The following is a 113,420-nucleotide window of genomic DNA, read 5'->3' on the forward strand; positions in this document are numbered from 1 at the left end:
GATGCTTTTGTCATAACCATGATCTCAGGATGTTTCAAGGAAATCTCCGAGATTTCTTTTGGTCCAAATACCGAAATACACGTGCTAAAATTTAAGGATGTGATACCCTCGAAGTTTTAACTGCAAGTAAGGAGCGACATTAAAACTTAAAACAAATAGAAATTATTCCGTAAGTGATAGGGGTTGTTCCCTCCTCAACACCTCGCTCTTTACGCAAAATTTTTATTTTGAAAAGTAGAGTTGTGAGAAAAAGACAAACTTTTATGTAAAAATTGAGGCGTTGAGGAAAGGACAACCCCTTTCATATACAGAATAATTTTTGGTTTCTTACGTTTTAATGCTGCTCCTTACTTGCTGTTAAAAAACGTGTCTGTTTAAAGTGGGTGAATCAGATACAAAAAAACAACATACAAACATAAATTTGGCTATAAATAGAGACAGGGGAGATATATCCTTAAGCCCAATTTATAACAACTTAATATTAAAAGACTTAAATCAATATTTTCGCGCAGTCTAATTTAAGAAAACCTTTCCGCGCATTTAGTGAAAATTGAAGTTACAGACTGGCAAAATGTGTTGCTAGGCAAAAAATATTTTTGAAATGCAATAATTCTCTTTCATTTATTTTAGGCTGTTCTTAAATTCATTTATTTTAGGCTGGTATCTTTTCTACTCTTGTCATCGCTGCCAATTTTTTTTATTTTTTTTTTATTTTTTTTTTTTAGTTAGCATTGAGGACAGCTTAGCTTAGGTCATGATTGAAATATCGTCTTCATATTTTGCTTCTGGCTGACAAAATTTTCGTTTTCCCAACTTTTTTTATTCTATGTTTTCTCGCACAGGATAGGTGTGGTCTAAGCTTTTATTGAACATCCTGGCTGAATGACCGTGAGATAGATATATAGATGGATAGGTGTATTTCAAAAACTCATGGGCCATATAGGCCTACACACAAAAATATAAATAAATAACAAACAAGCAAGGAAATTAACAACAGTACGAACAAGCACAAAAAACAGAATTCAACGCAAAAAGTGCCTAATCCAACTACAAAAGAAATTAATCATATAAAACTTTTTCTTCTTATTAAGGATTTATTTATATATCTAGATCTATCTATAATATATATAGATTTTGATTTATTTATTGATAAGTGGTGTAAGAAAGAGAATAAAAATAAAGAGAGTTTTCAAAGTTGGAAGAATTTAATTATTAGTAGAGTAAGAAATAAAATATATTCTAACTTAAAAAATAGTAACACTAAATCATTATTTTATAATGCGAAGATTAAACAAGCAATTGCTAATCTAAAGAATGAATTTGTAATTGTGCCAGTGGATAAAGCTAATAATAATTTTGCCATAATTTGTCAGAAACTGTATTGTGATATCTTAAAAAGGGAGTTATGCACAACTAATGTTTATGAAAAGGTAAATATAGAGGATGAGAATTTAATTGAAAAGACTGAAGAAATACTTTTTAAAAATTTTAATATTAAAATAAATGACAATGATAAAAAGTTCCCTTTCCTATATTGGACTGTAAAATTTCATAAGAATCCCCCTAAACCACGGTTTATTGCAGGAGCAGCTAAATGTCCAACCCGCATTGCTGCTACTGACCTCTCTTTAATTTTAAAGGAAATTGTAAATAAACTTAAAACCTATTGTTCTGGTATTAAAAAATTTTCGAATTTTAATCCATATTGGAGTGTTAATAATTCACTGCAGGTGATAGATTCTTTAACAATGGTTTCAGCTAAAAGAATTGAGTCTTTCGATTTTGCGACAATGTATACTAATTTATCACTTAATTTAGTGTTTGATAATTTAAAAACTGTTATAAAGAAATCTTTCCTCTTATCTAGTAAAAGGTTCTTAAAAATAGACAGTTATAATAAAAAAGCCATATGGACAAACTGCTTCAATACTACAGTTAACTTGAGATGTTACAGCTTGGATATGATTTTTGAGTTATTGGAATTTGTTTTATACAATACTTATATAAGATTTGGGGGTGATTTGTACAAGCAAATTATGGGAATTCCCATGGGGGGGAATGCCAGCCCATTTATAGCTGACTTGTTTTTAAGTCAACTAGAATATAAATATATGATGGATAAGAATAATCCAATTAATTTAAAACATGCTTTGTCAAATAATAAAAGATATTTAGATGATATTTTGGTCTTAAATTGTAAGGATTTCATTGATATTTCTAAAAATATATATCCATCAGAGCTTATTCTTGAGCCTAGTCATAGCGCTGGTCATGAAGATCATTTCTTAGATTTAAATATTAATATTTGTGATAATAATAAATTAAGTTTTAAAATGTATAATAAAACGGATGATTTTGATTTTGAAGTGATTAGTTTCCCATTCGCTGAAAGTAATATGCACTCAAATATCACATATTCAGCGTTTTTCTCACAGTTACTTCGTTATGCAAGGATTTGTAGTAATTATATTGATTTTAAAAATAGATGTAAAATCTTAAGCCAAAAATTGATATCAAGAGGTTTTTCTGCAAATAAATTAACTTGGCAATTTAAAAAATTTAGTTTTCATTATAACGAACTTTTAAATAAATATCAAAAGAATTATCTAGAAATACTTAAAGAAATTTTTAACTAATTTGGGAGGTTCGAGAAATGTTGTCACAGCGCCATTTATTTTGAATTGCGTTTCTAATTGAGCGTAATTTTTTGAAAAATTAGCCACATGGTAAAGATGAATTCTATAATTGTTTAGTTCATTCAGGTTTTTTTGCAATGTGTTAATATTTGTGATTTGGTAAAATTTATAATATTTAGTTTACCTATTGTTGCTAAAGGGAGGGATATATTAACAGGATAAGCTTGTTTTGGTTTTGGTTTTACTTGGTTGTTTTACATTTGCTGTTTTTTTTTTCATAGGCATGTAATTTGGGGGTGATACCTGACGCGGGGATGCCATGGATATTCTGTGGTAGCCACAACACTGTGCTGGGTAGAGAATTTAGAGTGGCGAAACCCAATATAGGCCAGTGTATTCTCCTGATGAGCCCTTATGTTGGGTGTTGCCTCTGAATTATTTGTCTATATTATTTTTTCTATTGTTCGGTAAATGACGACTTATACTTATTGACGACATGACTGCCTGTCCATGAATTATTCTTTATGGTTGATTGTGTGTGGCTATGCTGTTTGACCTATGTGATTGTATGGATGAGTAGGGTTGAGGCCTCATTCAAGTGCTGGTCTATATTAATCACTAATTTAGGAAAACAGTCTTCCTTTTCTCTTTCTGTCTCTTTATTTTATTTTATTTTATTTTTTTATTTTTTTTTTTTATTTTTTTTTTTATTTTTTTTTTTTTGTGTGTGTTTGTGCTGTAGCATTGGTGATTTCTCTTTTCATGATATATATATATATATATATATATATATATATATATATATATATATATATATATATATATATATATATATATATATATATATATATATATATATTTAAAAAAGTTGTCTGTCTGTCTGTGGAAGGATCAGGTGACGTCACCTGAAAAAACTGGATCAGGTGACGTCAAAACTGAAAAAACTAAAAAAAAGGCAAAAACTACAAAAAAAACTAAAAACTAATAAAAAAATAAAAAAGCTATAAAACTAAAAAAACTAAAAAAAGGCAAAAACTACAAAAAAACTAATAAAAAAGCTAAAAAACTAAAAAACTAAAAAAAGGCAAAAACTACAAAAAAACTAAAAACTAATAAAAAAAAATAAAAAGCTAAAAAACTAAAAAAACTAAAAAAACTAAAAAAAGGTAAAAAACTAAAAAAACTAAAAACTAAAAAAAAACTAAAAAAAAGGAAAAAACTGAAAAACAAGCTAAAATAAAGGTAAAAACCAATAAAAAACTAATAAAAAAACTGAAAAACTAAAAAAAGGCAAAAACTACAAAAAAAAACTAAAAACTAATAAAAAAAAGTAAAAAAGCTAAAAAACTAAAAAAACTAAAAAAAGGTAAAAAACTAAAAAAAAAAAAATAAAAAAAACTAAAAAAAAGGAAAAAACTGAAAAATAAGCTAAAATAAAGGTAAAAACCAATAAAAAACTAAAAAGAAAAAAAGGAAAAAACTAAAAAAAATTTTCATCTAAAAAACTAAAAAAAACTAAAAAAGGTAAAAACTAAAAGAACTAAAAAAGAAAAAAATAAATGACGAAACTCAAAGAGAAAGCGACCAGGACAAAAGGAATGTTCGATTAGCAATCAACAAAGCACCGGGACACAGGGAGTATAAATGACGACCAGGACATAAGTAAAAAAAAAACTATCTATATATATAAAAATAAGTTGTCTGTGGATCTGTGGATCGTGGATCAGGTGACGTCACCTGAAAAAACTGGATCAGGCGACGTCAAAACTGAAAAAACTAAAAAAAGGCAAAAACTACAAAAAAAAACAAAAACTAATAAAAAAAATAAAAAAGCTAAAAAACTAAAAAAACTAAAAAAAGGAAAAAACTACAAAAAAACTAAAAACTAATAAAAAAGCTAAAAAACTAAAAAAACTAAAAAAAGGCAAAAACTACAAAAAAAAAACTAAAAACTAATAAAAAAAATAAAAAAGCTAAAAAACTAAAAAAACTAAAAAAACTAAAAAAAGGTAAAAAACTAAAAAAACTAAAAACTAAAAAAAAACTAAAAAAAAGGAAAAAACTGAAAAATAAGCTAAAATAAAGGTAAAAACCAATAAAAAACTAAAAAAAAAACTGAAAAAACTAAAAAAAGGCAAAAACTACAAAAAAACTAAAAACTAATAAAAAACGTAAAAAAGCTAAAAAACTAAAAAAACTAAAAAAACTAAAAAAAGGTAAAAAACTAAAAAAAAATAAAAAATAAAAAAAACTAAAAAAAAGGAAAAAACTGAAAAATAAGCTAACATAAAGGTAAAAACCAATAAAAAACTAAAAAGAAAAAAAGGAAAAAACTAAAAAAAATTTTCATCTAAAAAACTAAAAAAAACTAAAAAAGGTAAAAACTAAAAGAACTAAAAAAGAAAAAATAAATGACGACACTCAAAGAGAAAGTGACCAGGACAAAAGGAATGTTCGATTAGCAATCAACAAAGCACCGGGACACAGAGAGTATAAATGACGACCAGGACATAAGTAAAAAAAAACTAACAAAACTAAAAAGAAGGTAAAAACTATAAAAAAAAATTAAAAGAAAAAAAAATAAAAACTAATAAAAAAACTGAAAAATCTAAAAATCTAAATAAACTAAAAAAGAAAAAAAGGAAAAAAATAAAGGAGAAAAACAAAACTAAAAAACGAATGTATATACAGACCGGGACACCGGGATACAAATGACGACCGGGACACAGGGAATATAAATGACGACCGGGATACAGGGACACAACTACAACGGGGACACCGGGGGAAACAGGGGGATATAAATGACGACCGGGACACCGGGACAGGGAATGGTCGATTAGCAATCACCATCAACAAAGCTCAAGGGCAATCATTAGAATCATGAGGTATAGATCTGAATACAGATTGTTTTCCCAAGGACCATTATATGTTGCATGTTCAAGAGTCGGTAAACCTGACAATCTATTTATATGCAAAGACAATGGGACAGCAAATAATGTTGTATATTCGCAAGTTTTACGTAGTTAAAACCATATATATATATATATATATATATATATATATATATATATATATATATATATATATATATATATATATATATATATATATATATATATATATATATATATATATATATATATATATATATATATATATATATATATATATATATATATATATATATATATATATATATATATATATATATATATATATATATATTCACAGGTGGGACATAGGTACACAACTACAATGGCACGTAACTATTATGGCGCGTAACGACTTACGCGCGCGGGGGGGCTTGGGGGGGGGGCGCGAAGCGCCCCCACCAACTAAGTGTTGGGGTGGCGCGAAGCGCCACCCCAACAGCTAGTATATATATATATATATATATATATATATATATATATATATATATATATATATATATATATATATATATATATATATATATATATATATAGGATTTATCTATATATATAATATCTATATATCTCCAACTCGAAATATTGTGGTTGGATTACTATTTTGTAGAATACCCAGAAGCATCAAATTAACCCCATGCAAATAAATCTCCCGTAAATCCAAGAGCAACGGCTATTTCCGGAGAAAATGATCCAAGTCTTCATCATCATCTTTACAAAGGGGACAAATATACCGCCTATCAGGACCAACTATCATTTTATTTTTGTCGAACGTTTTTTTTCCTGTTCTGGATTGGAAGACAATTTGCCCTAAGCTGAATCCCACGACGTAGAATCATAGCCGGTAAATTAAATTTAGATTAAACTTCCTCCCCAACACTAGGTTTTGCCTGATCATAATGTTGTAGGGTTGTAGAATTAAAAACAAGCCCTTGCCAATGCTGAATTTCCTGACTCTCTAATATAAATCGTACCTGGCTTTCTAAATTTGTTGGCACATCACTAGAGCAAAGACTATCATTCCATAAATAAGGCACTCCTACTTTTTCTAGTAATGATTTAATTTGGGATGACCACGAGGTTCTTAAACCCCATTTCAACATCTCTTCATATGCCACTCTTACCTTGTTTCACTTAAAAACCATGAAAAAGGTCAACAAGATCAGTTGCTTGAGTTTGAAGTTCCAAAGAAGTGACACTCGCATTCACAAACTCCTTTCCAGCTCAAGGGCAACCATGAAGTCTATCATGAAGTATTTTGTCAAAACTGACATCTTAGAGAATGATGATGCTTTTGTCATAACCATGATCTCAGGATGTTTCAAGGAAATCTCCGAGATTTCTTTTGGTCCAAATACCGAAATACACGTGCTAAAATATAAGGATGTGATACCCTCGAATGATCTCAAACAGTTTAGGTTGAACTGCCCGAGCTTCCTTGTAAAAGCTTTCAAACAAATGAGGAAATGAACTGATTATTCTGATCCCACTTTAAAAGCTCTGGCTTGTTTAGACCCAGTGACTGTTTTGAGTGGAAAAGTTGGCACTCTAGTGGGACTGACTGGTCGTTCATCAGCTTACTTGGGACACATGAAGGTGAAGTGGAAATGTCAAGGAATGTAATAGAGACTCAATGGATCTTGATGAGTGAGCACAGGGATGAGATTATCAGAACTATGGGAACTATAATGTCTCCTTCGATCTTTTGGAAGACGTTATTGAATGCAAAAGATGTTTAAGGCAAGCCACAGTTCGAAGAGCTGTCCCTTTTCATGCTAAATCCGTGTACTCTTCCGCATTCCAGTGCAGCTGCAGAACGTCAATTTTCAGTTCTATCAAATATTAAAACAAAACTCAGGAACAGTCTACTTCTCGACACGAAAGACTCACTGATGTATGCAAAGCAGCTGGTCTCTCGTGCCTCAGGAACGGTGCGCGACTGGGACATTCCTTCCGATATGCGGAATAATTTTATGGTCTGGTACAGGAAGAAAGAAGAAAAGACCGATGATCCCTAGATATAGCCAAGGTCAATTATATTTGAAGTTCCGGGGAGGGGGGTCTGTGTGTGAAAGGTTACCAAGTTGTCCGGTGCTTATATATCTGATATTCATCTTTAATTTTTAGTACAAATATACGATTAATTTTGGCTTACATTTTTCCTCGGCCGCTAGGTCCATTCAAAGTACGATTTTAACCATTAAGATAGAAAGACGGCTTAGTAGTATTGTTGGTTCAAGCTAAGCTTCAATGAGGGCACAATGAACCACAAACAAGTTGATAGACAGACAGTTGGAGCTGTTTTTTCTGGGAACTAAGTTTCGATGGCCGAGTCAAAGTGACACACTGTACAAAAGAAAAATAATAGGCATACAAGCATGTTAAAACAAAATAAATTGTGTTCATGCGTTATACTTAATTTTTACGAATTTCTTCTCGATTGAATCCAGGTCTCGGACAAGTTTTATGCTCGCAAACTAAAAACTCAAACGCCCCTACTGTAGTCTTATATTTTTCCCCTTTCGAAGGTGTCAACTAAAGCTTAGCCGATTACGATTACGACGTCATGCGAAAAGTCTTCAATTTACTGTCGGATTTGATTGTCTCGAAAACTTTTACAAATGTAAGCTTGCCGCGTTAGCCACCGTGACACTAATTCACAATGTGTAGCATTAATTTAATCGAAGGTTCCTATTACTTTCATAACGTCATAAAAACGTCTCGAACGCCGCGATTAAGATAATAGTTAAAGGTTAAGTTTACTCCTTTTTGAACTGATTTGGAAATGATTATATATTCAAAATTCTAAGCAAAGATTTGGTAGTTAAATTTGATACCACCTGCAGCAAAAAATGACACATTTTGTGACACATTATGGAATCTGAGATGACACAAAAAGCACATTTTCGGAAAAAATATGACACACTCCTTAAAGAAAAATTTGGCAGCCCTGAAAAGAACACAGAGGAAATCTTATGGGATTGGAATAAATGTCCAAAGTGAGATTATTGTTCTCAGTAGCAAAGATTAGAATTAGTCAGAAAGAGAACATAAATAGATTAAAATTCTAGTTTAGGAACTTCTTGTCATCCTAGCTAGAGAGTGGCTGAGTTAGGGGAATGAAACATCCTAGGCCTAAAACAAGGCTACCCTGGGAGTGTTGTCAAGCTACCATGTCTAGCCTACTGTTCTTATTTCCATGGCTTAGAAGATTGCACACATAAGTCCGGGTAAATATCTAGAGAAGTAGCTCTCCAGAAAGGAGACATAGCCTACTAGAAAAAAGAGAAAACCTTGTAGATCAAAAGAGTAATTTTCTGTTTGGTAAAATTCTAGTTAATCGACTTCTTGCTATCTCAGAAATGGTTTAGGTTAGGAAAATGAAACTTTCAGCGATGAATCTACAGACTAAAGTATTTCCCAGGAAGGTATTTTGAAGCAACTCCCTCGACTTCTTCTCCCTTTAGAGGGCCCTGACCTTTGATGACCTTTAAGAATGTGTGTGTTATAAAAGTGAAACCTTGAAAAATAGATCTTCTGCTTGAATGAAGTACAACAAAATTGTTTTCAGCTTCATGACTTTGCTCATTCTCAATTTATAAGGTTTTAAAGATATACAAACACATTTCACAAATTCAAAAAAAAAACAAAAAAACAATGACATGGCTCAGAATTCTACTCAAGTAGCAGGAATTGCATTTTTCAATTAAAGGCAGAGAAAAGGCAACTGGTAACCAAAAATTAAGTTAAAACTGTAGTTTTGTCAAAATTTCAATAGGTATAGATGTGTCATGTAGACAAATTTCAGGGCTCTCTAGAAGGAGAAGGAGTGGAGGTGGGTACTTTAAAATAAATTCCAGGGACATACTTTAGCCTGTAGACCTATCCTTGAAAGTTTCATTTTTGGAACCTAAACCCTTTCCAAGATAGCAAGAAGTCAATTAACTAGAATTTTACCCTAGGCTGTACAAGAAACTAACACCTAAAATGAAAGAATTCTTACTTTATAATTTACAGCAAGTATCCTATTGATTAATCAGGTAAAATTCTATTTTAGTGACTTCTTGCTATCTTGGAAAGGGGTTAGGTTAGGAAAATGAAACTGTTGGGGATGTGTCTACAGGCTAAAGTAGGCCTATATCCTGGGAAGGTATTTTAAAGTAGCCATCTCCACTCTTTCTCCTTCTAGAGGGCCTGAAGTTTGCCTACATGACAGGTTTATTACCTATTGAAACTTTGAAAAAACAACATTTTACCTTAATTTTTAGTTACCAGTTGCTTTTTTTCTGCCTTTAGCTCTGAAATGCCATTCCTATTATTTGAGTTGAATTCTGAGCCATATCAATGTTTTTTTTTCAAAATTTAGGCAATGTATTTGCATATCTTTAAAACCTTATAAATTAGGATTGAGCAAAGCTGTAAAGCTGAAAACAATTTTATTGTAATTCATTCAAGCAAAAGATCTATTTTGCAAGGTTTCACTTTTATAACACACTTATTTTTAAAGATCATCAAAGGCCAGGGCCCTCTAGAGGGAGAGGGAGTGGATGTATGTACTTCAAAATACCTTCCTGGGACATACTTTAGCCTGTAGACCTATCCCTGAAAGTTTCATTTTCCTAACCTAACCCCTTTCCATGATAGCAAGAAGTCATTTTAAACTAGAATTTTACCTAAGATTTATAGTCTAAATATATTTAAACGACTCAAATTGCTTTATGTTAATAAATCAGTTAGACTAGATAAGTTACATCTTGTGAAAGAGGTTGCTGAGACCATTGGCATTCCACTTTACAGAGAAAGTGCCAACTGTATTTGTCACCTATTTGTTCAAAAAAGGAAATGAAGCCAAATCAGAAAATTACCATCCCAATTATTACTTCTATTGCAGCTAAAATACTTGTAAATGGCTGTTCTGAAGCATTTCAAATATGATGGAATAATATTGCCAAGTCAACATGAACTCTGGTGTTCATATATATTGTAATGTTTAGCCCTTCACAGACCTCAAAAGATGATACCGTTTTCTCTTAATTTAGATATGTCATATAACCATGCTAAACAACCTCTTTACTTACCTCTTACTTACAACCTATTACTAACCTCTACATCAAAATTTTATCTTGAATCCAAATATGACATTTGTTTTTGTCATAAATTCAATTTGACTAGTTTCAACATTGACAAATACATTTCCAGTAAGATCTTTTGGAATATTGGAATATTATTCCAGTAATATCTTTAGCCATATTAAGTTCTTTCTCCTGAATTTAAGATGAAAATTTATGAATTTTTAAAACCTTTAAAAATGGGATTCAGCAAAGGTATGAGCCTCAAAGTATTATTATTCTGCCTTCTTTGAACGAAAGATCTGGCAAGGTCTCACTTTTATAGCACAAAAATTATAAGCGGTCATAGAGGTAATCACCCTTTTGAGGGGGAAGAAGTGGAGGTAGAAGGGGAAAGAAGTAGTGGAAGTGAAGATAGGGCCTTCCCAGGAGATTTTTAATGTTTTGAATGCACTCCTTAAAGCTTAACTTGCCTAGCTCAGCAACTTTCCAAGATAACAAAAAGCCCCCTAAACTAGAATTTTATCAAGCCTTTAACAAAGACACAAGATTGTGTCTAGGTTGATTTATGTGGATGGAACTCTGAGGAGTGAATCCAGGACCTAAGAGCCTTTATCCTGAAAAGGTGTTGTCAAGCTGCTATTGTTACTCTCTCTTTTTCTTAGGATTTACTATATTACATAGATCTAAATCACATGTTTATGCAACCCTTCAAAATTTGACAAAAATTATTTAACCTTAATTTTGGTTATTTATCTCTTTTCAATTAGCTTTTTATTAATTTTGAAAATGTAATTCCTATTGTACCAATTTCAGCTGGATATTAAGCCATGTCAAGACATTTGTCTCCAAATTTAAGGAATTAATATACAAGTCTTTCTAGCATTGTAAATAAGGATTAAGCAAAGGTTTTGGGCTTAGAATGCTTTCCTTGTGCCTCATTTGAGCAGAAGGTCCATTTCTCAAAGTTTTGTTTTTATAATCAATATTATATGCAGATGGGATGTATATTTGTCCATCTTGGGAAAGGAGGAGTAAGTGAAGCTATGCACTTTTAGGAATGAGGCAAATAAATATTTCAGATTGTTTTAAATGTGTTTCAGAATTTTGAAGGGCTTCCTTCAAAGGGTCTTTGGGTCCCAATAATTACCAAATATACTGTCAGATTTGCCATTAAATATTATTCACTGGTACAATGATCATTACTGTTGATATCACATCCAAGCCCCTCCCCCCTCAATAGGGTCAGATAAAGCTTTAGTCTATATAAAATTTTTTACCAGTTTCTTGGGTTTGCTATTATGTTTATTGTATATTTCTCATCAAAAATTTGTTCATAATACCAAATAAGTCTAAAGCTAGTGTGTATGGACCCTTCCCTCCCGCAGCCTACTTAGGGTTTTAGCCTAGTCGGATAGCTCCCTTTCTTCCTATGAAATTAGTTGAATTGTATTAATATCTGAAATTTCCCATGGATATTGTCAGGTATGTCTTCAGGATTATATTGTGAAGTGGTTTATATCTAGGAGTAGAGCAGGAATTCATGGAACACAGGCAGACCCTACAGAAAAAATACTATGCTGAAATAAACTTAAAGAAGCAAGAAAAACTGACATATTAGATAATAGTGACCTTTTTTGTGTGTAATTATTTGTGATTAAAAAAGTAGGATATTTCAACATTCATTTTTGGGCATTATGGTAGCTCTTGTATAAAAGAAAAGTACAAATTTCAAAATCCAGTGAGCTGCTTTCTTGAAGGTCCCCATCATATGGTGCTGATCCAGTATTAGCAATCTAGGTGCAAATAACGATATTGGTAAATTAGTTATGTAAGAAAGTGATTATTATGGAAGTTAAGCTTGTTGTATAAAAAAGCTGCAATGTGATTGAGCTTGAGAATATTCTGTTTTCTATTTTTTTTGTTTATGTCATTATACCAGCATGGAAATGATTTTTCGAATTAATCTATCAAACATATTTGCAGAAGCACTTCAAAGTCTTAAAAGCCCTGTCTTTTAACCTCTGTGCAATTTTTGCAGCAACCATGCTATGACCAGGATATGCCCTGCAAAGCAACTTTTGAGATATCTTGCAAGTTTTTTTTATCATGGCTGATTGAATTTCTTCTATAGACTCCATTCAAGAGGTTCTTTTCAGGGCTGTGTTATTTCAAGGGAACAGAAGTTTACTGGAACAACATCAAGACTATTGGAGAGATGGGAGTTTAGCATTAGCACCTGGCATTTTGCCAGGAACTTGTGGACTTGTAGTGCACTATGGCAAGACATGTTGTTGTGGTGGATTTGCCAGGTATTGGAGATGTATTTTCTCGTCCTGATAATCCTTTTTTGGAATCTTTCCAGCACATCCACATTGTTTGCTGCATTAACTATCTGCCATTCTGGAATGAACTTCTAATGAGCCACCCACTTGGCACTGAAAATCGAAATTAGTATTATTTTCTATTTTTGTTTGCTCATTTTTGCCTTTTTGGGTTTGAGAGACTAGTTATTGTGCAACTCAGAGCTTTGGTATTTTTCAGGAGTTGCATTCAAAAACTAAGCTTCCATCATCAGCATTGATATAGTAAAAAAATGTGTTTAAGTTTCTGCATATTGGAAAAGCTCAGTTTGTTATATGGTTGTCTGACAACCAAGTGGGAACAAGCTTGGCACACACTTTGTTCATCACAATTTCTTCAGTAGGAATTCAGAACACAGCAATAGATAACAATGTCAGATCATTGGTAACCATATGGATACTCAATTGATAGTCAAAGTCCAACTGTCAAACACAAATCCTGTTATTATTGGTTTTGCAAGTTGATGGCTGTTCAGAGTGTTGTTTCTTTTAAACTTCTTCCCGGCCTTCCTTTGAGGCCTTAGACCACTGAAAAACTTGTGAGTAGGGAAGAATAGAGTCCCAGTAAGCCTTACAAGCCATTTTGTGTGTCTCCTCTAGACACTTTCCAATTTAGCATAAAATTTAATTTCATGATGTTGCTTGATTGTCAACTCCATTTTTTCTGTGGCATGGTTGGCATTCTGAGGTTCACAATAACTGACCTTCTTCATCTTAAACACACGAAGACCACTTTCATGGCAAAGCTTGGCATCTAATGCACCATTTTAAAGTAGTGTAATCCCACTCCTACCAATAGGGATAGTGCAGAAAATCAGTCAAATCACTTTTGGAATGAACTCTGTACACTTCAGAACCAGGTTTTCAAGAATTTCAGTATGATAGCAACCTTTAATATGTGAAAAAGTAATACATGTTTCTATAATATCCATTCCATTATTCCTTAGAATTACGCTACAGATAGATACTTGAAATCTTTCTAATGGTATAATTATGATGAACATTCATTGTGATGCAGAAATCAGATTGAAAAAATATATGCATTTGATCCATTATTTGGTTATTTTTCAAGATATAATTATAACAGTTTATAAAGGAAAACATACTAAGTCAGCTGGAATGCAATTGAAAAAGTGATGGTTATGTTTAGAAATTGAATATGCCTATTCAATTCGGGGAATAAAAAGATGTATATCTTTGTTTTCTATTCAGTTTTGCCTAACAGTGTTATTTTAGCTAATGTACTCTGATTTCATTCAAAAAATTTCTTTCTTTTAACTCTACTAATTTCTAATACTGTCTAACCCCCATTGTCTCCAATCTTTCCATTGTTCCTTAATACCACTCCCTCTTCCCTCTTCAGGGTAGTGTTTTCTTTAGCTGACTGAAAGATGGTAACTGAGATTGTTTATCACTTCTAGTGGATTTGTTCTGTCTTTCCTACAATGACCTAGCAAGGTTGTAAATCTGATTCATTATCAACTATGTGTGTGGCAGTGCTTAAGGGAGATTTCAACTTAAACTTGATTGACGGTTCTTCCTCTTCACTGGATATTTTTTTTTGTGCTTTCAGGTGGAATGCTTCCTATGGCATCTTTACCTCCAAGAGTCACCAAATCGACTGCAACTGTTTTCAATTGACAACAATTTTCTTCCATTTCTCTTCATCAGAATTTAGTGATATTTAGCTATATTTTGGACAACTTTCCTGTCTTATCGATTCTTGTTCAGTTTAAATTTTCTTGTTTGCTGAGTAAAGTCTAATTATTATTTTTCAAGTTTTCAGGCTGTGAAAAAGATGTTACAAAGATATGGATAATTATTATTTCAGTACTTTAGCTAGGCTCATGTTCTGATCCTCTTCCTTCTGGTCACTGATGGTGAAATTGTGGCAGGAACAGAGGATGTTCAGAAAAATTTGGTATCTTATTTCGGAAATATTGGAAAATACAGTTGTTTCTGCGAATGCTGGTGTCTGAGTCTGATAACATAGGTCCTACTTGCTTGAAATCCTTGGTGCTACAGCCTGTTATTGTTTCCGAAGTAGCTAAAAGTAGTGCATTGCTGAAATGTACGTCTTCATCAGGTCCAGATAAGACGCCAACATAGGTCCTCAAACTTATTTTACTATCTATTTGATTCCAGTTAACAAAGTTGATAAGTTTATCTTTTGAACCTGAGGTGTTCTCAGATTGTCTTAAATGGGCTATAGTCATAGTTATTTACAAAGGAGAACATTAAAATATCCCACCTAACTATGACCTCTCTCACTCTTGTTGGTTTTAAGCAAAACAATTGAAATTGCCATGTTATCACGTCTCCTTAATCTTTCTTCAGGCTAAAGTTTCTTCCATGATTTACAGTTTGGAATTCAGGCTAACCATTCTACTGAACATGTATGTGTTTCTTTGCTTGATTTTATCCATTGTGCTTTTGAGTCGGGTCTACCTCTGGCGGCTTTGTTTTTAGATCTTTGAAAGGGTTATGATTGTCAGACCCATCATGTTCTTCTTGGAAACTTCTTGGTTACTCTGGTTTACAGTCAAATGCTCATTCTTGGTTCGCCTCATTTCTGTTGGGACGTGTTGTCGTAATTGATGAATATTTTCATGATACTAACCAGCTCTATCTCTCCCCTCTTCCCTTTTTCTGTATTGATCTCAGTGCTTACTGAAAGCCATAAAATTTTGATATAAAAATAAGTTTTTTCAGTGTTTGGTCACTCTTCCTCCACCCACAGAAACATCCACTGATCCTCCTTCGTAATAGCTGATACATAATTACACATCATTGTACATAACTTTATGAAGCCAGAAATGAATTAACCCTGTTAAATGAAGAGTCGGAACAGTTTTCTTTTATTGCCATTTTTTGTCTTGTTTGTATGTTGGACCAGTTGTCTTTTTATTTTTTCTCTTTTTTTTTTGACTTGGGTTCCCAGGGATTTCCTAGTTTGTGCACCATTTTTTTTTTTTTTTTTTTTTTTTTTTTTTTTTTTTTTTTTTTTAGTTAAAATGGAGCCCAGCTGGCCCAAGTACATAAGAACATAAGTTCAAGCCAATCAGAAAAATATATTTTCTGGTCGTTTTGTTTTTTTCTTGCGCCCCAAAACTTTTTTTTTTGGTGTAATAATGTCTCTTTGCTTCAAGAACGTACAAATTAAAGCCATAATCCATTTGTAAAAACAAGGCTGTATTTTGGGCTCTAGGCTAGTTTTAGACAGCTGGTAGGCTATTTCTTTTTTTTTTTTTTTTTGGTTCTTGGAACATCCTTGGCCTAAAGACTTGCAGATAAACATATAAATCTGACCCAAAAAAGTTTTGGCCCATTCCCCAAACAGGTTTTGGAGCCTTTTGGTAAGATGTGTAACACAAGATTTAGATCACCCGAGACTGGGGTCTGAAAAGGGCAAAACAATTTGTTCAAACAGTTCGTGGTATCAATAGCTACATCAAAAGAATCGCATTTTAATGCTGATTTTAAATATATAAGTTTCATCAAGTTTAGTCTTACCCATCAAAAGTTACGAGCCTGAGAAAATTTGCCTTATTTAAGAAAACAGGAGGAAACACTCCCTAAAAGTCACAGAATCTTAACGAAAATGACACCATCAGATTCCGCGTATCAGAGAACCCTGCTGTAGAAGTTTCAAGCTCCTATCCACAAAAATGTGGAATTTTGTATTTTTTGCCAGAAGACAAATCACGGGTGCGTGTTTATTTGTTTTATTTTTTTTTTGTTTTTCCCAGGGGTCATCGTATCGACCAAGTGGTCCTAGAATGTCGCAAGAAGGCTCATTCTAACGGAAATGAAAAGTTCTAGTGCCCTTTTTAAGTGACCAAAAAAAATTGAAGGGCATCTAGACCCCCTCCCACGCTCTTTTTTTCCCAAAGTCAACGAATCAAAATTTTGAGATATCCATTTTGTTCAGCATAGTCGAAAATCAGAAGAACTATGTCTTTGGGGATGACTTACTCCCCCACAATCCCTGGGGAAGGAGCTGCAAGTTACAAACTTTGGCCAGTGTTTACATATAGTAATGGTTATTGGGAAGTGTACAGACGTTTTCAGGGGGATTTTATTTTGTTTGGGGGTGGGGGTGAGGGGTGGGGGCTATGTTGGAGGATCTTTCATTGGAGGAATCTGTCATGGGGGAAGAAAAATTCAATGAAAAGGGTGCATGATTTTCTAGCATTACTATAAGAAAACAATGAAAAATAAACATGAAAGCGTTTTTTTTCAAATGAAAGGAAGGAGTAGCATTGAAACTTAAAACGAACAGAGATTATTACGCATATGAGGGGTTCTAAAAATACTTTAGCATATAGAGTGAGGCATTTAGGAGGAGATAAATACCTCGCTCTTTATGCTAAAGTATTTTAAGTAATTTCAACTATTTATTCTACGGACTTTCTGATTCAGGGGTTATTCTTAAAGAATTGGGACAAAACTTACGAGATGTGTAAAGAGCGAGGTATTAACGAGGGTACAAACCCCCGTATACATAATAAAAATATAAGATTATGAAAGTTTGTTACGTAAGTTAATTCTTAAGTGACGTACATTTTTTACTAATAAAACATTCGTTAAAAATTAGAAGCTCTAGTTGCATTTTTATGTAACCGAAAAATTGTAGGGCAACTAGACCTCCTTCTCCACCCCTTATTTCTCAAAATCGTCTGATCGAAACTAAGAGAAAGCCATTTAGCCAAAAAATAAATTAATATACAAATTTCATTTTAATTATGTATGTGCGGAGAGCCAAAACCAAACATGCATTAATTCAAAAACGTTCAGAAATTAAATAAAAAAAACTAATTTGTTTTAGCTGAAAGTAAGGAGCGACATTAAAACTTAAAACGAAGAGAAATCACTACGTATATGAAATGGGTTGTCCCCTCCGCTCTTTACGTTGTCAATCCCTCGCTCTTTACGCTAAAGTTTGACTCTTTGCCACAATTCTATTTCTTAAAATAATTAAAAGCTTTAGCGTAAAGAGCGAGGGATTGCGGAGGGGACAACCCATTTCATATACGGAGTAATTTCTGTTCGTTTTAAGTTTTAATGTCGCTCCTTACTTTCAGCTAAAAAAATAGTTTTTTTTTTTGAATTTCTAAATGGCTTGAAACTTACATCCATAAGTTATAGGGCCTGGGAATTTCAGTGTATAAGAAAGTTTGGATGGGGACATGGACACCCCTAAATTAGTTTTATAAAATCCACCCATTTTTTAAACATCGGCATTAAACTTATATCCCCAAGTTGCTAAGCCAATGGAACCTTTGTGAATCAAGGGGGGGGGGTCTCATTGCAGAAGAATTTTTTTCAAAATGTTTGCTCCCCCCACAATGAGGCTAGGAAAAAGTTAAAATGTGTTTTTTTTTTCAAATGGCTAGAAACATCAATTCATAAGCTACTGGGCGAAGGAAACCCTAATAAATAAATATTTATGGCTAAGAAACCAGGCCCGAAAATTAGGTCAAAACACTTTTTTTGGTTTGCTTGAAACTTGTATCTGAAAATCCTTGGGCCAAGGAGAATCCAATGCACAAAAACAATTGTTATGATATGAAAAGGCCAAGATACCTTGATACCTGGGCCAAGGGGACACCCCTAATCAAAAGAATAAAAAAACGAAAATAATGTTTGGCATGCCTGGAAACAAAGCCCCAAAAAGAGACTAAAATTTTTTTTAATCAATGATGTAAAACCGAACTGATAAATTTCAGGGTCAAGGAGACCCTATTGGATAACGAAAAACAAAAACTAGTTTTAGTATGTTGGGTTCTAAAATGGGTCGAAATAGATTTTTAATGGCTTGAAATATATCTTTTAGTCCTTGGAACCCTGACAATGAAAATGAACAGAATATTAGTTTGCCTGATAAAAGGCCAAAATTTCGATTGTAATTTGTTCCAGGTTCTCTTTGGATGGCTTTGGCTTTCTTTGTACTCAACTTGCTCAAGAAGATTTTTTATTAATATATTATAAATCTTCTTTTATCAATATATTACTTGTTAACACTAAACGCCACATTTTTGGGCACTTACCTGAAGAGTTCTGTAAATATGCTCTATTATTATTGTGTCACATAAGATATGGCGTACTTGCACACATTTACAGAGATGGTCTTCAGTGATTAGCTTGAACCTCCCCCCCACCTTCCACCCTTAAAAATAGTTGCCTAAATTGAAATCAATATTTTCTCTAAATCAGTGACAAAATTGTTTTCTACTTTCCTGATGGAACTAATATCTGTTTTAATCTATAACTCTACTAAAAGTAGCCAATCTGCTCGGATTGCACTTTAGGCTTTTAGTATCTTGCTGGTGTTCAATTAACTCGGAATAGGGTTGCCTGCCATTTCAATTCAGAAATTTCTGTTCTGGGAGCGCATAAGTCTTCTGAATTATTTTTGAATTACCTCCTTACAAATCAGATGTTCACAAGTATAACAAGTCCTATTTCAGCCTATACACACTTCGCTTATGTATTTAAATAAAAAATTCTATTTCAGTCTGTTTATACTGTGCTTATAACCAAGTATTACAAAAACAAGAATATATAAGTTATATGCATTGTCTTATCATTATTTTCCAAGCCAAAAAAGAACAGACATTACTGCATTATCTTTTTGATGATTTGTTCTGCATTGGCAAATTGAAATTATGCTTGTATGCTAAATAATTTTTTTTGTAGGTAACGTTAAGTATGGGGGTCGAAAATGGGACTTTTGAGGAAGAAATGAGTATTTTGTCGGGTAATGAAGAAGAACCTCCTTCATTGCCAATTCAGAATGGTTCAACCGCAAGAAGAAGAAATAATCTTCGTTTTCAAGGAGAAACAGCCTCGTCAGATGCCCCATCGTATGTACTTAAAGGAAGAATGAAGGACCTCTATGAAAATGTCAGTAGTTTTTTTTGTTCTTGAAGAGAAAGGGGTTGGCTCATTATAATGCCATTTTGAATATCACTCTCTCTTAAAATAAATTCTGTTTGGGGCAAAACCAATTAGCTCATAAAGGGTGATGGAATTCTATGCTGGGGTAGGCAAGCTTAAATTATATGATTTATCGCCTGACAAAAGTACGATAACCGAGCTTTTTAATCTCATTTTCTAATGAAAAAAATCTAAAAAAAATCTGTAAAGAAATAAAATCTAGGGTTAAAAATGATGAAAATAAAGCAAAGAGCAAATGATTCAAGCCGGGTTTATTTTTTTGTCAGTTATTTTTTATTTTATTTTTGTTTTAGTTTGACATATAATTGTAAATTTGGCCCATTGAGGCTTTTGAAAATCACATTAAAATTAAATCTTATCTTGAATGCTGTCTTTTGGGATTTTCTGTAATTTCGTTGCTTTCTAAAAACTTCCTGACTAACCTTCGCCTTTATAGGTTGAGGTAAATAATTATTTTTTAATTATAAATATTAAATTAATTATTATTTAATTATAAATAAATATTTGTTTCGTTTATGGGTTGAGTGTTCTCAACTGTCCAAAATCATGATTTACCCTATAAGAAAAGCAATTTTTATAAATTATGGCTCGAAGTTGTAGACTTGTTTTGTAAAAACGGTGCAACGTAAGATTGACCGTCAACATTGGTAACAAATTCTGTATTTGGAAAATGATAAGTCTAAAGTAGAGGTATTTTCTCTTTACAAATTTTATGAATTTACACAGTAGCCAGAGGTGTGAGGAGGGGGGGGGGGGGTTACTGACTGTAGAAAATAAATTTCTACATAGGTTTTAAAAATCACTAAACAAGAAGGGAGAATCCCTTGAAACCAAAACCTGCTTATTTTACCTTTTATTACCTGCTGTTATTTTAGTTGATGTTATTTTGGAAAAATCAGCAAGCTGCCTGAAAAACCATCGCTAGAAAATTTTTATTTATTTTGTAAAGCTGTCAAGTTCAACTTCTATTGTTTTTAACTTAAAAAGCAGAAATAACTACTAAACACTAAAAAAGTTCAACTCAGACAGCAATGAAATATGCATAAATGATCAATGCTTGCACTTAGTCTTTAAAAGATATTGGAGCTAAATTCATCTTTTGTGACAAAATACTTTTGGTGGTTGATAAAGCAAGCAATTCTAAAAATAGATCCAATAGGTTGCAAGACCACACTGGCTATACGTGACATATGAAAAAGCAGAATAATAAAAAAAAAATAATAAATAAAAGGATAATACAACAAATACGGTAATTTTCACTCTGTGAATGACGAAAGAAAAACAAAAATTTCGGCAAAGACCTCCACTAAGCCGTCTTCAGTTCTAAAAAAAATACATACATATAATAAGGACAAAAAAGTTATCATTTGGAGTTAATCATTAGTTAGAAAAAAATATGAACAGAACGAAGAATAGAAAAATTGCTAGAAAGTTTTTCGCTCAAGCTTGGTTATGTTTTTGAATGTATCCAAAGGTTATTTTTTCTTATTGTTTTTAACAATAAGAATAAATATATCGAAGAATTATAGATATAAAAGAAATTTATTAGACATATTTTTGCTATTTTAATTCTTGACCGTATTTTCTAATCAGCTTTTTCATTTGTAGAACCCCAATTTATTCTTTGACGACGGGCTCAGGAAAATTGATTTTGTCTTGGTTTGGGAGCAAAATTTAAAAGTAGAGGGAGCTGAAGAAAGGCGTCGGATTTTCGAGGAAGAACTTGAATTGGAAGGCCTTGAACTTGAGCGAAAATTTTCCTCATCTTCCCATCAGCTCGTAAAGATACACGCCCCAATTGTCATTATTGAAAGATATGCAGAGCTATTGAAAATGCGATTGCCCATGAAACCGGTAGGCTAAATAGTTGTTTGCCAATGTTGGATTAATGTTTATAGAAAGAGAAAAGGAAAGAAAGAAAGAGATGAGATTTATTTCATGTACCAGAAAAATAACAGCACTGGTTTAATATGCTTTCCAATAAACAAGCAAATTCAGACTGTTAAGAGTAGACAAATATGAAAATTAGATGATTTTTATTGAAGGAAGACTAATACCATAGGGAAAAGGTTTTGAGACAATATTTATTATTATTATTATTATTTTTTTAATTTGATAACAATGCTGTTCGCACACTAAAAGTCCCCTGTCTGAATTTTGGGGGATATCGCCAGTTTAGATTCTCATTACACCTCGGCCTTGTCTGTTTTTGTTTCCCAACATTTTGAGTCATGTACTTAAAAAAATGATATCTTTCTGACTTTTAGTTACTAACAAAGTTCGTCAACTGAGCGAAATAACAAACCGAAACGAACCAAGAGTCAATAATTGAAGCCCCAATTCAACGAGTGATAAATTTTTAGATCAAACAAATAAGAATACAGAAAAACTTTTTTAGCATTTCAAATTAGTCAGTGTAAAAAAAAAGAAACACACTTTTAATAACAAAGAAGGGGTGGATATTTCGGTTTACGCTTGAAAGCCTTTATCAACGAAAAAAAAAATTAAGTAGAACATATAAGGCAAATGAAAAAAACACACACGAAAAACCATAGATCGTGTGATAAAATAAATGTGACAAATGTTCACCAGATCAAATAGCCAAAAATCAGGAAAACTATGTTTTGTCTCCTGTATGAAATGATTCGTGGTAACAAAGCATAAATAATTAGTGGCTCGACCTAATAGTGACCAAAACTCTAATAAAACAGATTATCGATAATAGTAGATACATCTAAAGAATTGAATATCTGTGTGCTGCTTTCAAATCCAAAGAATTTGATTTTTTTTTTATCAGGAGGCTGCCCCCTCTGAAATACCCTGCTCTTTTTCTCTTGAGCTCAACCTTTTGTCTCAATTGTTTAAGAATGATCCCTGAAACACAAGGGCCGTTTGATTAGAATCAGAATCTTTTTATTCAAATTTCTAAAAAACTTTAGTGTAAAAAGAGAAGTATTGAGGAGGGGACGCCCCCCTAAAATGTGTAATACTTTCTGTTTGTTTTAAGTTTTAATGTTGCTATTTACTTTACGTTGAGATAAATCCTGTTTTTTTATGTTTAATATCACAATAAAGCGACAGTAGGGACACAGGTCGTTGTTTGTTAATGGAATATTGAAATATGAAATAGTCTATTTATTTTGAAAATATTATATATGCCCTAGGTTAAAACAAATACAATTAAAAACAGGTAAAAAAATCTCTTAAAAGCCTTTCCAAAGTTTATCTCGTTTTAACCTTTATTTATAAAGTTCAAACTTGTTTGGGGCTGATAATGTGGAATGTCGTTATTTAAGGTTCTTAGGGTTTTGACCTGTATTTTAATTAAATTGTTATAAATAGGATTCAGTCTTTGTTCGCCGCCATCTCTTCTTATATGAAAAATGGTCAGAATAGTTCTATTAGTGGAATGTGAATAGTAGATAAAGAGCGCAAAATAACAAAAAGTACTCCCTTTTATAATATTGCAACGAAGATGTACATGATGAAGATGTATTCCATACGAGTTCCCAAATTACAGGAAAAACTAGAGGGTAGTGGGAGGGGAGAACATCCCATATTTCGATTTCACTGATTATTGCCAGAAGTTTTAAGTTGGGACAGAATTTTTGGAAGTTATTTTTTAGGTTAGAAACACAGGTACATGGTGAATGTGGTCTGCAAGTTGCATAACTGCCAAGTATTACTATTTTTTTACAAACGGGCTTAAACGCTGTCAATGTCTATGCGCATGTATGGCGGCCCATTATAAGCTGTACTAGAAGTCCAAATTCGATTCGAAGGGATTACGAATTCTGGATTTTACACGACAAAGAGCGGTTTTCATTGGCTGTTAATGACGTTTTGACTAAACGCATAAAATACAACTTTCAATTTAATAAATTTTTGTCATGGCTAAATACTACATTTGGGACAGATGAATTTTTGATATATCTAATAAGAAATAAAACATGTGCTAGCTGTGAGTATTTTGCTTGCACGTCCTTATTGCTCTTGTATCTTAATTTAAGTAAATGAGCACCATTAATTAGGAACTCCCAAATAATATTTGGGAACCCACTCGTTCCTTATTGCTGGCAGATGATGGCAGTCTCAGAATTAAATAATTTCCACATAAAACACACAGAAACACAGATATATATATATATATACATATATATATATATATATATATATATATATATATATATATATATATATATATATATATATATATATATATATATATATATAGATAACAACGTCAAACCTTTGTATATTGGTCAACGTAACTCCCTCCCTCCCATGAATTCGATACAAATTTTCCTTTAAAGGCCGAACCTTTTTATATTGGTCAACGTAACTCCCTACCATGAATTCGACCTAAGTTTTCCTTTTAAGTTTGAATTCTAAGATTCTCTAGCTCATTATTTGCCTTGAAAACGTGCTAATAATAGTAACCCTGATGAAGTAAACTGCAAAATGAAGTAAACTTTTCATTCAGAAGAAGTGAAAATAAACTATTGATTAGTTTATTGTTCCATTGTGCTTTTTGTTTCGTTTTTAACCGTGAGAAATCTGCCTAATGGGATTTCATTTCAAAGAAGGGAGATAAAGATTGTGGAATCCAGTCACTTTTTATTCTAGAAAAATTGATTTGTTTTCTGGTATATACTAAGTTGCAATTATTCCTTATTTTACTCTCACTATCTGCTTAAGCATTTATGAGTGTTTAAAATGATTGGTAAGAGGGATAAATTTGTTTCTTTCAGATTTTGCTGGAAAGAAAGGAAACAAAATAAAAAACAAAAAGAACAAAAAGGAACTTAAAAGAAAAAATAAATAAGAGAAACAAAAATTAGAAATAAAAATGATCGGTAAGAAGGATAAATTTGCTTTTTTTTGTTGGAAAGAAATGAAACTAATCGAAAAATAAAAATAGAAAGAATAAAAAGAAACTAAGAAGAAAAAAAATAAACAAGGGAAACAAAATTAGAAATAGAAATGATCGGTAAGAAGGATAATTTTTGGGGGGATTTTGTAGGAAAGAGAGGAAACAAATTTAAAAATAAAGAACAGAAAGGAACTTAGAAGAAAAAATAAATAAGAGAAACAAGAATTAGAAATAAAAATGATCGGTAAGAAGGATAAATTTGTCTCTTCGAGATTTTTTTTGGAAAGAAAGGAAACAAATTAAAAAAAAGAAGAACAAATAGGAACTTAAAGGGAAAAAATCAATAAGAGAAACAAAATATAGAAATAAAATTAGAAATAAAAATGATCAATAAGAAGGATAAATTTATTTCTTTGAAATTTGTTGGAAATAAAGGAAACAAATAAAAAAAAAAAAAAATAGGAAGAACACAAAGGAACTAAAAGAAAAAAAAACAACAAAAATTAGAAATAGAAATGACCGGTAAAAATGATAATTTTTTTTCTTTTAGATTTTGTTGGAAAGAAAGGAAACAAATTAAAAGATAAAAAGAACAAAAAGGAACTTAGAAGAAAAAATAAATAAGATCAACAAAAATTAGAAACAATCATTAGGAATAAAACTGATCAATAAGAAGGATAAATTTGTTTCTTTGAGATTTTGTTGGAAAGAAAGGCAGCAAATAAAAAAAGATAAAAATTGGGAGAGCAAAAACGAACTTAAAAGAAAAAATAAATAAGAGAAACAAAATTAGAAATAAAAGTGATCGGTAAAAAGGATAAATTTGTTTCTTTAAGATTATATTGGAAAGAAAGGAAACAAATTAAAGAATAAAAAAAGAACAAAAAGAACTTGAAAGAAAAAAATGAATAAGAAAAACCAAATTAGAAATAAAAATAATCGGTAAGAAGGATAAATTTGTTTCTTTAAGATTTTGTTTGAAAAAAAGGAAACAAATCAAAAAATAAAAATTAGAAAAAAAAGAAGAAACTTTAAAGAAAAATGAATAAATAAATATGAAAAACAAGAATTTCTAGCCAGTTCTTTTGAAATAAAATTAGCAGCATTGCCTGATTAAAACATTTTTAGCAGGAGGTTTTTTTTTCTGTCTATCTGCCAAAGTAGTCAAATTTGTTTCAGACAGCCGAGGTTTCTAATAGAGGTTTGACTCATTTTTCCTCTCGAAAATCTTAAGCATTGCTTGAAAAATAAATTGAAAAGTATGGCTTTATAATATCATTTATTCTTTAGTTTTATGTTTTAACTCTACTAAAGATCGATAGTATTTCTTTGCTTTTTTTTTGCTTTCTGGGAAAACAGGACAAAAAGCGTCTTTTTGTTGCGGTTTGCTTTGCTTTTGTTTTCATATTTTTATAAAGGAAAGGTATTTCGATGCTAAATTATCTTGTAAGTATCTCGTTTCAAAAGTTTTTTGAAAAGCTAGAACTGTAAATTGAATAAGAATTCAATTTGACGGTTATCCAAAATTTAGTGTGTTTTTTAGTCTTCTATTAGAAGTTAGTTTTTGGTGTGGATAGTAAGATCGTTTTAATCGTTCAAATTAAAAGTTGGAAAGTTTTCCCAATTTAATGATCAAATACAATAGATCTTGATTGAAAATTTGTATCTTATTAAGTATGTTTTGTAAGATCTTCTTTTATTTCACTTTAATACTCGTTAAAATAATGATTTGAAAAGCTGTGATTTTATTTGTATTTCAAATGATGTTCCCCTGATTAATTTCCAATTTATTTTGTTCTAAAGTAAGACTTCGAGTTTTCAAAATATATTCACCTTGAAGTATATTTTTTTTTAGTTTTTCTTTTCCTTCTTATAGAAAACCATCATCCCATATAATTACCGGTGTTGGGGAGGAGCTATTAAAAAATCTCAAACAGGCGAATTATTCAAGCTATTAGGATATTCAATTGAATTTGGGGGATTGGGTCGGATATTGTCTCTTATAGTCTTGAACTTTTATCAATTAGGAATATGATTTGACAATTAGTAACTGGACGCTTAGTTCAAATGAAGAACTTGACTTAAATTTGCAATGAACATAATATCAATTAATGTATCAGTGTTAATTTTAGTTTCTGACTTACATAGGATTGGAGAAGATCCACAATGATGCAAGACAATGGATTCCATAGATATCTTAAAAAGGTAGCTTGACCCTACCCTCATTTTGCTGAGTAGGAAAGCAACGACCATAAGATTTGCTTAAAAAAGCAAAATATGAGCTGAATATAACCGAACACAGGTTTTCAAGAATTGATCTCTATCAAAACTTGAAAATTTATTAGTAAGAAAATAACTTTTTTGTAGAAAATAACTTTTTGGTCCTATACATTATCTTTATAAAGTCATATTTTTTTTAGGTAAAAATTGATAAAAAATTCTATAGATAAAGTTGCTCTTTCTTGTATTCAAGCACCTTACAGTTTTCCTTCTTCCTTTCAATTTATTTTTGCGTCTATTTTAAGTAAGTATAAAGCTCTAATTATTGCTTAAGCTTTTTGTTGGCATAACGATAATTTGTACTTTAACCTACATCAGAATAATTTTAATTTTTCTAAAAAAGGGTATTTTAAGCTTTTCAGAAAGCCATCTCTGTCACCAGAGGAGAAAGTGTATTTCCTTTGTCTATTGAATAAAAGCAAAAAGCTATCGAATGGTTGTTGTTATCCTATTTGTAACAAATGGGTCTCCTTGCATGTTAGTATAATCGTTCGTGTTTTATTAGTGGATTGCTTATGTGAATGGTGTTATTACAGCCAGCCCCTGCGGAAGCAAGTACTGATCAACGACGGGGAAGCTTGGAAATACTTTATAAGGTTGGTTAATTTTGGATAATATTAATTACTCAGGGTTGAAGCTCTGGTATTTTTTTGGTGACAATACTAAATTATATGTTTCAAATCTAAGGTGGGGGGGGGGGGGGAGAGATGCTGACGAAATTACACTGGGTAAAGATGCCATAAGATGAAATGTTCAAAATAGTAAACAGTCAAAATAAAAAAGTGTACTAACTGTGTCGTTTGTAATATTGGAACTTAATGCCTGGAAACTTTGCATCCTACTTGTTCACTTGAACCTTAAGTAAGCCTTTTCTCTCAACCAAAATTCTTTCTAACAGTAATAATAGAGAAAATAATCAATTTCTAATCGGCAAAATAAATTATCTTTAATATATTCAAACCACACTCGCTGAACATGATTCGCTAAACATGATGAAATTCCAGCCAGTTAAAAGCAAAAAACTACCACTACTAACACCTCACCACAGCACCAAGCCGCCTGAGGCCAACACAGCAACACAAACCCCTCTTCCATCCTAATCTATTCAAGGTCTCCGGCTTTATACCCTCCTGAGAAGTTCCCATTCCCCCTAGATCCTTCTTTACGACATCCTCCCACCCCAACCGGAGGCGATAAGCTTTCTGTTTATCCCTGGATTGTTGGCCGAAAAGGACAATCTTTGGCAATGTGGTATCCATTGTCCACAAAACGTGCCCTATCTATCTCAACCTCTCTCTCATTATAGCCTTAGAAAGTGGGATTGAACCACACGTTTTGTATAGCCTACTGTTTGATACACGGTCAGTCAGCCGGGTACCCAAAGTAATCCGTAGGCAATTTCTGTGGAAAAATTTTTGCAAGTCTTCTTCCGTTTTAAAGTAAAGCATAATAAAGTACAAATAAATTGGCTAAGACCCCTATTCAGCCCTCCACATTGTATAGAGATGAAAGTATAGAGAATAAAAACGTGAAACGGAATAAATTGACTAACCTTAAAAAATTACTTAACTAAAAGAGCTCCTTAAACTATTTTGAGTTTCTAAGCTTCGTTTCAGTTTTATCTTTACTGTTGCCAATGTTTTTGGGTAGCCATGCGTCTAAGCCGTTGCTCAAATGCCCTTTAACACCTTCTCCGGACGTTTGCTAAAAAAAAGAAGCAGAAACTTATTTGTACAAGTTGGTCGGCAGTATATTCTACAAGCAAATAGTCTTCTTTCTTACTTGCTTAAAAAGATTGCCTTAAGGTTAAATTTGATCATGCATGGTTTTCAGTATGGATATTTTTGTTCAAAATTCAAAAGATTTCGTTCATTCTAAAATTCCCTTAAAAATAAAATGACTCTTTATTTTAGATAAATAAACGATTCTTCTCAAAATAAACGATTAAATTTGGATTGTAAATGATTATCCAGAATAAACTATTTTCAAAATCGACATTTTTTGTTTCATTGTTTATTTTCTTGATAAAAGATCAAATTTAAATAAAAAACGATTCCTCTCAAAACAAACGATTTTTAATTTTGGATAGTATTGAATACTTTGTCCGGAAGCTTCTATATTATATGAATTTTCTAATTTGATTTATCGTCATTAGCAACAAATGTGATTATTATTTTGGATTCAAAAAAAGGAAGCCCAAAACTTGAAGTTTCGATATAACGCTTTGATATAGCTTAATCACTTTAAAATTTTTTGAATTGCTTATATACAAAGTAATCGCTAGTGCATGGTTTTGCCTATGGTCAAATTTTGAGTTCTAGAAGTATAGAGAGTATACTCCTTGTTGCCTTCCTTAGAGAGTATAGCTGTAGTGAACCAAAGAGGAAATTATAATAGAGGGGACTTTAGTGTACCAAAAACATTAAAACTGCATCTGATTCTTTAAATTGGTTAAGTGAAAACTTGTGCAGCTGTATACATCTTGAAAAATTAGGAAGATTTTGGAATTAAATTTGTAATGCAAAAGATGCTTAGTGCAGGTATGCAATATTAACACTTAGCAGGCGCCTAGTTTAAAAATAAAGAACGTGTATAAAAAATAAGCAGAAAATCAGCGAAAATAATGTATCGTCATGGATATCCAGAAAGTGAACTTTCACCAATTACTGTAGCAATAGACAAACGCTGCCATTAAGAGTTGTTAAAATGGGAAAAAAAAAAAAACTTTGACCGAATGATTAAAAGTGTGTAATAATATAACCTAAACATCTTGTTTCCAAACTGAAATTGAAAAGAAATGCATATATCATTAAAGAGCTCAGAATCTAAGCTATATATCAATATATTTATTAATAAAGTTCTACGGGGTTAAACAATTTGAATTATTAGTTAGTTGATCTACCATTATTTTTCGAGAAGGACCAATTAGGCCATCCAATTTTGTTGGATTTATCCCTTTATTTGACTATTGGTGCATCTATATAACCCTATTTTTTTGATTTGAGAAACATTCCTTTCCGTATTTAATTTTGACATTTCCTACTTGCCTATAATTGCTCAATAGCAAACGGTTGTACCACCCATTGATTTTTGAAATACTTGATTATATGATGTCCATAAATTGTGTGGTACAATCTTCCAGTTCGGCTTATCATATAAACAGGAGAAATTCCCGCTTGTTTTCTTCATGATTCAATTTTTAAACGGGGAGAAACTTTGCGCAATTAAACGGATTTTAATGGTTGTATAATGACCAAAATAAAAATCTTAGAAAATTCCCGTTTCCAGGTGTGAATAGACCTAAAATGGAGCCAGGGGGAAAAATTGTTTTCATTTCTATGTCCTTGGTGCGTTGAGGAGGTTTTAGACACTTAAGAAATGGAAAAAAGAAAGCATGGGTCTAGTAGGAAACAAAACCAGGAATTAAAGATGAAAAAGCTCGTAAGTAAATTAAAATGGCTTTTTAAAAAAACCTTTGAATTTTTTTCTAGGTTTAGCTTTTTTTGTTTTGCTTATTTATTTATTATTATTATTATTATTTTTTTTCGAACTGAGGATAATATTTCATATTTCACTGGCTGAAATTTGTCTTGTCTATTTATCTAAGGATAATTTTTCATAATTAATTTTGTCTTGAGCGAATCTGATTATCTTTTAAGAAGAAAAACAACCTAAAAGAGATTTAAAAGGGCAAGCTAATAGCTAATCTTAAATAGTAAAAATAATACATTTAAATAGCTTAACCAGTTGTTGCTGCAAATAGCCAATAAGTCAATAATGTATTTATTTTTGTTAAATTCGAGCCCTGTTGGGTTTTTAACCAGCTATAACGGACATCTAATTTTGAAAAGATTCTGCCTCTCAGAACTCTTAAGTAAATATGTCGAAACTTTATCCGATAATTTTTTTTGCGAGATTTTAATTATTTATTGGTAAAATTGTTTTATTAACTTAATCTGCCTCTTCCCTCCGAATAAAATCTGATATGGACAAACTATAAATGCAGGAAACTCTTTCTGTTCTGTTCTCTAATACCTTTATTCTAAGAAGGAAAATAGCAGAAAATTCCCTTTGGGGTAAGTGAAACTCATTTACTGGTTCTATGTATGCAGACAAACTTTTTCAAACACTAAGATATGTATAGTGAAAGTGCGCTCTGAATGTTTCCAAACAATAATTAGAATTCAGGAAATGGAACTAGAATTAGCACCCCTTCTTCTTAGCTATACGCTAATCAGGCCATATAATTATTCGAAAGTTTCTTTAGACTCAAGATAAGAGGGTTTAAATAATTTTAAATGATTCGCATAGTTTCAGCCTTGGTGTTTACCTATTATTTCATTCTAAAATCCACTTTCTTTACCTTTTAGTTCTAATCTCTATAAATTTTGTTTTCCTAAAGGATTCTATGCCTCAAATGCTAAGGCTTTCTCCATCTGTTTGAATTTTATTTTTTGGTGTCAGACTTGTTACTGGGGTTTGCAAAGCAAATCTATACCTTTGAAAAAAAGGCATTGAAAATTTTAATGATTTTTGTCAAAACATTTGAATCAATATTCAGAATAAAAAAATAATTATTAGTAATGAGAAGGCATTCTAATTTTCCTCCTTTTCTTACGGCTCGTTGCGCAATTTAATCGCTTTTTTATTTGCACAGACTTTGAAATCGTATGGAAAATAATTCGTCTTGTCTCTATCTTTTCCCTAGCTTTCTTTATCTTTTTCTTTATCTTCATCTTTTTTTATCTTTCTATATCTATATTTCTTTATCTTTTCTAACCTCAATGCATTTGCTTTTTGTTTCTCGTTGCCGCTTTTACTGTTCGTTCTTATTGCGCTTTCTCCTTGTAATTAAGTTTTTCCTGAAGAAAAACTGTTGCTAAGTGTATTTTTCTATATTATTTGGTGTGCAAGGTCAAAGTTAAAGAAACTTCGTTGAAGTGAAATTATCAGGATTTTTATCAGGAAAAGCTAAAGTTTGATTCTTTCTCCCAGCTCTACTTTTTAAAACAATAAAAACTTTAGCGTAAAGAGCGAGGCGTTGTGGAGGGGACAACCCCTTTCATATAGGAAGTAATTTCCGTTCGTTTTAAGTTTTAAGTTAAAAAAAACTTGTTTTTTTGTTGTTTAATCATTACAAAGAGAGAAATCTAACGATGAATAAAAAACGGGACTATGGCCAGTAGAAAAAAACTAAAACGACGCGAATATTTCGCCTGTATGAAACGCTTATAAACAAAAATGTGTTGATTTCTGAGTGGGTATGAGGCTGCGGAGTAATCAGTTGATTTCCGACCCAAGAACCAGGGCAAAAATTTTTTTTGTACATCCATAGAGCAATTTTTAAAGAAAAGTGCCTAATTTTTAACAGTGAGTGACGAATATCAAAATCTAGCTTGAAAGGAATATTGCCTATATAAAAACTTCTATGCTTATCGTTAGTGGTCTTACCTGTGTTCCTTTCTTTAGCTTCTGCTTTTCATTCATTTTAAATTGTTGTTTTTACTGCTTGTCCCATTGGAACATTTTTATTCTTGAAATTAAAAAGGAAAACTAAGTTTGTCTGCTTTACTATCTTTCTATCTTTATCTATGTACTCAGTTAAAGTTTAGTGGAGCTATTGATTTTGAGTGGAGGTTAAAATTAAACAGTTATTGGATGTGTCTTGACCCGAAATAGTTACATCAATAGCTACATCAAAAGAATTGCATTTTAATGCTGATTTTAAATATATAAGTTTCATCAAGTTTAGTCTTACCCATCAAAAGTTACGAGCCTGAGAAAATTTGCCTTATTTAGGAAAATAGGAGGAAACACCCCCTAAAAGTCATGGAATCTGAACGAAAATCACACCATCAGATTCAGCGTATCAGAGAACCCTACTGTAGAAGTTTCAAGCTCCTATCTACAAAAATGTGGAATTTTGCATTTTTTGCCAGAAGACAAATCACGCGTGCGTGTTTATTTGTTTATTTTTTTTCCAGAGGTCATCGCATCGACCAAGTGGTCCTAGAATGTCGCAAGAGGGCTCATTCGAACGGAAATGAAAAGTTCTAGTGCCCTTTTTAAGTGACCAAAAAAATTGGAGGGCATCTAGGCCCCCTCACACGCTCATTTTTTCCCAAAGTCAACGGATCAAAATTTTGAGATAGCCATTTTTGTTCAGCGTAGTCGAAAATCATAATAACTATGTATTTGGGGATGACTTACTCCCCCACAGTCCCTGGGGGAGGGGCTGCAAGTTACAAACTTCAACCAGTGTTTACATATAATAATGGTTATTGGGAAGTGTACAGACGTTTTCAAGGGGATTTTGTGGTTTTGGGGGTAGGTTTGAGGGAGGGGGCTATGTGGGAGGATCTTTCCTTGGAGAAATATGTCATGGGGGAAAAAATCAATGAAAGGGCGCAGAACGAATCTGGTCACTTTAGAAAAAACCGTCAAATTCAGAGCTTGATATACAATGCTGGGTGTTCGGAGCCTCTCTATTATGGAGTATAATTTGAAAATAACACAACTATACGAGCGGTAAAACATATATACCACAACCATAACTCAACTAACGAAAGAACTGCTAAGAGATAACACAACTATAAAGCGAAAACAGGTGAAAACTAACGGAAAAATAAACGAACTAAGTCCTAAAAAAAAAAAAAAATCAAAAATTCTTTTCCAATTTTGAGCCTAACTTCTGCAAAGGAGTAATAATGACAGAAGCCCCGAAATACCGAATTATTTTCTTTTCAAATAGTTCGTGGTAAAGAACTGTAGTAAGGAGTGACCCGGCTCAATAGTAAACGGAACTCTAAAAAACGGAATTTTGATGCTAAAAGATACATCAAAAGAATCGAATTTTTACGCTGATTCTAAATATATAAGTTTCAATTAATTTAGTCTTTGTCATCAAAAGTTACGAGCCTGAGGAAATTTGCCCTATTTTGGAAAAAAGGGGGAAACATCCCCTAAAAGTCATAGAATCTTAACGAAAATCACATTATCGCATTAGGCATATCAGAGAACTCTATAGCAAAAATTTCAAGCTTGTTTTTTTTCTTTTCCCCAGGGTTCATCGTATCGACCAAGTGCTCTTAGAGTGTCGCAAGAGGGCTCAATCTTACGGAAATGAAAAGTTCTAGTGCCCTTTTTATGTGATAAAAATTTTGGAGTGCAAATAGGCCCCCTCCCACGCTAATTTTTTTCTAAAAATCAACAGATTAAAATTTTGAGATAACCATTTTGTTCCGCATAGTCGAAAACCATAATAACTATGTCTTTAGGAATGACTTACTCCCCCACAATCCCTGGGGGAGGGGCTGCAAGTTACAAACTTTGACCAGTGTTTACATATAGTAATGGTTATTGGGAAGTGTACAGACGTTTTCAGGGGGATTTTTTGGGTTTGGAAGGGGGGTTGATGGGAGAGGGCCTTGTGGGAGGATCTTTCCTTTGAGGAATATGTCATGGGGGAAGAAAAATTCAATGTAAAGGGCGCAGGATTTTCTAGCATTACTATAAAAAAACAATGAAAAAATAAACATGAAAACGTTTTTTCAAATGAAAGTAAGGAATAGCATTGAAATTTAAAACGAACAGAGATTATAACGCATATGAGGGGTTCTAAAAATACTTTAGCATAAATAGCGAGGTATTTAGGAGGAGATAAATACCTCGCTCTTTATGCTAAAATATTTTTAGTAATTTCAGCTATTTATTCTACGGCCTTTTTGATTAAGGGGTCATTCTTAAAGAATTGGGACAAAACTTACGATTTAGTGTAAAGAGCGAGGTATTAACGAGGGTACAAACCCCCTCGTACACATAATAAAAATATAAGAATATAAAAGTTTGTTACGTAAGTTAATTTTTAACTTACGTATTTTTTTTACTAATAAAAACGTTCGTTGAAAATTAAAAGTTCTGGTAGCCTTTTTAAGTAACCGAAAAATTGGAGGGCAGCTAGGCCTCCTTCCCCACCCCTTTTTCTCAAAATCGTCTGATCAAAACTAAGAGAAAGCCATTTATCCAAAAAAAAAATTAATATACTAATTTCATTTCAATAATTTATGTGCGGAGAGCCAAAATCAAACATGCATTAATTCAAAAACGTTCCGAAATTAAAAAAAAAACTATTTTTTTTTAACTGAAAGTAAGGAGCGACATTAAAACTTAAAACGAACAGAAATTACTCCGTATATGAAATGGGTTTTCCCTCCGCAGTCCCTCGCCCTTTTACGCTAAAGTTTGACTCTTTGCCACAATTTTACTTTTTAAAACAATTAAAAACTTTAGCGTAAAGAGCGAGGGACTGCGGAGGGGACAACCCCTTTCATATACGGAGTAATTTCTGTTCGTTTTAAGTTTTAATGTCGTTCCTTACTTTCCGTTAAAAAAACTAGTTTTTTTTTATTTAATACCATCATAAAATCATCATTCTACGGATGAAGGATGACAGATTACCGAAGATTGTCCTTCTTGGCCAACCGTCTGGGGCTACACGGAAAGCAGGTCGTCCTTGTCTGGGTTTGGAGGATGTCATAAATAAGGATTTAAAGGAAATGGGAACTTCCTGGGAGGGTGTAAAGAGGGAGGCTTTAAATAGATTAGGTTGGAGGAGAAGCGTGCGTAGCTGTGTTGGCCTCAGGCGGCTTGGTGCTGCAGTGAGTTATTAGTAGTAGTTGTAGTAGTAGTATAAAACAAGTCTCGACGAAATGCGCTAAAATTTTTACTGGAGCTGCGGATTTCAGGATCTTACTTGAAAGAAACCTGCCTTTCCTTATATACTTATCCTATATACGCCAATGGCGTAATTTCGTCAAAATCCTGGGTGGAGGCAATGTTTCTAAATCAAGTGAAACTGAAAGTGAAAACTAAAAAACGAGCCATATAGTAACAAAAACGGCAAAGCTATACTAAAGAAAAATGACCTGTTTCTGTGGATGCTTGAATTATTTAGGCTTATTTTAGTTTTGTCAAGATTTTTGGAGAAATTAAATTTCAGCCGGGGGGACTGAGGTCTGGGAGGGACAGGTCCCCCTGCCCCATGGTAAATTACGTCCTGACATACATCCTCTTTTCTTCTGTTTTTCATACCTTTTTGATATTTGATCAACTTCGTCAGATCATTCGATGGTGTTAATTATTAAGTTTAACATTTAATTTTATATTGCCTTTGTGCATTAATTTGAATAATCTCCTGGTATCTTTCTTCTTGAGGGTCGACGCGAATGTTCTCTCTGCTGTACTCCTTGAATGGAAAAACTCTTGAATTATTTGTTTGCTTCAAAGAATCCAAAAATTTGACTATGTTATAGTTTTTCTCACAATGTTTTTTTCGGGGGGTGGGGTGGGTTTTTACATGAAACTGGATAAATAATTTTGGGGTGGGGATTCTGTGTGCCGTGGCAACAATAGCGGTTTAATAGGATTGACGTAGTAGTGTTTTTTTCTTTTTTTTTGTATTTTACGCTATCATGCAGTTTTTCTGTATGTTCTGACTATCCATTTGAGCATAGTCCTCTTCGTAAGTTCGATATTGTGATTTTAAGAAATCAGTCATGGCCTAGAAGAGCAAAATGTTGCAATTAAATTACTTGCTCAAGTCCCCCCAAAAAATCAAGAAATTGTCAAGATAACGACAGCTGTGTAGGGGGGGGACTTTCTGGCAAAATTAGTTTCTTCTTTCAAATGGGTTGCTAGGTTTCGAAAGGGAAGGATCTCAAAAATAGGTGGTAATGCCCTAGCCAAGTCGGCAATATATCTTTTGGTTGAATTATTGCTCAATTTTCCTTTATTATGTATTAAATAAAAAAAAAAATAAACAAACAGTATGTATAAATAAAAAAACAGCTTTTTTTAGCTGAAAGTAAGGAGTGACATTAAAACTTAAAACGAACAGAAATTACTCTGTATATGAAAAGGGCTGTTCCCTCCTCAATGCCCTGCTCTTTACGATAAAGTTTTTTACTATTTTAAAAAGTAGAGTTGTGAGGAAGTGGCAAACTTTAGCGTAAAGAGCTAGGCGTTGAGGAGGGAGAAGTCCCTTTCATATGCAGAGTAATTTCTGTTCGATTTAAGTTTTAAAGTCACTCCTTGCTTTCAGTTGAAAATACTTGCTTTTTATTTAATATCTAAACGTTTTTAAGTTAATAAATGTTTTTATTTTGGCTGACCGCACAGGAAGAAATATTACAAAATTTGCATATTATTTTTTTTCTCTCAGCTCTACTTTTTAAAACAGTAAGAAACTTTAGCGTAAAAGTTTTAATGTCGCTCCTTACTTGCAGTTAAAAACCCATTTTTTTATTTTATTTCTGAAAAGATCCTGCTGTGATCTGAAATAACTACCGCAATCAAGTCGTTCCCAAAGACATAGTTGTTAGGTTTTTCAAATGTGCTGAACATAATGGCTGTCTCAAATTTTGATAAAGTGACTTTGGCAAAAATGAACGCAGGAGGGAGCCTAGGTGCCCTCCGATTTTTTGGTCACTTAAAAGGGCACTAGGATTTTTACTTCCGTTAGAATGATCCCTCTCGCGACATTCTAGGACCGCTGGATCGATACGATCACCCCTGGGGAAAGAAACAAAAACAAATAAACATGCATCCGTGTTCTGTTTTGTGGGCAAAAAATTCAAAGTTACACATTTATGTAGATAGGAGCTTAAAACTTCTACAGTAATGGTCTCTGATGTGCTGAATCTGATGGTGTGATTTTCGTTAAGATTTTATGACTTTTAGGGGGTGTTTCTCACTATTTTTTTTTTAAATAAGGCAAATTTTCTCAGGTTCGTAACTCTTGATGGATAAAACTAAACTTTGTGGAACTTATACATTTAAAATCAGCAAACAAATGCGATTCTTTTGATGTATCTCTTGTTATCAAAATTCCATTTTTAGGGCTTCGGTTACTATTGAGCCGGGTCGCTCCTTGCTGCAATTCGTTACCACGAACTGTTTGGTTACAGTGTTAAACTTAAGTTTTCTCAAATAATTATGGGGGAGGGATTTCAAGTAAACTGAAGTTATTTTTTTAAAGGCTTCTAAGTTTCAAAGAAGGAAGAATCTCGTGAAAGACAATAGAGGCCAAGGGGCAATATCCTAACCACGTTCATCATGTATATGCTCAAAATGTGGATTTTTTCTCAAGTTTCAGCCATCATGTTTTCACTAATAAATTTTCGTATTCTGTAATGATTGTAAGGAGTTTCTCATGTACACTGAAGTTCTTTCTTCAAATGACTTGTAAGTTTCAAAGCGAGAATCGTAATATCAAACAGTTCGTGGTAACGAACTGTAGTAAGGAGCGACCCGGCTCAATAGTAACCAAAAGTCTAAAAGATGGAATTTTGGTACCAATAGCTGCATCAAAAGAATGGCATTTTAATGCTGATTTTAAATATATAAGTTTCATTAAGTTTAGTTTTACCCATCAAAAGTAATGAGCCTAAGAAAATTTGCGTTATTTTAGAAAATAGGGGGAAACACCCCTTAAAAGTCATAGAATCTTAACGAAAATCACACCATCAGAATCAGCGTATCAGAGAACCCTACTTTAAAAGTTTCAAGCTCCCAAATATGTTGACAATGAGGTACAAAAACTCTTTCGTTCCCTATTTTGTTTCGCATTTTGAAAATTGATTTAACTTTGTAACTATGTTTATCCCTTAACATTTATTTTATCATTGTAATTATAATTGTTCTGACGTGCTTATGCTAGCTTGTGTGCTATTTTAACCAATAAATCATATTCTATTCTATTCTATCTACAAAAATGTTATTTTTTTTGTTTGTTCTTTTCCCCCAGGGGTGATCATATCGACCCAGTTGTCCTAGAATGTTGTGAGAGGGCTCATTCTAACGGAAATGAAAAGTTCTAGTGCCCTTTTTAAGTGACCAGGCCCCCTAGGCACCTAGAGGGCACCTAGGCCCCCTCCCACGCTAATTATTTTCCCAAAGTCAACGGATCAAAATTCTGAGATTGCCATTTTATTCAGCGTAATCGAAAAACCTTATAACTATGTCTTTGGGGACGACTTACTCCCCCACAGTCCCCGTGGGAGGGGTTACAAGTTCAAAACTTTGACCAGTGCTTACATATAGTAATGGTTTTTGGGAAGTGTACAGGCGTTTTCAGGAGGATATTTTGGTTGGAGGCAGGGGTTGAGAAGAGGGGGACATGCTAGGGGAACTTTCCATCGAGGAATTTGTCATGGGGGAAGAAAATTTCCATGAAGGGAGCGCAGGATTTACTAGCATTACTTAAAAAAAACAATGAAAAAGTTTTTTTTTTCAGCTGGAAGTAAGTAGCAGCGTTAAAACTTAAAACGAACAGAAATTATTACCCATATGAGGGGTTCACCTCCTCCTAATACCTCGCTGTTTACGCTGAAGTATTTTTAGTATATTCAACTATTTGTTTTGCGGCTTTTGTGATTCAGGGGACATTCTTAATGAATTGGGACAAAATTTAAGCTTTAGTGTAAAGAGCAAGGTACTGACGAGGGGGCTAATCCCCTCATATGTAATAAAAACATAAGAACACAAAAGTTCTTTACGTAAGCTAATTTATAAGTTACGTATATCTTTTACTTATAAAAAGATTCGTAAAAAATTAAAAGTTCTAGTTGCCTTTTTAACTAACCGAAAATCAGAGGGCAACTAGGCTTCCTCCCCCGCTCTGTTTTTCTTAAAATCATTCAGTTATGAGAAAGCCATTTAGCCAACAAAAATTATTTTACAAATTTCGTTTTAATTATTCCTCTGCGGAGAGCCAAAATCAAAACATGCATTGATTCAAAAACGTTCAGAAATTAAATAAAAAAAAGAAGTTTTTTAAATAAAAGTAAGGAGCGATATTAAAACAAACGAACAGAAATTACTCCGTATATGAAAGGGGCTTTTCCTTCCTAACGCCCCACTCTTTACGCTAAAGTTTTTTTTACTGTTTTAAAATGTAGAGTTAAGAGAAAGAGTCAAACTTTAGCGTAAAGAGCAGGGCGTTGAGAAGGAAAAGCCCCTTTCATATACGGAGTAATTTCTGTTCGTTTTAAGTTTTAATGTCCCTCCTTACTTTCATTTAAAAAAACTTGTTTTTTCTATTTAATCACGATCAGAGATAATTGTCTAACTGACTGATTGTTGTTAAAACCCGGTAAATTGTGTATATCATTCTCTGGCCTGTTAAATCAATAGACTCGTTGCCTAAATAGATGTCAGATAGCATATAAAGTTCAGATAAACAACCGCCACACAGCTAACAAGAACGAAGGAATCAATCAGTTTACACAAATTGACCTAAACGACCGGATTTATTCATATGTCATAAATGTTATGTGTCATAAAACGAATCAACTAAAAACCAATTTTTGAAGCGGTGTTTTGTTCTCTTTTCTGCTCATTTTTCATTCTTTTTCACTAAATATGTGCTCAAGAACTAGTTTTTAATATATTTTATTTAGTTTTGTTCTGGCCTTAAATCTGTCATAAAGGACTTTTCTCTTCAACTAGTAACGAAGACCAAACTGCCTTTCCATCACAAACATCAAAAACAAGAACAAAAATAAGGAATTTTTTTCGTAAGACAGTAAAATCTAATTTGAATGAATATTTAATCTTACAAAATGTTTCAAAAAACCAGTCGATATTAACATAGAACCAGTCTGAAATAGACCTTATGAGGGTAGCTGCCAAAAAAGCAATATTATCCCTAAAAATGTGTTTTTAATTATTCTTTTTTAATTTCAATGAATTACCTTGCTTGACACCTGACAGATGTTTTAAAAGAAATCTTGGAAATACTTGCTGTTCCAATAGAAAAAAGGCGCAAGGAGCTCATGAAAACACTCGGTCTGCAGTTTATTATAATTTAGTGCTTCCAACTAAGTCCACTAGAATATAGGAATTCACTAAATATGTGAGGAAATAAGTGATATCCACTATCTATAATAGAAGTCCACTAAATATGTGCTCAAGAACTAGTTTTTAATATATTTTGTTTAGTTTTGTTCTGGCCTTAAATCAGTCATTAAGGACTTTTCTCTTCAACTAGTAACGAAGACCACACTGCCTTCCTTCACAAACATCAAAAGCAAGAACAAAAATAGGGAATTTTTTTCGTAAGACAGTAAAATCTAATTTGAATGAATATTTAATCTTACAAAACTTTTTTAAAAACCAGTCGATATTAACATAGAACCAGTCTGAAATAGACTTTATGAGGCTAGCTGCCAAAAAAGCAATATTATCCCTAAAATTTAATTATTTTAAATTTTAAATTATTCTTCTTATAGTATTTTTAATTATTCTTCTTTAATTTCAATGAATTGCCTTGCTTGACACCTGATAGATGCTTTAAAAGAAATCTTGGAAACACTTGCTGGTCCAATAGAAAAAAGGCGAAAGGAGCTCATGAAAACACTCGGTCTGCAGTTTATTATAATTTAGTGCTTCCATGGTAAAAGTGGGAGTGAACATTGTTTCAACAATCTTCTCAGTTGAGCAAAAGAGAAACCGTTGTATGTTTGTCGTTATTATAAAATGTAACTTGGTCGCAATGTAATTGCGGAATTTGAAAGTTGAATTTATAAGTGCGATCCTGACATAAAGAAATAGAGTGTATGATGGAACAAGAAACACCATTACAACCCGCTTTTCGAAATCGATTTATTTCTATCGTCACAATATAAAATGTCGAAGCTAATACATACAGAAGTAGACTCACACCTAACCTTACGCTGTCATGAGTTTAAAAAAAATGTAGACTGGAAAAAACCTGCCTCTTTGCTACCAACAACGCAGTATTGCTTTGACACTCAGAACTAAACGAGCCCATAAACTTTATCGTTAGAGCTTGGTATCTTTTAAGCTTTGCGAGAAAAAAGAGATGCATGAAGATAAAGAAAGGGAGATGCAAAGAAATACAATTTGCTTTAAGATATTTGTTGTGGCAACACTTTTGAATGTTTAATTTTTTGAAATTCTGTTTTCTTTAGATCCCGGGTTTTTCTCAATTGCATACTGCTACCACAGAAGTCGTTCACCAAGTGAAAAGCCGTTGGGAATGGATACTCGACAAATTTAAGATGGATCCAGATACTTTCAAACCTGAAAAAAAGTTTCGGCTTCATTCCACTTACACAAGAGAAAAGAAGGAGCTGTAAGTAAAGAAAGACAAATTATTAACAAGCTATACAAGAATATATTGTTTCATAACCCTTACAAAAAGAAAGGTTAAAATTTCATCTTGGATCTTTTCTTGCACTAATTCTGCTCTTCATGGTGGTCAGCAGTTGATTGTTAATTCCTTGCAAATGGTGCTGAAGAAAAGAACTGTTAACCATTTTTCTTTAAGAGGTGGTATATGCTGGGTCTTTTGTGTTCTTGTTTGTTGTTGGAATCTAGTTATTAGTATCTCTATTTTGTTTCTAATGTCTAAATTTCGTGTTTGTAAATTAGTTCTGTGTATTTAATTTGGTTTTAATTATTTCACTGCTTCTAAGTTTTAATCCTCACTACAAGGCAGATAGTTCTAAGTTATTAATTCTATCTCTGTTGACTAAATCTTTTTGAATTTTTTATCTTCTTTTCTTAATTATTTTTGGGCTATTTGGTTTTTACTTAATTTGTTTTGACTAAATCTTTCTTATACCATTAACAAAATCTTACTGGATTTGTTTTTCTTAATTATTACTAAACTTTATGGTTTTTATCTGCTTAATCTACCAAATACTAAACTCATGATCTATTTTTTTAAAAGGTTCTTAAATTGCTGGAACATTGCACTTTGTACTACTGAAGTCCTTGTTTATCTATTTAGTTTTATTTTTTAACTAATTTTTGGCTAATCCTATTTTTAACTAATTCTTTTTTTTAAACCAAGGTTTGACGTTAGTGACCAGTTTATGCTGCCTAGTCTAAGGTCAAGAGTTGTCGATTTTATTTTGAACAGGAAGAAGTTTAGTAACGACCCTAATGACCACTTTGCCTTCGGCATAGAGCGACTTATAGAAGAAAAAGCTTATTCTGCAGCATATCCGCTTCATGATGTAAGTTGATTTGACTGTTTTAAGTTTCAAACTACGAAGGACAATATTTTTTATCATCATGATAATATGTAGCTGTCTTACCTAACTTTGGACGATTGTATACCTTAAACTGTATCTGATATATGTTTATGTAATGCAAATCGATAAACCTTTCATACTATTTTGTGGTGTACGACTTTCGGTCCGTGTGCCCTTGTGCCATACAAATATTATGAATTAACATCAGGAAACGAAATTGAATTGAGAAATGAATTTTATGCCTGTGTTTTGAATTATTTAGGATAGCAGGTACATTTATTCACAAGCTACTGTCGTGTTGTGGAAAAACTGAAGTTTTGATTTATTTTTTCCCTGACCAGTGGGTTATAGCTTGGAAATTGGAAGAAATAAAAATTTGGAACTTTTGTTCTATGTGAGAATTTTGGAATGTAGAAGAAAGGTTTGTTTGAATTACAGACTGCTTGTGATCATGAAAAAATTGGCTTTTCCCCCTGCCCTTTAAATAATAAAAAATAATTAGTAAAAAAAAAATAATAGTGAAAAAAGAAAATAATAAAAACTAAACAAAAAAGTATGAAAACTAATAGAATGTAAATGAAATATTAGTAATGGTAAAAAAAAAATAATGAAAAAGAAATTGTTAGCTCTGATCTTACTGAGTAAAATTACAAGGTTAAGATCATTAATATGCTTTAACAACAGCATTCTTTAATATCTTGAGTATTGGAATATTAACAAGTTAAATGCTCGCACCATGCACATACGCAAGAATTTTCTCGGGAAAGGTCAGGTACTATTAGAAATATTTGATAATTCGGATAAAAAGTACCCAGAATTTTTTTCTCGGAAATTTTGCAACAGGGAATTTCTTGTTCGGAAATAATTGTTTCAAATCTTAGTCATGATCCAAACGGTTATAAAATTTGTACTCATTTCCTTGGTTTGCTACTGATTTCGAAGATTTATTAGGAAAATCGTTAGTTTCAAACAACGAAAAACTCACATTTCTATCATCTAGAACCCGGCATTGGAATCCTACAGTTCCGGAAATTGTTTGATAAAACCGATATTCAGATTTTTTGTCATTTTATAAATTTTAAGGTTTAATTGATTTTATGAAATTTCCCACATTTCTATCATCTAGAACTTGATATCGGAATCCTACAGTTGTGGGAAGTGGTTTGGTAAATTCGAAAGTCAGATTTTTGTCGTTTTATAAATTTCAAGTTTTAATTAATTTTTATGAAATTTTCTACAGCATGGGGTCAGAAAAATACTGTCACTAGTCCTGGCATTATCTAACCAAAAGTAAGGGGCGAGGATTTTCTGGATTCTTTTCATTAGCACACCCAACACGAGTTATTAGATCTGAACCAAATGTGGGAAGTAAAAAAAAAATGTGGGAAGTGTAAAGTGTCTTAGTTGTGTATCTTCCGACCATCATGATATCTACTAGAATTTTTCATCTACTTTATTCATTTTTTTTTATCAAAGGTTTTTTTTTCAAACTTTGAAATATATCATAAAAAATGTCTCCGTTTCGGTGAGAAGTAAGAGACAATGTCTTACAATGTCATTTATACTGTCCAGACCAGATCCTGCTTCCTTACCTTACCTTAGTTCCTCCGGAGCCATTAGTGGCGCATAAGGTGTCGACAAAGTCTCCCGTCGTTCGGAAGCGATGCTACAGTGGTGACGACATCTTCCCATTCAAGTAATAACGAGGTCTCAGTCGTCATCAGATCTTGGTCAAAAGTTCGCCGCAAAATGTCCTTTGAACGACCTTGTCTCCTACTGTCACCTGGTTTCCAGTCGTGGACTATCCGAGGAAGGTGGCGTGACGGTCCTCTTTCTGAGTGAATTAATGAAATTTTTCACAAAATGAAGTTTTCCGAAAAAAAAACAACTAGCTAAATTGAACTGAAGACTGGAAAAACAAGTCTATAGAACAGCTCGAATTAAAAAAACAACAGATATCACTATCAAGGCATAAATGAGATTAAAAACGAAAAGAAATTACAATGAATAATGAATTCATTAAAACGAACGAAAACTACCAGAAACAGTAATAACGTTAAAATCTCCGAAGTCTTCTAAAGGCCAGGGCGTCATTTGTGATTTACCGAAAACTGAATATATTTTAAGCATATCCTCTATCATACCGTTAACAAATTCAATTATGCTCAGATTCCCATGATTGAATATCGTTATTTTAATATGAACAACAATCTAAATTCGTTAGTTCTTTTCAGTACTCTTGGTTTTTATGGTGATTTTCTTTCTTTTTTGTTGTTCATGTTTTGAAGAATAAAAACCACAGGGTTCGAAATAAACTTCTTATTTCATAAAATGTAAGTGACATTAAAACGCCTAGAGTTTTGAGATGGAGCGAAGGAATCACTCCTGTCTATATATCGGATTAGTGTGAGAATAATATTTTTGTTGCAGTTTTTGTTGTTGTCATGACAACGAAAATTGGAACACTCAAGATAAAAATTGTGTTTGTAAGTGCGCAATTGACGCCTTGACCTTTAGAAGGCTTAGATTCCGTTACCCCTGTTCTTGGTAATTTCTGTTCATTTTAAGTTTGACTTTGCTATTAGTTGTAATTTATTTTTGCTTAAGGTCTCATTTGATCATTGATATTAATTTTTGTTCGTTTTAAGTTTGAATTGGTAAATGACTTTTTATTTCTGCTCCTCTTTAGTTATGTGTAGCTCTTTATTTTTCTTTGTAAAATTTTCTTTTTTGAATTTTTTTAAGTAATTTTGTTTGTTTTTTATTGACATTGTTTTTTTCATAGGTTTGTAAAAGCAATATCAAAAGCAATATAGATGTTTTTTTAAGTTGGCTTTGATTAAGAATTAAAAATTTGCTTGCTATTTCTGTTTTGGCCAATGATTTACAACAATACTAACAAATTGGGGAGGGGAATATTCTTCGAATAGTTTACAAATCTGCAGAATTTTAGGCCTTATACAGGGCTAAAGCCATCCTGACCCTCATCCTGGTGTAACCTTGAATATAGACGAACGTTGATCAACCCTTTTATTATAAGAATCTTAAAATTTCTATTTTGTTGTTTACACTAAAAACAATGAAAAATTTGTGCTAAAAATAAAAAATAAATAAAAATCAGTCATTGGAACCAAGTTTGTTTCTTGGTTGAATTTCCCATTTCTTATTTCAGGCATCTCCAGCCCAGGAATTAAAGAAAAAAAGTTAGCATATGAAAAACTAGAATAATTCGCAATAAAAATCTATAAAACTGTAATCTTTTTCAAAAATTTATTATCCATCATAAGCTCCCTGTGGTGGCGCAGTGGATTTGACCTTAGCTTGGTAATACAGGACCCAGAGATCGAATCACGCTGCAGGAATGCACTGCAGGGCCGACGCAGGGACCTTAGTAGTCAAGAAGCGTCGTTAATTTTTAAATAATAATAATGCTCCCTGTGGTCCATCATGGTCAAAATTTAAAATCTACTAGACCACCCCCAGTCTAATATCCCTTACAGTTTTAACTGTGTCTTTTAAGCCATCAGTTTCCGTTTCCAAAATATTAAATATAAGTATTTTTATAACGTAGATTTATAGTGTCTTTCGATTTAGCACTACTCTTTCCCCAAGTCATATTTCAGCATTAACCCCCCTCCCCCCTAAACATTCTCTAAAAGTTTCAATTTAATACCTTAAGCTGTTCCTGAAACATTGTTTATGCACCACGACTGCAAACGGGCATTATATAATGTCTTTTGATATATCTAGCTGCTCAACTGTACATCAGTCATAAGTCTTATTGGAACTTATTGCAAAAAAAATGCTGTTTATGCATACACAGGATAAAAAAATTGGTTATCTTTTTCCCCTTTCCCTCAAAATTAGATTTGAATATGCCCAATCTTTTCCATTTCTTTTCTCTAACAGTGCCTGGAAGTTTCAACTTTATCTCCCAAGCCCTTTCCAAAGTGTTGTAGCCCTGTTATTTCGAATGCCTGAACACGCTTGCTGTCTTTCGATTTGTCTCTTCCCTCCTATTTCCCCGCTTCAAAATTATACATCCATTTGACTTTCGCATGCACCTTAATTTCACCCTCAAAACACATCTTAAGTAATCCTCAATTTCAAATCGATTCCTCAAGTCATTTCCAAGGTTTTGCAAATATTCAAAAACTCAGGTAAACGTATAAAGATTTTCAAACGTATAGAACTCAAACTCAAAAAAACGTATGGTCTTTTGATTAACTCAGGTACACGTGTTCAAAGTATATTTTTTGGGAACTTTGGCAATCGTGATCTAGTGAATGATCCGTAAGAACTAACTCGAAACACAACTAATTAAGAACCAAGTTTTTTGGCAAATTGTAAGGTCCCCTGTCAACAAATTCCGCGTCTTGTCCCAAAAGATGATCTCCGAAAGTTTTTAGCTAATCGGTCACCTATGATCGAACATAACTCCCTTTATTAATTCTAGAGTATATGTGCAAACAAATAGCAACTTGCATTGTTTACGATCCTCGTCCGGGGGGGTTATGGTGATCCAACAGTTCATGAGAAATACTGTAGAAAATGTCCACTATTTGAACGAAACGGCTATTATACAATTTTTACTGTGGGTCTTTGGTGGTGTGGAAAGCGTGATGGGAAAATGACCCAAAAGGGGGACTGGCTGCCTTCCGGTCTTCGTCGACTGTTAAAACTGTTAAAAACTAGAACCTCTAAATTCCAATTTTAGTGACCAATTTTGTTCTAGAGATATTGCAGAGATCCTCAAGTATCGTCTTTGACATAGACACTAAAGTTTAAGCTTAATACCAAAGACTCAATTCACTGCTTGGCTTGGTAACGCTTTAAAGACCATGCAACTTGAAAAACAAGAGATAGATTTATTTAACAGAAGAACCAGCAATGTTAGTTTAAGAGTCGTTTGGCTGTGACAGTGGGAAAATTAGTGGTTTTTCTTATTTTTATCCTAGTGTGAAAACTGGATGAATCCTTTTAGGGGAAGGTGGAATGGATTTCCTGGAAAGGCCTTGTCTCTCTACTCTGTCTATGACTAAGCCAATTATTGTTTAGGCCATACATAAATTAAAAGATCAAAGTTAAGTTTTTCTATATTTTTGGAAGGGGGGCTTCTTTATTCAATGCAAATTTGTCAAGCAAAAATGACTTTAAAGTTGCAATAGTTACTCAGATCTGCATTTTAAATCAGCAAATCAGTGATTTTTGATTGCATTTGTCATGCTAGAAAAAACTATTTGCGGTTTTGAGTGGGGGTGTTTTAGGAAATTTTGTAGTTCAATTTAAGCCTTTGGATTTGGTCGGGGGTGGTGGTGGTACCGCCATTGATGAAATTAGTGTGTGGACCAGGACTGGTTTCAAAAACCCGCTTCCAAGAAAAAGTAAGGCCTAAAATTGCTTTCTTTAGACCTTAGATCCGCCTGTGCCTCCAGAGACACCCAGAGCATCAAGAAGGAGACACCAATCTTCTCACAAGTTTGCTGCTGCTATTATGTCCTCCCACTGAGGCTTGATTGAGGTGTCTATATTTCGCAGATCTGACTGGAACATTCTTTACATGGTGTTTCTGAGCCTGCCTCTTCGGCTTGTACCAGATGGTAGCCAGTGGAGGGCTGCATTCGGTATTCGGGAATTTTCCATACGTGGCCAAGTACGTGGTTAAGTACGCATTACGTGGTCAAGGTATCTTCATCGACAAACTGTCATTACATCTGCCACAAGAACATTTTCGATTATCGTCAAATATTGTGATTCACTAACTTCAGGTATATTTAATAAAAGTTCTTTTTTAAAGGGTGACTCGCGCACTCCCGGAAACATTAGGTACAAATTGGCTAGGCATTGGGCATCCCTGTGGAAAGCCGTCAAGTATCAGCCCCTTGATCATATCAAAGAGTATTTTGGCGTGAAAATCGGACTTTACTTCGCTTGGCTGGGGTTCTATACTCATACGTTGATTTTTGCGTCTGTTGTCGGCTTATTTTGCTTCTTTTATGGTTTGGCAACTCTGGACAACAATATACCAAGGTAAATATCTTAGTTTTTAGATATAGTGTGCCCAACACTTCTTTCTATGACAACTGCCTTAATTTGTTTTTATTATCTCACTATGGCTCTTTCGTATTTCCTGTTTTGTCATGTTATGTTTCCTGTTATTTTATGTCATTAAGGTTGCCAGGGCAAAAAGAGCATTTAAGTCGTATGGCACACGACCTGAGAACAAAATTATTTTATTCTGAAATTTAGTTTTACTGACCGCTCCGAAATTCAAAAATTCGGTTTTATCCTATTCGAAGCGTCAATACCTTTCTCGAGAGTGACATTACCATATCCCCCTTCTTTATCCCTCTATTTGAATCAAAGTCAATCATGATTGTTGAATTAAAATCAAGTTGCCGTCAAGCAATGTCTAATTGGAGAAAAATCCAAACAGATAGTTTTACTGAGACGCAAAGCTGGAATAGCCTTTTTTAGAATTGTATTAAAATGATGTCGTTTTCATTTCTTAATAGATAGTCTGTCATCTATCTGTCCATCCTAGGGCAGAACTAAGGTAGCTAACCATAGAACTAAGGAATGATTGAGATTTTTGGGTTGACTCATGACATGTAATGTCCACTGGACTTATATGTCCCACTAGTCACGTATCTAACTATAATAACGCTTATTACAAAAGAATATGTGTCCATCATTTTTAAGATGCGATAATACTCGTGGCTTCAAGAAGGACACACACACATATATATATATATATATATATATATATATATATATATATATATATATATATATATATATATATATATATATATATATATATATATATATATATATATATATATATATATATATATATGATCATACTGTTGATCAAAGTTTGATCAAAACTTTCCCTGAATGGAATTATATTAATTTTTTTTTTTACCATTAAAACAAATATTTCAGTCAATGGTTTCGTAATACGAAATTGTTCTTTACCTGACAACACTTTAATGGTCACTATTCAATTTACTCCCTCCTGTTCTAAATAAAACCCGAATGAATTCTTACTACCTTAAGAAAGATAGCCTTGAAAAATGAGCTATATTAACTATGTTAGAACCTCAAGTCAAAAGGCAATATTAAGCCTTTCGAAACCTACACGAGATTATAAAACAGTTTGATGGGATTTGCGTAGTATTGTTGTCCCCGTATTGGATTTGTCTTTTGAATATTTGCTTAATAATATATATTGTTTTTCGGGTCGAGTTTCTTTTTTTTCTTTTCTTCTTATTTTAGAGTGTTTATTCATCCAGATAGATTGATGGGTAGATGGACAGATCTATTGAACCACCCAACAATAAATTTGAACAATAAAAGCCCATTCAATATCATATACCTCCCGCAAGACTCTACGGCTAGGAATGCAGGGAGAAAAAAAAGTAAAAAAAAAAGAAAAAAAAGAATGACCATTATCAGCCAACTCTGATTCTGTTATTTTCTTCTGTGTTTCTCTAATTTGTTTAATTTAATTGGTTTAATATAATATGTTTAATTTGATTTAACTGGTGTTTAATCTAATTTGTCTTACTTTTTTCTTTTTTATCTGGGACAGCTGTTTAATCAAATTTTCTCCCATTAAAGTAAACATTAGTTCCGACGGATACTCAAATACGAAGAGCATCATTCTTTATTTTGGGACTGTGGAATAGGTTCTCCTCATATTGAGTTGAAGGTTGTAGTTTCAAGGCTCAATCAAGGTCGTGGAATGGTCTTTAAATATTTTCAGCCTGCTGGCATGTCTTTGCTGTGAGTGATTTAGGTTATTTTCTTTTCAGTCAAGAAATATGTGATCTGTCGAAGAGCGTTACAATGTGTCCTGTTTGTGACAAATTTTGTGACTATTGGGATCTATCTGAAACATGTCTACATTCGAAAGTCACTTACCTTTTTGACAACTCTAGTACAGTCTTCTTCGCGATTTTTATGTCTTTTTGGGGTAAGTCTATTTTCTCCATTTTTAAACAAACGAATTCGTTTTCAGATACAGTTTGAGGTTATTAACTAATCATTGAACTTTTAAGAGGATTATATTCCATAATGAAACAGCCTATCTCGTCCATTATAAAGTTTTTTAGTTTGTGTGGTCAAACTATTTACAATAAATTTGGCTGTTTTGGCGTAACTTGTAGAACTTGCATAAGCAATCCGAATAAACGACAGAAAACTAATAGCTGACTTCTAATTTCCCCAAAATCTTAGAAAAATCTTGTAACTCCTCTTGTTTTGTGCCAGAGACAGATATGTTTAGTTTTAGAAAAACATACCATTAGGAAGTGTAATTTTTTTTTTCAATGCAGAATTTTCTTTTTAAGATTCAAGAAAAGTTTGTCCCTAAAAACGTTCTTGTACACCTGCTAGGAAAATGTCAAAAATCATCCCAAAGGAAATATCATTTGATCAATTTGACAGCTCTGAATTTTCTGTCGTGCAACCTGCTTTGATTGGAAATTTTGCCGACGCAATTGCATTGTCTTTTTTTAATAAATTTGTAAATTCTCAATAGGTGTCAATTATATATAGTCCCCTGGGAGACGTCGCTAATACGCCCTTTGCCTTTGAGATAGTCAGCTGAATTTGAAGCTCACAAAATGATGTTTAAGGTACCAAATCCTCTTCAGTATCGAATGCATTTGGCTATTGACGGGCATATCCGTGGCTACACAAAATATGGAAAATATATACCCAACTAAGATTGTCTTATTCTACTTACTGAGTTTAGGTAATGGGCCTTTGCATTAATACATCATGTTCGGTATTTAAATAGTGATTACAAGGTATCCTGCTTGTAATAAATTTTGTAATTATTGAATACTTTCGTAAAGATGTCTATATTTTGAAGTTGCTAACCTTTCTGATATGGTTAATGAAAAGAAAATATTAAAAATGGGAGAAACCTTCTCATAGATAATGAATTTCCCAAATGCAAAAGATAGTAGTAAGGGAAGTATAAATAATACAAATGCAGCAGAACGAATAATGAGTACTGCTTTTCCCAAGACAGTGAATGAACAAAACCTACTGAGTATTTCGGCCCTATATGTAAGGGTCATCTTCAGCAAAGAAAATAATAAAAAATATAATACAAAAAACACTTACAATAAGATTTTAGGAATAATTTTATTCCCTCTGCATCATTCCAGAAACGTTTGTTGATTAATAATGTTCGTGTGTTTTTCCCTAAACTATTAAAATGAAAAATATCTTTGGTCAAATGCTCCCTATAATTGTTCTTGCTCCCCATATTCATTATCTTGGGAAAAAAAGTCCACATTGTTCTCACTTCCGTATTTGTATTATGAAAAGGTAGTGTGGTCTTCGTCATTATCCGGCATCTAGGACTCCATGCATGGAATTGTTTACCTACGACTTTGAGAAACATGGATAATTTTCTTGAATTTCGGCAGGAATTAAAGCTATTTTGCCTTAATATATATGGTTTTGATAGTTGAGTGGACCTCAAGTGGAGCCAAGATGTTGGTTTTGTTCTTGGCGATACTGGTCAAGTGGTTTTAGTTTCTTTTTGTTTTGTCTTTTTTGAAGTGTCATTCTTTGTCGATTGAATTGCAGGGTAATTGAATTTTTTTCTTCTTCTTTTCTTTTCTTTTTCTTTTCCTTTTCTTTTCTTTTTTCTTTTCTTCTTCTTTTCGTATTGTTTTTATTTGTATGTGTATTGGGGTTGTAAGCCCAAACAAGCTTTGCTTCGGACCATTTGCTTGTTTTGTTTTGCTATTTATATTAATAAACCCGTCTTTCTCTCTCTCTATTGAAGTATAAATAATGAAAGAAGTCCGAATATTTCGGCCTCGCATCCGAAAGCTCTTATCAAAAAGAAAAAAAGACCTAGCTTTATGACATTAACGCAAAAACGACGAGAAAAAGCAAACGCTATACAAAAAAAAAGAAAATGAAAGAAACATGTATTACATAAACTATAGCTGTTGCTTTTAAGCAAGTCTTATTGGATAACTAAAGGCTGAATATACAAAGTAGGGTGAGCATTCACAATTTTGTAAGCATGAATTATTCTCTGATATGAGATTATCTCATAAACTATAGTTGCTGAAACTCTAGCTATCGGTCTTGGAAATTATGCACCTTTTTGACAAGTCCAGTACCGTCTTCTTATTTCGATTTTTTGTCTTCTCGGGGTAAGTACATTTTTTTTGGGTTCAGATCGACTTTGTTTGCTGCTAGAATTTTAAACCCTATTTTATGAAGAATGTTCCATTTTGATCTATTCATATTACTCCTTACTTTTAACGCTTTTTTAAGGAATGGTGTCAACTTCAGTTAGGCAGATGCAAGTGGAAAGGTCAGTTTTTTATTTTATTTAGAAATGACAAGGAATAAAGTAGCCAGAAACGGTAACAATTTTTTATCATTCCTGAACTTAACTTGAAAGAGAAGACATCATTCTTTCATAAAAAAAAAGAAATTTTCTTCTATTCGTTTTAGTTAATTAAATTTATATTTTCTTAACAAAATGTAGAAACTGAGGAATGAATTGGAATGGCGCATTCTTAATAATACAGGCGTTTTGGTTATTGCTTTGTAATATAATTCTTGGTTATAGGGAACTTTTGATTGTTGACTGTAATCTCTTGCTATGCAGAACATGGAAGTTCGTACCCGACTAAGAATAAAAAGGTTTCACATGGTTTTTTAAAGGGTAAACGTCAGTGGTTGGATTATAGTAACGAATGTCTGCAGTGGATATTAATGAGCACAACTACTATATATGCAGAAGACTAATCCTTTAGGGGGTCTAGAAATAAGCTTTCGTGTTTATGCTAGGAATGTATCCTGAATAAGACCCCGTGAAGCCTGCTCTTGGAGTGAAATATATTCCAAATTTACACACATTTTCAGCTGGTCGGATGAAGGTTAAAATTATAGTATGGAAAACGCTTATTTTTAAACCTATTTTATTTATTTTATTTATAGTTATATAAATATTTTATTTTTTATATAGTTATTTTATTTTATTTATAGTTATTTTATTTATAGTATGGAAGACTCTTATTTTTTCGGTCGAAAATCTTGCAGGATGCAATTAAATTCTGATTGTCAATTTTACAATCAGATTGTCAAGTAAAGAGACCTTTTGGTTTTGTTTGGCTCCTTGCTTCTTTCTGCACTTCCTCAATATTAGAAAGCATAAAACAAATCAGATTTTGTATTTAGGCTGCTAAGTTCATAGTCAGCTGCTATGGCCTTAGTCAAAACCAATTGGTGTATCTTGGATTATCGCAAAAGGTGAGATACGGAGAACAGTTTTGCATGAACTCTGTACAACATCATTTGAGTTAACACTCAGAAATCTCATTTCTGAAGCTTCTAACGAGTCAAAAAACAATCACTCCAGAATTATTTGCTTTTCTTCACAGATATCTGGCTTCAAAATGAGATTAATCTTAATGTATTCATTTCTAGACTTCTTTGTGTCGTAAAAAATCAATGTATTTTGAGCTATCTTCATTTTGACGCATAAACTTGTTACGGAGGCCCCTGCTTGATTCATCTTTATGAAACAAGTCTGAAACAGTTGCGAACAAAATATTCAAGATTTATTACTTAGCAGTCCCTGGTAAAATTATTTAATAGCTTGTTTACCCTTTCATTGCAAACCATAAATAAATATGGTTGTATGAAAACAGATGACACAGAATTCTATTCACAATAGTGCCATGCACCCTTGACATGGTACTGCACTACTCATATTTAGCCTATTACACGTTTATTGACAAATAATTATTAATTCCTAAATTATCATGATTTTTATAAACTAGTTCTGATTTGCATAAACTAGTTCTTTCTGTAATTGGCTTCGTTTTGGCCTGTACAGCCGCATACTTAATGCCTGGATGGTCACCCTTGGCCTCTCAAGAATGGTAAATTCTCTCAGGAAATTGGAAAAAATAGATTTAAGCTCGGAAACAAATTTTTGGAAGTCTTCGCTGGTAGCATAGAAAAAAAAGTATGGTGCTCGTAATAGCAAATGATTTGTGTCGTTTCTTCTAAATTTATACGTCTCTGAGTACAACCCTTGACATTTTTTCGATATTTTTTTTCTTCAGAGTGAGCCGTTTAAAAAAAAAGCCTTCTTGTATTCGTGTATGGCTGTGAACAGAATCTTGATGGCCTTTAGAAACATCTTCTAGTCGTAACTGTAATTTTAGATGGTTTAGAAAATCTCTTAACCTGTTTGGGTCTTATCTAAGTAAATATATATTTGAATGGTGGAATCCAAACAACATGTGAATATGATGTCGAATCCGAAGTCTTACAGGAATCCCCCTTGGTCCGCAAATATTTGCTATCAAACATTTCTTGGTAACAAGCTGTAAGTAAGGAGCAACTCAGCCCAATAGTAGTGGAAACTCTAAAAGACAGAATTTGATAATAATAGTCCGAGAAATAGCTTTTTTTGCTTATTCCAAATATGTAAAATAAGTTTAATGTTATCCATCAAAGTCTATGAGCCTGACAAAATTTGCTTGATTTTTGAAAAAAGGAGGAAACACCCCAAGGAAAAATCAAGCAATATTAATGACAATCACACCATCAGATTCAGCATATCAGAAAACTGTGCTTAGGGGTTTCAAGCTCTTATCTACGAGAATGTGGAATTTTGTATTTTTGTTTTCCCAGAAGAAAGGTCACGGATGCGTGTCTATTTGTTCGTTTGTTTGTTTTCCTTTTTTCTTCCAGGGGTGATCAAATCGAATCAATGTTCCTAGAAAAACCCAAGAGTGCTATTTCGAACGGAAGTCAAAAGTCGTAGTGTCCTTTTTAATTGACCAAAAAGATTGAAGAGCAACTAGCCCCTCAACTGTGCCCCCTTTTTTCCCAATAACACCTAATAAAAATCTTGAGATGATCATTTGATTTAGTACAGTTGAAAAGTCCAGTTACTCTGCCCTTGGGGAGACTTGTCCCCCCATAGTCCCCAGGAAAAGTGCCGTAAGTTACGCCATTCACCCATTCTTCACATATACTATTGACATTAGGAAACATACGGAAATTTTGGGAACGAGACATTTTCTGCAGTGAGGGATTATTTTCCACGGACAGAATTTTCTATGGGAAGGAAAGTTTCCGGAGGCAATTTTCCAGGGGAAATTTACAAAGGAGGGGAGGGATTTCTCGGTAAGATCTGAAATAAATGGTTAGAAATTAAATAAAAACCGAGCAATGTTTTTCAACTGAAAGTGATGAGCAACGTCAAAACTAAGAACGAGAAGAAATTAATTAGGGAGGGCTGCGGAAGGGCTGCCCCTTCCGCAACCCTTGCTTTTTACACTGAAGATTGATTTCTCGTCACATTTTTGAAGAAAGATTGTTTAAACACTAAGACTAAAGAGTGAGGGATTGAGCAGGGGGTCGCCCCACGTCATATACGAAATAATTTCTCTTTGTCTTGTGTTTTAATGCTGCTCCTTACTTTCAGTTATTTTTTGTTGTTGTTTAATATGTACTAATGATATATGTGGACGTTTGTCTAATGTTTCTCATTCGGTAAGTGGCAGAGACCTAAATGTAATCTCTGTAAAATCAGCATTTTTATTTGGAGATGATTTTAATCTGACGGTATTTGTGAAAACATAAGAAGAATTTGTCAATACGGTTGAGCATGACATATGTTTATTTCAGATATAGACTGGGTTGAATAGGGTTCAAACAAAACTTTAAGAAGTCTAATGTTGTGTTATTTGATCGTTCTAAAATGTATTTCCGCTGGATAGAACATATGACTAGGTAATTAGGTATATAAAGCTTTAAGAGAAGAACAGCGTAGTTTTAGGAAGTGAAGAGGATGCTTTGACCGAATTTTCGTGGTTGAATTTATGACCGAGAAGCTTCTGAACTATCCGACCTCTTTAGTCTTCTGTTTTCTAGATGAACAGGTATTTGTTTCAGCTGATAATAAATTCGTAGTGAAGATCCCATCCTATCCTGCCATCGTTTGTAAGTTAAGAACAACGCATATTCCTTAGCTCTGAAAATAAAACCTTCAAAAACGGTGGAGCTTTCTTTCCTTTCACTTATGGTTTCTTGATTTGAATTATTTTCGTCTACTTTTATTTTATTCCTGTATTTTCGATGTAATTCCTTAAATTAAGTATTTTTTTTTTCCAAAAAAAAAAAAAAAAAAAAAAATACTGCTTTTCTATGACGAACAAATAGAAGTCCAAAATGGGAATAAGTTCTTTTATTAGAGAGTGAAAACTGATGCAGAAAATCCGGACATTTCGACCACATACTTTAGTGGTCATTATCAGCAGAAAAACTAAAGCATTGCGATTAAAACAAATGTATTTATACAGAATTAAGCAGTTAATTTTGGACCAGTGAATCTAGTGAATGAATCGATAACTATTTGTGACCCGAAAGTAATTATTATGTTCTGTATAAATACGTTTAGAAAAAAGAGAAAGTTTTATTTTAAAAGCGACTTTCACATCGCATGGCGCCGTATCAGCGCTTTACGTCAGGTATTACAGTGAGATAAAACTTGTCAAATAAAAAAAAAGGGGAAAACACCGACACAGACACGCAGTGTCAGACACTTGTCAGATTGAAAAAACTGATCATCAACTAAAAAACCGAGTCAATACAACAAATCCACTGATTAATAATGTTTACAAATGCGGGAATGAAACTCTTCCTGTATCTCTCGTGTATTGGTGGGAGAGGTTGAAGAATGGGGATTTTCTGGGAGTTGGGTCTTTGAGGTCGGGATCTTGATGGTTGAAATGGCGGGGGAATAAATCTTGGAAACGGGGGTTTTTCATGACTTAATTGATAAGCCAGGTACACAGGAGGGTTCTTCTCTCTGATAGGGTAGTGAGCTGGTAATGCTTAAAAAGAAAGTGATATGGGACTTTACCTTGACCATAGATATTTCTTAATTCTCGCTTCTGGACTGAATCTATTGAATAAAATTGGGAAGTAGTTAAGCCAAAATGCCAAACCAGACAAGAATATTCAAGAACAGGGCTAATGAAACTTGTATAAATTCTTAAAAGGTGGAATACAGGGCCAGAAACCTTGAAGAAAAATTTAAGCGTAGAAAGTACCAAATTAGCTTGCTTTGTGATGGTAGTAACGTGGACCTCCCACTTCAGATCCCTCGAGATAGCGATACCGAGGAGTTTGCACTGTTGGACAGAAATATCCGGAGGGATTGGGTGCTTGAATGAAGGTGTACTCTTCAAGAAACTGATAGTCATGGTATTTGATTTTTTGGCATTCACAGTCATGTCGGCCTGTGCAGCGTCACTGGGAATAATTTCCATGATTTCAAGGATATATTAGCCACGAATTAAATTAATATTGGCCATAATTTAGTTTCGTGCTGATGACTACCACTGTTATATTTGGCCGAAATATCCAGATTTTTTGTATCTCTTTTCACTGTCTAATAAAAGGACCTGTCCCCGTTTGAACTAATATTTGTTTGTCATTCTTTTATTGGTATTAGATAGGGGTATTAATTTGTACCTGTATTTTCTTTCAGCCGCACTATTTTTGGAGTTATGGAAACGGTACTCTGCAAAAATTACGCATCGCTGGGATTTGACAGGCTTTGACGCACGAGAAGAACATCCACGCCCTCAGTATCTAGCAAAACTCAAAGATGTGCAGGAGAAAAAGGCAAATTGTTTCTTTATAATACAGGGTGACTGAAAAAAAACTTTTTTTTACAAGGTGGAAAGGTACTACTGACGTGGATGTAACACTAATAAAAACTGGCCGGTAGATAGTACCGCCCACTTTTGTAACCAAGGGATTATAAATACCTTAAGTAAATGTAGCTTGTACATTTTTCATCAACATATGAAATTGTTCATATTCTAAAATTCAAAATATCTGTTTTAAATTGAAGTAGCTGTTGAACAATACCGACCGGTTTGACGGACAAGGAGCAAAAAATACCTTAAATACTTATAAACCGTTCTTTTTTTTTATCAAGAAAATAAGAACCCTAGACTTTTAATTTTCTCCTGAAAGTTGTGTTTTTAGTTGATAAGGGGGGGGGGGGGGCATAACGAAAATTTAAAGCTGGATAGGTTAAGTCGCTTCTGTAAAAGAAGGACTGAAAATTGTTTTTTTTTTATATTATTAGTCAGCAGTTTTCTATACAAAGAAAGTTTATCTAAGGTCATTAGGCTTATAAATTGTTTCATCTTTTTTACCATTATTAACTTCTTGTTTTGATTTGGAAAAAGAAAGAAAAATTTAAATCTCCATGATGGGGCAAAAATGATTTTTGTGTAAAAATTTGAAACCGATGAACTATTGAAAAAAAAACATAAACCTCTTCTCTTATATTAGCCTATTAAAAATAGAATCCTACTATTTCAAAAAAAATAATTCCAGGAAAAAAGAATGGTTTTAAAAAACCGCCAGAAATTAAATGAACAAAAACAAGTTCTTCAACCGAAAGTAAGGAGCATCATTGAAACTTAACGAATAGTAATTGTTTATGAGAAGGGTTTCCTCTTTCTCAACCTTGCTCAACTAACTTCCTCAATTGTCAATTTTTTGCTTGAAGTTTGAACAATACCTGTTCCTCTGTTAGAATCACTATTGGTTTGAAATGAAAGTGTGTTTTGGACTCTTCGTATGAATACTAATAAGTAGGTTAACAAAGGACAAGAAGGCGTAGTTTTTTGATCCTGCTTATGCACAAATTAAGACAAGACAAAATCTACTCTCCATAATTGGTATAGAAGCTTTCGAACGTATTGAATCCTCGTGACTAATTTCACCAGTTAATATGGTAATTAATAATACAGCAATTAATATGGCGCTTAAGATACTCTTGTGAGTTTTGATTCTCTTGAAAGTTGCATTTACAAAGTAGATTTATTCCGTAGAATATAATTCCTTAACAAAAACTCAAGCATTTTGATGTTGCTTCTTTTCAAAATTATGAGAGTATAAAATGAACCCTTTGGTAAGCAGCTTGATTATGTGTTCTTAAGGTGTTGAACACAAACGAGCCAAAAAAAAAAAAAAAGGTTATTGCAACTTAGATGTAGAAAAATTTTATTAGTTTTTGTCCGGTATCTTTTGGTAGGAGATTTTTAAATTTTTTGATCTTAAATTGTGCATGCTACAATGGCATTTTTCAAAATAGTTTTAGACGCTTCAGTTTGTGTGCATGATAATTTTGAAGTTTGTGCTATGCCTTCACAGTTGCTTCTCCTCATAGCACATAATCAAATCCAAGCATATAAAATCTTGAACCTAGCAGGTATTAAAAAGAAGAAATTTTCAAAATGCACTTTATACTGATAAATGCAGTTCAATTTGTTTCTAGATGTAGACAGTTGACCGAGGATCTTCTTGAGGAACTAAGCACCCTCTTGAGCACAGTCTTTCATAAGAGTTAACAATAGAATCGTCAATATATTAATTAAAAATTGTTACTAACTATCGGTATTTTATTTTATCGGTATCAAATTTTCTAAAAAAAAAAAAAAAAATTCGTTAGTTATTTGATAATATAACAATGCTGACATAAATTTTGGTCTTTTCATAGAATTTCAATGACGAAATTAAACATTAGTGCAGTTACGTCACAGTATTAGCAATATTTTCAGTTTTCAGGGAACTAGTACTGAAGCAAGGCGTCCTTGGTGTTGAAAAATGGAGAGAATTTAAACCACAACTATCGAAAAAAAAAGGAAGAATCTAAAATGAAAAAGACACTAAAAGAAAAAATCAAATCAATATATATATCAAAATTGCTTCATGTAACCATGGAGACATACCATAGTTTATTACAAATATATCCAGATTCATTCCCGTCTTCAAAATGAGCTAAGCGTTCAGTTTCAGCGTTTATTTTGGATTTGAAAGAGTTTAAGATCTAAAAGAAATATCTATATTTCCCTAATATATTGAAATATTTTGCCTCCTTGCAATAGCCGGGATGATCATAAAGTTAGACACCCCCCTTTCCCGTCCTCGTTTCTGTGACTTATAATATTTTCTTATCTTCTGACTTTTTTCATAAAATTCTCTCCTTTTTTCTTTCTTTGGATGTTGGGATAAATTTGGCTTTTTATCGAAATGTACATATCTTTACCAAAAACTCCTTTATGAAATGTTTCAATGTGACACCAACAGTAGTTTCATCACAGGTCACTAGTAGGTTGGCTGCATATTGAGTATGTTTATTCCACAGCTACCCAAAAAAGTAAAGCGAAAAAATAAATAAATTCCCGCTACATAGTGAAATTCGAGCGGACGTTCATTTTGAAACCATATATGAATGAGCAAATAAATAAATATTATTGACATCTATTATACTCCTAAAAAAGTACCCTACTAAATTAAATAGTGAAATGTACATAGTGAAATACGGGCGGATGTTATTTTAGAATCATACATGAGTGTGTAAATAAATAAATATTATTGACATCTCGTCCCCTGAGAGCGGTTTTGTCGTATCTGCAACTTTTTCGGGAAGTGGAGCCAGGATTGCCATCTAATGCGCAATTTTTTGCTCTACCCGATTCCGTCGACCATTTTATTGTATCAAACAGTTCGTGATAACGAACTGTAGTAAGGAGCGACCCGGCTCAATAGTAACCAAAACTCTAAAAAAATGGAATTTTGGTACCAATAGCTACATCAAAAGAATCGAATTTTAATGCTGATTTTAAATATATAAGTTTCATCAAGTTTAGTCTTACCCATCAAAAGTTACCAGCCTGAAAAAATTTGCGTTATTTTAGAAAATAGGGGGAAACACCCACTAAAAGTCATAGAATCTTAACGATTCAGCGTATCAGAGAACCCTATTGTAGAAGTTTCAAGCTCCTATCTACAAAAATGTCGAATTTTATATTTTTTGCCAGAAGGCAGATCACGGGTGCGTTTTTATTTGTTGGTTTTTTTGTTGTTTTTTTGTTGTTTTTTCCCAGGGGTGATCATATCGACCCAGTTGTCCTAGAATGTTGCGAGAGGGCTCATTCTAACGGAAATGAAAAGTTCTAGTGTCCTTTTTAAGTGACCAAAAAAATTTGAGGGCACCTAGGCCCCCTCCCACGCTAATTATTTTCCCAAAGTCAACGGATCAAGATTCTGAGATAGCCATTTTATTCAGCGTAATCGAAAAACCTTATAACTATGTCTTAGGGGACGACTTACTCCCCCACAGTCCCCGTGTGGGGGAAGGTTACAAGTTCAAAACTTTGACCAGTGCTTACATATAGTAATGGTTATTGGGAAGTGTACAGGCGTTTTCAGGAGGATTTTTTGGTTAGAGGCAGGGGTTGAGAAGAGGGGGATATGCTGGGGGGACTTTCCATCGGGGAATTTGTCATGAGGGAAGAAAATTTCCATGAAGGGAGCGCAGGATTTACTAGCATTACTTAAAAAAAAACAATGAAAAAATAAATATGAAAAAGTTTTTTTTTCAGCTGGAAGTAAGTAGCAGCATTAAAACTTAAAATGAACAGAAATTATTACCCATATGAGGGGCTCACCTCCTCCTAATACTTCGCTCTTTACGCTAAAGTATTTTTAGTAATTTCAACTATTTATTCTGCGGCTTTTGTGATTCAGGGGTCATTCTTAATGAATTGGGACAAAATTTAAGCTTTAGTGTAAAGAGCGAGGTACTGACGAGGGGGCAAACCCCCTCATATATTTAATAAAAACACGAGAATACAAAAGTTCTTTACGTAAGCTAATTTATAAGTTATGTATATCTTTTACTTATAAAAAGATTCGTAAAAAATTAAAAGTTCTAGTTGCCTTTTTAATTAACCAAAAATCGGAGGGCAATTAGGCTTCTTCCCCCGCTCTTTTTCTCAAAATCATTCGATCAAAATAATGATCAAGCCATTTAGCCAAAAAAAAAAAAAAAATATACAAATTTCGTTTTAATTATTCCTGTGCGGAGAGCCAAAATCAAAACATACATTGATTCAAAAACGTTCAGAAATTAAATAAAAACACAAGTTTTTTAAATGAAAGTAAGGAGCGACATTAAAACTTAAAACGAACAGAAATTACTCCGTATATGAGAGGGGCTTCTCCTTCTCAACGCGACGCTCTTTACGCTAAAGTTTTTTACTGTTTTAAAGTGTAGAGTTAAGAGAAATAGTCAAACTTTAGCGTAAAGAGCGGGGCGTTGAGAAGGAAAAGCCCCTTTCATACACGGAGTAATTTCTTTTCATTTTAAGTTTTAATGTCGCTCCTTACTTTCATTTAAAAAACCTTTTTTTTTATTTAATCTCAACTAGAAGTGCCTCAGTTTTAGTTTTTCGTTTATCGTATCTCACATGTTGCCGTTTTGTTAAGAGCGGTTTTGTCGTATCTCATATGGGAAAATTGCATAGGCATTTTGTCGTAACTCCGTCGACGTACACTTTTGAAGAAGAAAAGATTTGGTAAAAGTTTCAAAATGAGATCCAAACGGACATTATTTACATCTGCACAAGCCTGGCATACACAAAATTTACAGGAATCCAGTTACCCTATTTTTGTGGAATTGACTAATATTTTGTTCCAAGAGTATAATATATATTATATTATATATATAAATATATACATATATATATATATATATATATATATATATATATATATATATATATATATATATATATATATATATATATATATATATATATATATATATGTATATATATATATGTATATTGTATATATATATATATATATATATGTATATATATATATATATATATACATATACATATATATATATATATATATATATATATATATATATATATATATATATATATATATATATATATATATATATATATATATATATATATATATATATATATATATATATATATATATATATATAGTATAATTTAACATTATCAACTACCTGATTTGTTATGATTTTTGGTGCGTATCAGTGGTGAGAATAAATCTTGGCTATGATCGTATTTTGGTAGTGCTTCCTTGTAATGGAGCAGCCTGTCGGTAAATCTTTCGCAGTTGATATTATATATTATTGACTTACAAATAAAGTGAATGTACCACTTGATGCCTTTTTTTGTGTCCTTTAAGAATATAATAATTGCTTCTATTGCACATTCAGGTCATTCGACTACCAGGTCATTTGGGTCATTCGACTATACAGGAGGTTGATGCTGTACATAGCACTATTGAGCGGGGGCTAAAGCACCTTGATTTGTTTTCTCCACTAGATCTGGTGTGGAAGTTATTGAAAGTTAGAAAGATACGTCCTTTTAATGTCCTGCAAATGACCCAGTCAAAGTTCTTTGACCTTCAAAAGACAGCAAAGCTGTACAAGTACTCGTTGGCACCGTATTCAAAGGTAAAACAACTTGAGTTCCGTCAGGATAACGCTAAGAGAGTTTGGTTCAAAGTTTTGCCCAAACTTTGTGGCAAAAATATTTATCTATCTGATGTGAAAATCAAAGATGTCAAGTATCTCCCGAAGTTCATCCCCAATGAAGATCAGAAGTATTTTGAATCCAAGATTGAACAGTACTACTAGGCCAAGAGGGATACTGAACGTTTGGAAGCCTCTCCGTCTGCGCGAGATTCCTGTCCAGAGGAGGATTCCATTGGAGCAAAATGGCGGCCAGCGAAGAAACTCAACTAAAAATCAACGTTTCTGACGTTTTTCGTAACTTTTATACGTTTTCAAACAGTATTGCTGTATCAGAACTCGTTTGTCGTATTTTAATGGTGAAAAGAATAGGCAGCCCACACCATTTTGTCGTATCTAACTTTACTAAAATTTCGGCAAGGTCGGATTGTCGTATCTGCATTTCAGTCCTAGTTTTGTTAATGAAAACTTCACCTTTTCCATCTCATATTTGTGAGATCCTCCTAATTATTTTTCCCCTTTTTTATGTATTTGCGAAGAAAATCGGTTGTACCGTGTAAGTTCAAGCAAAGGTGAAATTTTCAAAGTCGTTTTTCTCCGAATTTTGAAAACCTTAGTTACGACAAAACCGCTCTCAGGGGACGATCTATTATACTCCTAAAAATGTACCCAACTAAATTGATGTAAATAGTGAAGTGTACATAGTGAAATACGGGCGGACGTTATTTTAAAATCATACATGAATGAGTAAATAAATAGATATTATTGACGTGTATTATGCTCCTAAAAATGTTCCCTACTAAATTAATTTACATGACGAAATACGAGCGGACGTTATTTTAAAATCATGCATGAATGAGTAAATAAATATATATTATTGACGTGTATTATGCTCCTAAAAATGTTCCCTACTAAATTAATGTACATAGTGAAATACGATCGTACGTTATTACAAAATGATGCATAAATGAGTATATAAATATATATTATTGACGTCTGTTATGCTCCTAAAAATGTTCCTCACCAAATGAATGTACATAGTGAAATACGAGTGGACGTTATTATAAAATTATATATGGATGAGTAAATATATATATCTATATATATAAAAATAAGTTGTCTGTGTGTGGATCTGTGGATCTGTGGATCAGGTGACGTCACCTGAAAAAACTGGATCAGGTGACAAAACTGAAAACTGAAAAAACTAAAAAAAGGCAAAAACTACAAAAAAAACTAAAAACTAATAAAAACAATAAAAAAGCTAAAAAACTAAAAAAACTAAAAAAAAGGCAAAAACTACAAAAAAACTAAAAACTAATAAAAAAGCTAAAAAACTAAAAAAACTAAAAAAAGGCAAAAACTACAAAAAAAACTAAAAACTAATAAAAAAAATAAAAAAGCTAAAAAACTAAAAAAACTAAAAAACTAAAAAAAGGTAAAAAACTAAAAAAACTAAAAACTAAAAAAAACTAAAAAAAAGGAAAAAACTGAAAAATAAGCTAAAATAAAGGTAAAAACCAATAAAAAACTAAAAAAAAACTGAAAAAACTAAAAAAAGGCAAAAACTACAAAAAAAACTAAAAACTAATAAAAAAAGTAAAAAAGCTAAAAAACTAAAAAAACTAAAAAAACTAAAAAAAGGTAAAAAACTAAAAAAAATAAAAAATAAAAAAAAACTAAAAAAAAGGAAAAAACTGAAAAATAAGCTAAAATAAAGGTAAAAACCAATAAAAAACTAAAAAGAAAAAAAGGAAAAAACTAAAAAAAATTTTCATCTAAAAAACTAAAAAAAACTAAAAAAGGTAAAAACTAAAAGAACTAAAAAAGAAAAAAATAAATGACGACACTCAAAGAGAAAGCGACCAGGACAAAAGGAATGTTCGATTAGCAATCAACAAAGCACCGGGACACAGGGAGTATAAATGACGACCAGGACATAAGTAAAAAAAAAAACTAACAAAACTAAAAAGAAGGTAAAAACAAAAAAAAAACAAAAAAAAAAAACTAAAAAAAGGCAAAAACTACAAAAAAAAACTAAAAACTAATAAAAAAGCTAAAAAACTAAAAAAACTAAAAAAAGGCAAAAACTACAAAAAAAACTAAAAACTAATAAAAAAAATAAAAAAGCTAAAAAACTAAAAAAACTAAAAAAAACTAAAAAAAGGTAAAAAACTAAAAAAACTAAAAACTAAAAAAAACTAAAAAATAGGAAAAAACTGAAAAATAAGCTAAAATAAAGGTAAAAACCAATAAAAAACTAAAAAAAAAACTAAAAAAACTAAAAAAAAGGCAAAAACTACAAAAAAAACTAAAAACTAATAAAAAAAGTAAAAAAGCTAAAAAACTAAAAAAACTAAAAAAAGGTAAAAAACAAAAAAATAAAAAATAAAAAAAAACTAAAAAAAAGGAAAAAACTGAAAAATAAGCTAAAATAAAGGTAAAAACCAATAAAAAACTAAAAAGAAAAAAAGGAAAAAACTAAAAAAAATTTTCATCTAAAAAACTAAAAAAAACTAAAAAAGGTAAAAACTAAAAGAACTAAAAAAGAAAAAAATAAATGACGACACTCAAAGAGAAAGCGACCAGGACAAAAGGAATGTTCGATTAGCAATCAACAAAGCACCGGGACACAGGGAGTATACCGGGACACAGGGACACAACTACAACGGGGACACCGGGGGAAACAGGGGGATATAAATGACGACCGGGACACCGGGACAGGGAATGGTCGATTAGCAATCACCATCAACAAAGCTCAAGGGCAATCATTAGAATCATGAGGTATAGATCTGAATACAGATTGTTTTCCCATGGACCATTATATGTTGCATGTTCAAGAGTCGGTAAACCTGACAATCTATTTATATGCAAAGACAATGGGACAGCAAAGAATGTTGTATATTCGCAAGTTTTACGTAGTTAAAACCATATATATATATTTATATATATATATATATATATATATATATATATATATATATATATATATATATATATATATATATATATATATCTATATTCACAGGTGGGACATAGGGACACAACTACAATGGCGCGTAACTATTATGGCGCGTAACGACTTACGCGCGCGGGGGGGCTTGGGGGGGGGCGCGAAGCGCCCCCACCAACTAGGTGTTGGGGTGGCGCGAAGCGCCACCCCAACAGCTAGTATATATATAAAATTAAGTTGTCTGTCTGTGTGTCTGTCTGTGGATCAGGTGACGTCATGTTTCTGTGTCGGCTGACGTCATGAAGTTAGTTGTCGTCATTTTTGCTATGACGGTGACGTCATTAAAGATATTTAAGACATATATGTTCACGTAGAAATCTATTAATGTTTAAGTTTAAAATGACTGATGAACTTACAATGGCAAAAGCCGATGAAGATGCTCAAAGAGTCTATGCCAAAAAACTTGCTGCTGATAGAGAAAGTCAGAAAAGAAAGCGTGCCGAGGAATCAAAAGAACAGCAAGGAAACAGGCTTGAGGCTAAAGAACGCAAAACCGCGCAGTTAGATGAAGATCCACCTGGACAGCGAGAGTCAAAACATATCAAAACTGAAAATGATAGCGATGATGATTGGGTTTGGGATTTTGACTCGGATAAGGTCATCAATGCCTACCAGATTTTAGTTAAAAAAACAAAGGTTCGGCGATATGTATTTCATAGTGAAGCTGAAAAATAAAGAAGAAAAAGAAAACTGAAAAAAGAAAAAATGTAAAAAACTAAAAAAAACTAAAAAGAAAAAACACTCAAAGAGAAATTACAGACCGGGACACAAATGACGACCGGGACAGAGGGAATATAAATAACAACCGGGACACTCAAAGAAAAATTACAGACTGGGATACCGGGACACAAATGACGACCGGGACACAGGGAATATAAATGACGACCAGGACACAGGTATTTAAGAATATCGTTCAAAGACAAATTTTTAATTGTAAGAAGATCGTTGAAAGAGAAATTTCTAATTGTAAAATGACTGAAGAACCTACAATGGCAACGGTACCACCATCGAAGTAGATAACCAGTGGGTTGTTCCATATTCCCCATTAGTGCGAAACGTCAACCCCAAGTCAAATTCGTGCATTGTTTGGCATCATTTTAACAACTTGCTCTCCATCAGCTCCTACAGAGTTATGGGAAAAATATAAGTCAAAAATGTCTGAAGATATACTCCATCGAAAACAGTTAGAGACGTCAGATATGACTTTAAATTTTACATCAGAAATTTATAACTACACTTTAGTTATTATAGAAGATTTGTGCGTACGTATGGCAAACAAACCTCTTCAGGATTTGGGAATGCCTTCACCTAACCGTATCGCTGCTGTTTCGACATGTGTAGAATTGGATCGTGAAAAAAGTTACAGTACGAATGATCTATTGTCGTATGTACAAAATAACATTTCCAAGTTAACATCGGAACAAAAAGACATTTATGATACGATAGACTAAATTTCAGGACGTATACAACTACCTGCTGATTTCTGTAATTTAGTGAAGTCCAAAAATGAATTGATCGAAAAAGTATTTCCGAATATTCTAAAAAATTATAAAAATAATAAATGGCTAAGTGAAAGAGCGATTCTCGCACCCAAAAATACAGACGTCCACGAAATCAACAATATTGTTTTGACCAAGATTCGAGACCAGGCAGTCCTTTACAAGTCAGTCGACACAGTTTTGGAACCAAATGAAGCGGTTAATTATCCATCTGAATTTTTAAATTCCATAGATCTTTCAGGGTTTCCACCACACGTGCTACAACTAAAAATAGGCGTACCAATAATACTTTTAAGAAATATCAACCCACCAAAGCTTTGCAATGGCACGCGACTTGCCGTAAAAAAAAACAATGGAAAACTTAATAGAGGCCACAATCTTGACAGGGCCTTTTGAGAGTGAGGCTGTTCTTATTCCTCGCATTCCCATGATTCCAACGGATCTGCCTTTTCAATTTAAAAGATTGCAATTCCCAATTCGATTAGCATTTGCAATCACCATTAACAAAGCTCAAGGTCAATCATTAGAAAAATGTGGTATAGATCTTAATACTGATTGTTTTTCCCATGGACAATTGTGCGTTGCATGTTCGAGGGTCGGTAAACCTGACAATCTATTTATATGCAGCGACAATTGGACAGCGAAAAATGTTGTATATTCGCAAGTTTTACGCAGTTAATTTGTATTGTATCTACCTATCTATCTATCTATATAAAAACGAGTTGTGTGTATGCATGTTTGTTTGTTTGTAAAAAGAGCGTTTGCATATGACGTCATTATTAGTACATACGGCTTTGTATATGCACAGACAATGGGAAAGCCAAGAATGTTGTATATTCGCAATTTTTACGTAGTTTAACTCCTGCAGACGAAATGAATGCTTGCCTGAAAAATTCTAATTTATGGGCACACGTAAAAATATTAAAATTAACTACAAATATGCGTGTCCGATTGCAAAACGATGACTCTGGTCAAACATTTTCAGATCAATTGCTGGCGATTGGAAACGGAAAGCTCCCAGTAGTGGGAAAGCCAAAAATGTTGTATATTCGTAATTTTTACGTAGTTTGAAACACATATATAAATCTATCTATATTCACAGGTGGGACACAGGGACACAACTACAATGGCGCGTAACTAATATGGCGCGTAACGACTTACGCGCGCGGGGGGGCTTGGGGGGGCGCAAAGCGCCCCACCAACTAGGTGTTGGGGTGGCGCGAAGCGCCACCCCAACAGCTAGCATATATATATATATATATTACTGATGTCTATTATGCTCCTAAAAATGTTTCCTACTATATATATATGAATGAAAATTATATATGAATGAGTAAATATATATATATATATATATATATATATATATATATATATATATATATATATATATATATATATACTGATGTCTATTATGCTCCTAAAAATGTTTCCTACTAAATTCAATGCTAAAGTATTGACGTTTCTATTTTATTTTGTGCATTTGCTTAAAATAGAAGCGCAAAATCTGAAATGATTTGATGTTCAGACATCTAACATGATTAATAAACAGAAGAATAGAAGTTTGTAAACTTCTGTAAAGTTTTAAACATCTAACAATTTTCCCTCACTTGTTTCTGGTTTTTTAAGAAACATGATATTGTCAAATAAATTTTTATAAGCATTTTGTATTTTATTGTGATCTATATTAAAGTAAGCTTGTGTACTTATAGTCTCCGTTCATAAAACATTAAAAGGGTTTGAAAAACAACTTTTACAATATTTGTGTGTTTCTGTTGCTTACTTTGTCTTCAATGTTGGAATGAAACCAAGGGCACATAAGAAAAAAAAAATGTGTTAGGAGTGTTCTTGGCTCCACTATTTTTGTTTTGCCAATATAAACTTAGAACGTATTTGTTTTTTTTTTTCAATGTAATATCATTTAATAAAATAATCGAAAAGAACTTTTGTCAAATGAAAGTAGAGAGCAAAGAGGTTTAAATAATTTATTTATAGAATTATACCATAGGGACACATAGTTCTTCCTATTTAAAGTCTCATGTCTTACTATCCTTAAAGACATTGAGGACATTTGCTTACGCTTTGCCGAATCTGCCATTTCTACAACCAGCACTGATGAAGTTTTCCCAAAATTTCTCCCTTTAATAATAAAACATCCTAGCAAACAATAATAATAAAACTAAGATCTTTACTTAAGTAAATATGGTTTTTCTGTGTCTTTTATGTATTTATTTTTTTGCTCCCTTTTGCTGTCTCTTTCTTTTGTTGTCGCTTGTTTTAACTTACCTCTTTTTATTTTTAATCCCTTTCAACTTACTATAAGCTATAGTTTTGTGTTTCGTGTTTTATACTTTTGCTTAATATTTTTCGCTTTTTGTCACCTGTTTTTGACTTGTTTCCTTTATTGTTACTCCTGTTTGACTAACTTTATATTTCACTTTATGCTTTACATTTTTTTTTGCTTCTTATTATTTTTTTATGTTCGTTTGTACAGCTAGCTTTATAAACTGATTTGTATATTATTTGACACTTGAGTTTGGCTCTTAGCTTCAGATAGTTTGTAGTCAAAAGTGTTTATTCACCGACTGCCTTTTGCAATCCCAAATCTTAAAATCTTATTTTAAAAGATTAATACAACTAAAGAAGTCCTTTCGTTCTCGAAGCCTTGTCATAAAAAATCTAAACGGTTTATTCTTCTTTTTTTTCATCACCTTGCTTTTTAGCTTATATCGTGTCAAAAATTAATGTAAGGTGTTTTGGGTTGATAGTGTTGTTCTTAACTATTCACTGGAGAAACTTATTTTTTGTTTTTGTTTTTTAATAACCATATTCAGGATGATCTCATATAAAAAGGGGGGATGTTCCCCTCAACTCTTTAATTAACTGTTTACTCCTTTTCTTCAAAAACATTGGATTTCACTGTTTTCGTAAAGATCATTCCTTTTTGGGACATTATCAATAAAAATTATTTTCTTCGGCATTTTCATTATTCACGTCAGCTTTTTGAGTTTCAGCTTATATTCACACGTATCACACTTTAGTAACCGTCCATGGCCATAAAGAGTTTGATTTGTTAGCGTATAATCTCTAAATGTATTGCGCATGCAACTCGCATATTGTGTTTAAATGATTTCATTTTGTCTCGCTGCTTTGCTAGAGTCCGGTAAGTCTGTTTATTTGCTTTATTAATTGTTTGAATGTGTGTCGACTACCAACGTGAATTAAAATTGAGAGAAAACCAATAGACAGTTTATCTGTACTACTTCCAATAAAGACGATAAAGTGTATTCATCATTTTAAAGGTTCTCTTAAATTTTATAGTAACTCCATTGTAGTACAGTGAATTGAGGCTCTATGTGGTAATATAAGGCATGGGATCATGTAATCATATTCCAGCTGCGGCTAGACTGGGTAACAGGGCGGCTACCTTTCACTGTAAAAAAAAAAAAAAAGAAAAAAAAGACGGCAACTGAAACATCTATTCGATGCTCTTCGCGCCTTCTACGATCGGAGTATCTTTAATCTTTCTTTATCTTTAAATTTTATAGAATTGATGATTTGTTTCTATGATTTGCTTGTACATGGGTTTGGGGTCATTTCCTCTGTTTTTAAAAAGTTTAAGAGTCTTACATTGGTAAAATGTAAAATAACTGATCCTGCTCAACGTCTTAATTTCCTTTTTTGAAGTCATTTTCAACATGATCTCTCGGGGGTCAATTAAGGCTCAGAAGTAATTACAAGAGATGTGGCTGAGACAGTTGCCGGCTACTTCACCTAGGCGTAAGATATTAAGTGAAAGACTGGATGGTGTCCAGTAATTCTTACTTTAAATACCCGCCAGACTATAGATCCCATCGTGGACTTAAAATTCTCATGAATATCATTAGCAGATCATTAATTAATTTCAGAGGGCTGCAGAGTTTATTTTTGCCACTTCCCTTGGATCTTCTCGAGTAGTATTTATATTACCTTAAATATCCACAGATTTTTTCCTGACAAGAACTTGTTTGATAGCAGTATATGGAGAGATGGGAGGGGCTAAAGTCTAATTTTCTTTCTAATTATGAGACATATAAACTTATTAAATCTAGGTTTTAGTTTTGTTCCCTGAATCTCCTGAATTGATGCTGGGAGCAGTAGTTTTCAAGAGAGGAGTCTGGTGAGACTAGCCACAACAATCATTTGGGTTTCCTCTGTGGTGAAATTTTGGGAACATACCTGACTCAGAGAGAAGTTCTAGTTAGCCTGATCTAAAAAACAAAAAACAAATGCTTGTTTCGCAGGAGATACTGCAGGGGCGGACGTAGGGAGGGGGGCTCCATTTTTCTGAATTCCCGTGGAGTTTTTATTCAGATTATCAAATAGAAATTGATTTTTTCATAATTACGCCCACTCCGCAAAAAAAATCATGCGCACATGCGTGGGTTAGTAAATTAGTTAGAAGTCCCCAGACTAGAAAAAGGGCATGTGGAGAAGTTTTCAGCTCTTTAACATTTTCAGTTTGCAAACTTTACTTTCTTCGAATTATACCTGAAGTGCATTTCGAACGTTTTAAATACCAACTACTACTAAACTTGTAACTTGAGCGCTTTGATGGTTCTCTGAGGGACCGAATATTAGCGATGTAGACACTTGGCTTTTATAATTTAAGTATTTACTTTGTTTTTAGTATTACATGTCTAGCGTCACTGTTAATTGCGCTAAGTTTGCGGTTGAATTAATTCCACTCTCAACTGTAGAAAGTATTAAAAAACCATTGATTTAAAACAAAATGTTTTATTAATAAATCTATTTTAATTCTAGTACAATCCGCTTACGCACAAAGAAGAGCCCCGTGTTCCGTTCTGGAGGATGAAGTTTCCAAACCAGATGATCAGTTATACCACGATTCTGCTTCTGGTAAGCTGCTCGTTTGTAGGATTCGGCACATTATATTCAAACTAAATTATTTTTATTATTAAAGCTTAAAGCTTGTATATCCCTTTTGGACGTAAATTACAGCTCTTTTATCTAACGCAATATACCTAAAAGAAAAGGCGCATGCTAAAAATGTTTTTAATTGTGCAGTGAAACAAATTGTATCTCATTTTTTTCTTTTAAATTGACCAGCCAAAAATAAGTTTTCGGTTCTTCACTTTATGTCCGTTTAGATAGCAATATATATATATATATATATATATATATATATATATATATATATATATATATATATATATATATATATATATATATATATATATATATATATATATATATATATATATATATATATATATATATATATATATATATATATATATATATATATATACATTACGGGTTAATATGGCTTTATATGTGTGGGTTGAACTTTACATAACATTGATATAAAATTGTTGATGAGTTGATGAGTAAAAAGTTGATGAGTTGAATAAAACGAGTTAATAAGATCAGGTTATAGGAAACCCAGTCCGTTTTGTGCCCCTCATTTGCAGTTATAGTCATAGACTCGAGAAAAAGAAACTTCTACTTTTTAGTCCATTTTGAGAACAAGATTTTTTTTTTCAAAGAACTTTTTTTTTATTTATGTCTTTTGACTTGTTAGTCTTTTCTTAGACTGAAATTTGTCCTATCTATGGTTCGAATCTAAGTTTTGATGGCTACAGGCAGGGCCGTATCCACGATTTTTTTTTTCGGGGAAGGGGGGGCCTACACAAGGTTTTTGGAGGGTAGGGTGTACACACAAAAAATTAAAAAATGCATAAAGTATTCGTTTATATTTATTTTTAGTCGGACAAATATCTCGGGGGAGGGGGGGGGGTTCAAATCCATTCACCCCCCTCCTCCACCTCCCGGCTACGGTCTTGGTCGCCGGCAACTGTTCTAACCCCTGTCCTATCAAGTCTTGTGTAATAATGTTATTTTATACTCTTCGTTGTGTCTGATTTATGGTTTATTGCCAGTATGATACTCCTTCTTAATCAAAGAAGCAAAACACGTCAGATGTTTTAAAAGCCCTACTACCCATGGTGAAGGTTTTCAACCTTCCTGGGTCTCTAATTCAAGTCACTATGATTTATGGAAAATATTTAAGGAAAGGGGAGGGGAGTATGTAAGAGGAGAGAATTTTGATGTTGTATTGTTGCACTGTCATTGGAAGTGCAAATACTGGTAAATTATGGAGAAATCGGACACTCGTAAACAAGGTTTTCCTGAGAAACAAGTATTTTAATCAGAAGAAAGTTGTATTTAAAACATGTATAGCGTCTAGAATACATAAAGTATTTATATTATTCAGCCAATTATTTTTAGTTTCATAGCAATGAAGTCAGTTTGACTAAGAGCGATTTAAAGTTAATAGTTTGTCTGCCAAAAGAAAAGCGGGTCATCCTCGAAGAGGTTGGGAGGATGCCGTAAGGGAAGAGTTGAGGGAAACGGGAACTTCTTGGGAAAGTGTAAAGAAGGAAGCTTTTCATAGAATGGGATAGGTGAGGAGCGTGGGTAGCTGTGATGGCCTCGAGCGGCTTGGTGCTGCAGTGACTCATTAGTAGTAGTAGTAGTAGTAATAAAAGCAGTCTATGTTTCAAAAACCTTGCAGTTTTTATATCCTGTTGATTTATAGTCCATTGGGATTAGTCAATTTCTATTTTTTTTTATGGATTATACGCTTTGTTATTGTTAACGATTTGGATTTTTTTTTTTTTTGAACTTTTTAGCCTTATCCAAAGAATATGGTTGACTTACAAGAGCAAAAATTGGTGCTAGTGACGGAAAAAAGTCACTAGAATGTCTCGTGTTTTGTGTTTCTTGGCAATTTTCTTCTAGCTTTGTCATTGTTTTTTTTCCAGTGACTAAGCTGAGACACTTGTTCGTACACTAATTCTACCAATTGCTTTAATCGTGCCAATTTTGCTTTATTATTACGCTGACAAAGGCCAAGAAGTCTGAAACGCTAGATGGTAGTGGTGACTTTTTTTCAACACTTGTGCCAGTTTCCACCTTTGTAAATTTCCTCTACTCTTTAGTGCCATCCGTCATCTATGATGCTAAAATTGATGGCTTCTAGGTTCGGATCAACATTGACCATCTGTGTTCAGACCCATTTACAATGATATCCTCTAAAATCGAGTTTCATCCCAGCCGACATTGACTGACGCAGGTGTTGGTCTCAGATTGGTCACAGCTTTGAAGATATTAGCTATTGGATTTCACTGAGAAATTTTTCTATACGCGTTCCTGTTAGGGTCAATCTGTTAGCAGTAGTATAATACTGTTTTTTTTTTCTATAGGCTGTATGCGTGTTATTATGACACGTATTATGAACGTATACATGTGTTTTATAAATACACGTCTGTATCTGTTTAAAGGCCTATTTGCAATCAGAGTTCTTAAAAGCAACTTTCAACCCTATCAAAATCCTGATATAACCTGACACTAATTATATGGCTAGAGTGTCGGTTGTAAATGGAAATTTGCCTTTTATTTCTGTTTTTTTTTTTTTCGAAGATGTAAGTGTAGAAAATACTTACAGAGTAACACATAAAACATTATAAAAAAGAAATAAGAATGGGGAAGGAAGAAAAAAAATAAAAGGAGGGAGAAAGAGAAAAAAAAACAGCTCATCAGTGCGTTGTAACGAACTGTAGTAAGGAGCGACCCGGCTCAATAGTAAACGAAACTCTAAAAAACGGAATTTTGATGCTAAAAGATATATCAAAAGAATCGGATTTTTATGCTGATTTCAAATATATAAGTTTTATCAAATTTAATCTTTGTCATCAAAAGTTACGAGCCTAAGAAAATTTGCCTTATTTTGGAAAATAGGGGAAACACCCTCTAAAAGTCATAGGATCGTAACGATCGTAACCATCGCATTCAGCGCATCAGAGAACCCTATAGAAATAATTTCAAGGTCCAATCTACAAAAATGTGGGATTTCGTATTTTTGCCAGAAGACTAATCACGGGTGCGTGTTTATTTGTTTGTTTTTTGTTGTTTTTTTTTCTTTCTTTTTCCCAGGGGTCATCGTATCGACCAATTGGCCTAGAGTGTTGCAAGAGGGCTCATTCTAACGGAAATGAATAGTTCTAGTGCCCTTTTTAAGTGACCGAAAAAATTGGAGGGCACCTAGGCCCCCTCCCACGCTCATTTTTTTCCCAAAGTCAACGGATCAAAATTTTGAGATGGCCATTTTGTTCCGCATAGTCGAAAACCATAATAACTATGTCTTTGGGGATGACTTACCCCACACAGTCCCTGGGGGAGGGGCTGCAAGTTACTAACTTTGACCAATGTTTACATACAGTAATGGTTATTGGGAAGTGTACCGACGTTTTCAGGGGGATTTTTTTGTTTGGGTGTGGGGCTCAGGGGAGGGGGCTATATGGGAGGATCTTTCCTTGGAGGAATATTTCATGGGGGAAGAGAAATTCAATGAAAAGGGTGCAGGATTTTCTAGCATTACTATTAAAAAAAAACAACGAAAATATAAACATGAAAAAGTTCTTTCAATTGAGCGGCGGTCTACACTGTGTTGTAAATATTTCTAGTTATCAATGCAGCTTTACTTCGTCTGTTCTACTGATCTGTTAGTCTATTTTATTGTTCTGTTTTTCTTTGTTATATTAGATTAATTGTGCTTATTATTAATATATATGCATATATTATCTTTGTTTCAGATTCTTCTAGTTATTGCCCTGGTGGTAGGAGTTATTATATATAGAATATGTGTCTTATCCGTCTTGGCAATCAAAGCTTCAGAAGAAGATTCGTTGATTACTAGGAACGCCCAGATTTTTACTACAGCCACTGCTGCTAGTCTCAATCTTGTCTGTATTATGCTTTTCAACCGGGTAAGAGCTAGTATCTTCCCTGTTTTTTCTCTGATTTACGTTTTTCTTTTATTACCTCTTTCTTGCGACTCTTAAGCATCAATTATCCTGATTGTGTCTATTTTTTCAGTGTCTCTCTTTCGTTAATAAGTATAACATCAGTAACTTATATTATCTACCTGCCTACCAGCTAAACCAAGCAGAATTTCGGTTCAATTACCAGCACATTTAATTAATTATATAACTAATTTTTAGATGTATTATAAGTTATTAATCAAGATGTACTAGTGTAATTGTTTACAATTAAGCGTAAATAGTCTTATACGGCTTAAGTACTACGAAATAATTTTCTAGTATTAAGCTCATTTTAAATCTACTTCTATTTTGCAATAGTTCTGCCTAATTAACTCGTCATTCTTGTCATTATTTTCAATAAAATAGATTAAGTAGAACATAAAAAAAAATAATTCAGAAGGAAAAAGAAGAAAGCAAGCTATCTAAAGGAAGCCAATAAGGAGCCACAAAACTGGCACAGGGTTCATTTCTGGCTGCTACAATGCTGGGTGATAGGCTTACGTTCTGTCCCTGTAAAAAGACCCAGCAGCTGAAACATGGATCCGACGCCCCAGGCGCCACCAACGGCTCTGGAGAATCTCTGTCGTTTTGACGGATACTAACGAACAACTGAGAAATAAAAGAAAAAATCATTCTCTCAAACTAACAAAGCAGCAATTGAATAAACTGGAGAACTAGGTCACTTGATTTCTGATTTTAACCATTGTGTTTCTTGCAGATACCTTTTGATACCTAAGGGGTTGATGATGTATTTGATTATGTGATTGGGGAAGTGGTTCAACGTTTATTTCAGGAATTACCAAAGTATTGGATTCTCTTTTGAGAAAACCGAAATACGACTCATTTATTCTTAAATCACCTGAATCTGTTCAAAACTAGACCTAAATGTTGGTATTTATAAATTTCAACAGCTTCTCTGTAGTGCTGGACAATACCTTTGTCATGCGAAATTAGGTTATCTTGGTTAATCCGTCGTTGGCAGTTCAATTATTTTTGGATTTTGTGCAAATCGCGTATATTGGTGAATAGCTCACTTTATTGTTTGTTAGGTATTTGATTTTAATTCTTTTAATTTTTAGTCTTTTATTGAATTTTATACATTATTTTGGCGTTCTTTCTTTTCATTGGTTTTGTTGTACTTTCCGGGCTTGTTTTTTGGTTTTTATTTTTTTCCTTGATCATATTAATTTGTTCGCGTTCAAGAAGAGAGGCGGTTGATCTCTCGAAATATTCGTGTTCTGTGTTTTCTTCAGTATTTTCATTTGGCCTTTAAAACACCCATTTTTGATCGTTGTCTTTCTTTATGTTATATATATATATATATATATATATATATATATATATATATATATATATATATATATATATATATATATATATATATATATATATACATGATATAATCATAATTTTATCAATAATTATAGGATAAACTTGTATGATACAGCAATGCTATCTTTTAGTTATATGAAAGAGCTGCCTATAAGTTGACTGAAATGGAATTGCCCCGAACTCAGACTGACTTTGAAGATAGTTATACAGTCAAAATCTATTTGTTGCAGTTTGTCAACTTGTATGCTTCAATTTTTTATATTGGTTTTATCAAAGGGAAAATGATTGGAAGGCCGGGAAAATACAACAAGATTTTTGGATTTCGCCAAGAAGAGGTTAGTACCTGGATCCTGATAGATCTTGACTTTATTTTGTATTCCCATTTAATAAAAATTTTATTTTATTTTATTTGACTTATTAATTATCTGACAAATTATTTATTTGACAATTAAGTAAATTGATGTCTATATTTAATCCTAGAGCATTAATTTCCTCAATATTTTTGTAGAAAATGGAAAAAGGAAGAGAGATAAGAGCCATAGTTTAATTAACATTCCTGTCCACAGGAATGGATAGGGGAATTGTAGGAACAAGGAATTATATAGCGTTTTATTTGAGTCTTCGTTGGCACGCATGGCATCTGATTGTAATATGTGGGTATCATGTTGACATTTTGTCGTCTTTGGACAAAGGACAAGAAAAGATATGTTGTTTTCCTTATTGACATAGAAGCCATAAATTCAAGCGACTAATTAAAAATGAAAGGTGAGTTGATGATATCCGTTTTTAAAAGAAATTATGTTTTGTTTACTTTCAAGAATTTTTGGAATTATTAGAATCTTTTAATTGACTGAATAAAAGCAACAATTAGTTAATCTATTATTAAAATATTATATTTGAAACTACTGTAAAAAAAAATGTTTTACATGACGTTCCAAGTTGACTTAAAAGGTACAAATCAAATTCTAACAAGCAAAATACCGCTTTTGTATCGTTAGCTCAAATGCTGCTTACGTTGAATGTTTTTTAATTACCATCTACTCTAAGAATTACAGTAATGTAGATGGCAGTTGGTCCTTGGCCCATGTTTTAGTCAAATAATCCCCTCGTTCAATAAGCTTTTGCGATTAATTTGTATAATTTTTGACAGTCAATAGCCCATTGCAATTACTTAGATGCATTCAATAGCACTTATTAAACATTTTATAATAATTATTTGCTTATTGTGCTTCAGAGCTCAATAAGCCATATTTCGTCCTTTCATAGATGAAAGATTCTTGGAGGATTTTACAGTATGTCTAACCTTTGAAGGGTGGTCAGGTTTAAATAGTTATATCTATTATTATTTTTTTTTGTAAACGTAAAATCAAGCTCATTAGCAATAAAAAATCAAGCAATAGTCGACGCGTTTCGGATTATACTCTACCTTCTTTTTTTGTGTCTGAAAATATTGCTAGTGTAGGAAAAGCTCATAGTCACCAAAACTGCAAACTGATATAGCACCAACCATGAAATGTCCCCGAAACTTGATTTAGAAAATACGAATTGAATGCCCGATTCTTAAGATGTTGAAAGTAAACATTTAGAATTAAACCTGATACAAATGCATCTATTGGGTGAACCTTCATTTGTTGACCAAAAGAGTCTCGAAACTCAAGTACTTGGAATAGTTAGTACATAACCTGACCAAACTCGATAGATAATGAATTTTGAGCCTTATTGCTGATTATTTGACTAGATGACAATCGTTTTCCAGTTAGTTCCGTAATATGTGGTGATAATTTTAAACATCGATGTTTCTTTACATGAAAGTGATGCCAAAACTGCTTAATATTGTGTTTTGAGGAATTTTGATGTTTCCAAGTTGTTCTGCCACATCTGGTGATTTTTCACACAATTTTTTTGGGAGTGAGGCAGTGGTAGTACATAACCATTGTCCAATATTTTAGATAAATGCTCTTGTCCAGGTGACAATAGGTCTTAAAAGGATGCGTTCTTTATCCAATTTTGGTATACCCTTAGGATTTTCTTAAGGGGGAAATGACCTGGAGATTAGGCTAAAGCTTTTTATTGTTCAGAATATAATAAATTTACTCATAGCGAGAGTCTCACTCACTTTACAGGAACGTAAGTGGGAAAATTCGGGATGTAAGGGGCTGGAAATATAGTATTTCGATTTATTTTGAAGAAGAGGGCGAATTTTTTAAATACAGTTGAAACTGGTGAGTTATGTTATACATGTAGAGTATCTTGGGGACATCATAAAGGTCTTGAGACTTTCGGGCAGGGAATTAGGGTCTTTGAGGTCGATATTCGCTGCCCAACCTCGGTATATTTTGTTTTGGTTGTATCCAATGTAAACTTTAGATCCGTAAATTGCATCAACGTTGTTGCTAATTTTCAAGATGTTCTTAGTTGTTATTATTTGAGTTCTACTGTAAAGCAATACTGGTCTTTTTCGTGGTTTATCTTTGGACATATCCTTTGGTTCAAGTTCATCCGACGCTAGTGTTGCTGTGATTTACCTATTTTCTTCGAAGGTCAGTGCTTACAGAATTTGAAACAATTACCACCGACCTTATAAGGACCAGTGAAAAACTAGCGGAAGGCTTGGGGGGTGAATGGGAAAAAAAGTACCTCTACTATAACATTTCTATTGATTTCCCCATAATTTAACTTAGTTGAACGTTGATCTAATGTAACATTAAATCTTCATACAAATCCCATGTTCTTCTCATTGTCTAATTTCCACTCCCCCGGACAATTTAAAGAGACATATGTCTTTTTAATGCAAGATATTTTATCGTCCTCTTCCCCCCCATGCCCCATACATACACAAACCCTCAAAGAGCATCTGAATGTGCTGAAGTCTTAGCAATAATATAGGACCCCATCTTATTCTTTACCTAATCATATTTATTTACTTTTTCCACTGCAAGTGCTGAAATGGTATTTAAAAAAAAAGAAATTAAGATTTGTTGCTATTTTTCTCAGTAGGTAGAACAATCAACAAAGAGAGATAAAACTCAACAAAAAAAAAAAAAACTCAAACGAGACTGCGGCCAGTAGAGAGAAAAGGCTAAAATAACGCGGATATTTTGCGGTACCTAAACTAGGCTTCTTCAGCACAAGAAAAAAAAAACAACACTAAACTAAAAACAAATAAAACCACCACCAGTAATAATAAATACAATTGTCACTACTGATCCACGTAGGGAAAAGAAGCTATTAGAGTTACTTCAATGAGAACATCAAAGCAACTGAGGAAAAATTATGAAAATTGAAACTAAGTTAACTATTCTTTTGCGAAATAATCCTCTTGTTAGCTAATGTTGAAGCAACTCTTTTTGGTCCAGTAGTTAATCTTGTCCCCTGGTGATTATGTAAAATTTTAATTCCCTTATTGACTATTGGTTCCTTTTTCAATTAAATATAAAAAAAAGTTTTTTAACGGATAGTAAGGAGCGACATTAAAACGAACAGAAATTACTTTGCATATGAAAGGGGCTGCTTCCTCATCAAAGCCCCGCTCTTTACGCCAAAGTTTGATCCTTTCTCTTAATTCTATTTTTAAAACAGTAAAAAACTTTAGTGTAAAGAGCGGGGCGTTGATGAGGAAGCAGCCCCTTTCGATCACCCCTGGAAAAAAAAGCAAAAACAAACAAATAAACACGCATCCGTGATCTGACTTCTGGCAAAAAATACAAAATTCCACATTTTTGTAAATAGGAGCTTGAAACTTTTACAATAGGGTTCTCTGATGCGCTGAATCTGATGGTGTGATTTTTGTCAAGATTCTATGACTTTTATGGGTTGTTTCCCCCTATTTTCTAAACTAAGGCAAATTTTCTCAGGCTCGTAACTTTTGATGGGTAAGATTAAACTTGATGAAACTTGTATATTTAAAATCAGCATTAAAATGTGATTCTTTTGATGTAGCTATTGGTATCGAAATTCTATTTTTTAGAGTTTTGGTTACTATTGAGCCAGGTCGCTCCTTACTACAGTTCGTTACCACGAACTGTAGATAAAAGATAATCATAAATTAAGTCAATATTTTAATTCCCCGTGTCTATTTATTCAAAGGTTAGCAAACATATGTTTTTCAATTCCTATAGCCTTCCTCGCCCACTGAGAAAAACCCTTATCATTAGAAATAGCTGTAGCCTCATCAAGCTGTATAAAATGTTCAGGATGAAAGAATGTATGTTCAGCTAGAGCCGAAACAAAAGTTTCAGGAGGCTTTCTTAATTGTAGGGTTTTTTTTCTATTGAGTTGCGATGCTCAATAAATCTTTCAATAAATTGTTGGTGAGTTCTACCAATGTAAAACTTTCCACAAGAACAAGGAATTTGATACACCCCACTAACTAAATTTCCGCGGGATAAATCCTTCCCAGAATTAATGAAACTACCTAATGGTCTCATTGATTGAAAACAAGTATCAATGTTATGTTTACGCAAAATTTGTTTAGGCGTCTCCCCCAAAATATTTACATAAGGCAAGGAAATAAAACTTTTTGGCATTAATTCTATACACTGTGAAGCTCCAATAACCCTATTGTTATGTTTAACGTGTCTATTTTTTATTATTTTATCAATGAATTTAATCGGGTAACTATTACGAAATAAAATAATGTAATTATGGACACTAATGATTATGGTCGTAAAATGAATACAATTATTTCTGATACCTCTACTTATAAAAACTTATTTTGATCCTACGGATAAATATGTAAAGTCGATAAGAAAGGAATTGGAGTCACTGAAAAATAATTTACACATTACCCCACAATTTTATAACAAATTTTATCCAAGCGGTTGTTCCACACCCAAGATCTATGGTCTGCCCAAAATTCATAAGACGGGTATCCCCCTCTGTCCCATTGTCACCAGTGGCAAAATTAGGAATGTGGTTGTCGGTGACATTGCGTCCACTCTTAGGAACACAAAAATCATATTCAAAAAAATCCACTGATCTTACTAATAAGTTGAAAAATTTCAAATTGGAGGAGAATTCAATTCTTTGTAGTTTTGATGCGGTTTCCATGTATTCAAATTGTAATGTGAAAAAATGCGAAGATATATTAAGGATTAAATTACAAAAGCACTTTGATTTGATACAAGATATGACCATGGCTAGTTTGGAGATTGAAGTCATTATGGAGTTGGTTATCCTTACAAATGAATTTTCTCTTTATTTTGGTTTTAGAGGTGAATTTTACAAATAGGTGTTTGGTTTGGCTAGGGGCCATCTCTCTTTCCTTTGTTAGCAAATCTCTTCATGGAATTTATTGAAACCTCCGCTATACACAGTTTTAGGCTCTCCCCTTGTTTCTAGGGCAGATTCATGGATGACGTGGTTTGCATTTGGAAACAAGGTTTAGAGTCCTTAGACCTTTTCCATAAATATTCAAATAGTTTTGATAAAAATGTAAAATTTACAGTGGAGTTTGAAGAAAATGACAAACTACCTTTTCTTGATATCCTATTGCTTAAAACTGATTTCCATTTACTGTTCTCAATATATAGAAAGCCTAAACACAGTGATAGGTATTTGAACCTTCATTCGCGCCACCTTATTTCAGTGAAACGAGGGGTTATGATTGCACTAGTGAATAGAGCCTTAAGAATTTGTTCCCAGGAGTTTTTAGATTCTGAATAGTTGCATTTGAGGAATATTTTATTTTTTAATAGTTACCCGATTAAATTCATTGATAAAATAATAAAAAATAGACGCATTAAACATAACAACAGGGCTACTGGAGTTTCACAGTGTACAGAATTAAATATGCCGAAAAGTTTCATTTCTTGACAGAATAGTTAACTTAGTTTCAATTTTCATAATTTTTCCTCAGTTGCTTTGACATTCTCATTGAAGTAACTCTAATAGCTTCTTTTCCCTACGTGGATCAGTAGCGGCAATTGTATTTATTATCATTGGTGATGGTTTTATTTTTTTTTATTTTAGTGTTGTTGTTTTTTATCTATTGCTGAGGACGCCTAGTTTAGATACAGGTGAAATATCCGCGTTATTTTAGTCTTTCATCTCTTTTCTCTCTACTGGTCGCAGTCTCTTTTGAGGTTTTTTTTTTAGTTTTATCTCTCTTTGTTGTTTGTTGTCATGTCTGGCCAGTTCGGCTTAAGAACTTTCATCAGTAGGTAGAGTATAAATTGTGTACTACAATTTCAGTTAGATAAAAAATAATAGTAGAGGTAAATCAACTTTTTATTCAATGCGAGAAGCAACAAAAATCAGAGTAAAGATATCTTACATGGCTATCCCAGTTCAGTGTTTTTGCTGTTTCAATTTGATTCCATAATTTCATTGGACTTGAAATGTTATTTTCTCTCATGGATTTAAGGTATTTGGGTTTGTAACTGAAGCTTCTCTCCCTCCACTCATCCTGAATGTTCTCCGTTTTACTGCTCATTCAGCAGTATTAGTTTTCCAGTAAGGTAGTTTATATTTTCCATTTTGGAAGGTGGATATTTAGCGGAAAGTTTTAAGAACCGAAGAGGCAAATTAACAAGTCTTTTTTTTTATTCTATCCCATGGCTATAAATTCAAGGCCATGGGCCTCGATATGCTCTGCACACAGCAAAATATAATGGTACCATATCGATTAGAAGATGTAAAAACAAGAATAAAATGTAGCTCAATGTGCTCTGCATAGGCCGTGGCTCCCTGAGTTCCCTTTGCTCCCTTGACCCCCGTGTCTCCCTTTGTTAGAAATTCTTAATCCTAATTATTCATCTTTTTAGTGTGCTCCAGGAGGTTGTATGCTAGAATTAACCATCCAATTGGCCATCATTATGGTCGGTAAGCAAGCAATGGGAACTTGTATGGAAATGATTCAGCCTATACTTATGAAGTGGTGGAATACCATGAGACTTCATGCCGCTTACGGCTCCATTAAGAAGAAAAAAGATGAAAAACCTCAGTGGCTTAAAGATTATACTTTAAACAGTTTTGGTCCTGAAGGCCTCTTTGGTGAATACTTGGAAATGGGTGAGTAACACCAACGCAATCATTTGAGCATTTGCTGGTTTTTCAGCTCGGTTTCATCTGCTTATTTCTAAGTGTAATTTTCTTTTGGGGATTCTGGAAATGAACTATATTTTACAATTCTTAATTCTGAAACTGAAAAGTTGAGCAGAACTTTTTCAAGCGTAGATAATCTATACTGTTTTAAGTAAATATATTTAGTCCATTTTTTTAATTTTATAGGAAAAAGGAAATACACCTGAAAACTCTACAAAACACAGTACGAAGAAACACCTGCTTTTGAAATCGCTTCTGGACAGTTTCAACCTGTTTATCGTTTTTCTTTTTCTTTTTTTGTTTTTTCATTAGTCGGAAAGTTTTAATTCTGCCAATGCTTGCAGTTCCTTAAAATTAGACTAAATCTTTAGGAATCAATAATATATATACAGTCAAATATTTCAAATAAATGAGGATCAGACTGATAGGCTGTAAAGAAAAATGGCAACATCAATTTTTAAAAAGGGAATATATCACTGGGAAATTGGTATTGGTAGTCTCTGCTACCAAGTATTCAACCTGTTAACTTAACTAAGTATTTAAAGCTGTACGGACATGTTATATCCTGATGTTTTGCTAATTGATGGAGCTACTTAGTGAGTTCTATTTAAAGTTGATTAGCCTGAGTCTCATTTTAAAAAATCCTATATAACGAGAAGCTTACATAACTTAGACTTTGAGAAGTCTACATAATGAGAAGTGTCACTGAATTTCTATTGAATTTTAAACTTTAAACAAAACACCAGTTTTGAGAAAAGTAGACAGTGAGGTAACGTTTGATTTGTATTATTTATCACAAGAAAGCGACTATCAACAGAATTACACACTATCAAACAGTTCGTAGTAACAAACTGTAAGTAAGCAGCGAGCCGGCTCTATATTAACCGAAACTCAAAAATAAGCTTATTTTGCAGATAGGAAACTTTCAAAAATATAAGTTTCATAAAGTTTAGTCTTACCCATCAAAAGTTACGAGCCCGATAAAATTTGCCTTATTTTTGAAAAAGGGGGAAACAACCCCCCCCCCTAAAAGTCATAGAATCTTAATGAAAATCACACCTTCAGGTTCACCGTATCAGAGAACCCTATTGTAGAGGTTTCAAGGTCCTATCTGCAAAAATCAAACAATGTATTTTTTTGCCATAAGAAAGATCAAAAATTTTTTGTAATTTTTAGTAATTAAACTTAACATTAAAATTTGAAATGAATAGAAATTTTTACGTATGGGTCCCAGGTTTTGTATATTTCTTTTATATGAAACAGATTTTACAACCATTCTTCTCTTATATTATAAGCATATAACTGTAACAAAATCTCCTTTAAAAACCTTCATTTGATGACCAAAATTTTGTCAAAATTTTGGTCAAATTTTGGCAAACATTTTGAATAGCTTGAGTTGTGTTTCCCTTTTTCTATTGTCTTCGTTCTCAGTTACATGTTATTTATCACGGATTATACTTTTGCAAAATAGCATCCTTCTTCTTTTAATATTTATTATTACTGTCACTTTTCTTTTATCTATGTCCTAAGTGCTTCAAGAAAAATGAAGCACAACTCTTAAAACCTTATTAAACAGTTTTTTTAAAAGTTAACAAAAGCATTGATTACTTCAACCTTGAAGGTCCTCTCAGGATAGCTGTCACACAAAGGGATAACGGTGCCTCTCTTAAACGTAACGACCTTTTGAGACGCATATACTAAAGTTCTTTCAAGGACGGCCATATACAGTGTAGCATACTTCTCAAAACTTCACCCTGTCTGTGTTTTCTATCGGCCATCTCTCCTGAATGCGGGAGGAACCCAACTCCACACGTCAGAATGGAAAATGCCCTCACTCATCTGTATCATTTGAACCCAATCACTCCACAATGATCGACTGCTTGTAGTTATTTTGGCTATGGGTGGCTGTTTAAGCCCATCGAGAATTAAGGCGATGGTGATCTTATTAATGCAATGGATGCCAAAAAAAGAGACGCAAAGAATTTTGCTTGTAAAAAATTTGTTGATCGCTGTTTCTTTTAGTTTGCAATATTGCTTCCAAACAGGCTGCGGATTTTTTTTTTTTTTTTTTTTTTTTTTTTTTTTTTTTTTTTTGCAACATTAAATAATCACCATCTTAAAATGCTTTTTATATTAGTGCATATCAGGTTCGTAAACAGCAACTTGGGCAGTTTTGACTTTTTTGTACATAATAAAGAAAAATCGTCAGTCTTCTGTTTCTTTTAGTCTTACAGTACGGCTTTGTGACAATTTTTGTGGCAGCCTTTCCTCTTGCTCCCTTGTTTGCTCTCCTCAACAATCTGTTTGAGATGAGACTAGATGCAAAGAAAGTGTTAAACCTCTATCGAAGACCAGTGGCACAGAGAGTGAGAAACATTGGTGTTTGGTACACCATCATGGATATGGTTGGAAAGTTCTCAGTTATCACTAACGTAAGTAATATTTGATTCTTTAGTAAATAAAATAAAAAAATATTTTAAAGAAGACAACAAAAAATATTTTGCTCAAGAAATGTGATGGTTTCGTGTGTTTGGCTGTTTCTATTTAAGTTGGCTCATGGTTTCGATTCCTAATTCATAATTCCTAAAATGATAAAATAAAAATATGGTGTTTTTATATTTTTGTTATTAATTTCACGGCATGTCCTCGCAAGCTTTGTTTCGTTGTGTTGCGGATTAATTTTTTGGGTTTTGATTTATAGCAAACTGTTTGGCTTATTAAATTAATAAATGTGGGTAATAAATTTATTCTATAAAGACTTATTTTTAGTTTGTCAGATTTTTAAAAAGATCTCTCGATGTAAATTGGCTTTAAGACTTCACTGGCTATGCTTGACGTACGGAAAGCTGAAGAACGAAAATCAATGACGAAACAGAAAGACAAAGCAAAGACGCAGAAAGGAGAAAAGAAAAAAAGAAGATGATAAAGCTGAAAGAGGAAAATTTTCAAAATTATTCACTAGCTGACAATTTTACTCACGCCTCTGATATTAGCGGTTGGGGAAAAAAAATAGAAGAGAGTAGGCTACCGTAATAAAAATTTCGTCCTTTTCCTGATAAAATTGTTTTCACGGTGTTTTCATGAAAAAACGATTTTTTTTAAACACTTAGTTTCTCGAATTTTCAAGGGAGCAGACATTCGTCTGTGCCAAGCATTAGCTCGAACTTCAGGACATCCAAAATTACATGAAAAAGTAAGTAAATACTTCAAAAGAAAAAGAAAACACACTATATTAGAAAGTGACTACCATAATACAAACAACAATGCTAGTTCTAGTCTCAAATTTGAATGTTTATTATAAAAAGCTCAAATTGGAAAAAATGTATCAACTTTAAAGGCAACATAAAATACGTTTTGAAAATGAATTTGGGTCGTATTTTTCTATGAGCTAATAAGAAACTTATGCGCTAACACCTGTACAGTAGTGAGCCATATTCTGGGATGTCTGATATACGCTATAACCGTTTTGGGGTAGTTTTCAAAATAGTCTTTAAAAATTGATTATAGTTTAATTAATTGACTATGCTTTTCGTTTACTTCTCTTCTCATTCTGTAATCATAATTAGAAAAAAGGAGCATGATTACGACACATAAAAAAAAGAAAGGTACTTGTCCTGAGTCCGTAGTGAGGATATGAATTGAGTGTCTTTATTTAAGTCTATGTTTTGTTGCCTATTTTAGAATAATAAATATGATTTTTCGTATATAGCTGAAAATTTTGAAAGTACAATAGGTTTATTAATGCAAAGGGCGTATTAGTTAAGTGAATAGGCAACAGCCTATTGTTGCTGATGGTGTCTTAAAGAAGAAAGTTAAGACTGCAGCTAGGAATATTAGCGAAAAAGCTTTATGTTTAATAGAGAGGAGAAGGGGTTTGTACAAGAATTATCTGAGTGATAGATCATATGAAAACAAAAGGAATGTAAAGAAAGTGGAGAAAGCATTAAAATATGAACTAAGGAGATGTGAAGTGGAGGCCATGGATAAAATTGCTGAGGATCTGAAAGATGCAGCTAGACGGCATAATAGTAAAATATTATACTGGCATGTTAATAAATTGAGAGGGAGTAGTCAATCCGGACGTGTCCCAGTTAAAGACAGGAATGGGGTCATAATTAGTGATAAAGAAAAGTTAAAGAAACACGGGCGGAACATTTTGAGAATGTGCTAAACCGAGATACAGTTGCTGGAAAAGATATAGCTGAAAATGAAAACAAAATTGTAATACCTTGGATGTGAAGGAACATTTTAGTACGACAGTACTAAAAGAATTATAAAATAATAAAACTCCAGGTGCTGATAGTGTGATAAATGAGTTTCTTAAATATGGTGGCTCTGAAGTTACAAATAAGCTACTGAAGATTATGAATCTGATTTTTGAAAAAGGGGTAGTACCTAGTAATTTTAGGAAAACCTTAATTAAACCACTGTATAAGAAAGGTGACAAGAGTGAGTGCCATAATTATAGCGGCAATAGTCTGGTCTCTGTAGGTAGCAAATTACTCAGTAATATGATACTTTTTAGACTGAGAGATGCTGTAGGCAAAGCTAAGTTATTCTTGCAAACTTAAAAAAGTTTGGATGAATAGGAAGATAAGTGTGCGAACCAAGATTAGAATATTGGAAGCAACGATGATGACATTGGTCAAATATGGCTATAAAGCATGGGCGGTCCGAAAAGCGGATAAAAACTTACTAGACGTTTTCTAGAGAAATTGCCTACGGATTGTTCTAGGTACCCGGCTGACTGGTCGTATTTCAAACAGTAGATTGTACGAAAAGTGTGGTTCAATCTTGGTTTGTAGGGCTATAATGAAAGAAAAGTTGAGATGGCTAGGCCACGTTCTGCGGATGAAGGATGACAGATTGCCGAAGATTGTCCTTTTTGGCCAACCGTCTGGGGCTAAACGGAAAGCAGGTCATCCTCGTGTGGGGTGGGAGGATGTCATAAATAACGATTTAAAGGAAATGGGAACTTCCTGGGAGGGTGTAAAGAGAGAGACCTTTAATAGATTGGGTTGGAGGAGCAGCGTGCGTAGCTGTGGTGGCCTCAGGCGGCTGGGTGCTGCGGTGAGTTATTTGAATTAGAAGTAGTAGTAATTGTCTACACCATGTTGTGTCACATTTTAAAAACCATCTGAACTCTACCATAGTTGACTTCATCAGTATTCAGAGACATGACAAACTAAGTTCAAACCTGCAAATCGACTGAAATATTTCAGCAAATATTTATTGACTCTAAAATGTATCACCTCCTTTGGTAGCCTCTATAAACCATATCTTTTCTTTATTACTCTAAAATTTTACAGTATTTAAGCTAGAAATATGACGCACTTTCTCCACTATTTAAACTGAAAAAGAACAAAAAAGAAGATGAAACTTAAAAACATGTTTGACAAATTAATTTGTGAAAACACACTTTTAATGGTTCCTGTCACATTACTCCTTTAAAAAGTAATTTGACTTTTCGTTTTTTCCTTAAAATGTTTACTCTGACATTTCTGTGAAGCAATAAGTATTAATACAATAATATTTGTACTACTTTTCTATTGTGTCTTTTTTTGCCGTGTATTTCTAGGCTTTCATCATAGCATTTACATCGGATTTCATACCTCAAGCTGTCTACTATTATTACTATAGTCCAAAGATTTATAATTACTCTACGATGACTGGATACGTTAATCATACACTATCTTGGTTTGACGTTAATGACTTCATGGAAAACAAACCTGATAAACCAGGAGTTGAATATTGCAGGTGTGTTTTTTGCCTCTACCTCCCACTCTGTCTTTTCTCTTTCTCTTCTTTTGCATTCTTTTTCTTCGGCCCTTTTTTTTCTTTTGCTATTTTTTGTATGTGCAAAAAAAAATATCACTATTAAAAACAAACCCATGAGCTTACGTCGGTTTGATGTTCTATCTTATTAACGGATTTTTTTTTTTTTTCACCTTTAGTCGCCCATAAGATAATCAATTCTGACTTTGTACAGTCCGCAAGTGTTTCGCTTGCCCTGACGTATTTATCAGAGTTTTAACCTTTTTCTTCTTATTCTTTTATTAATATGATGTGTAGCTCCGTGCATAACAAGTACCCGCTGTTGTACTATTCCCTTTACCAGCTTAATCATAAGCTTTAGTGTATCTCTTGAATAGTAGTCTAATTGAACCAAGTGACGGCCGTGCCTGGATGACATAATTGGTGAAGTAGGTTCCATGTAGATTTGTAGCTTCAGACAAAGTTGTATTTAAGCTTCGTTTGATTTACTTTATTAGTTATGTAATAAGAAGATTTTGATGTTTCTTTGTAATTCTTAGCCAACTTTGAATTTTTTTTTTTTTATGGCACTTGGTATTAACCAGGTGACATATAGCAGTCGCCAATTCTGTCGGTCTGTCTGTCGGTCTGTCTGTCGGTCCCGGTTTTGCTACTTTAGGCACTTCCAGGTAAGCTAGGACGATGAAATTTGGCAAGCGTATCAGGGACCGGACCAGATTAAATTAGAAATAGTCGTTTTCCCGATTTGACCATCTGGGGGGGGAGTGGGGGCCCGGTTAATTCGCAAAAAATAGAAAAAATGAAGTATTTTTAACTTATCAGCGGGTATTTGGATCTTAATGAAATTTGATGTTTGGAATGATATTGAGTCTTAGAGCTCTTATTTTTAATCCCGACCGGATCTGATGACATTGGGGGGAGTTGGAGGGGGAAAACCTAAAGTCCCGGTTTTGCTACTTTAGGCACTTCCAGGTAAGCTAGGACGATGAAATTTGGCAAGCGTATCAGGGACCGGACCAGATTAAATTAGAAATAGTCGTTTTCCCGATTTGACCATCTGGGGGGGGGGGGAGAAGGGGCCGGTTAATTCGGAAAAATAGAAAAAATGAAGTATTTTTAACTTATGAGCGGGTGATTGGATCTTAATGAAATTTGATGTTTGGAATGATATTGTGTCTCAGAGCTCTTATTTTAAATCCCGACTGGGTCTGATGACATTGGGGGGAGTTGGAGGGGGGAAACCTAAAATCTTGGAAAACACTTAGAGTAGAGGGATCGGGATGAAACTTGATGGGAAAAATAAGCGCAAGTCCCAGATACATGATTGACATAATCGGAACTTATTTGCTCTCTTTGGGGTAGTTGGGAGGGGGGAAGTAAGTCTTAAAAATTAGAAAAATGAGGTATTTTCAACTTACGAACGGGTGATCGGATCTCAATGAAATTTGATGTTTAGAAGGATATCGTGTCTTAGAGCTCTTATTTTAAATCCCGACCGGATCTGGTGATGGGGGCGGGGAGTTGGGAGGGGGAAACCTAAAACTTGGAAAACACTTAGAGTGGAGGGATCGGGATGAAACATGGTGGGAAAAATAAACACAAGTCCTAGATAGATGATTGACATAAACGGAACGGATCCGCTCTCTTTTGGGTAGTTGGGGGGGGGGGGGGGGTTAATTCTGAAAAATTAGAAAAAATGAGGTATTTTTAACTTACGAATGGGTGATTGGATCTCCATGAAATTTGATTTTTAGAAGGATATCGTGGCTCAAAGCTCTTATTTTAAATCCTGACCGGATCTGGTGACATTGGGGGAAGTTTGGAGTGGGGAGACCTAAAATGATGGGAAACCCTTAGATTGGAAGGATTGGGATGAAACTTGGTTGGAAAAATTAGCAAAAGTCTTGCATACGTAATTTACATAATTGGAACGGATCCGCTCAATTGCGGGGGGGGGGGGTAATTCTGAAAAATAAGAAAAATAACGTATTTTTAACTTACGAAAGAGTGATCGGATCTTCATGAAACTTCATATTTAGAAGGACCTCGTAACTCTGATATCTTATTTTAAATCTCAACCGGATCAAACGTAATTGGGGGGGGGGCAGTTGGGGGGACCGGAAATCTTAGAAAATACTTAAAGCGGTGAGATCAGGATGAAACTGGATGGGAAGAATAGAAACCTGTCTAAGATACGTGACTGACATAACTGGACCGGATCTGCTCTCTTTGGTGGAATTGGGAGGGGGGAGGTAATTTTGAAAATTGAGGTATTTGTAACTTACGAAAGGGTGACCAGATCTTAATGAAATTTGATATTTAGAAGGATCTTGTGCTATAAAGTTTAACTTTAGGTTCTGACCTTCTCAAAAGTGCCAAATGAGCTCTTGGCTCTTGGCTCTTCCGACCTCGTCCAAATGAGCTCTTGGCTCTTCCGACCTCGTACCATATGAGCTCTCGGCTCTTCCGACCTCGTCACAAGTGCCATATGAGCTCTTAGCTCTTGTTTTTTTTTTTAGATGGATTCTTAGTTTACTAATTTACTTTCTAAAAGCTAACAAACAAGTATTGGTTCAATAAGAGAGTCATAACTACTCCCGCCATTTACCCGTGCCATTTAACCAAACACTTGGAAAACTATTGGTTCTATTACAATTTTAGTTCTATGACTAGTTATATACCTTAGTTCTATATATAGTTATATTCCTTAGTTCTGCCCTAGGAATGACGCATGGATGGATGATAGATGGAGTTATCTATTAACAAATTAACTGACATCATTTTTATACAATCCTAATAAGGACTTATGCCAGATTTGCCTCTCACTCGATCGGACTAAATGTCTTGGCTTCTGCTACAATTAGCCATGGTTTGATGCCCACAACTACTTGGTTTTAATTCAATTGATTTAATAGAAGCTAAATTGATTTTATCCATGGGCAGAAAAACTGGTTCTACTCAGATAAAGAACTTGAGTGGGGTCGCTGTATTACATAAGTCCCAGAAATAGCTGTTAGATCTTTCAGCTATGGTGAACAAAATGACAATCACAAAATTTTGATCAGATTACTTTTGGGGAGGGAGGGTCGTGAGAGGAGGTATTTGCTCTCCAAACTTTTTGATTGCCTAAAAAGGGCACTAGAGCTTTTAATTTCCGTTCGGATGCACCCTCTCCCGATTTTCTAGGACCATTATTTCGGCACGATCACCCCTACAAAAAACATGCATCCATGATCTTTCTTCTGGCAAAAAATGCAAAATATATAGGAGGTTGGAACCTCTACAACAGAGTTCTCTGATCTGCTAAATCTGATGCTTTGATTTCCATTACGATTCCTCCACTTTTAGGGGTGTTTTTCACCTATTTGAAAAATCAGGCCAATTTTATCAAACTCGTAACTTTTTTCTTTTGATTCTTTTGATGTATCTATTGATATCAAAATTCCTTTTCTAGAGTTTTGGTCACTATTGAGCCGAGTCGTTCCTTACATACAGTTGGTTACCACAAACTGTTTGATTATATTTAATCAACGTAAGGGGGGGGGGGGGGGTGGACTAGTGGAACACTTGAAATACATAAACAAGTAAAATAAATTGTCATTGAAAATCAAATTTGAAAGTACAAGCACAAGTCCTAGATACGTTATTGACATAACCGGAATGGACACGCTCACTTTGGGGTAGTTGGGGGGATGGGGAGGGTTAATTCTGAAAAATTAGAAAAATGAGGTATTTTTAACTTACGAACGGGTGATCGGATCTCAATGAAATTTAATATTTAGAAGGATATCGTGTTACAAAGCTCTTATTTTAAATCCCGGCCAGACCTGGTGACATTGGGGGGCTCTTGGGGGAGGAGGAACCTAAAATCTCGGAAAACGCTTAGAGTGGAGGGATCGGGATGAAAATTGATTGGAAAAATAAGTGGACGTCCTAGATACATGATTGACATAATCGGAACGGATCCGCTCTATTTGGGAGAGTTGGGGGGGGGGGGTGTTAATTCTGAAAAATTAGAAAAAATGACGTATTTTTAACTTACGAAGGAGTGATCGGATCTTCGTGAAACTCATATTTAGAAGGACTTCGTAACTCAGATCTCTTATTTTAAATCCCAACTGGGTCCAGTGTCATTACGGGGGGAGGGCAGTTGGGGTGGGGGACCGGAAATCTTAGAAAATACTTAAAGTGGAGAGATCAGAATGGAACTGGGTGGGAAGAATAAAAAAATTCCAAGATACGGAACTGACATAACCGGACCGGATCCGCTCTCATTGGTGGAGTGGGGGGGGAGGAATAATTCGGAAAAATTAGAAAAATGAGGTATTTGTAACTTACGAATGGGTGATTAGATCTTAATGAAATTTGATATTTAGAAGGATCTTGTGCTTTCCAGCTCTTATTTTAAATTCCGACCAGGTCCTCTGACATTTCCCTGACATCGGGGGGGGGGAGGGATTTGGAGGGGGAAACTGGAATTCTTGGAAAACGTGAAAATTGGGGTATATTTATCTTACGAATAGGTGATAGGATCTTAATGAAACTTGATATATAGAAGTATCTAATGTCTCAGATGCTCCATTTTTGACTCGAATTGGATCCGGGGACATAGGGGGCTGGAGGGGGAAAACAGAAATCTTGGGAAACCCTTAGAGTGGAGAGATCGGAATTAAACTTGATGGGAAGAATAAGCACAAGTTCTAGATACGTGATTGACATAATTGGAACGGATCCGTTCTCTTTGGAGGAGCTGAGGGGAGTTAATTTGGAAGAATTAGAGAAGTTTAAGTATTTTTAACTTAAGAACGGGTTACCGGATCTTAATGAAATTTGATATTTAGAAGGAACTCATGTCTCAGAGCTCTTATTTCAAATTCCCACCAGATCTGTTCACATTTGGGGGAGTTGGAGGGGGAGATCTTGGAAAACGCTTAGAGTGGAGGAATCGGGATTAAACTTGGTGGATTGAATAAGCAAATGTCGTAGATACGTGATTGACGTAACTGTACTGGGTTTGCTCTGTTTGGGGGAGTTAGGGGTGGGGTTCTATGCTTTCTCAAGTTTGGTGCTACTGGACGTGCTAGCACGATGAAAATTGGTAAGGGTGTCAGGGAGCTGCACAAATTGACTTTATAAAGTCGTTTTCCCTGATTCAACCATCTGGGGGGCTGAAGGGAGAGGAAAAATTAGAAAAAATGAGAATTTATAACTTACGAGTGGGTGACCGGATCTTAATGAATTTTGATATTTAGAAGGGCTTCGTGACTCAGAGCTCTTATTTTAAATCCCGACCGGCATAAAGCCTCTGATTTTCCTTTTAAATCAATCTATTGATTCTTAGAATTTTGCTAGAGCTCATACCATAAGAGCTCTTGGCTCTTCCGGTCTCGTCACAAGTGCCATATGAGCTCTTAGCTGTTGTTCAGTTTTCTGCTTGAGAATTCAAATATTTGATTATAAGTAAAATTTTGGACAAGATTTAACTGTCTAGTCAAAATTTTCGATGAATTGTATTTATGTTGAATAACTTCTGCTTAATCATTTTAATAAAGAAATTTGGGTGGACAGAGACGAATATTATTGTTCATGTTGGTGGAAGTTCTGCGTGACTTTCTACTTGTCTGAAGCCATCATGACCTCGTCAGTAATTTTCTCTAATGTTTAAATACATTATATTCATTAACCTAAATATATTTAAACATTTTGTATAGTACAAGAGGAAAATCATGATTAAAAATTGGTAAAACCGACGCTTTGCGTTGTCTTGTTACCAACCATCCCCCAAGAATTTCCTTGCAAGGCTCATGACACCCTGTCTCGTCTTTTCCCCCTATGTGCCGGTAAAAACGTGAATATAATATTTATGCAATTCCAGTGGCTATACCATTTGAGATGTGACCCCCCCCCCTCCTCAGAGCCCTCAGGGCAAAGTCTGTAAGTTAGGCAATTCGTTCATTGTTTACATATAGTTAATGTTATTGAGAAAGGTATGCATATTTGACCTTTACTTTCCAAAAAGACGAAGTGTATTGATGTGAGTGTCTCAGAGGATGTTGAGGGGAGTGTTGAATTAAATCAAAACACGCTATGTGTATACTGGCTGTCAAAAAGCTGTAACTTAGGAATCTCAGAGTATATTTATTTGGAACTTTTTGGAAATGATAAGGGATATGAACAATTTATTAAAATTTGTATTAAATAATCCAATCCTGTCCAAAATTTTACTTGTAATCCAATTTTTGAATTCTCAAGCCAAAAACTGAAAAACCGGGAAGCAGCCAACCAATTTACAAGTATCGGTACAGACACTTAGATGTAGTTACCTTTTCTCGGCTAACCTGCCAATCAAGGCGGGTGACAGCACAAGAAGTTTCAAAGTGGCCAGATCAAGCAAATGATAATTCCTTTGAACTGACTATCAGTATTTTATGAGCAGGTAGGCTAAAATATTTCTAGGCACTGACCTTTCCTTAACTTGAAATTAGTAAATTCTGCTCCAATAAAAAAAAAAAAAAAAAAAAAAAAAAAAAAAAAAAAAAAAAAATCACTTCCTGATCAAAATTGAATATCTGTATATAAGGCCCAAACTGAGAGAAGTTAAATATTTTTTTCTAAGATATCTGGGAACATCGGTATCGGCCTATAGTTTTCTCTCGTTTATTCAAATCTAGAATCCAATTTCTGCAAGTTATACAAAGGTCGCCAACATAATTCTAAATAGTTTGGTCGCACAAGTTAAAAATGTTTATAATGGAAGAGATGGGGCAATCTGTTTTAGTATCGATGGGCCTTAAGCACCTATTTGCAAGAATTCGGATGATATGTATGTGCATGTGCATCTATTAGTGTACATCTATGTATGTGCAACTGAATGATATGAAATCAACGGATTATCATTTTCATTGCGGTGTTCCCTAGGGATCCCCTCTTGATCATCTTTTTCCTCTCAATATGAATTAATGGCATTCACCAAGCAATCTGTGATTTTAGTACGAATGTTGGAAATGGAGACGAAACTAATAAAGCTAGGAAGTATCTTGTGCTGTTTGCTGATACTACGAATTTTTCAGCAGCGGAGCGCACCGAAGCTTAGCTTTTAGGGACACTGAGTAATGATGTGGAAAAAGTGGAGAAATGGCTAAGGCTAAATAAGCTGAAAGTAAATCACAGCAAATCAAGTTTGGTCGTCTGGTGCAGATCGCCTTCATGTTACCCCTGGTCGCAAGAGCTTACACTAGGAAACTCGGCAATAAAACTTCAGAAATCAGTGAAATACCTAGGTGTGAGAATTGATGAAACTTTAAGTTTTTCAGAGCATGTACCAGTGCATATGGTCGGAAGTAGCAAGGAATATAGGTATAATAAGGAAGCTAAAATATCAGTTTCCCGAGAAAGTTTTGCGTCTCTTATATTTTTCATTAGTCCATCCTTATTTACTATACGGTTGTTCTGTTTGGCCTGGAACATTTTATGTTCACCTGATACCTTTGTGTGTTCTCCAGAATTCAGCTATGCGTGCTATTTTTGAATTGGTAGACTTGCCTCAGTTAGAAATATTTATCCGCGAATCCATATTTTAATGTTTTCAGGGTTGTGCTTATTTTATAAGTTTCAACTAATGTACGATATTGTTAATAATATTGCTTCAATGAAAAATTCTTCACATATTTCAGACAGCTCCTGATGTCCATGGGCATCTAGCGAGACATGTTGGTATGTATAGAAGGCCGATTAGAGTGTCTGCTTTTTCTGCTCGTCATTTTCTTCCAGTGCTTTGATCTCAGACGCCATTTTCTATTTGGGACATTGTTGAAAGGTCCGCCTTCCGTGAGCAGTTGAGACATCATTGCGTGCAGGCTTATAAATTGTTTTTTTTTCGAGTAGTTCTGTATATTCTATGTGTTTTATACATTTTTGTTTTTTTTTGTAAAGCGGGAACCCGAAGGCACTGATGTAATTTTTTTTTTTTTTAAGTGGCAATACAAGCCAAGGTTACTGGGCTTCATGCTTTCCTGTGTTGATTTTTTTTTGTGAATAAATAATGACAATTACAAAAAAAAAAAAAAAAAAAAAAAAAAAAAAAAAAAAAAAAAAAAAAAAATCTAAGAAACAGGCGAAAATGGATATACCCGTTGAAGCCTTTAAAGGTGTAGAAATTGACATCCTGCTCAAGCTCATAGGTGAGGGAGGAATAATACTAGTCCGATACCAGTTCAATGCTGTTGTAATGCTTGATGAATTGAGAAATGTTACAGTCACAATAATGGAAAGTTGCAGATTTTGGGCATTTTCCTGGGATATACTTAAAGGTTGCTAATTAATCTGAGGTTGCTAATTATGTGGCAGTTCAGAGGGTTAAAAAAAAAAACTTCTCACTAATAATGACTTTTAGGAAAGGCTCTTTTGGTAGTTGAAAGAAACATGGTTCTGCAACAGCATTGCAACACCGATTGCACCGTTATTAGGACCGTTCGGTTGTTCTTGACCTCAGCTAAAATTGCATACTCATGCACAAAAACGTCACTGCTACTACTAACAACTCGCCACAGGAACAAGCCGCCTGAAGCCAACATAGGCGTGCATGCAGCAAGCACACGAAACTTCAGTGTTTAGCACCAATTGGTTTGGGTTAGTCCCACAACGAGTACATGGCAGTGGGCTATAGTGGGAAGACATATTTGAAGAGTCCAGGGATGGACAAAGTCTTCTGACGGAAGCCGATCAAGTTGAAGACGATCAAGTTATTTTTTAACCCTCTACAAAGATTCTTTGCCGATTATGATCGCCTGCCACAGCATAATATTTTGGAAACAGACATCGCACGCAAAAGACGAGGATCTGTTCGATAACTTTATGCTCCTTTTCGATAAAGGTGACAGGACCCTCCTAAAAGCGCCTGGAGGTAATGCCAAACGGAACCTGCGACCATCAAGTTTTGCTGATTAGATCTCTAACCTCTGAGAGGCTAATCGGTATGTTTGAAGGAATTGTCTTTTTATTTTATGACTTTAGAAAAAGAAAGAGACCTTAATAGTATATCCTATCTTTTTTCCCCAGATATTTTGAATATCGAAGTCCGCCTTGGGCCGATCCGAAGTACAAACGAACCCAAGTGTATTGGCATGTAATGGCTGCAAGATTGGCTTTCATCGTGGTTTTTGAGGTGATTTTCATTTATAAGTTCTTAATAGACCTATTGGACTGTAACACACTTACTTTCAAAGTTTGCAAAAGGAGGTATGACGTATATTATGTCTAAAGACACAAGAGATCGTGTGTACAATGTTCTACTAGCAGTTGGCATCTTGAGTTCATAATTTAGATTGTAAATTCAAACTGATTAGCGCAAAGCTGATTTCAGACATGTTTAACGAACTAAAAGTAAGTGAATTTAAGTTGTAACGGAGTAGCGACTCTTCCTAATGGTAACCAAAACACTAAAAAAATGGAATTTAGATGACAGTATGTTTATACAAAAATTAAATTTGTGTGTTGATCCAAAATATCCATATTCACTTTACTTGAAATTACCTGTCAAAGGCTACCAGCCTGATAAAATTTGACTATTTGCAGGAAAATGTTGAAAGCACTCCAAAAAGGGATGGTACCTTGATTGGGATCATAACCTCCAATTCAGAATAGGAGAGAGCCCTATCAAAATTTAAAATATCTATTTGCAAAAATATTTTTTTTTTCATAAATAATGGCTCTAGATCTGATTTTTTTTTTTCCTGACCCTCTATCATCAAGCCATTAATGGATCATATATTGAACAGAAGGGGACTCATTCGAATGGATTTGAAGTTTACATCACCGTTTTTAAGTAGTAAAAAAGCTTGCGCCGCACCAAGGTACAGTCTCTAGAAAAATATTTGTTTGAAGAATGCCTTATGGGAACTGTGAACGTGACGACCTACAAATTTTGTTTGTTATTTCAGGCCCCCTCGCTAAGATACATTTTAGAGGATAGACTTTTAAAAAGATTAACATCCAGGGATGATAAAATCATCCACACGAATATTAAACTTTAATTTTGAAAACAGTTTAAGGGTGATGGTTGTCTCTCTCTCAAGGGAGTCCTAGGCAACGCAATATTTAGCAACTAATTGGCGGTAAAGAGCGGCCATTGTCGATTGAACCCAAAACTCTAAAAAACAAAGTTATGATTAAAACATACGGATCAACATAATTTACTGTTTACGCTGATCTTAAATGTGCAATTTTCATTAATTTCCAATTTGCATTTAAACTTCAAGCGAACATTCCCCTTCCTCTCTTATCCCCCCCCCTGTTCCTTACATTAGAGTTTGACTTCTTTCGTCATTGCCTCAAGAACTAATGTTCTGATATAAAGAGAATGGGGGCGGGTTGAATTTTTTTTTTGCAACGCCTCAAATAATTTTTTTTGCATCGCCTAATTCATGCATATTTGCTTTAAACAATAAGATTCAAGTTCAAGTGTCATGCAAAACAATTGGTAAGCAAAATATTTGTGACTACCAACTAGCTATGTTTTCTGCACTTGAAATGTTGTCAGTAAAGTAATACTAAAACTGTATTATACAGAGCATGCAATAATTCCGTTAATTTTTCAGGGTACAGTCTTAAATAGTATTTCTTCTCAGTGCCAAATTCCTAAATGTTCTTGAACATTTATTCTTTTATTTCCTGAAGTATTGAAGTATATTTCTATATCGCTGGTGGTGGCACAGTGTTTCTATCATGATTTATAAAAAAAATAAAGCACTTAAAACCTTGGTGTAGTGATGGGGGGGGGGGGTAAGTTTATTGTGGCAGCCTGCTAATATACAGGATAATTTCTCATCATTTTTTTAAATTTTACTTTTTACACTCATTTGAGAAAACACTTGGTATTTTATTTAATTTAAGCTTAAAATTTACTTTTCGTGTTGCTAAAAATAAGAGAGGATATGTCCAAGTATTAAGAGGTATATTGGTAGCGGTTTCTTACAACATCCTTTTAACCAATCACAAGGGCCGAAGACTTCATATAATTCACGTCCCACGTCTCCATCACTTCTGTGTGCTGGCCATGATTTAAATTCCTTATTTGTTTTTATTTCAGAATATCGTGGCCCTTGTTGTCTTCCTCGTTCAGTATTGTATACCAGATATGCCCCGTCAACTCCAAGATCAAATACAGGCTGAATCTTACCTGACCAATGAGATAATTATTGATCACGAGCTAACTAGATCTAGAAATAGACATAATGGCTGTACCACCCCTGAGCCTTTAATTGAGACACAGGGAACTGAAGAAGAAAGGCCTGTTGTGAACTATAGAGACGATCTAATTTATTACAATGAAAAAAGAGGAGTTGAAAGCAATCAGGAATCTTCTTAATCCTGTGATAGCACGGCCGTATTTCGTTGAATTATTTGATGGTATTTCTTCAGTTTAAAGTTTAATTCTTAAAGGCTCACCGGAAGCTCTTTGGGTCATTACATTGTAAGATTGAAGTGGGTATTTTTTAGAGTCAACGGTTCTTTAGAAATTCCCGCTGAAATCTACCATCGCCCATCTCGCGCCCATCTCGCACCCAATCGTGTCCGCTAAAAATTAAATTATCTTTTTTTTTACTTTGATTAAACCGAAAAAGTTTATAATCATTTAGCCGTATTGAGAATACTGAGGATTCTTTTTAGTATCTAAGAACCTATTTTCACGATGATCGGAGTTGAATTTATGTTTACCACCCATCCTCGTGAAAACTGCCATTGGTTCATCAAAAAGGTGGATTTTTCCATCCAATTCTACTCGGGTTTAAAGGTAGAGTTAAACTAAAGCTTTATATCAAGCGTAACAAGAGAGGGATTAGATGAGGATGGATGTGAAAATATAATTTCATTGAACAAATCCAGTAACACTCCAGCTCCCGCAACACTCTAAATCCAGCATCACCCCACAAATCCAGCTCCCGTGGACGCAGGATTTTTATTAAGGCCTAATCCCTCGTGAAAACAAGCATTAATTCTTGATTGATTAGAAATTAATCAAATATGTTGTATTATTAATCAATAATTAATGTCTAAATGATTGTAAACTGGATTTTTTTCTTCGTTCAAAGTAAAGAAGCTCAAAATCATTTTTTGGTCAGATATGAATGTATGTGAGATCGGTGACAATATTCCTGTGGATTCAATTATGGCTCATTGACGTGTTCTTTGGTATCGTGCACTATGTACTTATACGTATGTATTTACGTGAACTAATATTGGTGGAAAGTAGAAGTATTTCTACAACTTTTAAATTAAGTTTGGTTATAAAGTTTTCAGTAGTATATTTTAGAATTTGGAACAATCTCTATTTTCAAATTTTATATATTTATGCGCCTTTGATATTATCGTATTCTACTCCTTTTATTGCATCATAATGTATTGGTGACGATTTTAAACGGGATTTTAAAAATGTAGAGACAATTTTGTCCAAAAGCTGAAAAACTTCACTATTGTTATTTTCTAAAGCTTAAGAGATGAAACACTGCATCGAACACCATTTTACTGTGATTTGCCCTTAAATACCTTTATTGAGCCTTTAAGAACTTGTTGTAGTTTTATGGCCAACTTTCAAGGTCATACGTTCATAGTTTACTTGTTGTATGTTCTTATTTTTGTGTTATTTTGTGTTTTATCCTCTGTATTTCTTTAATTGTTTTAAGAGTTAAAATGTTAAGTAATTAAGTAAGTTAAAAGTAATTGTTTTAAGGTTGCCTGTCGTGGCTGGAAACCTTTTGAATTGCATCTTTTGGTGAGCACTTAAAGAGACTCATCAGTGATTTAGTTTTGGATCGTCAAAACTCCCATTGTTAAGCTCATGCGCTGACTTTAAGTTAAACATCAAATTAAATTGAATTGTTCTTGTTTTTCTCTGTCTTTTTCAAAACCGTACCTTCCAAATCAGATTTTAGGCTATTGTTTCTCAACAAGGCTATCAAAATAAGAGTATCTTTAAACTAAAAATAATTTCCGAGCACATTTTTTTTTTCTGAACCTGTTCTCAGTCTTACGCAAGAATCAACAAAAAGGTGCAAATATTTATTTTCCTATTCCTTTCTTCTTTCAACTTTATTTTATGTTATTGTTTCTTCAATTGGATTTTGTTTAATTCCTTCTTTATAAATCATACCGGTGAAAAAAAAATTTGAGAGGCAGCGCAATAACCCTGCCTACATAACGCTGCCTCCATAAAAAGCCATAAGTATTGGATTTTTTTCGCCGTCCACTTCGCATTGAAAGAGTGACTACAGAAACAAAGTTCGATTGGTAATTTTCTTGTGGAAAATTTCCAATTCTAGTGGTAGTTCTAGGTGATGAAGGCATCAGTAAGATATTCTTTCACAAACGATGAGTATGGCACAACCCAAAAAAAGTAATCGCTTCATTTTTTGCATATCCTACCTATTTCATCCTTTTCGCTTACCCATTTGCGACACACACACACAAAAAAAAAACGACAATAATAAAAGGCTATATCCAAAACACAATTTATATTTTGTCTTGGACTTAACAACGTGACCATTTCCTTTGTTTAAAGTTTTTAAGTTGGATGTAGTTGTCAAAAAAGTATTCAGCTACCATTAGTTTTGAATTTAGAAGACTAGGCTGAAAAATATTCATCGCAAAAATGATTAGTACAGTAAGCCGAGACACCCCTATTTGGAATTGATATGCAAGATTGGTTAGTTTTTATAGTAAGCCTTAATTTTAGAAAGTATCCTTGTGACTGTACAAACTTGAGAGTCAGTCATGAGCTTTGATGCTAAAATCTCAAGAGATCCCTGAAAACTAGATTTCTTATGTAAAGCACAATTATTGAAATAACTTGAACAGTACAGACGAATAAATGTTGAATGTGACTATAAGATGAATAAGCCTATAAAATGCCTGAAATTGTAAATGCATGTATCCAAAATTCTTGCCTATTATGTCATATAATTTGCAATATCATTTAATAGAATCAAATAGTGAGTAAATATTTTACCCATCATAACCCCGGTCATGACAAGGTTGGGCCATCATTTGTAAAATATGTATTTGAAGGTGCTTTGATTTCAGACATCAACATTGCAATTTGATTTTGTCAGGAAAAGAAATTGAATAGATTTAGTTTAATATTTTTCTCCTTTACAGGCCTCTCAATTCTAGAAAATTAATGCTTTTTTATGCCATTTTTCAAATAATCCAAAAAGTGTAGCAACGAAAAAGGGTACGGAACAGCTCTATTATTGAAATCCCTACAATTTGAGTGGGTCTTTTTATACTCATTGACTAAATCCAGCAAAGCCTCTGCATTCATTTGGTCTCTCATCTTTTTGTTAAGCCAAAGCCATTGGCTTAAAATGTCACTATATTAAGTAGTTCACTGTAAAATGTAGACAAAAAGCAAAACAAACTTTGAGCATCATTGCTGATACTTGATTGTTTTTCACAAGTCTATGTTTCGTAAACAGTCAGTTTTATGTTTATAATATTTGAAAATAAAAAGCTTAATAAGGCGATGGATAGACGTATCATTTTCAATACTGGTGTGTTTTACGTAGAATTGTGAATTCTTTCCAGATTTATGCTTTTTTTTAAAACTAATTTTTACGCAGACTTAATTAAAGTTTTAAGGACACCAAATATGTTTTTTTTTCCTGAACCCATTTAAGATCTATTCATACCTTAAAAGACTAATTTTGAAAGACCTTTCAGTTGTTTGTTTCTAAATTGTGAATTCCTTAGGGTAGCAACACATTTTCCTCTGTGTGTCCACGTTAAACTGTGAAAATAAATTAGCAAGATTAATTGAGCACTTTTCACCCTTATGAATTAAACATTAACAATCTGTTGATTCCCAAAGAACCTTACACCTCCAAAGGGAAGCAATACCTTCTTAAGCTGTTTGGTGTCATGCCTTTTTTTCGCTTATTTTAGCTGATTTCCGAGTTTCCGTTTGTTAATGTAGAGCCCAATTCTAACAAGAAAACTGCATAACTACATATGGAGGCCATTTCCGTTAAAAATTGAATCCCTCATTTTTCCTCATTTCTTAAGATATATATGGTTGCGACAATTTCCACATAGTCTAATCAAATTAATCGAATGAGCTCCTTCAAAGTTTTTACGATAACTCCTTCTATATAAAGTGCCTTGGGGAAAAAAGCTTATGATATAAAGGGTTTAAATAGTTTTGAAATCTACTCTTTCGTCGAATTTTTTCTAAATATGAAAAATTGGTAAAAAGTAAAGTTGTTACCATTTTGTTATTAAAATCCCACATCCCACAATAAGTTCTGGAGACCACTTACCCAATTAAGCCAATCAGATGTCATTTTCACTGTCTGTGGTACTATAGTGTTTAGAGTTAGACCCAATGGAACTGACTATCCTCGATGCTTTAACCACTTACTATAGAGACTTAAGATCAATCAATTACACTTAGTTTGTTGCTTTACCATGTGGCTCTTTCTCTATTGCGATTATAATTCTCTTTCTTATTTGCGTACCCATGCTTTACAAATTTAAAATGTTACCCTGAAAAAGCCGCGTTTTATCTGAACAAGCCAGCTAATTGTTTGCTGGTGTAACTTCTTCAAACGCTAGAAGAGAATGCTCCGTCTGTCCATCCCTTCAGGCACGTAAACGTAAAAAATGTTTTTTGAAGAATGACAGTGCTCCTAATTCGTTTTCTGGGTCTTATTTAACTGCTTTTTGCTTTGTGAAGCAGTTTTTATGCAAGTAATGCTGTCTAAGCTGAATTTTTTTTTTCCATGAGTCTTGCTTTCAGTTTTTGTCTATCTTATAATATTAGAAGATAAATGATGACTACGACTGTTATTCAAACTCTGAGTCAGGGTATTTTTCAAGAATTTATCCAGGATTTGTAAAAAAAAAAATTGGGGGGGGGTACAAAAAAACTAAAAAAATGCATCAAAACTTTGTATGTATTCTTTTGTTGCCTTTTTACTAGACGGAAAAACATTTCGAGGGGGTGGGGCAAACCCCTTAACCCCCCTGGATTCGGCCTTGGTGCTTTTACTTGTATTAAAGAATCTTGTATTTAATCAATGTCTTGTGAAGATGCAATTGTTCCATGTTCTTATTTATTATATTTTATTTAGAATTGAAGATCTGTATTTCTACTGGGATCTGAGTGTTTCTTACTTTTTAAGGTGCACAGATCCTTCGGTGCATTTAAGGTCTTTTTTATTTAGCAAAACCGGTAGTTTAGTTTGTTGTACATTTCAAAACAAGTTTAATTTTTCATAAATTAATATTTAGTACTCTGCTTGATAACTGACATCTCAATTATAACTTTTATAAATATCTGCTTTTGTTTAGAGACATGCTTATACCTATAAATGTTGTCGGCGCATATTTATCAAATATATATATATATATATATATATATATATATATATATATATATATATATATATATATATATATATATATATATATATATATATATATATATATATATATATATATTGAACCTTTCGGACAACAAAGAACATTTTCAGCTACCTGAAAAAGGTGAAAAGACAAAGCAGGTATTTCAGCAATGATTATCTTCTTGGTTAAATATTGATTATTTAGCGTCGGAAAGTATCTGAGATAATTGTAAGAGTATTTGAGGGAATGATTTATTTGCATATATGTAACTGTGTTGAGTAACTAAACCAAAAGCTATTTAGTCGACATACATGAAAAGTAAAAAGAAGAAATTATTATATATTGTGTTATTCCTTTTTCGTTAAACATGACAGCATAAGCTTTATGACCTCTCTGTCTTTGCTCTCTCATTTTTGAGTGTGTTTAAAAAAAGGCTTAATAGCTCTCATGTTCTCATCAATAGATACATAAAAAAATTGGTTTATGAATGTTTATGCCAAAATCATAACAGACTTTTCATAAAATAAGCATAAATACTAAAAAAATAGTATATAAAAAGTATGAAATGGAATTATAATGAAAATAAACAAAAGAATTTTAACAGCAAAATGATGTCAGTTTATATTTGCTTCAAAACAAAAAAGAAAAATTACTTGTTTTTGATCAGATTCTTAAGGTTGCATTGTGAGAGTATTTTAAGCTTGTATATATAATGTGTATACAACCAATGAATTGGTTCTACAAGCCATTAGCATGTAAGAGTATCTGAGGGAATTAATCTCCATTATTTATTTCTTATGCATGCAACTAATGTGCCTATTTGTGATCTACTGTAATCAAAGCTTTAAGTTGACATGTAGTACGCATAGATATTATTGCTGGATTCGTTCTATGTTGGTGTTGTTTCCTTGACCTTTTTGGACCTTCTATATTGAAATAAAGTGGAAAGTGAAGGTTTTAGTTGGCTCAGATTCAAAAAACATCAATTAGCCCTATTACAATCTGATTTTAACACCATCTTGTTCCGAAACGCCTGTCCTATTTTTTCGTAAAAACTGTTGATAAAAAGAAAATTTGTTTTACTTCACGGCAGAATTTTTTACTGTGATGAGCATAGTTTAAATAGTTATACGCCATTACCGAAGTCGAATTTGAAAGCTCCATATATAATTTTAAAGTGAATTGTTAAACATTAATTTAAAAATTAATTTAAATTAATTTAAAATTTTATATTAATTTAATTAATTTAAATTAATTCTTTGGCAAAAATTACCGAGGCGTTCGTCTTCAGTGCGGTGCTAAAACCGGATTTTTGTTATCTATTAAAAGAATGTAACAAGGAAATTTGCCTAAGGCTAGTAGAAATGACAAAAAGAGAAAAAAAAAATATTGCTAATATTTTGCCTCTGTCAAACGAGGCATCTGGGGTTAAATAAAAACTTACGGACAGAAAAAAACTGCTCTTTTACGGTGTTTCTCATGTGTCTGAAACAAAACCCTTAAATATTATCCATGCGTCATTGTTTTGGAGGGTGACAAATGCTTTTTCTGTATTCCCATGCCCAATGGCTTGCTTATCTGGCTCAGTCTGAGAAGTATTAACCCGAGAAAGCGTGGATAAAACCAAGATACCGCACAGAATGTGTCCAATGGAACGCTTAAGATGATTATTTTGAACGCTTCGTTACACAAAGGCTTCAAAAGGCTAATCAAAGGCTTCGTTACACAACGTGCGGCAGTCTACTCAGACAAACAGCCTAAAATGTTTTGATTTGTTAACTTAATTTTGCTAACATTGGGGAGACCGTGTCTTTGATCTCGCAGCTTAGACCTAAGTCTAAGATCCAAATGTTCGAAAGATGATTATTTATTAAGCCGGATTTGAAATTTTTTTTTAGTTAGGCGGAGAAAAAATTAGTTGTCCTGGTAGTCCTGTAAAAATGACCTGGAAAGTGACTTTTGCTAACGTTTGAGAGATGACCTCGCTGGTCTCGGGAGTCTAGACCTGGATCCAGTTGGATTTTTTTCTTGATTTATTCTTCCTCATTTCTTTCTATTGATAAGAAGTCTCGTCATAAAAATGCTAGTCAATAAATCTGATAAAAGAATCTATAGAGCTCTCTGTTTTGAGTCTCTTTCCTTCATCCTGGATAGTTATTAGAATATTTTTAATGTTGGTTAATTTTGATTGAATGCTTTTCAAATCTGAGCTGCAGTTTTAGTTTTACTTTTTATATCTTCAGGTGATTCGTTTTAGTTTGATTTAGTTTACTGTCACTTACACATTTGACATATTATTTTAACTTTTGCTTTGTTTTCAAGAAAAATAATATTGTAAACCTTTGGTGAGGAAATGTCTGAAAATTCTTTTACTTGATCAATATAGGATTTTTGTTGTCAAATTGTTGTTTTAACTGTTTTTATTTATTTTTTTTTCGGTATTATATGCGATGCATATTACCACTCGGATTTTAGGATCTACATCAATGATTCCTCGAAGAGAGTACCCTTTAGTTTTATTTAAAATTGATTACATGTCCAATACATTTTAGTGACGGATTTGTATTAAGTAACAAGGACAGTGAACATAAAATCTGGTCGTTGGAACGGATTGAACTGGAAACCTACACAAGCATATACGTGTTGAAAAAATTCGGAAAAATTTGAAATTCAGTTTTTAGTGAAAAGCACCTCCATATGTAGACTGAGATTTTTGGTCGTAGCGAATGCCTAATTAAAAAAGTAAGGGAAAAACAAGGTTAAAATAACTGACCCTAAGCGACCTTAGAAGATATAGCTTTCTTTGAAGTTGCAATTGTCTTTAAGAATCAACAGATTTTTTGTTTTTAAAGAATTACGTACGACTAGAGAGAGATATATAGAGATAGCCAATATAACACTTAAAATGAGCATTCAACAATCATCGGGGAAACCCATTGGTGTTAAATGATAGTTGTTTCCATCCTTATAACCTACTAATATATATTCACACTTCACCTATAAATCAAAATCACAAAAATAAAATGAATCTTAAATAATTAACAACTTCCCAGAAGGTAACGTCTCAACCCACTCTTGAACTGGCTAACATGATCTGCCACTTTATAACCTCCTGGAGTGAATTCCACTGCTGTGGTCCTGCAAAACGCGGAAATAAAGATCTGCGTTGAGTACTCCGAGCCTCAGACACTATCCCTAAAGAATGCCTAGTTTCATAACAATGATAAAACGAGTTAGGCTTATAAATTTCCCAAAAGTACTCCGGTGAATAACGATTCAAACGATAGAAATAGATAGTTGATAATCTCTTTACTTACAAATATTTAGAATTTTCATTTTAGTTAAGCAACTCAAAGTACTATTTTCAAATCTCACATAATCTCCTAAGGCACGAACAACTTTATTTTGTAAAATTTGACAGACATATCTTTCATTGGCATAAAAAATGCCTAGAGGGTAATCAAACAGTTCGTGGTAACGAACTGTAGTAAGGAGCGACCCGGCTCAATAGTAACCAAAACTCTAAAAAATTAAATTTTGATATCAATAGCTACATCAAAAGAATCGCATTTTAATGCTGATTTTAAATGCATAAGTTTCATCAAGTTTAGTCTTACCCATCAAAAGTTACGAGCCTGAGAAAATTTGCCTTATTTAAGAAAATAGGGAAAACACCCCCTAAAAGTCGTAGAATCTTAACGAAAATGACACCATCAGATTCAGCGTTTTAGAGAACCCTACTGTAGAAGTTTCAAGCTCCTATCTACAAAAATGTGGAATTTTGTATTTTTTGCCAGAAGACAAATCACGGGTGCGTGTTTATTTGTTTGTTTTTTTGTTTTGTTTTTTTTTCTTTTTCCCAGGGGTCATCGTATCGACCAAGTGGTCCTAGAATGTCGCAAGAGGGCTCATTCTAACGGAAATGAAAACTTCTAGTGCCCTTTTTAAGTGACCAAAAAAATGGAGGGCATCTAGGCCCCCTCCCACGCTCATTTTTTTCCCAAAGTCAACGGATCAAAATTTTGAGATAGCCATTTTGTTCAACATAGTCGAAAACCATAATAACTATGTCTTTGGGGATGACTTACTCCCCCAAAATCCCTGGGGGAGGGGCTGCAAGTTACAAACTTTCACCAGTGCTTACATATAGTAATGGTTATTCGGAAGTGTACAGACGTTTTCAGGGGGATTTTATTTTGTTTGGGGGTGGGGCTGAGTGGAGGGGGCTATGTTGGAGGATCTTTCCTTGGAGGAATCTGTCATGGGGGAAGAAAAATTCAATGGAAAGTGCGCAGGATTTTCTAGCATTACTATAAGAAAACAATGAAAAATAAACATGAAAACGTTTTTTCAAATGAAAGGAAGGAGTAGCATTTAAACTTAAACGAACAGAGATTAATAAGCATATGAGGGATTCTAAAAGTACTTTAGCATAAAGAGCGAGGTATTTAGGAGGAGATATATACCTCGCTCTTTATGCTAAAGTATTTTTAGTAATTTCAACTATTTATTCGACGGCATTTCTGATTCAGGGGTCATTCTTAAAGAATTGGGACAAAACTTACGATTTAGTGTAAAAAGCGAGATATTAACGAGGGTAAAAACCCCCTCGTATACATAATAAAAATATAAGATTATGAAAGTTTGTTACGTAAGTTAATTCTTAAGTTACGTATATTTTTTACTAATAAAAACGTTCGTTAAAAATTAAAAGTTCTAGTTGCCTTTTTAAGCAACCGAAAAATTGGAGGGCAACTAGGCCTCCTTCTCCACCCCTTATTTCTCAAAATCGTCTGATCAAAACCAAGAGAAAGCCATTTAGCCAAAAAAAGGATTAATATACAAATTTCATTTTAATAATTTATGTACGGAGAGCCAAAACCAAACATGCATTAATTCAGA

General features: G+C 33.3%; 1 protein-coding gene across 5 annotated transcripts; it reads left to right on the top strand.

Moving 5' to 3' along the window:
* The first annotated feature begins 8,497 nt into the window (after positions 1-8,497).
* Positions 8,498-105,004, top strand: LOC136037489 (anoctamin-5-like). 5 transcript variants are annotated; one of them, XM_065720214.1, is made up of 17 exons: positions 8,498-8,562; positions 19,695-19,901; positions 21,564-21,809; positions 26,977-27,033; positions 42,099-42,262; positions 42,986-43,151; positions 48,967-49,199; positions 50,990-51,150; positions 58,735-58,871; positions 73,888-73,983; positions 77,742-77,915; positions 79,433-79,636; positions 86,066-86,312; positions 88,572-88,777; positions 91,924-92,102; positions 101,178-101,283; positions 103,207-105,004. In XM_065720214.1, the coding sequence occupies exons 1-17, from the start codon at positions 8,554-8,556 to the stop codon at positions 103,483-103,485; spliced, it is 2,871 nt and encodes a 956-aa protein (XP_065576286.1). In that variant the 5' UTR covers positions 8,498-8,553; the 3' UTR covers positions 103,486-105,004. The 5 variants fall into 5 exon arrangements, with proteins under 5 accessions (XP_065576286.1, XP_065576281.1, XP_065576304.1 ...); XM_065720209.1 differs by lacking the exon at positions 26,977-27,033 and adding an exon at positions 27,645-27,704; XM_065720220.1 differs by lacking the exon at positions 26,977-27,033 and adding an exon at positions 27,645-27,704 and having other exon boundaries at positions 8,536-8,793.
* The last annotated feature ends 8,416 nt before the right edge of the window (positions 105,005-113,420 follow it).

The sequence above is a fragment of the Artemia franciscana genome, chromosome 2 (genome assembly GCF_032884065.1).
Source record: "Artemia franciscana chromosome 2, ASM3288406v1, whole genome shotgun sequence".
In the NCBI taxonomy this organism is placed as follows: Eukaryota; Metazoa; Arthropoda; class Branchiopoda; order Anostraca; family Artemiidae; genus Artemia; species Artemia franciscana.

Bases quoted from the DNA above. Each gene is read 5' to 3' on its own strand.
- LOC136037489 (XM_065720209.1), top strand. The intron at 77,916-79,432 runs GTAAGAGCTAGT...GCTATCTTTTAG, and splicing joins GTATTATGCTTTTCAACCGG to TTATATGAAAGAGCTGCCTA. The intron at 101,284-103,206 runs GTGATTTTCATT...TTTTTATTTCAG, and splicing joins CTTTCATCGTGGTTTTTGAG to AATATCGTGGCCCTTGTTGT.